Source organism: Dermacentor silvarum, chromosome 4, assembly GCF_013339745.2.
Source record: "Dermacentor silvarum isolate Dsil-2018 chromosome 4, BIME_Dsil_1.4, whole genome shotgun sequence".
NCBI lineage: Eukaryota > Metazoa > Arthropoda > Arachnida > Ixodida > Ixodidae > Dermacentor > Dermacentor silvarum.
The window spans coordinates 229,061,759-229,197,524 of record NC_051157.2 but is presented as its reverse complement, the minus strand read 5'-3'; the positions used below and the strand labels follow the sequence as shown (position 1 = coordinate 229,197,524).

Here is a 135,766-nt window from a genome sequence, read left to right as displayed (position 1 = left end):
CGAAGAAAGGTGTCTGCTTGTTACAGGAGAAGTGTTTAAGGAGAGAGCATCAACGAAAAAAGCTCAATTCGTCTTTTACAATGAAACATGCTGTCAAATGAATACGAAAAGAATTAATGCAGTCGCACGATTCTGTACACATTCGAGTGAATTGAATGATGACGAGGGTTTGTCCTGAAGGTAGTAGTGGCATATTTGAGTTGCGGTCTGACAAATTATTAATTTGACATCTTGTGGAAAATGACAAAGTGACGTTTTGTGAACTGTAAAGTCTTTCTTGCTGATGAAATTATTAGGCTTGTACGAATATTTGATATTTTCGAATCTTCAGTCAAATATATTGCTATTCGATATTCATCTCAGCTCGAATGTCAGTGTTCAATGCTTTCGAAGTATTCAAGAGCATCAAATATATGTTTTTTTCCGTGTACAACCTGCCTCCACATAACTCGCACCCTGAATAACACCACCAAAAAAAAAAAGAGGAACCCATGCATAATATTTGTGGAAATAACTATCCATACACTCAATCTTATTAAAAACAATCTCTATTTCCGGACGCAGAAATCGTCCACGTCGTATCTTCGGGCAGCAGCTCTGTTCCCCACCTCTTTGGCAACACTGACGGTGAACTTTGCCCTAATAGTGGGCTTTGCATCAGCGCAGGCTATGCTGTCGTGAAACCACACCTCGAGTGAAATTTGGAGCGAATTAGACCTAACAGCCAAGGCTGGCACGCCGGTAGACAGCAAACTGTCACAGAAGTAAACCGCTCATTGGCTATTGGGCCCGAGATCACGCGTGGGGTTGAGGCCAAAAAGCAGTAAGCACTTACAGAACCGAACAGGTTAAGCTCATGTGTTGATGAAAAGCATCAAGCTGAAAGTGCACAACACAACATAAACTGTAGTCATCGTGCAGTTAAGGACACACTTCACAGCGTCACGACGACATGCAACAGGTGAACACGAAGTGCTCCCACAGCACAACCATCACGAAATTTTACATAGACTGAACCACAGCAGTGAGCAAGAGCCTGTTAACATGTTTTCTGTGCTGCTGGAGTTGTAAGAAACGTTGATTTTGCATTTTTGCACAAAAAATATCTGAATAACGGCACTTTGGAAATAAACTTGTATTCCAGAGATGAAACTGTTTCCTTCTTTGCAAGTAAAGAAACAACTTTTAGAGTGCAGCTCTCAGGTGCCCATTCCTGCGGCGAGTGCCGGCGTCAGCAACGTAACCAAGCAAACGAGCACAGTGAAAAATGATAGCGAACACGGAGTGCAGCTGGGGATGAAATACGCAAGAAGGAAAGCTGAGAGGAGTGTGCAGCAGAACCATGATCCGGAAAGCGGAGGAGGGTATGGCGAAAGCGTGATAAGTAGGGAGGGTCAATAAATTTTTTTATTCGACTAACGATTTATCATTCATCATTTTAGCCTTTAATCGATTAATTGGAATTTTTGCCAGGCACTTTAGAAAGGCTGAAACACAGTTATCTACTTTTCTAGGCCCTATTTTAATGTTTAGAGGTAGAACCAAGTTAGAAATACAAGTGTATAAGTTTAATCTTTGATTTGATAAGGACTAAATAGAGTTGGCACTAGTGGCCTTTGAAAATATAAACATTATATGTTATAAAATGGCGCTTAGGGCACCATTAAGCAAGATAAATGGCACTAGTGAATCCCTGTACAATACAGTTAAACAAGAAATAAGAAAAATGGCAGAAGTGAAAGGTGAAGTCCAACTAAAATATGCAATGAACTGCAATATGCACAGGGGAAAAGAAGTTGACTGGAGTGAGGCAGAACTCAATACATCTGACGCTGGATAACAGAGGCCAACCAATTCGCCGTGCAACTAGTGTTCGTTTCCTGGGCGTCACAATAGAGAGCAAGGACTGTGGCGACGCGTGGTTGAAAGTGTTGTGGTTGCATTGGTGCAAACAGTCAACGCACTCTTGGCAGGTGTACGTTGGGGAAACAATCCAATGTTCATGCTTACACTGAACGCTGCACTGATAAGCCGCATTTTCTATCAGCTGCCGCTCAAACCACCATCACCGAGTCAATTCGAGTGCTTGGAGGCAGTATATGGAAAGGGGCTTCGCTTGGCGATGGAAGTTCCTCGGGAAACTTCAAACAAGAAGGTTACTAATGAAGCAGTCTCTTCCACTCCGCCTTTTGTTATCTCAGGCCTTGTTCACGCAGCTATTAAGGCTGGGCGAGTGCCCCGCAGGCACAGCGCTTCTTCGGCGGTTAAGAACTCGCTCCCATTTCTATGCAGCACTGAACACCTTCTGATTTTTAGGATTGGAATGGCCTAAACAGAGTAGTCTAGACCCACCATGGTCTTTTTCGGACGTTACTTGCAGCCTCAACATACCCCGGCTACCGGCAAAACGCACCATTCCAACTGCCGAAGCTAAGTTCCTTGTACTGTGCCCTCGAGCACAATGTATCAAAGTCACCTACAAGCATACACAGAGGGGCTGGTGTGTGCACAAACAGATAGCTGCGCAGCGGCATTCTGTATACCCTCCCGTGATTTATCATGGTCTGGCCGCTTGGATCGCGTAGTTTCGTCTACAACAGTACAAAACGCCACAATTACCGCGGCCTTGCGAAAACTAAGGGCCTATTCTGCACGAGATATTGTGGTGCTGACGGACTCAAAGTCAGCATTACAACGATTACATCTTGGCCTACCTCGAGACAAGTTAACAAGACATTCTCTAGCACAGATCAAAGGTCTAATGTGCAAGGAATTTAGCGTAAAATTTCAATGGATCGCATTTCACGTATGAATTGAAGCAAACGAAAAAGCTGACGCTCTTGCACGCCTAGCGCTGACGTGTGTCTCAAAGTGAGAGCGCCAAGCTTTTTTCAGAACTGTAAGGATGCAATGCGTAATCACTTTAGCGCTATCCACAAGACTCCACACCAAGTCTGTGTGATCCATGTACTTACCACAAGGAAGCAACTCTATTGTACCGCATCAGAATCGACACTGCGTACACCCCGGCTTGGTCATTCAAGACTGGACGTTGCGCTTCCCTGCTCTGTGCCTTCTGTGGTGATATAGGCTACATTGAATATTTGATTGGCTATGCCCACAATTTGACACAGAAAGAAACGGGATGGTCAACAGCCTGCAAAAGAGTGGTCTTTCGCACAGGACCTTTGAAGACGTCGTTTTCCCCAGAGGGCAATGGGGAAGACAGTGCAACGAGTGCTGATTGCCTTCCTGTAAGACACGGTGCTCATCGACACCTGGTGACACACCCTCGATCTCAACTCATAGGAGGCTCGGGCGGAACATTTGCCGGCTATGTATGCCAGGCTAACCCAGCCTGCTGCAACACCACCACCCCCAAAACCATGGATTAGGATTTTAAGCCACGTGCTCTTTTCTACAGGGCGAAGGAATGTCAAGTGGCAGGGATGTTCGGTTGAAACCAACACCTTCTTTGAACGGGCACACAACCAGCATGCGAGAATAGACGCTCGGAAGCTACAGATTTGCTGGAATCAACATGAACTTCGTTATGTCAAATGCGTGCTCCCAACCGGCGCACATGCTGTGCCACGTCATTTATGGACCGGGAGTGACATGACGATGAACGACTGGCTTGCTACAGTATGCCTTGAATTGCGAGGGCATTTCGATCCTCGGGCTTCGGGGGGCATGGTGGCGTGTGCAGTGTGGGTGAAGAGAGGGGAAGCATTCGGCTCGGCATCACTTCGGACTCGGAAAAAACAGTCGACAACAGTCGCTCTACATACCACAGCCGCACAGTTACTCATCATGCTCCGCCATTCTAGTATGATTCAAAATTGTCGTGCAACTCCTGTCAAACTCTCGAAAATGATTAATCGAACATGTCCAATCGATTGAGTCGATTAAGTGAAAGGTGGACATCGATGAAGATTCATCATTTTGCGGGACACTTTTAATCGATTAATCAATTAATCGTCCATCAATATTACCAACCCTAGTGAGGAAAAAAAGCGTAGTGTGGCAACAATGGCTACGAGATTTCGCCAGAGTAGCACACATCATCTGTTGGCGGCACCTGCTGTGAATCGCGCCCACACGTCACCTATGCGCTGGCTCTCACGATCTACAGATTAGTGAGGCAGTCGCGTCACACTCTGCTCCGTTTGCGACGTGCCGCAGGAGACAGATTGTCCGTGCCAGCCAATACATCTCGAAATGAAAACACGTATAGAGCTGCGCTCAAATTTCGCATTACAGAGTAACGTAATCGTCTCTGAATTTTTTTTCTTTTTTTAGGTTTGTCAACATCTGGCTCTTAAGTCAAGGTATTATCCAAATCTCACAACTATTTGAACTATTCACTTTGAAATTATTCACCACTAATTATTTATTCGCTTCAACTTCACTTCGATGTCAAAATTTTTATGTTCACACAAGCCTAGAAATTATGCAAGTCGCATGCGTATTCCAGGAAAGGTCATGGACGAGGGTATGTATAAATATATATACATTAAAACAGATTCCACGGGGGGATCTGCGATCGTGTAAGTAGAGAATAGCAGGTTACGATGGCAGGAAAAGTAAGCAAGTTTGCATTTCTTAAGATTCAAGGTCATTTGCCATAGTTTGCACCAGTTTAGAATGTTATAAAGGTCATGCTGGGAGGTTTTGGTCTGAGATGTCAGTCACAGTATGCTAAATCACACAGTTATTAGCAAACATTGAAATAGGACAGGATACATGCAACGGAAGATCGTTAATGTATACAGTCAAACCTCGATATAGCAAAGTTGTAGTTGCAGCAAAAAACTTCGTTAAATCGCAAATTTATTTCATTCGAGGTTTTAATGTTTCAGCAGTAAAAATCATTTCACAAATTCCCAGAGCATTCCTGGTGGATAGTGTCATGTCAGTAATCACTTATAAAGAAATCACAAGAAGGTCGGGCCATAATATTGTGGTTATGAGTGCCAGCGCACGCGGTGCAGATTGCACCAAGATTGCATCAGTGTGGCTCACGGCACCCGAGATTAGCGTTCTGCGTCACGCACCGATGTAAATCTTGGACGCCATAGCTGACCTCACTTAGTACCTGCAGCCGTCATCAGATGGCATCCTCAATTTAAAAACAAACGTGCAAAACGATGCGGATATTCGTCCCGAGAAAAAAAAATGTCGCAGTTTCGCGCCAGATCATTAATGGCAATGGCAAAGAGAACTACACGGAGTAAGGTTAGGAGTTTCATTGGTACCACACGCGCTCGGGCAAAGATCACTCGAGGACCAAGAACACTTGCTGTCACAACGCGAGCAAATGCTTTGCACCATGTCTCTGAAACTGACCGCCAGTAGCCAGACAAGCAGGAACGAAATGGGCATGAAGGCACCAAACATCTCGGCTCAGGCATTTGCACTTGGCGAAGACTACCTCCAAGATGTGGAAAGCCATGTGCAGCTACAGCAAGGGTCGAGGAGAGGCGCTAGGGGGCCCCTGCTTGACCTCAACCCTTCTCCACCCCGCCGAGTCAGCTCTCTGCAAGTGCTCCATACTGCGTCCCGCCGCTCGCTTCGTCGGCCTTTTTGCCTCTTGGAACATTATGCGAAAAGGACACTTGCAATCGAAAGCGTGTCACAAAATTGTTTCGTGAAATCAGGAAAAGAAATACATTGTTTTCAATGGAACTAAGATTAGGAAATAAACATAGTTTGTTACATCGTAAGTTTGGTTAAATCAATGTTCGTTATGTGGAACTTTGACTGTATTAAGAAACGAAGTGGTCCCAAGAGTGAGCCCTGAGAGACATGTGAAGGTGTTAGGAATTATTTTATCCATTTCACAGCGCGAGAGTGTTAAGTTCAATCAAGATAATTTCAGTAGTAAGTGGTGGTGAGATACTGTATCAAAAGCTTTAAAGTACAATAAAACCTCGTTAATTCGGATTTCACAGAACCGAAAAAAAGTGTCTGAATTAACACAATGTCAAATTATCGAGGGTATCAGTTGAACAATAAATAAAAGCTTACTACATCAACACACTTTTATTTACTGAATGAATCAGCAAGTCCTGTTTCTATTTTGCACAAAAGCAGTGCATAAGCTACCATTCTCATTCTCTCCCGACTGATTGGAGTTCATGCAGCGGCAGCGGCCCCTCCACTTCTTCTGCAGTCCAGCCGCTGTGCAAATGCTTTTCACTACCGTGCACACATCCCAATTACTTTTTCGCCAGTGACAGCGACAGATAGTTTGTCCATCGCGATGATGCGAGCGTGTGGGCCACACCAGAGTTCATCCTTGACAGCTGTGTTAGTGACTTTGCATACACAATGCACCAAGTCGATACACAGCCACTGCGAACGAAACCGTAGTCGCTATCAACAGGGTCATGGGTAATGACTACGTCATTCTGAAGAAGGCCAATGTGCGCCTTGTCAGAATGAAACTACTGTTTCCCGCAACTGCTGCAGATGAAACTGTGGTCGTTGTCGACTCAATCATGGATCAACACATTTCCAATGAAAGCACATGGCCAACACGGTGTCATGTTTGGCAGAAAATGCAAGGATAGGAACAAAAAGAGGCCCAAGCATTCTCGCCTTAATTCAGCGTACGGTTTCCATTAGTTACTGTGGTGATGCAAATTCCATCGTGGTGTTCCCCAAGGTGGCATCTTGAGCCCCACACTATTCAACCTTGTTCTTGTCGGTCTCGTGGAACGCATACCAAGTGCTGTCCAGATATTAATGTATGTCGATGACATCTGCGTGTGGACGTCAGATGTAACACGTCCTCAGGTGAGCGCGAGGCTTCAAAAAGCCGCGTCTTCAATATTGGCGGGTCTTAGCGAACAAGGCCTCCAGATTTCACCTGAGAAATGTGTGCTGGTCGCATTTACGCGGAAGCCAATCAAGTTCTACGCCATATCCATCAATGGGCAAAACGTCTGTTATGCCAGGACACATAGATTCTTAGGGGGGATAATTGAGCTGAGACCTCAGCTGGAGTCCTCATGTGGCCTACCTGAAGAAACGCCTAACGGCCATTTCACTCATTTTTTAATTTATAACTCAAAAGGGTTTGGGTGTGAGCTAGTTGGTACTGATCATACATATTTAAAACAGCGCCAAAATCACAAACAAGAGAGAACACAGGACGAGCGCTGACTGCCAACAACACCTTTATTGAAGCCTGCGCAAATATATACAATTCGCAACAAGCAGAAAGAGAACAAAGAAGGTGAAAGGGTAGGCGAGTCATCGTAAGTCAACTCCTGCTGCGCATGCGTCAAAAACACTAAAAAAATACAAATTTAACAATACACATGATGGGCACAGGCCAAAGTGATTAACTCCTGAGGGACTTAAGTTTCTTATCGCAGAGAGCTATAGATGGGGCACTCACACAGGTGGCTCCTAACTGACACACAGAAAAGGCCTCAAAAATTTCCCTGGCCATCTGATTGCTGTGCCTTCTTAGCACACGTGTGTTATCTAGGAGTGGTGAACACCCACACTTTGCACAATGAACAGCAAGATTACTGCCAGTCTTAATCTTGAAGCAGTACGCATGCTCACACAAACTGATCATTAATACAACGTCCCGTTTGCCCTATGTAAGTGCAGCCACAAGAGGCGGGAATTGAATACACTACATTGGTATTGCCTTCTACAGGCTTGGCGACATGTCGCTTATTGCCCAGTACAGGTGTTCTCCGGCTCTCGTTGACTTTTTTGCACAGCCTTCCCAACTTGTTAGGCGCGGTAAACACCACCTTCGCACCAGCCCGGCCTGCGGCTTTCTTGATGCGATGGGACACGCCATGTATGTACAGGATCGCAATAGTCTTGGTTAAATCCTCAACCACTGGGCGCTGTTTCCTGAGGAAACGAACCTCTTGCAATAAAGCTTCCGTCAAAGAAGACAGCAGTTGTGCAGGGTAGCCACTTGCCTTAAGCCGCTGGACTTTATTGGAGAAGCTGTTGGACATCAAGTGAGGGCAAGAGCGAACGACAGCATTTCTAAGGGCCCCTAGGGCGATGGAGCGCTTCACCACTTTTGAATGGTTGGATGTGTAGGGGAGGAGGTGCTTTTTTGAGCGCGGGTCATACATCCAACACCCCTCCTGGAGGTGTAGTGCAAGGAAGCGGATTTTGCCCTTTTCAGGCAATTCCCTTGTGAACGTCAAACCATGATAGATGCTCCTGAATTTTTCAAAAAAAGTTGTCGCAGTTTCACCCGAAAGGCGAAGCATCAATTGCGATAGCAACTTAGTAGAGAGCTATACGGAGTAAGGATAGTAGTTTTATCCGCTGTACAAACTTGAACATGCAGCAGCACCGGCAACACACAGCACTGTTGTCGACGCCGTCGGCGTTTTGCCCGCGTTCGCACAAAATGCGTGCGGCGTTGGTGACTGTTGCCGGAGCCTCTGATATAAATAGGCACTTGGTGCCGCAGCTAAACGTCGCCTCCCTTCCCTGCCCCCCCCCCCCACGGCCTTTCTTGCGTCAGATGAAGGCGCATTTGCTCTACATATATGGTTATTGTAAAGGAGGAAAGAGACGCCTACTTCTGCAGCCCTTAAGGGAGCACGGCACAGAACGCGCGTTTGTTCTCCCCGTGCGTTCACTCCCCGTGAAAGCGCGCGTCCCTTGCGCCCTTTCACTCGCACATACAGCGTTCGGCGGCGCGCGGCGACGATTTCATCTCCATTGACGTCATACGGAACCTCACGGCGACGGCGACGCCGACGGCAGAAATCTGCTTTGGAGTGTCCATATAATTGCTATCGCAATAAAACTTGGTCGAACAGGGCTGTGGCTTCATTAGGGAGGGCAGAGAGGATCACCAGGAAATCATCAACATAACGAAACACTTTCACAGGCCCTCTTGTGCTGAGCTGTTCCTGGAGGAGACTATCATAGTGCGCCAACAATAAATCACTCATTATGGACGCAGTGCGAGAGCCTATGCAAATCCTGTTCTTTTGCACATAGTCATTATCCACTACAACGGTGGATCTTAAGTAAACTTGCACCAATTTCCTGGACCTGCTGCAGGTTTACCTAAGGTTGTAGTGCATAATGACTATGTGCAAAAGAACGGCATTTGCATAGCAGGCAGCCCTGCAGTGTCTGCTATCCGCTCTGCGTCGTGGACCACAAGACCAACTTGTGCTGGAAATAAGGCAGATATTTCACCAACTAGTAGAAAAAGGACATATTACTTTTCAGTGGCTCCCAGGTCACTGCGGCATCATGGGGAACGACCAGGGCAATGAAGTTGCTAGGAGGGCTCACAAAAATGCTGTGAAGGAACCCATCCCACTTTCAAGAACCAATGCAGCAACAAAGCTTCGCATACTCGCGCGTGATGCCACTCGATCCATGTGGAACACGCCAGGTTTCTGGTATACTCGACTGCACCGCTTGGACCCATTCCTCCGACTACATATTCCATTTGGACTTTCCCGAATCGAGACAACTGCTCTCTGGTGACTGTGGCTTGGAGTATCTTTTATGAATGCTTTTGCTTGCCGCATCGGAATGGCTGACAGTGCTGCCTGTGATAGTTGCGACAGCGGGGAAACAATCGAACATATCCTGTGTCATTGTCCCCGCTACAGCTCCCAGAAACAGTCGCTCGTGACAACACTGGCGCACCTCGACGACCGCCCGCTTTCTGAGCAGACGATCTTAGAGTGCCGGCTGACGCGGTCTTCACACCAGAAGGCGATGAGGGCGCTGCTGAGGTTCCTCCTGACAAGCGACCTGCTTAAATGACTGTGACACTCCTGCGTTCCTTTGTGCGTGTGTGTGTTTCTGATCTCCCTCTCTTTCTGTGTGTGGGCATTTTTCTTTATCTTTCTGTCTCCCCTTCCCCAGTGCAGGGTAGCAGACTGGATATCTGCCTTCCGGTTAACCTCCGTGCCTTTCCCATCTCATTTATCTCTCTCTCTCTCTCTCAAATTCTGCCTTCTTGTTTTGGTTGGACGCTAGCGCCACTCTTGCTGTTTTGCGTCACACATTGGCAGCTGTTCCCACTCGCCGGCCTCCGAGGGTTGTCCATTAACCAGTTTGCGGCCAAATACGTGCCAGTTAACGAGAGTCTGATGCCATTTATTAACGCACATGGCCTGCCAGGACCAGAGGACAGGTCCGAAGTATCCAACGTTCTGAATTAACGAGGGTCGAAATAACAAGGTTTAACTGTGTGTAGTCTATAATAAGTGTGATTTGGAATACATTACTCCAGCATTGATGCATATCTTTAATTTAGTTCTTCAGTCTGGGGTTTTTTCAGAGAAAATGAAAAGGACTAGGTTAACTGTACTTTTTAAAGGTGGCGAGAGAAACGATGTGTGAAATTACCAACCCATTTCAATTATTCCGCTGTTTTCCAAAGGTTTAGAAGAGATTATTTTTTCTCGCATGTCAGATTTTTTTTCGACAGAAATAACATAATGAAATAACCGTACAGTGCTGAAGAATGAGGGCAGATGAAAAGAACAGACAGGACAAGCGATAACTTCAAACTGAAATTTATTATGAAACAGCGAAAAAAAACTGTCTTATTAAGCTGGCTCGCTGGCACTAATCGTCAAAAAAAAAATCCTGCGAAAACTAAAGTAATGTTATTTCACGCAAAAGATAAGGCACCTACAAATAGTCATGTTTAGTGTGTGCGGCCAAAAAAATGCAAATTGTAGACGAAAATAAAACTCTAGGCGTTGCCTTCTCTTCTCGCCTTGCTTGAAAAATATCTGTAAAAACTGTCTGCTGTCTTTGGAGTCCTGACTCGATGTCGGCAGCTTCACCACCCAAAGCAAAACTTCGCATCTATTACGCCTTGTTTGCTTCCCATTTAAATTACTGTAGCTACAGATGAGGCAAACATTATAAAAGTCATTTCTGTTTAAAGAAAATTATTTTGTACATCAATAACACCCTTGTTGTCTAGAAACAACGCGGGCAGCTTTTTTTCTTCTTTTTTTAGGCATAAAATCATGACCACACTTCGGAACAGCAAACAAACGCTCGGATGAATAGGTAGTGATGCAGTCACTAGGCGCATCGCAGCCGGCAAAACAGCTCACACGCACTAGACGGCGATAACGAGGCAATAAAACTTGCCACTACTCATCTTATCATCACTTCTGAAACTTTTATGGTACTGGCGTTCACCAATAACACGAACATGTACTTGTTCGTGTTATTAGGCCTCCTAAGGCCTCCTGTGCGGCTCCACACACACACACACACACACACACACACACACACACACACACGCGCGCGCACACACACACACACACACAGCACACGCACGCACGCACACACACACTAGAGACACACGCACGCGCACACACACCACATGCACGCACGCACCCAAACACCCACCCACCCACACACACACACACGCACACACACACACACACACACACGGAGGTCTTCAGCGAGGGGGGAAGATGTAAGGAAGAAGAAGTTCGTCGTGTAGAGCTCCACAGCCGGATCGCCAGCGCTACTGAAGTGGGGCTCGGGCTCGACGCTGTTCCTGGTGTGCCTGGCTAAACCTACGCTGTTGTGTCTTCCTGTCGGCGTCCATCGTGTCGTCCACAGCCGTGTTAGACTTCCTTGTCATAGTACACGTACAACATCGCTGTGGTGAACCGTCATACACAGAACACACAATTCCCATGCGATGACCGGACATTTTTAATTTTGGCATGCATTTATTTATTTTCTAAAGGTGTTTATTGGAAGAGCTCGGAGCAGCGCAACGTCGACGGGCAGGGCAGTTACAGCTTCAAAGCACTAGAGCCGTTGCTGAGCGAGAGCGCTCGACCCACTAGCGTTTAGATCCAGTAGCAATTGTGGGGGTCTTCCCCAACCCGTAGCGCGTGTAATCGCAGCTACGCAGGGTTCGGGCGAATAAGGCAACAAGCGAGTCAACTCAACAACGTTTATTGCTGTCAGCAATAAAACACACTTGCAGAGGGAAGTCCGCTCGGTATAATAAGTAATAAAATAGGCTTGCCTCGTCGCGTGTGGTAGTCACGCGAACGAGGTCACTCACGGGTTTCAGCGGGTAAATCCGTATCGGCAGGTAGGTCAAGCGAGGTCAGAGAGGCCCGGGGGCTCTCGGTCGCGCTCTTTTATATCTTTTTACCTTTCCGCGAGGGGAGTGTCCTCCTCGCCCGCCGGATACTTTCCCTCTTCCCGCGCGGGCGCGCGCGTCGCGAGAGGCGAACGAGAACCGGGAGAGGGCAAAGTGCATTTCTCCCGCGGCGCGCGTTGTGCGCGCACGAGATGTCCGCCTGGCTACGCCGCGTGCGCAAGCGACGGGCGAGCGCCCGCGGGAGAAGGTGGCAGCGTGTGCTCCCCACACACTGAACCCACTAGTGTCTGTCTTCTTCGCTACAATCACCCCCAGGAATGATAAGGGAGCCGCCCGGCGACATCACAGCTCGTCACGATGAGCGGGTCGAAGTAACGCTTTAGACGGTCGACATGGACGATGTTTCGTCCACGGCGGCGCATGTCTGAAGATGGCTCAGCTGGTTCTATAATGTAGTGGACAGGAGATGCGCGTTTGAGAACACGATAAGGGCCTTCATACTTCAGGACCAGTTTTGATGAGAGGCCAGGGGCAGTCAAAGGGACTGAGAGCCATACGAGCGCTCCCGGATCGAAGGTGACCGTGGAAGTGGCGTCACCGCGAGTGCTCCTCTGGCGCTCTTGATCATCAGAAGTAAAGGCCCGTGCTAGGTCGCGGCACTCTTTATGCATGCCTGACTGTGGCAGAAATAGGCACACACTCGGATGCATCCGGCCGGTACGGTAGAATGGTGTCGATGGTGTGTGAAGAGTGTCGATCATACAGTAAGAAATAGGGTGAAAATGCAGTGGTGCTCTGCGTAGCGGTATTATACGCGTAGGTCACGAAGGGCAGAATGGCGTCCCAGTTCGTGTGGTCGGAGGTGACGGACATTGAAAGCATGTCGCCGAATGTACGGTTGAAGCGTTCTGTGAGGCCATTCGTTTGAGGGTGGTACGCCGTAGTCGTACGATGAACAACGTGGCACTCCTTGAGAATCGCTTCAACTACTTCCGACAGAAAGACGCGTCCGCGGTCGCTGAGCAGTTCTTGAGGTGGACCATGCCGCAGGATGAATCGGCGAAGCAGGAATGAGGCAACATCGCCCGCTGTAGCTGCTGGGAGAGCGGCAGTTTCGGCGTATTGCATAAGGTGATCTCCTGCCACAATGGCCCAGCGGTTACCAGCCGACGTCAAGGGAAGTGGCCCATAAAAATCGATGCCAACGCACCCGAACGGCCGGGTAGGGCAGGGCAGAGGCTGCAGACCAGCTGGCAAGAGCTGGGGCGAAGATTTCCGGCGCTGGCAGTCGGGGCATGAGCGAACGAACTTTTGAACGTAGTTGTACATTCCTCGCCAGTAGTAGCGTTGTCGGAGGCGCTGGTAGGTTTTGAAAAGTCCTGAGTGTGCACACTGTGGATCAGAGTGGAATGATGCGCAGATCTCAGAACGGAGGCTTCGAGGTACTACTAATAACCACTGGCGGCCGTCAGAGGTGTAATTGCGTCGGTGAAGCAGGTCGTCGCGAATGGAGAAATGGCGAGCTTGACGGCGCAACGCACGAGTGGTTGGCTGCGATGACGGGTCAGCAAGGAAGTCTATGATGGAGGCAATCCAAGGGGTCCTTGCACTGCTCGGAAGCGATGGTCCCAATGTCGACGGAAGAAACGTCAAGCTGGGATAGTGAGCAGCAGGCATTGTCGTCAGGCAAGAGAGAACGTGAGAGGGCGTCAGCGTCAGCATGCTGACGTCCGTTGCGGTACAGCACGCGGATATCGTAATCCTGTAAGCGAAGCGCCCAGCGGGCGAGACGGCCTGAGGGATCCTTCAATGATGACAGCCAGCATAGTGCATGGTGGTCCGTGACGACATCAAATTGGCGACCATACAAATAGGGCCGGAACTTAGTAAGCGCCCAGATGATTGCCAGACATTCTTTTTCCGTGACGCTGTAATTGGTCTCGGCTTTAGTAAGCGTACGGCTTGCATATGCCACAACATATTCAGGAAACCCTTCTTTGCGCTGCGCTAGGACAGCGCCGAGGCCAACACCGCGGGCATCCGTGTGTACCTCAATAGGTGCCGTTGGGTCGTAGTGGCACAAAATGGGAGGAGACGTCAGTAAACGACGTAGCTTAGTGAACGCCTCGTCGCACTCGGACGACCACGATCGGAGAGGTTCGTTGCTTCCAAGGAGCTTCGTCAGGGGCGATATAACGGCGGGGAAATTGCGAATAAAGCGCCTGAAGTAGGAACACAAGCCTACGAAACTGCGTAGTTCCTTGACGGACGTCGGTTTAGGGAATTCGGTGACGGCACGAAGTTTGGCTGGATCGGGGAGGATTCCATCCTTCGAGACGACGTAACCTAGTACCGTGAGCTGCCGCGCTGCAAATCGGCACTTCTTTAGGCTCAGTTGGAGGCCAGCATTTGCTAAGCACGTCAAAACACGCCGTAGGCGTTGAAGGTGCGTGGTGAAGTCAGAAGCAAAAACAACAACGTCGTCGAGATAACATAAGCACGTGTGCCACTTCAAACCGCGCAGAACTGTGTCCATCATGCGTTCAAAGGTTGCTGGCGCATTACAAAGTCCAAACGGCATGACATGGCATAAGCCGTGGAGTGTGACAAAGGCTGTCCTCGGCCTATCGACGTCAGCCATGGGTACTTGCCAATATCCGGAGCGTAAATCTAGCGATGAAAAGAATTCTGCTCCTTGTAGGCTATCGATAGCGTCATCGATTTGCGGCAGCGGGTATATATCTTTGCGAGTGATCTTGTTCAGGCGCCGATAGTCTACACAGAACCGTACCGAGCCGTCTTTTTTCGTAACAAGGACGGCAGGAGATGCCCATGGACTGTTCGAGGGTCGGATCACTTTGCGGCGAAGCATATCGTCCACTTGCTCATTAATCACATGATGTTCTGTGGCAGAGACGCGATATGGGCGTGGCCGCAATGGCAGTCGGGAGCCGGTGTCAATATGGTGCGTGACAGCAGACGTCCGGCCCAGGGACGGTTGCCGGACATCAAAAGAAGCACGAAATTCTTCTAAGATGCACAGAAGCTGAGAACGCTGAGCTGGGGTGAGACCATCGGCAATTGATGAATCGAACACACCTGTGGGTAAAGGGTCGGACGTAGAGAGAGAACCGAGCGTGTTGTAACTGGCGCAGGACGTGGCTTCGGGAACATTCGTAATTTGTACGTCGTCGATCACCTCCACATGGCCAAGACATTCGCCTTGAAGCAGCATCACGGAGTATGAGAAGGGGTTACAGACGAAAATAGCTGTGGAGCCCTGTTTGACGTTCACAGTCGCAAAAGGTAGCAGCAGACCTTTTCGAGTACAAAAGCGGCCAGACGGAGAAAGTAGTGAGACGGCGTCAGAGAGGCTGCTGCAATGCATTGAGACAATCACTGACGAGTTGGGAGGAACGCTGGTGTCGTGCCTGATGAGAAGTTTGTTCGCAAAAGAAGCATTATCGGCAGGCGTCATATCTGAGATCGGCGACAGTACTAGTTCAGCCCGTGCTCAATGAATAACAGCATTGTGGCGGGCGAGAAAGTCCCACCCCAGGATAACTTCGTGGGAGCACGAAGAAATCACAATAAATTCGATGGCGTATACAACGTCCTCTATGAGAACACGAGCGGTGCACGCCGCTAGCGGATGAATACGCTGTGCACCTGCTATGCAGAGGGAGAATCCGGCAAGGGGCGTAGTGACCTTTCGAAGGAAGCGACAAAGCTTTGCGTCCATAACTGACACAGCGGCTCCGGTATCCACGAGGACATATGTGCGCACACCGTCAACTAACACGTCTATCACATTGGTCGGGCTACGTTGAGGACTTTCGCGTTTCGACGGCGTCGCAGCCCTTGCCTCATGGACTGCGACGATTAGTTTTCCTCATCCCGAGCTACGAGACGAGGCCGCATCAGTGATGGGGAGCGTCGGCGTGGAGAAGGTGAGCAGCGGATGTTGGAAGACCGGCGAAATGGTGGTGACGCAGCCCGAGGTTCGTCGTCTTAATATGGGCGCGGAGAACCCACCATAGCACTTGGCGCATATGGTGTAGCGCTAGGCGACTGCACGCAAAATTCATTTATTTATTTATTTATTTACTATAACTACTTTCAAGGCCCGAAGGCACTAAAGAAAGGAGTGGTATGATTACAAACATATGCAGTGAAATAACAAATAGTGAGTTACAAGGCATTTTCCAAGGCAATTTTGAAACATGTATCGTGCCTAGAAAGCATGTATATGTGACGGACTTCTCCTTTACAATGACCCAAGAAGCATGGCACACGAAGGCACGAAGTCGGTGGCTTGAAATAGTGCTTCCGATGCTCGCGTACACACTTGCTGCACTCCGTCTGTTTCCGTCTGCAATCGAACGCACTATCTCATCCCGATGGAACCATGGAACTACTGTGGAACATGCGCAGCATTATATGCTGCGCACATGAACAACGAACCCAAAGAAGAGTCCGATTAGCTTTGAACTTGACTGGCGTTCACTAGTGTCAGTCCAGTTGTCTGCAGTGACGGCGTCGGGAGATACAAGAAAGTGGCCGGAGCGCCGCAGTGCACAGTTGCTTGGAACCACATGATGGAGATGTTTTGAAAGCAGACGCGCAACTTTGCTACCTTTAGTAGCATATACTCTAGCAGTGCTTATGATGATTTATTGGCGTCTCCTTTGAAATGGGGCAATGACAAATAGTCACCTAGCCTGCTTGAGTTACTCAGGTATGCTTTACATGTTTGTAGCATTTTTGTATACCTCTCTTTATTCTTTTTTCTCCTTCTCAAGACTTCTCTATCTATGCCTATAGCGAATCTGGTTGTATCAATCTCTTCCCTGTTTTTTTTTTTTTTTTTTTCCACCATTACTCTTAATGTTTCTTGCTTATCTTGACTGCTGACCGGTTGATGCTTCCGTCCACTTTTAACCCAAGCGCTTCTGGAAGGGGTACGTTACCTACTGGGTGAATCCCTTCGCATTCCATTAGGATGTGCCGAGTGGTCTCCGGACTTTTGCTGCAGCATATACATGCCTCATCTAGTTCCTAATATTTGCTACGGTATGTGCTTGTCCTTAGGTAACTGGCTCGAGCCTCAAATAGCAAAACACTGCCTTTTGTGTTATCTTGCAGATTTTTCCTTCTAATTTCTTTCCTCTTGTTGTTGTAAATCTCCATGGTCTATTTTGTTTCCATTTTTTGCATCCAATTCACTGTCTCTGTTTCTCTTACTTTCTGATTACTCCTGGTTGTCTATTTACACTTTAAATTACCCTGTACTTGGTTGCCAACTTCCTTGACCTCTTCCTCCATTCTGTGTCCACACTTTTCATGTACAGATAATTATGCACTTTAGCCGCCCATTTATTTTCATCCATGTTCCTGAGCCTTTCTTCAAAACTAATTTTGCTCTGTGCTTCTCTGACTTCAAAAGAGGCCCAACCCATGTCACCCTGCACTGCCACATTTGTGGTTTTGCTGTGGGCTCCCAAAGCCGACCGGCCTGCCGATCTTTGGTTAACTTCCAGCCCCCGACAAGATATCCAAATTTAATTCTTTCCGTACCGTGCCCATTGGGTATCGTTAGCTTGCTGTCGATGGTTTGAAAAGCCGTGCTGCTCACTGACACACCGCGCAATTGGACGTGACGCTTTGACTGTACTATCAGAGTATTGCTTTGAGTAAATTTATTCAGACAGGTTCCCAAAGTAGGCAAAATCAAAGACCATATTTATCTAAAAACAATGTGTTGCCTGTCAGACTCTGCTTTTTCAAGTTTTCTGCGTCTGCAGGTAAATCATCGTAAATGTATCCCACAAAAGGCGTGCACTTCAGGCAAAAGAAAGAATGTGTGCAGTCTGCACCTTATGTCATGTCTGCGGGATGTTTACTAATTTTGACAGGTTGGCAGGTATGCCATTTTCAGCTCATGGTAATAAACAACCAGAAGTAGGGAGGGCACAATGTGGCTTGGCACCAGTACGAGTCGGGCCCTTCTGAGACAGCTCGTCGTTGGGCTGGCCCTCAGATACATGTAGGCACCAGAGTGAAGTGAGGTGTCGATCACGAATGTCCTCGTGATGATGTGGTGCAGCAAGGAAGCCCAGGCGCCAGACTGTCTGCTGTTTCGGCTTCCTCTTGTTGGATTAATGGATTCTCTGCATGCAAGGTTGTGCAGACAGAAGCTTTGCAGTCTTGGCTTTCATGAGGGTTTCTTACTAGAGTTGCAAGCTATTCAGTCAAAAACAGCATCGGGCATTTCTCCCTGTGCTGTAGAGAAGGAATGCCAAAATGTGAAAGAGGGCAATAAAGAAAAAGTGAAATGTGTCAAGTGTTCTTACAAGCTTCCTGCACAAAATTTGCGTGGTTGCCATGGCGGTTGTTTTGATTCAGTGCGAGATATGTCACGAACATTGCAAAAGAAAAGCAGAGGATTAGGGCCACTTTGCGCAAGGAGAGCCAAGCAAGGTTTCATCCGGGATGATGTTGCAAATCACTTCTGTACATCAGTCAGAACACAAGTTCTACTGTGTTTTGCATACTGTTTTAACGAGGATTTGGAAATGTTCTTTCAGCATCCCATTCCCGGACAGCTTGCCTACAGCCGAAGACCAGGCTGCTCCAGTGTACACAGTGGGTGGCAGCGAGTTGCTGCAGCTGTGTGTTCCACCAGGGCCCCTGGGCGTAGTGCCCTGCACCCGCGTGGCGTGGGACGTGGCCAGAAGGCATCAGCACATTGCTCTGGGCCTTGCTGACGGTTGGTCATTGCTACTTTTAGATACATCCTCTGGGTTGGCGCTCACGTTCCATTTCGAGTACCAGCACTCCTGCGCACTGGGACATTCCAGGACTGTTCCTTGGGGAAACCTTGAGCCCAGCAGTATTTCAAGGTGTAACTTGAATCGCGCAAGTGATGAGCAATCTAGCGTCATTTTTATTGCAAAATTACCCCAGTCTAAGGTTCACACCAGTGGCCCTTATTTGTCTGTATTCCCAACGAATTCAGCCAGCATATCCATCAGAAACAAGCAGTCCGCATCATGCCGCCAATTTTACTTGTGGCTAGTGTGTACTTGTAGTCTCTTTACATAAAATAGTTGGCCACACTAGTAACATCTGAAGCATTGGTGCCTCGTTGTTTCAAACACCAATATAGCACAGCCTATTCTTCGCCGTGCATTTCTTTCCTGCCATTTCTGCGGCTAAAGCAATTTTCTCAGCCTGTGTCAAAAATAACTTTGCGAGTAACTGTCAATGCACTACTGATCGAATACGGTAAGCTGGAGACAATTTGATCCTGAAGCATTCGATCAAATGTAGTGGTGAAATTGCCAATGTCCGCAACTTGGTAGGTTGCCACGAGGAAATCCCAGACACCAGGTGAAAAATTTGTATGACTGGTCAAGAAATGTAGTGCTAAACAGGCAACCACTTCTCTGTACAAAAGTTCATGGACAGCGTGCACTGCAGTCTCAACCCGTGTGTTTTTCAACTCTTATCTCGAAAAGTTGTTGCGCCAGACTCCAGACTCGAAATCTAGACTTTGAAAATCCCAAATCCGCAATGCTGTAGCAATGCCTTCCGCTTGATTCTGTGCCACTCTTTATCATCCAACGTTCACAGCTGACTGATCCTGTCTGTAATGCGAGGCGGAGCGTTGCCTCAACCACTGCCAAAGTGTCGAAAGCATGAAAAGGAATAGCACAAAAACAGGCATTGCCACAAATAGAGAAAAGGCAGCAGGGCAGCGTCACTTGCACCCAAGCCAGATGCTGCTGCGCTGAGTCAGCTTATTGATTGCCCTTCTTTCTGCCCACTGCCACTTTGTTGTGTCCTCGCGCAGCAGCATTAAGCCAGTAGTCCACCTTTTGTTTAGGATGCATCAATGTGGTTGCAGCATATTAATTGTGACCTTGAGAAAGACAACGCATTTGAGCAGACAGGATCAGGGACGCTATTCTCAGTTTCACTTTCATGAGACCTGGCCTAATCATTAATGAACTTTCTTGGCACAGACACCCTTTATCCAGATTTCATAATGCCTAATTAGCCAATAATGCACATGGGAACATTGTAGTAAGTGGTTTATTTTACCCATAGAACACACGCAAAAGTTCATGGTGGGGCAGCTGACCCATTGTTACATTCGGGTATTGTTAAATCTCGTAATGCTGTAAGTATGTTCGGCTGTACTTCTTTGTCTAATTAGAGTGTTTGAATGCCTGTCCCCTTTACTTTTTTCGCACAAGCCAGTTATATCAATTATTTAGGAGTGTCAAATATAGAATTTTCGATTTCAAAGCGAATTCGAATATTGAAACCCAAGTGTGAATCAAATCTGATATTGTCACAACGGTGAAAGCTCGAAGGACAAACGAACCGCACTTGTCGGCAGAGGCAGCAACAAGAACGGACGGTTTTAAAATACCGCGCGCTATTCACTGCTTCTTCTTCTTCTTGCTATGTTTTTTCATAACTGCCGATGTGTCTTATGTCGTCGTCATCGCCGCGCTAGACTCGTGGCATTTGCCTCCCTCCCAAGGGAAGCATCGTCTCGATGCGCAACTTGACTGTTTGCATGTACGAGACACTAAAACGCGAGTCACTTGGAAAAATACGGCTTCATGCGCACCACATGCACCACTTCGGGGGGTTGCTGGCGGCGCCGCGAACAAGCTTCACCATCGGGCATGACCTCGTAATTCACGTCGTTCAGTCGTCGGATAACTTTGTATGGGCCAAAATATCACCTTAGTAGTTTTTCAGAAAGACCCCTACGCCGAATGGGTATCCAAACCCACACTCTCTTGCCGGGTGTGTAGGCGACAAATTTGTGCTGACGATTGTACCGCATTGCGTCCTGGTCTTGCTGGTGGTGGATGCGTACACGTGCAAGCTGTCTGGCTTCTTCGGCACGTTGACCAAATTCTTCAGCATTTGCATGGATATCGTCGCACTCATGGGGCAGCATTGCATCCAAAGTGGTCGTGGCTTCGCGACCGTGTACCAAGCTGAATGGTGTCATGCGAGTCGTTTCCTGTTGAGCGGTGTTATATGCGAAGGTTACATAAGGCAAAATCTCGTCCCAGTTCTTATGGTCCACGTCGACATACATGCAAAGCATGTCTGCGAGTGTCTTGTTCAAACGCTCCGTTAGTCCATTCGTCTGGGGATGATAGGCTGTCGTTTTCCGGTGGGCTGTGCCGCTGAGTTTGAGAACTGCTTCTAAAAGTTCGGCCGTGAACGGGGGGGGGGCCTCTGTCAGTAATTACAACCGCTGGGGCACCGTGCCTAAGCACGACGTTTTCGACGAAAAATCGAGCTGCTTCAGCTGCTGTTCCGCGCTGGGTAGCTTTTGTCTCCGCATAACGGGTGAGGTGGTAGTCAGTGGCGACAATAATCCACCTGTTCCCTGTAGTTGAAGTGGGAAATGGTCCAAGAAAATCCATGCCAATTTTGGCAAAGGGCGTTCCCGGTACCTCTACAGGATGTAGGAGACCAGCTGGCTTGTCGGGTGGTGCTTTGCGTCTTTGGCAGTCAGGACAAGTGCGCACATGATGTTTAACATCAGCTGGGAGCTTCGGCCAGTAATACTTCCGCCGCAGTCGGGACAATGTTCGTGTGGAGCCCAGATGACCTGAGGTGGCCTCATCATGACACGCTGTGAGAACTTCATTGCGAAGCGAAGCAGGCACGACCAGTAAGTAGGTGCTGCCCGTCGGAGAAAAGTTCTTCTTATAGAGAACATTGTCCTTCAAACAAAACGACGCCACACTGCGCCCAAACAGGCGAGGCACGTCTTTGCCCCGGCCTTCCAAGAAATCAATAAGCGGAAGCAGTTCTGGGTCGTCGCGCTGCTGCTGGGAAATGGTAAATGTATCGACGACTCCCAAGAACGCACCGTCTGTGTCCGGATCCTCGGTGACGGAAGGCTGTATAGGTGACCGAGAGAGGCAGTCGGTGTCGGTATGCTTTTTCCCCGACCTGTATACGACGGACATGTTGAACTCCTGAAGCCTGAGGCTCCAGCGTGCCAATCGACCGCAGGGGTCTTTTGTCGGCCAACAGAGAGAGTGGTGGTTACTGACGACGGTGAATGAGCGACCGTATAAATAAGGGCGAAATTTAATAACAGCCCACACAACGGCGAGGCATTCTTTCTCTGTAGTTGAATAGTTTTCTTCTGAGCGCGAAAGAGTTCTGCTGGCGTAGGCTATCACTTTCTCGGAGCCGTCTTGCCATTGCACCAGCACGGCACCCAGACCTACATTGCTCGCGTCAGTATGAAGTGCTGTCGGGGCGTCCTGGTCAAAGTGTGCCAGAACTGGGGGCATTTGCAGACGCTGACGTAATTCGTTAAATGCCATTTGCTCGCGTTCGCCCCAAACAAAGGGAACATCTTCTCGTGTTAGTCGCGTCAACGGTAAGGCAATACGTGAAAAGTCCGCAATGAACCGGCGATAAAAGGCGCACAAGTCCAAGAGGCGTCTATTTGTAACATCGTCTATTTTGTCTGGGTCAGGACGGACACCTTCGCTACTGACGACGTGGCCCAGGAATTGGAGTTCGTTAAAGCCAAAATGACATTTTTCAGGCTTTAACGTGAGGCCTGCAGAGCGTACGGCTTGCAGAACAGCCTGTAGCAGGGTTAGATGCTCTTCAAATGTAGCCGAAAAAACGATCACATCGTCGAGGTATACCAAGCACGTTTGCCACTTTAGACCTGAAAGTACGGTGTCCATTAGACGCTGAAAAGTGGCTGGCGCTGTACACAAACCGAAAGGTAGCACCTTAAATTCATAGAGACCGTCGGGCGTCACGAAGGCAGTTTTCTCCCGATCTTGCTCATCGACTTCTATTTGCCAATACCCGCTGCATAGGTCCATGGAGGAAAAATAGCGTGCGTGGCGCAACCTGTCGAGTGAATCGTCGATGCGTGGTAACGGATAGACGTCTTTCTTTGTTACCTGATTTAACTTGCGGTAGTCAATAGAGATACGTAAACTGCCGTCTTTTTTCTTGACCAACACCACGGGGCACGCCCAAGGACTCTTCGAAGGCTGTATCACATCATCCTCGAGCATTTTCTTCACGTGCTTTTGTATTTCTTCGCGTTCCTTCGGGGCCACACGGTAGGGGTTCTGTCGAATCGGTCTAGTGGCATCGTCCATAATTATCCGATGTTTGGTCAGTGGTGTTTGCTTTACCTTGGACGTACACGAAAAGCAATCCTCAAACTGCTGTATTAGTTCCAGTAAGCGCTGCCGCTCAGCGGGCAACAGGGCCGAGCAAACGTCGACGGACAATGTTGTCGGGGCCGGAATGGTCTTGTCACTCGTTCCTTGGTCGTGCACAGCGAAGCAGTCCTTTACTTGTACTATGTCATAACAGAACGCAACTGCAGTGCCTTTCGGAACGTGGCGGCGCTCGTTGCTAAAGTTCGTAAGGAGCACTGCGGCATGCCCACGATTTAAAGCCAGAATGCCCCGTGCAATCGAAACGCCTTGTGTGAGCAATAATACGTCGATTTGTTCCGCTATCACATCACCGTGGTAAGGCCTCTCGGTAGAAACAGACACAAGGCAGCAGGTTCGCGGCGGCATCGTCACGTCCTCCGCTAGTCGCAATTGCCCGTGCTGTCTATTATAGTTGCAGTCTACATCTCGGTTCGCTGAAAATGTGACCAAACGCTCCGGAATGTTTATAATAGCTCCATAATCCCGCAGAAAATCCATCCCCAAGATGAGTTCTTTGCAGCACTCGGGGAGAATAACGAACGCGGCAACAAAGCTGGAATCGCCGATGCGGAGTCTGGCGGTACACTTACCCGTTGGCGTCATTATCTGACCCCCGGCACTTCTTATGTGTGGCCCTGTCCATGGTGTTTTCACCTTTTTAAGGCGGTCAACCAGCTCTTGACGCATAATCGAGAAATCAGCACCGGTGTCCACAAGGGCTGTTACGGGATGTCCGTCAACAAAAAGGCTGAGGTCGGCGCAAACACATTCGTCGGCATTCCTCGTCGTCGGCATGTCGTCTTGTTGCGGCGGTTGGGGGGTCTTTTCGGCGTCTCGACAGTTTGCAACCTTCCCCCCGGAGGTCGCGGCCGTTAGTTTCCCCGGTGAGGACTGGGAGAACGGCCTCTGACGACGTCAGCGAAACTGGGACGGTTGGGGGAAGCGGAACGTTGAGGTGATGGAGACTGCCAGCGACGACGTGGGGAAGCGGCTTGGGTGGTCGGCGAGTAACCCTCGTCCAGGGCACGGCGGTATTCAAAGCGCGGGGAAGCTGAACGTGGAAAGCGTCCAAACGCGACGTCTCGATGAGGGCAGTAACGGGCAATGTGGCCCGATTCTCCACAGTAGAAGCAGAGTGGCCGACGGTCGGCAGTACGCCACAAGTCAGTTCGGCGAGCTGGTGGTCGTCTCCCAGGCTCCCGCTGCCACAATGGAGTGGTAACAGGTCGTGGATGGAACGGCGTGGTCGGCGGTGGAGGGGGAGGAGGACGACGAATGGCATCGGCATAGCTCAACGGGCGTGATTCGGGGCACGGCGCGGGCGATGAAAAGGCTTGCCGCAGCTCCTGGCAGACGACTTCGGCAACAGAAGCAACTGCTGGCTCGGTAGAAGGAGCAGCCAGGGCTTGTAGTTCCTCACGCAGTATGCTGTGAATCAACTCTCGCAGAGAGCTTTCGCTAGTGGTAGCATTCTGAGCGGCGGCGCTCATCGGTGTGGTATTGGACAGGCGGTCAATGTGGCGGCATCGTTGCTGAAGTGCTCGCTCGATTATAGTGGCCTCCTTGATGAATTCGTCTACTGTGATTGGTGGGTTTCGTACCAGGCCTGCAAACAACTGTTCCTTAATTCCGCGCATGAGATGGCGCACTTTCTTAGTCTCGGGCATATCGGGGTGAGCTCGGCGGAATAGACGGGACATATCCTCAGCATACATAGCGACGTTTTCGTTGGGTTTCTGGAAGCGCGCTTCGATTAGCTGTTGCACGTAATCCTGCCGGTCGGAAAAGGAGAACGTATCCAGGAGTTGGCGTCGAAAGTCGTTCCACGTTTGGAAGCACGCTTCCCGGTTCTGGAACCACGTGCGCGTACTGTCTTCTAGTGTGAAATAGGCGCGCCTAAGTTTTTGTTCTGCGCTCCATTCGTTGACTTTGGCAACCCTCTCATACTGATCAAGCCAATCCTCAACGTCTTCAAACGCATCGCCACGAAAGATATCCGGAACGAGAGGATGCTGAAGAGTCACCTGGGAAGGACTTGTCGTCATCTGTGAAGGAGGCAGATTCGCCGATGTAGGAGTGTCCATGCTGGTCGGAGCTGGAACGCTGGTGAATTCTGGACTCAGGCCTAACAGGCGGCAGCTGAATCGGTGCACTGGAGTAATGTCGAGAAGTTGATTCTCGGGAATGCGTGTACGGGTCCGAGCAGGCGTCCCGAGCATCAGGTACCCAGCAACTCCACCAGTGTCACGACGGTGAAAGCTCGAAGGACAAACGAACCGCACTTGTCGGCAGAGGCAGCAACAAGAACGGACGGTTTTAAAATACCGCGCACTAGTCACTGCTTCTTCTTCTTGCTATGTTTTTTCATAACTGCCGATGTGTCTTATGTCATCGTCATTGCCGCGCTAGACACGTGGCAATATTTTTAGAATATTCTTTGTTTATAAATTACTGTATTTTTCGGTCTGTAAGTCGCACCTTTGTATAAGACGCACGTGCCTCAAAACGGCAGTGTTTCCGAAAAAAATTGCATATAAGTCGCACCGGTGTATAAGATGCACCTGCTCGTTTGGTAAGCGAATGAAAAAATTAGTGACGTTTCACTCCGTGAACGCGGGTCACGTGCAAGTGTATGGGTGTCATATATTTCCTATATAATTGTGATAGCAATGATATAGGAAATACGGACAACGGACACTCCAGGTGCATTCCTGCTGTCGTGGTTGCCGTGATGTTCCGTGTAAAGTCCAAGAGCAATAACATTGTCCCCGCGTGTTGTATGCTGTGTGAGCAAGTGAAAGTGTGCGACGGTGATCCGAATCGCGCACAAGGGCAGAAAGCGGGAACGCAGCGCGGGAGGGAGAGGGGGCGGCACAGCATGTACTCGCAACTGCATAGTTTACGCAGCGTCGCACGCCGTATCTTGAAAGTGATCTGCAGATTCGACGAATTCAGGGTCTGTCGACTAGCAGTCGGCCGACCGCCGCTTGCATTGCTGCTCCGTCCTTTTTGCACGGCGCTTGGGAACTCGATCACGAGAAGAACCCAGTACCTAGATAGCACGCACAGAACCCGTGGCAATTAAGTCAACCAGCGCGCTTTGCGTGGCCATAACATCGAATTTGATTTTGATAGCAGTTTTTCCTGGGAAAAAAAAACGTACGTAAGTCGAATTGTTCTATAAGGCGCATCGACGAAAATTTCAGAAAGAATTATACACCGGAAAATACGGAAGGTGTTGCAAAAGTGGAATCTTTTTCACCAGCCAGAGGTATGAAAAGTTTATTGAAGAGCAAATAACGTATGGTGAACTCATATGTACACCACACTTTTGCTTAACGAAGGAAGGAAAGCCTCGTGACATGTTGGAGGAGCAGCGACAGCATTCCTTCAGACATCGAGAACAGCTGCTCACTGGACACACTATTGTCTAGTATCGACAGGTATCTCTTCGCAAGCCTAGCCAACCGTGAGCACCGTGCTTACACCACTGGAATGGATCTTCATTCTGGCCCAAAATTTCATCATGCATATATTTTTCAACCTCTACTTGTGACAGTTGCTGCCACAAGCAAATGAATATTGCTGCTGGTTAATGGGCTTATCAAACAGTGCTGGCGTAGAAGAAGCCTCTTCAGGAGCTTTCATTGTTGACGCCATATCTGGGTTGTGTCTTGCTTCTTCTAAAGCCGGGCTCCAGTTTGCCAGGGAAGCATCCTGGTTATACTCGACTACCTTAGCATGAGAGTGGCTTGTTGGTGCAAGGTTATACTAGGAGAATGAAAATTTAAAAAAAGCGAGAAGCAGACATGGCTGGACTAACAACTGAACTTCATTCATGAAAATGACATCCCCACAAGTCCAGGACTGAACATGCGCGAGGCACAGCATATCAAAAACACGGTCAACACCTTAACTAGAATGGGGGTCTAAAAATATCACCAAGCTTGTTACTTGGTCAAATTTGTAGTTTGGAAACCACATTTTAGGCAATTAGCCAGAGCCAGCAGGGACCCCACGAGAGTTCCCCTTCTTACCTTTCATATGCTTCACCACAATAGATTTTGTAAGCTTTGTCACGTAACATGGCTATACTGCGGCAAAGCTGACTTAAACAACCGACAACAGCAATTTTCTTGAGTTGGAATATCTTGAATAGCAACTCTTTTGAATCGAATACTAGCCGATCCTAATCGTATATTCAAATTTTCGTTTATTCGCACACCACTACAATTACTGGTCGTAACAATGGCATTTAAGTGGTTTCGACTGTAGTGTCACAAATCTAAAGAATACTGAGCCGGGGAAGAAGGTGTCCTCCACCACTGCCTGACATGTTGTTTGCAGATGGTGCTTCGTCCTTTATGCACTTTCATGTCTCTGCAACCCAGGGCGAGTGGCCGTGTTCCGTGTGGTGCCTGCGGCACGGAGCAGGGAGGAGGAGGAGCCCCTGTGGGTGTGGCAGGCCCACCAGGGTGCCATCATGGGCCTGGGCTGGACACCCCAGGGCCATGTCTGCACGGCAGCCATTGACCAGGCAGCCAAGGTGTGGGACCTGCACAGGCCCGGTGAGTTCTGGAGATGTTGTCCGGACATTTTACTAGGCTTGTGGAATTTAGGCCCGTATTCAAGGACACAACTTAAATTGAAGCTCATGCTTGACTTGATTTAAATGACGCCTCTCGTGAACGCGTCGGAGGAAACGCAATGAGCGTCCTGGGCACTTTCAGGCCAGGCTTCACTCAGATAAGTCAAGCATAGGCTTCGACTTAAGTTGCGTTCTTGAGTACGGTGGTTAAACTTCGATATAACCAAGGCACTTTATTTCGTTGTATCAAAAATTTTTTTAATTGCAATAGAACAAATTTTAAACCTTTTATGTGAATAAGTACAGTCGTACAATTTCCAAATTATCAGGCAATTGGAAGAAACAAATTTCAGTGACAAAAATGTCGCAGTTCCACCAAAAAGATAATGCATTAATAGCAGTATCAAAGCACAGTGTATATCTCAGATATATCGATCTCAAAGAGGATCGCGAAATAGTTTGATATTTCGATAATTCAAAATATAAATTGCCCATCTCAAACTTACCTGAGATCTCTGCACGTCTTGGACAGTTTCCAGAGAATGTGAAAAGCAGAACTTGAGTTTGGCCTAGTTGGCGTTTACTGCATGACATTTTTGTCACTGAAATTTGTTTTTTCCGATTGCCTGATAATTAGGAAATTGTACGACTATACTTATTCACATAAAAGGTTTAAAATTTGTTCTATTGCAGGACAGAGACAGAAAAAGAAAAACACAAAACGACGACAGGGGCGGTAACTTGCAACTGATTTATTCACGGAAACATGTAGGCATATATAGACAAATATGACATGCACAGAACGCAGCACCCAGTCCACTCATCAGCCTAGCGGGGCAACCACTTATAAAAAAAAACCTGTCTCTGATTCAAACAGCTTGATGGAGACTAACACAGTCTTGGCCTTTCTTTATTATGTGATATGCCTCCATCAGTTCTCATGCCATCTGTTCCTGGCTTCTCCCCAGAATCTTTATCTCCTTGAAACGTGGTTCACAGGGCCAGTCTTTGCAATGCGCAGGCAAAAGCGCCAATTCGACTGTCTTAAATTTTTGTTTGTGTTCCCTGGCTCAAACATTAAGGCACCGCCCCGTCTGCCCTACTTGCCACACATTAGGGGGATTTCATGCACAACTCCTACAGTGCAGTCCACTTACCGTATTTATTCGAATCTAGGCCGATAGTTTTTTTCAAATAATCACATACGAAACTCTAGGGTCGGCTTAGATTCGAGGATTTTAAAAAACGCGCCAGTTTTTAACTGAAACTGATAAATATGGTGCATAGTTAGCGCCATCTAGAAAAGTCAGTATCGCAGCCGCTACTAGCCGCGCCAGTAGCCAGCTGAAGTACACGAGCGACGTGGCCATTTTGACCTGCGTCGTATCGGTAGTATCGCTATGGTGCAGCATCGGCTCGTGGTGTGGCGTTATCGTAATGACACCAAATGGGCGATGCCACTATAGTGCCGCTTTCTAAACGAATACTGTATTTACTCGAATCTAACGCGCACTTTCAACACGACCCTAAATCTGCGTCGGCATTTCAGAATGGCCGCCTCGCACGCGCGTCGAGCCTAGCTATCGTAGCATGCGGAAGCTTCCTCCGTGTGCTGCAGTACACGTGCTTAGGCAATAGTCTACCGTCTGTCTTCACGTTCTCAGCGTCTGCTCTGTCTATCAGCATGAAGTACCGAGTTCATCATGATGCCGCATTTAAAAGGAAAGTGATCATCTGTGCGGAGACGGACGGAAATCGGGCCGCATCACGGGCGTTCGGAGAATCCGAAACTTGCGAGCGGGACTGGCGCAAACAGAAGGAGAGGATTTTTGCCAGCAAAGCAATGCAGAACGGTTTCAGTGGACCGAAGCAGGACGTAATCTGCGACGATCCACTACGGCGATACGATCGCCTTGGCCCTATCTTGAATGCAATCTGCGACGGGTAAAGTCCGCCGCGCGCCGTGTTTTCGCCGCGTTGAAGCGAGACGCATGCTAGCACGAAGGTGCGCTCCGTCTTTAGCGTTCTGACAGTTCGTTTCCGCGGTCAACGAGCGAGATGTGTTCATGTTTGCTTGTGCGCGCGTGACACCGTGCTTGTTAATAGCGGTCTACTAATTTGCATCGATCTAATTGCATCTAATTTGCATTCGATGCATCGCTTTTCAGGCGAAACTGCGACTTTTTTTATTCATCGCAACTTCAGTGCATCGAGAGGAAATCTATTTTTCCAAATGACAGAAAGTTGTATTTCTGTTTGAAAGCATGAGGTGCGCGGTACTGTAAAGGACATTTTTTTTCCTCACAGAAAACGGGTGCGCGTTACAATCGAGGTAAGCGTGAGAATCGAGTAAATACGGTAGTTGTGCTAGCCGTAGAGGCATCGTCAAACGTTCAAGCCGGGCGGAACTGCGGCATCGGTCTGTCGTTGGAGGGGGCCACGGGAGATGGTTTTTGCGTGCGCCGCAACGTGCGCTCCTTCCAAAAATGCAGCATCTCTAATGCGCTGGATAGTACTGAATATAGCGCGCTGTTTGAAGATGTCAGCAGTAAGGAAGATAGCGACGAGGCTAGCAGCGATGGTGACATAGAATGAGCTCGGCATGTTCAAATTTAATAAATGCTGTTTTATTTTGCAAATGCTGTCCTCGCTTTTTCGTTCGGCCTACATTCGAGGTAAGTTCTTTTTTTTTTTCGGACTTCGAACTTTTGGGGGGTCGGCTTAGAATCGGAGTCGGCCTAGATTCGAGTAAATACGGTATAACGATACCAGATATAACGATATATCACTTATAACGATGAGTCGACTTAAGAGTATCAACTTATGCATTAGGGGCTATGAGAAAAGAAAACATATAACGATATGTTATTCACCGCATATCGGATATCAAGATCGAAACTTTGCTTCTGGGCGGCGTTTTTCATGTAGAATAATCGTGAAATTTGCGTTCCCGAGTTGCCCTTAACCGAGACGGTGCGAAAAGTTTGCCTAGGCGAGTTCGTATCTACCACCATTACCGTGCGTCCCGCCTGAGCGCAAATTACGAAAGCTACGGAGAGCATCACAAGTTGGCGCAGCGTGCACAAGATGGTGCCAGCCTCGTGTCGCCGGTAGGGTGCCTCGATGCCCAGCGCCGCCGTCCAGGGTGGAGACAACCCCGCTGGCGCCGCCATATTGTGTCACATGAGCTGAGACTCAGCTACGCTTGCGTTCATAAAGTGTTACTCGCGGCGCGCTTCCAAGTGCTTTGCCTTGATGAGGATTTTTTTATCGGTGTCCCATCTGCATATCTTTATAACCAATAGCCGTTAACTCGTCGAAGGTCCAAGACGTAAATGTATGGCGCCGGGAACATGCCCCAAGTTGCCTAATTCAATCACATTTAATATGCCGTGTGTATGTTTAAAATACGCACAATTTTTTTTTTTTTTTTCGCGCTTCGATGCTTGGTATATAAGGTTTGCGACCCCCTGTGTGTGGAAGTTTTTCTTTTTCGCTGTTGTATTTTGGTTTACACGTCACGCCTCCTTTACCGTAGCCAGCCACTCGGCCACGGCGGTTAGTTTTTCTTGCGTTGCGCGTGCTCTTCGCGTTCGTTGCAATTATTTGACGATATCTACGCGCAATTTTGCTTTTCTTTTTTGCCCACAAAACTGTGTGCTGACAGGATTAAGCTGGTGTAAAAATAACTGCGATGTGAAAATAAGGTTTAGTTAGTGCTGTAGAGAAAAATGTAACGTAACTTGTCTGTGTCAATCTTGCGTAGTACACACAAGAAATCAAACGATGCACAAAATACATTTACTTATAATGTCTAGTACAATCAATCATGAAAGAGATATGTACATGAAAAACTATATGTAGTGCGCCACGCCTGAAGGTTATGTTTAAAGACGAGATAAAAAAATTAATTCACAAGGTAGGCTCGACACACAATTCGGGATAGAGAGAGTTTTTTTTTTATTTATTCATTACATGGGGGGGGGGTTCAAGTGAGTACATCAACCTTATTACACACAATATAAATCGAAAACAAGAATGCAAACAAGAAAACGCAACCGCGGGTAATATTAATCAAGATATCCAGCCAGATATCCAGCCAGAATACATACATCAGCTACCATCGAATACGTCGCATCAGCCAAACACATCGATGGCGAGTACAGAACATTTCATAAATAACCATTAGAACACTGATAACTACATTGAAAAAATAAACAACACTGCATACATATCACGTACAAAAACCGTAAATGAAACTAAGACAGTCAAATACAGATTAGCAATGTTTTTCACTTCGAAAATATAGTCCATGATGATGTAGGGCTGTTGACTTTAACAGACGGCGCCCATCCTGTCGATTTCCCTCGTACTGGTCCTCTTCAAAGTGTTTCTAAGTACAGGTAAAACAACAAAAGTGATTATCGATATAAAAAGTTGCCTTGTAAATACAGAGAACCCATTACAGTGCTTAAAAATAAATTTTAGCAGAAGCAATGCTGTATTACCTCGCTTCACACGTTTCGAAGAAATGCACAGGCTACAACAGACACCATGCCAGAAAGCGCTGAAACATTTTGGTCCCATGATGCCCCTTAACTCTACTACACCTGGGCATACCGTGCACAGGCATTTAAAGACCGTCACAGTACCCACTACGATCGGGAATGAGCACGAATGACCATCGGCTTACGATCACCACGCTACAAATATGTACAAGTCTAAAAAATCAGCTATGCAACGTAACACCCTGAGGTCCGCAAGATATCTCCTGAGAAATCAGAGAAAATCACAATGTTTCGCTTACCACGTACAAACCAGCCGCTCTCCCCAGACGAAGCACTGCGTTCTTTAGTCCCAAATAACCAGTACCGAAAAAAGAAAAAAAAAAGAAACAAGAGACACACACGATGTGTGCTTCCCGTGAAAAAGGAAAATAGGTGGCTTGCGTGACGATTCGTAGCTAATGTAAGACTATTTCGCGGCTAAGCATCTTCGTCAGGCCTTAAAATAAGGGTACAGACTGCGCCCATCAAAAGGAAAAAAGCCTATGCGACGCGCGCTCGCAAACCATACGCTACTCAGACAGCATCGGTGCAGTGCTTACTTAGTTCGTGAGCGAACGTAGGTACGTGAGCGAGGATCAGAGAATACTTTCTTATTTAAATGAAAAACACGGTGCGGTAGTCTAAACATTCTTGACACTTACCTCGCAAATGCAGGAGTTATCCGTTGCCTTCCAGTGATCGCGCTTTACTTGGGCTTCCCATCTCTTCCGTCGTTCTGGGTCCCGGGGGAAGCGAAAACAACGCAGTCCTTTACGCGTCGATCCGGCGCACTTGGGAACACAACAGCCCGTCATGTCGACACGATGCACTTGATAGCTTGTCAGTCATGCGGCTGAACACTGTCTAGCAAGTAGAAGCGTCCGCGAAGCATCCGCGCGCACTGTGCCTCGAACTCAGCACCGGCACCAAGCAATCGCAACGGCTCGCTGTGACACAATATGGCGTCGCAGCGAGAAAGTGGCGGCGCGGGGGCGGTCAAAGGTTGGCACCACCCTGAACGGCGGCGCTGGCATCGAGGCACCCTAGTCGCCGGCGGTCGTGCGAGCGTCAGAAGAGGAGGGGGAAGGAAAGCGATAAGCGAGCGGCGCCTGTGTTCCCTCTCTCTCTCAGCGAGCACAGAAATGTGCTGCGGAAGAAGCTGTAGGTGCGCCGACAAAGCGCAAGGCACTTGAGATGAAGCAGCAAATGACAAGCTTGTGCAGTCGACAATATCGACGATTATAAAAACTGGGCTCGCCACGAACATGCAAGCTAGAAGCAATGGCCATGCCGATCAATGGAAAAGGCGGGCTTTGTGCGCCATGACGAAACCCCCCATGGGTGAAATCAACACGGTGGAAGCCGCTCACATTAGCGAACTTTGCGAGTACGTCGTTACTGACGATGAAATAGGTGGTGCTTCGATGGAGAAGTTTCTGATTACGGATAGTGCTGCCTCGTTCTGCAAAGAGATCTCCGATACGGCGATCATTGTCGCGACAGACGGCGGCGTTGTGCGACAGAGGCGACCACAGCAGCGGCTGCGACGACGAGATTGACACCAACCCCGATTTTCAACCAAAGTGCAATGTCGTCAATCGAATTGCTCATTGATTTATTTCACGTACGTTAAATTATAGCAGCCAGTGTGCGCAGCAGCTGGATGCGATGCACACCGCGGTTGTGAAAGTGAAACTTTCGCGAAAGCAAGTGCAGATTTCTGACTATTTCGGCACGCCTAACAATTGAAACGCTATTTAGAAGTATAAATAAACATTTTATTTTGGACAATGTCGATTTTTTATCGCAAGTGGTAAATTCGGTTTCGGAACTACAGAGGTATATTCGGCAAGATTTTCATTTTTCGGCAGTCCAGATATAGGGATGATCGGTTATAACGATTGGATTTCTCATTCTTCTTGATATCGTTATAAGTGGACTGCACTGTACATTGCATTTGGCTGTCGCAGGCTGTAGCAAGAATCTTTGCAGTTATTTGCCGTCGTTGATCCTCACTCCTAAGCCTTTCCAGTCTAAGAGCTTGAATACTTCTTCTAAGCATGCAATGAATAGCATTGGAAAAATTGCGTCTCCTTGCCTGACCCATTTCTTGATTGGTAACTTTCTAATTTTCTTGTGGAGAACCAAGGTAGCTGTGGAATCCTTATGGACATTTGCCAAGATATTCACATATGCCTCCTGTACTCCTTGGTTATGCAATGCCTCCATGATTGCTGGTATTTCTACTGCATCAAATGCCTTTTCTTAATCTGTGAAAGCCATATAGAGAGGTTGATTGTACTCCGCATATTTCTCAATTACCTGATTGGCAACATGGACATGATCCATTGTAGAATATCTCTTCCTGAAGCCAAACATGCCTTCCTTGGGCTAGTTTTAGTTAGTACATGCTAAATCGAGCATCAGACAGTACCGATGTGAGGAGGAACAGTGCTTGATCTGTTTCCTTAAGTTTGTGTCACTCTGTTTAGCTACCATGTTGTTAGTGGTCAGGGCTGAAAGTCATCATATATAAATTATTATGATGTTTCTTTGATACTGTGTTGTGATATTGAAATAAACCTCAAGTATTGGGGGAACCGAGGCCCTCATCTTGTCGTTACTAACAGCCGTAGGAAGCCAGCAGACATTGAAGTCGAGAAATGAAGCACACAGGATATTGTGGGGAGCAAGGGCTCGTTGTATGAGGCACGGCTCTATTTGTACAGCGCAACATTCTTTCCTGAAAGGACATGTCCTTTTGATTGTGCAGGCCTGGTGCCAGTGTCAGCCATTGTGAGAGGCCCTGCCCGGCAGATGGCCTTGTCCCCACACTGGAATGGCCTCTTCGTGGTTGGGGAGGAGTCTGCTGTGTAAGTAGTTGTGCTTTCATTGCTCATATGTGTATTGCCTAGTGGCAAGGCACACATGATATGTGTAGGGAATGTTCGCTGGCCAGCTGGGTGTTTTGAGTGTACATAACTGTGCTGATGCTGTCCGATTGGGATGTCACAAAATGGCACGATACCTTGAACAATGAGAGACGTGAATGGTGATATTTCCTGGTGCCTCTGGCCAAGCTCTGTTCGTAGCAACATGCGATCCGAGGCTGCCCAGTCAAGTCAGAACACACGTGTGACTCGGGATGAGGCAAAATCTCCACCTGCTAGGCTGTGTGTTACGACACTGGTGATGGCACACCACCACTTCTTTGACATGTGGGTGCAATGTAGATGGTTGCGTCTTTTTACAAATTTACCAAAATTCACACAACTTCGTAATAGGTTTCAAATGGCCAGCACATGTGGCCATTGCAAAATTGAAGCGCACATGCCCACAAGCAAATTTGGTGCTTGCACCCTTATCGGAAATAGTTAGCAAGTGGGAAACTTCTGGTAGAGTGAAAGCTCGTTAATTTGCATTGCCATTAGCTGAAATTTCTTCGTACTCGGAACTACCCCTTCAAGTTTTGTCTCATCTACATTAAAGTACCTGTGTAAATCATCCTGTTATTTTGCACTCAAATTGGTTGCATTAACTGTATATCGAGCTGCGTGCCATCGTACCCAGCCATTCTGAAGAGCCGCCGTACCGGCCCTGCTTGCATCGGAGCATGTATGGGGCAGCGTCCCTTTGGTTGAAAAAGAGTTCGGACTGCCAATTGTTCTTGAAAACGAAATAAATTGCAAACAATGTGTTTTCCAATTTTGTTTTCATTGAATTTAGCATGTCATTCTGCACCTGGTCTCAACAATCTAGTCCTGAAAAATTGCATGTTTTTGCTAAAAAGTCATGCTTATTGTCACAGACCAAGGTGCCAACCCGACGCAACGCCACCCGGACTTACGAATGTTCCTCGCAGTCGTCGGGTTACGCAACTAGCAGTCAGATTACCTTCGCCTGCTACGCAAATTGTTGCGCGGCTGCGGGCTCGCTGTTCTGTTCTGACTGCTCTCTCTCACCGATCGCGGTTGAGGGAGAGCCTGATCGTCATCCCACTGCTCATTACGGGGCACGTAGCGTTTCAGGTCGCATACGTGTACCGGTCCGCCGATCGGCTTTCCTTTTTTGTTCTCGAGCCGGTAAACAAACGAGGAAACCTTCTCTCTCACTAGATATGGCCCGGTCCACTTCGGCGCCAGCGAGGCAGCAAACTGTTTGGTAGCATCGCTGAGAACGTGCTGGCGTCGAACCACCAGATCGCCCACTTCGTAGTGGACGTTTTGATGCGAGCGGTCGTACTGCGCCTTCTGCTGTGCCCTTGCAGTGCGAAGATTACAGCGTGCTTTATGTAAAGCTTCCGTCATCTTGGCACGTAGATGCGTCACGTATTCAGCTCGTGCTGACGGCGCGACTGGCATTCCGCTGCGATCCGCGAGAACCCTATCCATCGGATTCGGCAGCTCTCTCCCCAGGTTGAGAGAAGAAGGCGCATACCCAGTCGAGCGGTTCACTGTCGATCGCAATGCAAACCCAATCTCTGGAAGGGAGGTATCCCAGTCCTTATGCCTTTCAGAGAACGCGACAAGCATGTGCTTGATGTTGCGATTGACTCGTTCAGTGGGGTTCGACTGAGCATAGTAGGTTGTCGTTTTCTTATGCTTAATGCCCAGTGCGGCGCATGAGTCAACGAACACCTTTGCAGTGAATTAGGACGCATTGTCCGTTATCAACTGCTCCGGAAAACCAAACCTGGTGAAAACCTCCATCAACTTATCCATGATCACCCGTGCCGTCAGTTTTCGTAGGGGGAAAAGTTCTACCCATTTACTGAAGTGATCCATGACCACCAGCAAGAATTTGTTCCTGCTCGGTGTTGTGGGATACGGTCCCATGACCGTCACATGCCGCGATTTGCCAGGGAGTCTGGCTGTCGATAGGCTGCATGAAGCCGGGCGGTCGTCCGCCTCGGGGCTTCACGCTTTGGCACACATGACACGATCGGGCGTAGCGAATCACGTCCCGTTTCATGCCTGGCCAGGTAGCGAAGCGACACAACTTAACGTAAGTCTTGGGGCCGCTCGCGTGCCCAGCGATGCACTAGTCATGAAAGTAGCGTAGCAGTGCTCCTCTCAACGCGCGCGATATCACCACCTTAAACACCTCACTTGTGTCGTTCTCGGTGGGAATATACCTTAGCAGGACGCCGTCGGAATTCAGCAGATAGGAATCCAGCACGCTCACAGCATTACCAGCTGTTCCTAAGCGCTCCGCACCGACAGCAATACCAGCTGCCTCCATGTGCGCGGCGGCCGCGCCGCCCGGCTCCCGGAGCCCGTCGAGCACTTTTCGACAAAACAGATCCTTCTGCTGAGCCTCGAACAGCTCCTTTCTGCTGAAGACAACTCCTGCAGAACCGACAACATCTCTGTGGTTCACGCTCTCGCCCAGGATCGACGGTTGTTCCGCGTCCCTTACTCGGGCTACGGCTAGGGTTTCTTCCTCGCCTCGGACTGGCGCTCGCGAAAGTTCGTCCGCTGCGGCATTGCTTTTTCCTTTGCGGTAGCGCACGGTGAAGTCGTAACGCTGCAGCAGCAGTGCCCAACGCGCCAGGCGGCCACTCGGCACGCTCAAACGCCTCAACCAAGTGAGAGCCATGTGGTCCGTCTCAATCGTGAATGCCACTCCGTCGACATAATAGTTGAACTTTCGCAGAGCGAAAACTATCGCGAGACACTCCTTCTCTGTCACCGAATAGTTCCTTTCCGCCGGCGTCAACGAACGGCTCGCGAACGCAACCGGTCGGAGAATGCCTCCGTGCTCCTGAAGCAAAATTGCACCTAGCCCCAGGTTGCTTGCGTCTGTTTGAATCACAAACTCCCTGTTCAAGTCGGGCAGCTGCAACTCTGCCGTCTCAGCGAGCACCTTTGTGAGGCCGCGCAGTGCCGCCTCCTGCTCTGGACCCTAAGTCCAACGCTCGTCTTTCCTCAAGAGCTTCGTTAAAGGCGCTTGCACTGCCGCGCAGTCTGGAATGAATTGGCGATAAAAGTTCACCAATCCCAGAAAGCGTCTCAGTTTGCCGATAATCTTTCGGCGACGGGTAGCTCAGTATAGCCTCGAGCTTATCCTCACTCGGCAGAATGCGGCCATTGTCCAACGTGAATCCCAACAGCGTTATTCTGTTCGCAGCTATCTGAGCTTTACTCGGGTTCAACGTGATACCCGCGGACTTCAGCCTGTCTAGGACGTCTCTCAAGTGGCGCAAGTGCTCGTCGAATGTTTTCGAATAAACCACTATGTCGTCGAGATATGCGAGAGCATGTTGCCACTTCGCATCTCCTAGAACTCGGTCCATCAACCTCTGATAAGTAGCGGGAGCTCCGACTAAGCCAAAAGACATTCTTTTGAACTGAAAGAACCCGCGGTGACAAGTGAAAGCCGTTTTCTCTTTGTCACGCTCGTCCATTTCGACCTGAAAATATCCACGACTAGCATCGAGCGTCGTAAAGTACTTCGCCCCGCCTAGGTTAGATACTAAAGAGGAAATGGAGGGTAGAGGGTACGCATCCTTCTTCGTAACCTCATTCAGCCTGCGGTAGTCTACACAAAGGCGATAAGTATCGTCCTTCTTCGGGACTAGAACTACCGGGAAGCCCCATGGGCTGTTCGACCTTTCCACAACGCCTGTGTCGATGAGTTCGTCTAAGGCGCTGTCAAGTGCTTTCCGTTTAGTCAAGCTTATCGGCCGAGGATTACATTTCCACGGCGCAGCGTCACCCGTGTCTATCCTGTGCCCGACTAACGTAGTGCGGCCCGGACGGTCCGTGAAAATTGCGTCGTATTCGTACAACAGCGATGACAGTCGTGCCCTTTCTCTCTCCGGCAGGCTGTTGACCTCTGACAAAAGTGGGTGCGCTGCCCCTTGCAACGTCGCGGCACAATGTTGTGCCACCGTCTCTCCGTTGCTTTGATCGTCTTTACCGATTACGGTTTGCTCGCTCGGCTGCGTGTGGCCCGCTCGCGCCGCCCCCGGAGACTGGCTTGTCTCCGCAGGCGCAGGCGCTCTTGCGAAACGCTTCAAAACACCCGTTCCGTTCTCTCGGTAACCTCCGCTGGCGATGTCTATCAAAATACCCGACTTGGCGAGAAAGTCTCGACCTAAAGTAACAGGCACTGACAGACCGGGAAGATGTAAGAGGTGCGAGGCGTTGTCACCTTACGCGTCTCTCCCAACGAATAACTAGTCTAGCTGCACCGCTCGATTGTGCTGTGCCGGAAGCAAGGCGGAAAGTGATGTCACTATCTCTTAAGCGGATATTGTTCTCGTGGAGATGCTGCAACTCTGCGAGCGAGAACCGGGAGAGGGCAAAGTGCATTTCTCCCGTGTCCGCCCGGCTCCTGCGGCGCGCGTTGTGCGCGCACGAGATGTCCGCCCGGCTACCGCCGCGTGCGCTCCGTTCGCAAGCGACGGGCGAGCGCCCGCGAGAGAAGGTGGCAGCGTGTGCTCCCCACAGAGCACAGTGTTGAAGCATGGAAAGCGAACGCTGCTCTAGGCCGGTGCACCGCCTTTGTCGGTCTTCTTGATGCGAGCCTTAAAGTTGCGGAGCCGCAGTGCTGAGAATGTCACGCACTTTCACTCGACCGTGGCTGAAGTCATAGAACTTCGAGTCGTCGGATGTCTCCGGCAGTGGTAGGCTTACCGTTACCGGCACCGTAGCCCTGTTGGTCGATGAAGGTGAGCCTTTTGGTCAATAAAATCGGTGCAATCGCATACGATTGGGTCAGGATTGTGAGGTTGTCGATGGAGTAGTAGCTCCCGCATGGGTCTGTTGTAAAGCGGGTTGGCTGCACGTAGCATTTTTCTACGGTAATGTAGCCATCCATGTGGCGGATGTTGTGGCAGCTGGAGTACCTTTTGTCGTCGAAGAGGAACACTTTAGAAAGCCTCGATGCTGTTCGTAAATTGTACTCGTGGTTGCGGTTCCGAAAGCTGCTTCGCCGGTGATGGTCGGCCTCCATGCTGCGGTGGCGATCGTGAGAGTAGCAAGAGCGATGGGGATTCGGTAGGCTGTTTGCTCGTGGCTGAACAGCTTGCTCATTTCATTTTCGGTTACCTCGAACTTGTCCTCAGTTCTGGTTGTGATCTGCGACCCCGTGTTGACAATCGCCTTGTTCTCGAGGAAGAGTGGACGCTGTACCGTTCCTTCGTACTTGAGTTTCGGTTGTTGTACGTACTGCGTCAATGCGTGGCCTTTGCGCTTACACTCGTTTGATTACCGTGTCGGCTACCTGCGTGTACTGCCTCCCGTCCTTGCAAAGGGCTAGTGACAGTCGGCGCGGGGATTCATGCGGAAACGAACCCGGCCGATGGCGTGGCGGATCATCTCGTGGTATTCGAGGGCCTCGGTGAATTCGGCTTCAAGTTCGTCGTCGTCGATCACAAGCTCTTCGATTTTGGCATTGATTTCAGCGAGGCCACGGACTTTGTCGTCAAGTTCGTTCGGGAGCACTTGCAAGTCGGTATGCGTTGGTTCAGTTTCTTGCAAGACTTCGGTTACGGCAGCGATGACACGTGTAGTGGCGCTTCGAATGATGTCGCGCTGACGGCGTAGTCGGTCCGTAATCGGTTCGGGACGCTAGTCTTCGCCCGGATTTCACGGCACCATAAACTATGTTGGTGACGGAGACTGGCGTCCGTCCTCTGCGGTTTGTTGATCGAACTGCTACGATGGCACTGGCACGAGCCTTCCTCTCCCGCGTTCTCAACCTCTTCTTTCGCGACAGTGTTCAGCAGGCATCAAAGAGGTTCACTGAAGACCATTGATTCATAAAAGTGGAACATACCCAGTGCTCCAAGTCGGTGTCAAAGAGTGTCTTCGCACAGTGCTACCTACCCCGTCCCGCATCTACAGTAATCCATGTCGACATGAACGGTTCGTTGAAGAGTGGCATACCCATGCATTGCCACATTTTCGGCGACCCAAGTTGGTCTGACGGTTGCTTTTGAACCCTGGATCCCTCAGCAATGCAGCCCAATGCATTTTCCCGGGGACTACCCAGTGACCCAGGTAGTCGGGAGAACGGTTACGTAGATACAAACATAGCCCCGGGAAAGTGCATGAAATTCACTAAAAATTCCAACACATTAATTATACTCAAGCATCTAAAACATTTCATAATGCAGCTGAGGCAGAAGATATTGTTTGTCAAAACGGGATCCCTTTGGGAAAATATTGCAGGGAGACAACATGCATATATGGAGCCCACAAAAGTTTATTTCGTTAAGTAACTTGTGCGAGAAATAGCCACCGTTATCTGTACAATCCTAAACAACACGTGGTGCACTCAACCAAGAGTGTCTGGTTAATGTCAAAGGGCATTGCACAATCAGGCCTGCCTATGTGATGTGCGAAAATGAAAGATTTTATGCCCTTGTTTTGCAAAAGCAAACTTCTTAGAGCGCAGCTCTTAGGTGCCCGTTCCTGCGTTGAGCGTCGGCCTCGGTGTAACCAGCAGAACTCGGTGTAGCCTCGGTGTAACCAACAGCCCACCGAAGGATGAAAAAAAGAGAGCGAACGAACGTTCGCTCTCTTTTTTTCATCCTTCGGTGGGCTTGTTTGTTCTGCTGGTTACACCAGCAGAACTGTGATGGCAGACTGTGATGGCAAAGAAAGTGCAAGAAGGAAAGCGGAGGAGGGCACGGCCTTCACCACCGAAAGAGCCAACGCGGAGGATGAAAGGCTGCGCTAGTGAGGAGAAAAGCGAAGGAGGAGCAACTAGGAAAACGGAGTGCCGCACTAGACATGCTCCACGGAGATGGCACCATAGTACCATGCGCCGATGACGTCACTACTAAGGCATGCGGCAAGTGCGTCCACCGATTCCATATATTAATATAAAGTGATGAGGTGGGCTTCGGACCCACTGTGCATGCATTCTTCGCCTGCGCCGTTAGAGAATGCACTCGCCACGCGTTCCTGTGTTCACGCTTTCTTTCTGAACAATGAGCGGCGCCTCTCGTGGAAGGGCTTCGTCTGCCCCTGCTGTTAAATGAGCTGCCCGAGCAGAGGCTCAGCACCGCCGCCGAGAGGACCCTGCCGCTCAGTTTCAAATTTTTTGCCTCAATATATCGCGAATTCAAAGCACCCAAACAGCTGCACTCAAATTTTGCATTAGGGAGTATCGTAATAATCGGTGATCTTTAAAAAAAAAGTTTTACAAGGTATCATTGTATAAAAGGATCAGTGCCTCCATATTAATATTCACAGCAGCATTCAACACAGTTTTGTATGAAATTTTTGAGAATAGTTCTGCCTTTTAAGCAAAAACGATGTTAAAAAAATGTGCAAAGTTGTTTTGGGGATATCTTACTCTAAGGAATGCATATTTTTCTGGGTGTGGTAAAACATTTGGCCTGGAATGACCCGATGCAGCCTCACAGCCATTAGCATACGGCCTCCCAAAATTGATGGTACTTACAGGTGCTTTTCTGGTGCCTCAAAATGCAACGTCTGTTCTGAGCTGAATCATTCCTTGCAGATGTGGACCCGCGCATTCTCTGTTCTTGGAGGGTGGCTACTACGGCTTCACACCCAAGACGCTGGTGTCCCACTATGCCACTGTCTGGGTGAGTCTGTAGTTGTAGATGCCTTTCACAGGCATGGAACTGTGCAATGTGGCAGTGATGCATTCTTAGGAATTTAGACATTTAGACACAAGCTCAACCTCAGTACTGCCCATAGAAAAAAAAAGTGATTTATGTGTTGTACTTGCGCTGTAAGATATATATTCTTAGGTGGGGACACTTTTCGGCTTGCTTGCGAGATGCAATCAACCAGATAAAGTAGCAATGGCGCGCGTCCATCAGCCTGGTGACAGCAGCAGATACCTATCGGTGGGACAACGCAAGTTCAGTTAGAATGTGGACAAGAGCTTGCGTGGACAAGGAACATGCGCATAACCCAAGCAACAGCCTCTGCACGCGGCGTCACGTTGCTGTATCTGCTCCGTTCGTTAAGGCAATGCCCTCTCCCCTACGCTCTCCCCTCACCACGGTGACCTACTTTCACGCATCGCTCACTCGCAAAGCACCGGTTACCATACCAACGGGACATGAAACCAGATACATTGTAGACCGCTTATAACGTAAGTCGCCGGAGTCGCGAATATCCGCACTATAAGCGGTACCGCACTATAACCAAAGCAACAATTTTCAAGGCCCGCACATATGCAAAACATGTGCACCGAGCTGCCACGCGTATGCGACAGTCGAGGAATGCGGCTAGAATGTCTTCATTCAATTTACAGTCGAATCTCGTTAATTCGAACCAAATCACGCGGCGGCCCCTCCGACTGGCATTGCTCTGGCACCGCCATAGAGTAAAAGCTTAGGGGAGACCCTTCAATGTCGCGCGCGGACAAAAAAAAACGCAGCGGAAATTTCACCCTCTCTCAAATGGCAAGGTCGCCGATTCTGCGTTGCGCCGGAACATGCGTGTACGTGCCGACGTCGCAGCCACGCTACCGTAGCCACGCGTAGAAAACAGCAGTGCACCCTTCTTTCTCCTTTATGCTTTCTCTACTTTCTAGTCACGTGTTGACCTTGCACGCTGCGGCTACGGCGCAGAGGGAAGCAGCGGCGCTGTCCCAGGCCGGCCAACGAAACTACCGACGCCGGCAAACGCCCGCTTCCCGATAACGGCAGAAAACGAGACTTTGGGGAGCTGGCGCCGGGCCGGCTATAGCGGCGGCGCCTGCACGGCGGCGGGCGCTGGAGTGGAGATTTTTGTGGAAAGGGGTGAAAAGTTGGGTAAAGTTGCGGGGTCTCACACATGTGCTCTTGGGACAAAGGAACGACAATGCAGTAGTGCAGACAATCAAAAGGGCATTTATTGCACCTTTCATACACTAATACATGCTAGCCGAATTACAACCAATAGAACATTCACACGGGCGCGCGACAAATCAAGGAAGTCCGACTCACTGCGACCCGATAGTGAGCGAATACGTTCGCCCCATGCCATGACACCATCGCCTATTCGTTCACGTGTACAGTCACGTAAACGGTGGTGCGCTCGAACGATCCGTGTTTGTCCATACCGGTGTCCTGCTCTTAGCGGTGTCCTGCTCTTAGCCTCGCGCGACAGTCGCGCAAAGTGGGCCGGCGCACGCGCAAAGCGTTCGTGCGTGTTGGCCGCCGATCCCAAGCCAAAGAGACAGCGCCTTCGACCTTTTTCTCCCAAGTCACCCCGCCGTTCGATGGCGTTAGCATCGCGACACTCGCGCCATCTCTCGCAACGCGCCGCAACCACTACGACCGCCTCCGCCGCGCAGCCGCGCGGTGAATCCGGACCACAGGAGACGCGTGAGAGTCGCGCATCCCCACATCCCCCCAACCTTAAATCACTACACATACTCCGGCGAAACATGTCACAAGGTCTATCAACGCACGCGTCGCGAACACAAGCTAGTACATGCGACAGTGGCGTCGCCGAGGAAATGTCCACACGCTTTCCATAACATGCGAGCCGACATTGTCTCTGGGGTTTACTGCTGGCGTCCGTTGGTCACAGCATCAGCTCTGCAGATTCGATGGCACGACTCCAGCACAGGACTCCGGAAACGGCGATGCAGACGTCGGCGCGAGCGACGCCCTGCTGGCGAGAGCTGCTGTAGCCGTTGGTGACTGCCGGCTCTTTTCCCAGCCGCCGAGGGTAACGAGCCGGACACAGGCGGCCGCCGAAATCGCTGCGCCGAACTGGCCACAGGCATCTGCATCGCCTGGGGTAGCTCGTTCGTAGGCCGGGGCAGCAGCGCAGACGATGTGCAGGTGACAGCAAACTATGGGTGACTCCGCTCACGCTGCGTACACTCAACGCACTCGACAAACCTAAGTAGTGCAAGGGAGAGGAATTCGGCACACGCATCGCCCACGTGGTACGATGTTCAATTCGGCTAGCAAAAATTTCGGGTGGTATTTCAGATGCTAAGTTCACGTGAACAAAGCTTGCTTTGTTGAGTCGAACGAGTAATTTCAATTCGTGCGAGGCGAACTAATGAGGGAAGCAATGTGCGACACCTCAACACCACGGTCGGCCAGGTTGTGTCCCTCAACGTACGACAGGCGGCTTTGTAAAGACTTAGGCCTAATGCGTCGCTACCCTGACAGCAACCGGCATCCAAAAAAAAAAAACATCACCCAAAATGGGCACAACAAGCAGCTGCGAGGAGACGTTAGCTCTGTGAGGTGGTCCTACCACGCTCGGTGCACACAGCATCCGAGTTGACGGCGCCCACCGTCCCAGACGGTGTCGGAGCGCCCGGTGCCAGGCCGCAATACCAGTCAGCCCGTAGCGGCACCCGCAGCGCGCGGCCGCCCGGCTCCCTGAGCCTCGACTTCCGAAGTCAAAGATATAGAAGAAGCTGTTTACATAAGAAATTCGGACCACCCACGAGGCTTCCATACTCACTCGCTTCAGGCTTGCCAATGCTCCGCGGGCGCTAGGCCTCGCTCTCCCAGGATGCAGACCTTGTGACTCTGGTACCGACGAGTGTACTTCAAAACACTCGCGAAAAGGCTTAGCATGTTGAAAAGTTCAAACACGCTACAGCAACCGTCACCTCGCTCAAGAAAGCACACCGCCGACACTAGCGATCAAAATCCACGCTAGGACTACGCTTCGGTTGAAACATCTCGAACCGAGCAAAACTGTTAGAATTATGGTCCGATGCCCCCAAGAGCCCCACATTGGGCAGCCAGATGTGGGGTCTCACATGTGTGCTCTTGGGACAAAGGAACGACAACACAGTTTTGCAACCAATCAAAAGGGCATTTATTATACCTTTTCTACGCTAATACACACTAGCCGAATTACAACCAATAGAACATTCACACGGGCGCGCGACAAATCAAGGAAGTCCGACTCACCGCGACCCGATAGCGAGCGAATATGTTCGCCCCATGCTGTAACACCATCGCCTAGTCATTCACGTGTGCGGTCATGTGAACGGTGGCGCGTTCGAACGATTCGTGTTCGTCCATACCGGTGCCCCGCTCCGAGCCACGCGAGACGTCTCGCGAAGCGTGGATCGGTGCACGCGTGGGACGTCCGCGTCGCTCACCGATCCCAATCCCAAGAGAGAGCTCCTTCGACCTTTTTCTCCCGTCACCCCGCCGTTTGGTGGCGTTAGCATCGCGACACTCGCGCCATCTCACGCAACGTGCCGCAACCACTACGACCGCCTCCGCCGTGCAGCCGCGCAGTGAAGCCGGACCACAAGAGACGCGTCAGAGTCGCGCATCCCCACAAAGTGCAACGCGATAACTGTCTCTCAATAGAGGACACCTCAACCACGTTGCACAGAGGGGAAGTGGGATTGACAGTTAGAGGAGAGAAAGATCGTCGAAGGTGAGGGAGCTACGAAAGAGGGCGACGGGAGCCACTGAAGCGGCGGAGTTGCCGAGGCGAAATCCGCTTCCCTGACGCCCTCCACGGTCTCCGCGTGCGCCCTTTGCCATGCCGTGCCGGCACTGCCCGCTCGCTCGCTGAAGTTTCGTTTACTGCCGTTATCGGGAAGCGAGCGTTGGCCGTTTCGTGGCCCTCGCTCGCTATGCACGCCGTGATATTTCATGACTCGCTCTCAAGATTCTGGTTACAGCCCCACTGGCTGTTCGTTCGCACCACGTGCCCTTCTCCTCCACTTCGTCTCTTTCTCCCTCGAGCACTCCTTGGGGCGCCCGTTTGAGGGGAGCGTTCGCCGTCTCCGCTGACTTCCGTACTCCCAGGCAGCCGCACTGTAACCGGTATTTCGTTTCCCGCAACTGCACTATAAGCGATATGTGTATACATGGAGTGCTATGGGAAATTAACGGGAGTCTGAAAAGACCGCACTATATCTGGTCCTGCACTATAAGTGGTTACGTTATAAGTGGTCTATACTGTATTGTCCCGCTGATAGGCTGCTGTCCCCGGGCCAATGGACGCACGCAGTTTCTACTTTATCGGGTCGATCCCATTTTCAGAATGTCCTCACCAAAAGAGTATTTATCTTACACCATGGTTGCACTTATCATCATAACACTGTACTTTTAAAGAAAAAGACTTGATGATATGCGATGATATGCTCAAAAATTGGCTGAGGTTTTAACTCTTGTAAACCTAGTTGTCATGAGCGAAAGGTCTGTTTGGCTTGGTTTTGCAAAGACTTTGCACACAATGTTTCATTAATGAACGCTTCCGCGCTTGGTAAGCTTCTCTATAACGTGCTAATCTGGCCTCCCTTTGCTCCGGTGTTTCAGCAGCCAACTTTGCCTTTGCTTGAGGTTTCGCAGCCTGCCGTCTAGCTATATCTACTGGATGATTGGATTCAGGCCGTCGCTTGCGCTGAAGAGCACGCACAGCCAGCGTGCTATCCATGGCGAGACTGAGTGACCAAGCACCGTCGCAGCAGCCGTTAGACCCTCGCCTAGTCATGTGGTACCGCAGCACCGAGGCTCCGAGCAGCTGCGATGCCTCTCCGCAGTGGATCACGCTTGCGCTCTGGCTGCTCGCACTCTGGTGGCTCAATGGTGTAGTAGAGCTTTTGCTATAATATGAGTTGTAACACGGTATACCTACCAGCACGGAATTTTTTTTTATTGAACCATTAATTGGATTAAGCGCCCGTGTTGCGACTTATACAGGTAAACATTCCTCTCTTGTGCTCCGGAAGTAAATGGGTCGCCGTCGCTGCTGATTATGCTGCGCAATACGCAATCCTAGAGCCCTCCCGACAAGTTCTGCTGCTGACTTCGCTGACTTTCTTCTCTACGACATAATTTTATTGCACAGTGCTCCACTCCAATTACTCACTGACCGTAGCCATAGTTTTCTCTCAGCAGTCATCGAGCACATCCTCCGCTCCTGCTCGACAAAGCACAAGTTCAGCACATCTTACCACCCACAGACCGACGGCCTTCAACCGGACCATCACCGACATGCTTTTGCCGTACGTTGCGGCCAACCACTACGACTAGGATCTTCATTTACCATATGTGACGTTCGCGTATAATTCATCGCGTCACGACACCGCCGGCAGTTCACCATTCTATCTCCAATACGGCCGAGAAACCACGTTGCCCTTGGACACCTTGCTGCCCTCTCCCGCAAGTTCAGCCACTGAATGCGCCAACGACGCGATCGCACGCGCCGACCATGCACGGCAGCTTGCCTGCATCCGTCCCGAGGCCTCACAGGAGCATCAGAGATGCCTCTATGATTGCCACCATCGCGACGTGCACTTTTCTCTGGTGCTTCTCTGGTCACCCATCCGCCATGTGGGCCTTTCAGAAATGCTGTTGTCGCGTTACACTGGTCCATACCGTGTGGTGCGACAAGTTACTGATGTCACTATGAAATCATCGCCCCTCAGCGTCGTCGTCAGCTGCAAGTGACAGCCTCAAGCCATATCACACACCTTTCACCACGGATGTGTAGCAGGTACTGCGGGGGCTGATGGTACGGAACAGCCGCCACAGTGTGGCTGCACTAAAGAGGCTTGATATAGCGTTGCCATCTTGGCCTCCGTTGGCTTCCGTGTAAAGAAATTGTGAATAGCTTTAGGCATCAGCTACGCGCAACAATATAATATATGCATTGAGCAAACAAGTGGCAAAAAATTAATAATGCAATGGCAAAAGTAAGACACAATGAGATCAATGGTGTGCATCCAGATACTCTACGCCAGGGAATAGTTTAGCTAGTGTGGTGTTTGCCGAAAAAACATTGCAACCATACCCCCACTTTGTTAAGACAATGCAACACGCCATGCAAATAAGGCTAACAACCAGCATATCTTAAAATTTTGTTCAGGCACAAAGCCCCTTGCATCTGCCCTTTGTATGCCATCTGCATGGCATACATGCGGCAAGTGTGACACCCACCAAATTGTAAACTTAAGTGTTAAACAATTCGTCAGAACCCATCTCACGACGACTGTTGGAGGTAATGCGTTGAATAGTAAAACATTGAATCAAGTTGGCAACACAATGTATTGCCACCGTCAAAACGAACGTAAATGCATGGCGTGCGTGCGAATGGTGAGAAATGCATGGTGCGGCAAGAGGGCTCCTCTCTCACGCTTCTTTCTAGACACGCTGCACCGTCTGGTGGCGCTGCCGACAAGTCCACGCGTGAGAGGAGAAGCACCAGTGCTCGAGAATTGTTTCCTCTTTGCCAAGTTGGCGAGAGGTAAGAGTGGCGCATGCCCAGTGCATTTTTTGGCACTGTTCGCTAAAACGTTGCTGTGAGAAACGCTCATTGAAAAGCAGCACATAGCGTTAGGTCTCTATCCTCGAGGAACCCTTGTGACGTAGGTTTGATTCCGCTCGGCATGGTAGAAATTTAATTTATGTTTTTCATCATTGTGGAGCGGCACGTTGCTAGTGCATTCGTGGCTCAGCTCGCTAGAATGTTGGCGGGAAACGTGCTCATTGAAAAGCGGCAGTGTACTTGTGGCACAGCTTGCTACAAAAGCGACAGTGTATTTGTGGCGCAGCATGGGAGAAATTGAAGGGATCTTTTTCATAATTGTAGAGCAGCACATTCCCAGTGACACATACCTAGTTATCCAAGTTGGCATCACACTTACTAGAACATAAACCCAAGTTGGCATCAAAGGGGCTCATTGATGACTGAATGGCACATGCCCAGTGCTTCATTGAACAGCGGTACCTACCCAGTCTACGTGTCGGCATGAAAGAGGATCATTCAAGAGCGGCACATTAACGCACACCGAGGAAGTTGTGCCTCCGCAAGATCCCTGGGCCACACAAGGATAACATCTTGACATGGTTGCCTACATTCGAGCGACAACTCCAATAAAGGATCATCGCACGCCTTCCCAAAGTTGGTTGGTTCCCAGCAGCCCAATGCTTTCGTTTATTAACTACTCCATTGGCGGAACATATTTAGTCAAGTTCCCAAAGAATACATCTTTCATTCAAATGCCCTGTTTTTTCTGGAACATCTTTAGAATGCTTACCAGGGAATCAACACACCTGTGGGTGTCGACTAAGACACTATAGTCACCAACCTACGGGGTCTGCTACAGCCCTGGAGCGTGCCGCTCTTCCTTTGCCGTGAAGTACACTTCACTAAACGCAGGTGACCGTGGCAGCGGTCAGCGGAAAGTGCACTTCGCTAACTGTAACATTTTCCGGCTCGTTTTGTCTACAGCTTGTGAACTACAGCTTGTGTTTTGTCTACAACTTCGCGGAGTGCGTCCACGCTGAGCCGTGTTCACCCCAAGAGTGGATGACCCTGTACCTAAATATCTTGACAGCAATACCATCCAAGGTGATTTCAAGTTCACAGTCCACAGCACTCAAATAAATGTCGCTAAGAATCACTAGAGCCTGACTTTTGTGGGAATCCCACCAACCAATAATTGTGGCGGTGAAATAAGCTTTAGAAAGGCTCCTAATAAAGCACCACACTAGTCCTTAAGGCTCGGCTCGTCCTTGTCAACTTGTACACAGTTCTTGATACTTTATGTCCACGCTCAACCCAGGCAAAGGCCATGATGTCTCGCTTGTCTGGAACTGAACCACTCACAGAGATGACAGATGTCTCTGGAGATAAGTAGACACCTTGGGCTGCCAAGTTCCGAGGTGAAACAGTGCATCAACTTTGTGTGTCTTTACCATAAAAAGAGTGTCAGGCCTTTTCTTTTTTCACCGCAGCGAACAGCTTCTCAAGGTTAAGTTCTTACAAAAAGCTCACGGCCTTTTTCTTCACGTCCACAGGTCTTTCCTATGTCTTCCGAAGGTTCTTCTTGACTGCCTTACAGCCTTCTCTGAAAATAACCCTTCCAGGAGAACAGCAAAGCTTCCCTCTTTAACCGCCGCCAATGGTCTGAATGACTGGTAACGAAGTAGTCAACAAAGCGATGTGCATTCAGATTCATGCCGGGCCTGTCTCTGGAAGTTGTGTAACGACGCCTGCGCATTCCAAGTTGCAGCATGCTGTTTCAACTGCCAGAACCCGGTCAGCAGCAGAATGCACTTACAGCTAGGGATCGACTCAGCAGGCTTCATCTGGAGCTCAAATAAAATTTTGTCCAAGTTCCAGCATCTTCCTTATCTTTTCATTTATGCCAGCATTTCCCAAGATAGCCAAGAGGTGCTTGCGCCCTTTTCTGCGGGAGCGTTGCATGGGCGACATTCCACAGATACACCGTAACATGGAACCTTGTCATGGTCCATTCCTTGTACCGATGGGTCTGTGCCTGAACAAAATGTTAAAAAAAAACATGTTCAAAAGAATAGCTAGTTTTTAGCATTCCGTATTTGCACGGTGTATTGCATCATCGTAAGAATGGGAGGGCGAGGTTAGGTTGCATTTTTTCAGCAAACAACAAGCTGGCAAAGCTATGCATTGCCATCGACAGAAGGGTCAAAGGCGGTGCAAAAAGAGTGCAGTATCGAGCAGCGTGAAAGAATGGTCATGTGTGAGACAAGCGTCATGCTGGAAATTCTGTGTTGGGTGCTGTTTGAATAATTGACTATAATGCATCTCTGAAGGGCAGCCACGTTGTAACCTGCATTGTAAAGAATGTGGCTGCACCCCAGTGTTTTCTAATACCAGAGTGCTTTTTCTAGGTACAATTACAAGGCAAGTGAGATAGAAAAAGCAACTCGGGTGAAATGTGTGCTCCAAGACATTGCACGCCTCAAAGATGGTGTCTTGATGCACACCACTGCTGGGTGTTTACTTTTGCCATTGCTTTGTTCATTTATTGCTACTTGTTTGCTCAGTGCATATATATTTGTGTGATTTCAGTAAAAATCTTAGTTGACAGTCAGACATTTTTCCTTGCCTTTGTAATAAGTCTTCTTTCGCCCAGCAAACCATCCTTCTGGAGTAAACCAAGGACTGTCTGGCTTAGTGATGGCCTGCAACTTGTGTGCCCAGTGCCTGTCACCCATGCACTACAAATATTTGCCTTTGACATGACTGACAAAAATGATTTGCTGTCGAATGTCAAAAGTGCTAGCAGCCATCCTAGGGCGAAAAGCCAAACATTTGAGACTACCGAACTAGACATAGAAGCGCTTGTGCGTTACCTTTGTGTCCGTGTTTCTTGTGTGTGCACTGCAGTTTCATAATATATTTACATAGAAACATGAATTACAACATTGGGCGAACAAGGGAAGCTTCTCCTGAGCCTTGCTGGCCACATTGATCAATAGTTGAGACTTTCGGATGTGTGATTTTTATCTCTGACAACAAATGAGCCAACTGTCTCTCATTTGTAATTAACTGCTTAGCCTTTTATTTTTTCACCTCAAGGCAAGGGGTAAACCTGTATCTTTACAATAACAATATTATTACTGTTTAGCGCACGAAAAGGCACGAGAGAGAGGTACGACGCGGACACAGCGCTAACTTCCAACAATTGTTTTTATTCTACAAAGCGGTACACATATATATATAGGGAACAGACAGCAACGCACGCATGTGCATATGTACTGGTTTTGAACAAATAAGACAGCAACGTGACATGTGTAATGGAAAGTTAAGATGATATCGAAGATTAAAAAGGCAACCATAAATAGCCCAAATAAATTTTTTGTAGCTTCAAGATTAAGATGCCATCTCTATCACGCCACCCTCTGTGCCACATTTAAAAAATCCAATTCTTTTTTTTTTTGAGAGATCAATTGAAGGCGCGCTAACACAAGCATCCCCCAAAGTAGCGATCTTCGCCAGTTCAATAATCTCACGTGTTGTTTGCGTTGGGCGTCTTCCTATCACAGTGCACTGCTTATAAATGGGACTGCACCCATGCTTTCTGCAGTGAAAAACCAGATGGCCCACTCTTCAGTTCGCACATTATTTGCGTGTTCATGCAGCCTATCATTTACGCACCTTCCCGTGTTGGGCTGCTGAGCACGAGGTCGCGGGATCGAATCCCGGCCACGGTGGCCGCATTTCGATGGGGACGAAATGCGAAAACACCCGTGTACTTAGATTTAGGTGCACGTTAAAGAACCCCAGGTGGTCAAAATTTCCGGAGTCCCCCACTACGGCGCGCCTCATAATCAGAACTGGTTTTGGCACGTAAAACCCCATAATATATAGTATACGCACCTTCCCGTTTGGCCGATGTATTTTTTGCCACACGACAAGGGTAGTTCATACACAATATTGTTCTCACACTGAACATGGCTTTCCTTGTGAATTGTCTGGCGACTGGGCTTCTCAGAACCACAGTAGCTGGCCTTGGACAAGTTGGACAGCTTGATTGGCGCTGAAAAGATGACGCTTACATTTGCGTTATTGCCAATCTTCTTCAGCCTGTGTGAGATATCGTGGATGTACGGAATTATTGCGCGTTTCTGCTTCCCTCGCACAATTTCCGGTGAAGCAAACTGCTCATCCTCTCGCCCGCGTTTCACGGTCTTAAGGAGACCTTAAGGAGACCTACACCGCTGTGACCAGTGGCCACAGCTGCGTTGCGGAAAACAGGCCTGTTTCAGGCAATCCTCTTGCGCCAGAAAATTCCTGGCGCATTAAAAAAAATTCCAAACGTATTTAAACATTTAACAAAATGATGCCTGTACAACCAATCATTTTTGAGCAGGAATTGCCTCAAACTACAAGATTTGTAAAGGGAAAAAAAGACCGGGGAATAAATGTTTGAGCAGGAGCAACATTTTTGTCTGGTCGCAGGGAGTGACTGTGTCCCCCTGGAGCAATGTGGTGGCCTCATGTGATGCATCAGGCAAGGTAGCGGCCATCTTGCTGCCATACATGTCTTCAAACCAGGATTTTGTCAAACATCACCCCAAAGTGCGCTTGGTACGTTGGCTTTTATGATTAGTTTCTGCCTGTTACGCAGTTATCAGCAGGGGTTTCTGATATTGTGTGCTTCGAGCTCCTGATAATGTTTTCAAATGGGAAAGGGCCAAATAAGTGCAAGTGTAGCACTGGCCAAATGCTGCCTTCCACTAAAGTTGTAAAATGCAAGAATCTTGTTTCACTGAGTTTCTTCGATTTGTTGTCCTTGACTGTCCAGGACGCTGCATACGCAATGCTCATTGGCTGAAATGACTGCCTCGGGAAGTCTGGGACTGTCAGAGATAGTTAAAGAAGATGCCCACTCACTCACACTAATTGCAGTGAAAACAAGGCAGCCATCAGAGGAGGGAGTGCAAACTAAACATAGACTCTGCAAAATATGCAGCAAGTTTGGATTGGCATTGAACTGCTCTTATTACTCATAGCTACAGTGCGCAGGCATACATTGCGTCATGATGTCACCACATATTATGAGCCTGTCTAAGAAGTTGACTTGTTTGAACGCGCACAGTCTCCGAAAGTGTTCCGCTTTTGCCCTCCAGCAGTGTATTGTACTCTTGCATGCTTTTAAATTACATTCATGAGCATGGGGCATGTTTCTTATGTTTGAACACATCAAGAGCATGTACCCATAGTAGCTGCAAGACAAAATACTTTTCATGAAGATGAACGTAATGTTATGAACAGTAACAACTGAGCTTCACTAAAGATTATTTTCCTGAGTTCATGCTGGCACTTACCAAAGAAAGAATTGTCTTGTAGAAATTCAGTGAAATGCAAGTATATAGTTTAACCCTGTAATAACGAAATCGGTGAAGAAAGCGATCAAGTTCAATTTTGCAAGAATTTTGTGGTTGCGAAATCAGACAGCATAGACAAGGAATGCGCCGAAATGTGAAAAATTACTGTCAAAATTTTGTTAGCATGTTTTGGCAAGTCTTATTCCAGGCTATTCAGAAACGATTTGGCAAAAGAACAAAGCGTGCCTCGATCAGTGATGGCGGCACTGGCACAGAGCAAAGTTCTCGATAACTTTTGCAAGAGTTGGCAACTCAGCATCTACAAGCAACAGCATTCCTGCGCACAGTCTTGGCATGGCACCAGGAATGCTGTGGGCCAGTGTCGTCTGCTTCCATTTCCACTTGCGCCCCTCACTCAAAGTCATGATCTGCTCTTGTTCACCTCCACTCACACTCATGCCTACCAATGTGGCATCCACTTCTGTGTATTTTCCAGGCAATTGTGAAAGTGTATTGTATTTTTTTCCCCTCTTTTTCTTACATCGCTTCTTGAGCATCGAGCCGATGCTATTTACGAGGAAGCGGGGGAAATGCCACCTGCTGTAGTGGGTACAGTGCTAAGAGGCAAGAAGAAAGAAGTGCGTGTGCTACACCGCCCGCTCGATAGCCAGATCCCACAACCGTGTTTTTCAGGAGCCTGCTGCCCTCATTAAACGCCAGTTATCTCTCAGGGCACGTGACCTTGTACTGTGTAAGATTGACTATGTTGTTGGATGGATTTCCACGGATACTGTGTGCCAATATTTCTTTAATGTCACCACAGTCTTCCCGATAGGAGGAATTGGCACTATTGACAGCCTAATTTCAGTGAGCATGGAGAGATACAATGGGAGCCCCCCTTTTGTTGCAGCCACTGTTCCGGGCCCAGTTGGTGCCACAGGTGGGAAACGAGAAGCACAGGGGCTGCCCTACCCAGCATTGTGGCCATGCACTGGCCCAACAGCAGTATGGCATCTCCTTTGAGGACGTACCCCTGGTGAGTAGTACTGTTTTTGCTGTTCTAGATCCATGGTACATGCAATTTACTGTTCCATCGGGCCAAAGTGTGGTGCTGCGTCAGCTACGTGAAATCTCATTTATTCGTACCCATTCCTGATAAGGAAAAATTTGCCCAGAAAAAAGACAATGCACACAGGAAGAGAAGACAGAGGCTAGCGTTACAACTGTTTTATAGTATAACGGCTTCACATATATGTCACCTTGTCACACATCTGCACAATAAAAATATTAACACATTAAAAGAAGAACAAGTGCAAGTCAAATAAAGTTGCGCAAGAAGTGAAACTCAGTTAAGAAATGCCATTGATGGCTCACTTATACAATGATCCATGTTCTTTATAAAAAAAGGCGTCAAATGCAAGCCTAGAAGAATCGGTTGCCACTCCTGCCTAGAACGGTAGTCTCCCAGAAATGAGCCACGCAACCACAAGCAGTAACATTGGCCCTTTTCCTCTTTCTTGCTTAATTTATTGCGCATTCTTCCCTAAGTGGTTGTTTCATGCAACGTTCGGTTTGGCTGATATACACTTTTCTACGTGACATGGGGATGGCGTAAACCACACCTTTGGAGCGCCTAACGAAGCTTAGTACGGCAACGAATTCAAGGGCAATGCTTATAAAGCTTATTGGGGGCAGAAAAATCTCGAGCCACACCATGACATTTAGGGTTGTGTGACACTTTGTGCACTTTAACCTCCAGCCTGTGTTAGGTACTTGACGCACTTTCCGGGGGCTGTTTTCCAATCTACCTGGGTCACTGTGGTCGAATGGTATTGGGCTGCTGTGGGACGGTTCGACACCAACCATTGCACCAACTTGGGTATTGTTCTTCAGTGAACCTCTTTCACGTCCACATGGGTACTGGGTATGTGCAACTTGGGTCACTGGAAATGCTATGCAGTGACAAAAAAAAAGATTCACAAGGGTTCCTCAAGAACAGCAACCCCACGCATTAGCAGGCTGTGCCATAAATGCACTTGTTATGTGCCATTTTTCAATGAATGCGTTTCACGCTGTGGGGAGCACATGCCCGCATCTTCTCCCGCATACGCTCGTCGTCACATGCGCATGTAGCACACGCAGCGGGAGCCGGGCAGACACGAGAGAGAGGCACTTTGCCCTCTCCCGGTTCTCGCTCGCCTCTCTCGATGCGCGTACCTGCGCGGGAAGAGGGAAGGTATCGGACAGGCGAGGAGGACGTTCCCCTCGCGAAAAGGTAAAAAGTTATAAAAGAGCACCACCGGGAGACTGCCTGGTCTCTCTGGCCTCGCTACATCTAACCTGCCGGAACGGATATACCCGCTGCAACCCGTGACTGACCTCGCTTGCGTGACTTCCACACTAGGCAAGCCTATTTATTCCTTATTACAGAGTGAACTTCCCTCTGCAAGTGGGTCTTATTGCCCACAGCAAAAAATGTTGTTGAATTGACTCGCTCGTTGCCTTATTCACCCAAATCCTACGTAGCTGTGATCCCACGCGCTACGGGTTGGGGAGTACGTCAGAACGACTGTTGTGTGGCTAGATCCAGAGCTTGCCTTCAGCCTCACGCAGAGCGGACCCCCACAACGCCAACACTTTGGAGAGCTGGGCCGTAATTACACTGGGGCTGCCGCTCTTCAATGACCTTCTCACCAACTTGGGTCACCGAGTATATCATAGAGTATAACACCTAGAGGGCAATCTATACGTGTTTGCACGTCTCTGCATGTTTCTTAAAGGGCGATGTGCCGTTATTGGAATGACGGGTTATGTGTCTGCGAGGCTTGTATTGGCTGGTGTTGTACGAGGCTTCGTCTAAAATGTGGATATGGCTACACAAATAATGCGTTCTTAAAGTAAAATCTACATAAAAGGCTTTCGTTCACCCATATTACATCTCTCAATAAAGTTTACTCACCTACAATGCAGAATCAAGCGAAGAAAGGCAAGAACAGACGACAAGGTGTTCCAAAGCGAGCGAAAATCTTGTCATCTGCCCTCCAACTTTAGCGGCCAGCTGATAATTTTTACGCTTCATATAATTGTACATCCAATAGTAATTCCTCAAAATTAAAACATGTTTTTGTGTAATAATAAAGCTAAAGCAGCTTTTTACGTGCTGTTTTAGCAGGAAATGAATCGTTGTGACAAACGGAACGGTGCTAGCCAGGCACGTTTTCAAGGCTTTCTGGCTCTCTGAGAACGATGCCAATCCGAAGTCACAGTATACCGGCATTCCCATGGATACCACAGCGCAGCAGCAGCAGTTTTCCCTCTAGGATATAGTGAGAAACTCTATCAAGTATATGCCACTGAGTGCACGGCAAGCGAGGGAACAATTCTCAACATTTACAGGCACCTGCACTTCTCGTCTCGGAGGTAGTGCCACTAGATGGCCAGAAAGAATTGTGGCAGAGGAGTTCACACGCACCATTCATTTCAGAGGACAGGCTTCGCGGTGCTAGATGTTCTTAGAGAAGCCATTCTGTGCTTAAAATCGGATATCTTGTCGGGGTAGGAAGTTAGCCAAAGATTGGTAGGCCGGTTGGCTTTGGGAGCCCACGTCAAAACCAAAAGTGCGGCAGTGCAGGGCAACATTTGTTGGGCCTCTTTTCAAGTCAGAGAAGCATAGAGTAAAATTAGTTTTGAAGAAAGACACGGGAACATGGATCAAAATAAATGGGCGGCTAAACTCTGCAAGTATCTGTACCTGAAAAGCGTGAAATCAGAATGGAGGAAGAGGTCAAGAAAGTTGGCAACCAAGTACAGGGTAACTGAAACTGTAAATAGACAACCAGGAGTCATCAGAAAGAACGTGAGAGAAACAGAGACAGCAAATTGGATGCAAAGAATAGAAACAAAAATAAGCATGGAGATAAACAAGAATGAGAAGAAAGAAAAGAAATTAGAATGGAAAATTTGTACGATAAAACAAAGGGCAGTGCCGTGCTATTTGAGGCTCGCGCCACTTGCCGAAGGACGAAAACATACTGGAACAAATATTCGGAACTAGATGAGGCATGTGTCATCATCATCGTCATCAGATTGTATTTATGTCCACTGCAGGACGAAGGCCTCTCCCTGCAATCTCCAATTACCCCTGTCCTGCGCTAGCTGATTCCAACATGCACCTGCAAAGTTCCTAACTTCATCACCCCACCTAGTTTTCTGCCAGCCTCGACTGCACTTCCCTTCTCTTGGTATTCATTCTGTAATTCTAATAGTCCACCGGTTATCCATCCTTCACATTGCATGGCCTGCCCAGCTCCAGTTTTTCCTCCTAATGTCAACTAGAATATTGGTTATATCTCCGTTTCTTCTCTGATCCACACCGCTCTCTTCCTGTCTCTTAACGTTACTCCTAGGATTTTTCGTTCCATCGCTCTTTGTGCGGTCCTTAACGTGTTCTCGAGCTTCTTTGTTAACCTCCACGTTTCTGCCTCATATGTTAGTACCAGTAGAATGCAAAGATTGTACACTTTTCTTCTCAATGACAGTGGTAAGCCCACAGTCAGGATTTGGCAATGCCTGCCGTATATATGCACTCCAACCCAATTTAATTCTTCTGTAAATTTCTTTCTCGTGGTCAGGGTCCCCTGTGAGTAATTTACCTAGATAAACGTTGTAGTCTCCGGGTTCTCTCAAGCCGCTTTTGTCCTAAGGCTTAGGCTTGACGGCCAACTCCCCTGTGCTTGCCCTGTACTACCGGGGTTCGGCGGTATCAGGACAGGCAGAAACACAACACACGATAGCGTAACAAGTACAAACAGGGTTTATTGCTCCAGGGGTAATTTGCGTGGAAGCAGGCTATAGAATCGACCTCGACGTTTGTTGGGGTTGATAGCGGTCGAACGTGGTAGGGCACGACAAAGGAAGGGAACAAGATGGTTACCTGAGCTCCGTCCTTCATCGCGGCTCACAGTCGTCTCTCTCCCCCGGCGTGCGCCGGTCACGCCGATCGCGACCGCCCCGCCTCGTTCTGGTCTCGATCCAATGGGCGCGGGATTCCGCGGCCACGTGACGGTCTACGTATGTGACCGGTTTGAAGGGAGGGGGTGAGATCGCGCCGCCGGGAAGCCGCCTGGCCTTCCCGAGCGGGAGAACCGTGCAAGGAGCGTCTGCTCTACTCGAGTCTCCTGGCGCACCTCTGGACGTGTGGAATTATCGGTTTCCATAATTCCCACATGCCTCCCCCCTTAATTTATTTATTCATATTACCCCACAGGCTCCAGTGGAGCATTGCGTAGGGGGGGTTACAGAAAAAAAGGCAATAAATAAGGCATAAAAAGAACTACATAGTAGGAAAAAACAAGTAAATTTGTACATTGGAAGGGAAATAGGAACACTGGTAATCATAAAAAAAAGATATATTAATACAGAGTCAAGAGAACATATGAAGTTGCAATTGTTCACGAAATTTGGCAGAATCTTTTATTGAAACAATATCATTTGGAAGGTTATTCCATAGTGCGATGGCGCGTGGCAATGCATAATTATTGAGTGACTGTGTGCGGCCAAAAATACGCCTGAAGCTGAGATGATTATGAAGTCGACTAGATGTGCGAGAAGGAATTTCAAGTGACAAACGGCTGGACCACGAGTTATAGAAGTATTTATGAAAGAGGCATAGAAGGGCAACAGAGCGACGGGAATCCAAGTCAGGAAGGGAAATATCACATTTAATTCGGATAATACTAGATTGACGGCTGTAATTAGAAGTTATAAAGCAGGCAGCACGATTTTGGATGGATTCCAATTTGTCTATTAGGTACTGTTGATGAGGAGACCAGATCGATGAAGCATATTCTAGTTTAGGGCGTACCAATGTTTGGTAGGCCTGTTGTTGAATGGTAGAGGGGGAAAGATGCAGATGACGACGTAAAAACCCTAAAGTTCTGTTAGCTTTAGCGCATATCTTCTCGATGTGAGTACACCAGGAAAGATTAGTACAGAAATGAACACCAAGATATTTGTAAGTAGAGCCACGAGGAACTTCAGCCGAACAGATTTTGTACGGTAACTTAATAGCTGATTGCGCGCGAGTGAAGGAAAGTACGCAGCATTTAGATGTGTTAAGTGACATTTGTCAACGGTCGCACCACTGATTAACTAAGTGAAGGTCATTTTGTAAAGTTAAATGGTCACCATGACAATTAATGGCTCTGTAAATTACGCAGTCATCCGAAAAAAGTCGTATACAAGAAGAAATGTTGCTGGGTAAATCATTAATAAAAGTTAAGAAAAGAAGAGGGCCTAATACACTACCCTGCGGTACACCTGACGTTACTACTGATGTAGAGGAGCTAAAGTTATTAACAGATACGAACTGCCGCCGATTAGATAAGAAATTACGGATCCAGGATAATGTTAATGAATCGATCCTAAGAGCAGTTAATTTAGCTATTAGGCAACAGTGAGCACTCTGTCAAAGGCTTTTGCATAGTCAAGGAAAATGCAGTCAATAAGTTTGCTATTATTCATGCCATTATGTAGATCTGACGTAAATGCCAATAGTTGAGTGTTACAAGACAACGCTTTACGGAAACCATGTTGATTTTGAAAGAAAAAGTTATTAGATTCAAGATGGTTGAAAATATGGGAGTCAATGATGTGCTCGAGAAACTTACAACAAATGCATGTTAGCGAAATGGGGCGGTAGTTACCAGGAGAGTGCCTGTTTCCATCTTTGAAAATCGGAATGACTTTGGCTATCTTCCAGTCAGCAGGAAGAAGACCTGTTGATAAAGACTGCTGAAAAATGTGGTATAAAATCTGACTGGACATAGCTGACGTGTTTTTTAGGATTTTAGAATTAATATTATCAGCACCGCACGATGTAGACACTTTCGAATCGCGTATTAGTTTCGAGATGCCATCAACACTAATACTTATAGGAGACATGAAGCGATAATTAAGGTCGGAGACACAGGGAATGGAGGAGCAGTCTTCATTAGTGAAAACAGAGCAAAAAAAAAACGAATTGAAAGTAGAAGCACACTCAGATGCAGAGACAGGAACATTGTCGGCGTTATGTAATGTAACGGTATTACAGCCACGGTCAGGAGAAACAGCTCGCCAAAACTTTCTAGGGTTAGTGCGTAAAAGTGAGGACAGATCGGTGGGAAAATACTTATTTTTCGCTTCAGATATTGCAAGACAGTAAGTCTTTAAACAATCTTTATATTTAGACCATGATGAAGGACATGATAGCCGTTTAGCAGAAGCGTATAACCTTTTCTTTTTATTTCTGAGTGAACTAAGCGATTTATTAAACCATGGGTTATGTTTGTCATTAGATATTGCGACTAATGGCACGTACTTATCTACTAGAAGTGTCATAATATTTTTAAATAAATTCCAATTTTCTTCAACAGACCTGTTGGTGAATGATGGAAGAAACGTTTTATGAAAAAAAAACCTCAAGTTCAGTGTTCATTTGTTCATAATTTGCCCTGTTATAATCCCTAATAACCTTACGTTCAACACCAGCAAAATTCCGTGGAATATTAATTGAGAATTGCAGTAGGTTATGGTCGCTAAAGTCGTCAAGCTGCACGACAGGGCTAATGCTATGTGGCTCTGTTGTGAGGATAATATCTAATATATTATTACCGCGAGTGGGCTCTGTAACAATCTGGGTAAGATTAAACTCTAAACACAGCTCAATGAAATTACTTGATTCACTGCTCGATGACGACAAGCGAGACCAATTAATATCAGGAAAATTAAAATAACCAAATAGGTAGATTTTGTTAGTGGGAAACTGTTCAAGAGCCCTGGGAATAGTTTTGTGAAGATCAGATACAAACAGGCGGTCAGAGGCAGGTGGGCGGTAACATACACCCATCAATAACTTTCCGAATAACGTAGGACAAGCTACCCAGACTACTTCAAGAGCAGAGTCAGTGTCAACAAGAAAGGAAGGTATAGTTTTATTGATGGCTATCAACACGCCGCCACCTTTTTTATGTGCACGATCATGGCGATAAATGGCATACTGGTTAGACGTATGATATAACTTGGAGTCACATAGATCGGCGTGAAGCCAAGTGTCGGTCAGCAATACAACATCGGGCTTACTATCTTCAAGATATGATTCAAGCAGGACACGTTTTGGCAACACACTGCGGATGTTAGTAAATGATACTGAAAATGAAGGTGCACGTGAAGTTGATGGCCGCTGCACTTTCGCACTGCGCACATCGGCAACTAGTTATCTAGCAGTTACTACAGAGTCAGAAACACTGTCGTAAGTATATGTAATATTATCAATACGAAGTTTGTCGACATTCAATTTATAAGGGCAATTCCGTTCTCTGGCAAATTGAAGCAGTTTCCTGCGTGCCTGCCATGTAGCCAGCGAAAAATCTTCTCTAATAGAGATCCCAGAATTTTTCAGCTTATGTGCACGGGTGAGAATTTCCTGCTCGTCCTTAAAAAACGTAAACTTAGCAATTATTGGCCTACATTTATTTGAAGCAAACTTTCCCAGCCGGTGTACACGTTCAAACTGAGAACTAGTAGTTGTCGTTTCCAACTTATCTGTGCACAGGGCAATAACTTTTCCCTCTGTAGTTGCCCAGCTCTCTTTATCCTCGTCGGGAATTCCAAAGAACAACAGATTACACCGTCGCATTCTGTTCTCAGCTTCATCACACCTTGACACAACTCCCTGAAGTTGATTCGCCAATGAACCAGCAGCATGATCCAAGAAGTTGGATAGTGTAGGGGCATATGAAACAAGCTTTGCTTCCAAAGTGACCACTCTCTCGGTCAAGCCATTAATTTCTTTCTCGGTTGCATCTTGCTTTTCTCTCAGCCACTTAATTTCACCGATTAATGTATTCTGACCCACTTCTAGCCTACGCACAGTTTTAAGGACAAGTTCAAGTGTTTGTTCCACGCTAGGTCCGGGATTTGATTCAATGTCACCCGAAAGCAACAACAACAGACATGCAGATTTCTTGCGCAAGCATGAAAAGAACAGCAATAAACGGCGCATCATATCACGCAAATCGGTCGGGCACGACACCGCTACAAGGCAGTAATGGCTGCTTTTTAGACAGGAAGCATCTTTGAAGTAACCAACCTGGAAATACAGCAGCGGTAAGCGTCCCATTCCTTCAGCGGCGTCGTGCCCAACCGAAGTGGTGCCTGGCTGGTCTATATATCCCGCTTCATATCTTGCGGGGGTGTCAGTGAATGAGCCATGTTGCCAACCGCCAGTAGCCGAAGGAACCAAGCTTGGCCATCCTTGCACTTTTGGAATCAGGAACGGAAATGCTTGACCAGAACTGCCCGGCCGAGGTTCGAGAATCCACGGAGATACGGCACCGAGGAATGCAATCTGGAAATACAGCAGCGGTAAGCGTCCCATCCCTTCGGCGTCGTGCCCAACCGAAGTGGTGCCTGGCTGGTCTATATATCCCGCTTCATATCTTGCGGGGGCGTCAGTGAATGAGCCATGTTGCCAACCGCCAGTAGCCGAAGGAACCAAGCTTGGCCATCCTTGCACTTTTGGAATCAGGAACGGAAATGCTTGACCAGAACTGCACGCTGAAAGACCGATGGTAACTTGGGCTCAAGTTACCTATTGAGCCTGGTGGGCTCACAACTCCAGGAGGTCGACCTCCAAGGCCTCCTCCTGTCCGAGGTCGACAGCCTCCGCGCTAGGTTCCGGCAGCTCCGGCAGCTTCTATCCCAGCACCGGGGCGATAGGGAGCGAGTGCCCCGGGACGCTGGCCGGCCGGAGTACCCAAACCCACGACCAGCACGGGAACCACGTCGTACCATCACCACGTGGACCGGCCAAGTGAGGTGCGCGGGGTTGGGCACTCCTACATTTGTAGGGGGTATGGGAATGCTGTACGTGATTTCACGGCCCACGTTTGTGGGTGATGCGGCCGCTTCAGCAAGGCCTGAGCCCCGGGACGCTGGCTGGCCGGAGTACCCAAACCCACGACCAGCACGGGAACCGCGTCGTACCATCGCCACGTGGACCGGCCTAGTGAGGTGTGCGGGGTTGGGCACTCCTACATTTGTAGGGGGTATGGGAATGTTGTACGTGATTTCACAGCCCACGTTTGTGGGTGACGCGGCCGCTGCAGCACGGCCTGAGTTTTCCTTGGCTTGACTGCAAATATCGGCCAACTCCATGGGATCGTTAAGTTCGTACTGTGGGCTCATCATCGTGTAGTGGGAGCCGGCTGCTCGATTGCGTCTGCAAGCGAGAATTCACGTTGGGCGCCAGTTGTAGTCTCCGGGTTCTCTCAAGCCGCCTTCGTCCTAAGGCTTAGGCTTGACGGCCAACTCCCTTGTGCTTGCCCTGTACTACCGGGGTTCGGCGGTACCAGGACAGGCAGAAACATGACAACACACGATAGTGCAGCAAGTACAAACAGGGTTTATTGCTCCAGGGGGAATTTGCGTGGAAGCAGGCTATAGAGTCGACCTCGACGTTTGTCGGGGTCTATAGCGGTCGAACGAGGTAGGGCACGACAAAGGAGGGGAATGAGATGGTTACCTGAGCTCCGTCCTTCGTCGCGGCTCGCAGTCGTCTCTCTCCCCCGGCGTGCGCCGGTCGCGCCGATAGCGATGGCCCCGCCTCATTTTGGGCTCGGTTCAATGGGCGCAGGACTCCGCGGCCACGTGACGGTCTACGTGTGTGACCGGTTCGAAGGGAGGGGGTGAGATCGCGCCGCCTGGCCTTCCCGAGCGGGAGAACCGTGCAAGGAGCGTCTGCTCTACTCACGTCTCCTGGCGCGCCTCTGAACGTGCTGAATTATCGGTTTCCATAATTCCCACAACGTACTCCTTTACAGACTCTAGAGGATGACTGGCGATCCTGAATTCTTGTTCCCTTGTCAGGCTATTTAACATTATCTTTGTCCTTTGCATGTTAATCTTCAACCCCTCTTACACTTTCTCGGTTAAGATCCTCAATCATTAGCTGTAATTTGTCCCCATTGTTGCTGAATAGGACACTGTCATCTGCAAACCGAAGGTTGTTGAGATATTCGCTGTAGATCCTCACTCCTAAGCCTTTCTAGTCTAAGAGCTTGAATACTTCTTCTAAACATGCAGTGAATAGCATTGGAGAGATTGTGTCTCCTTGCCTGACGCCTTTCTTGATAGATATCTTTCTACTTTTCTTTCGGAGAACCAAGGTTGCTGTGCAATCCTTGTAGATAATTGCCACGTATGCCTCCTGTACTCCTTGATTTTGCAGTTCTTCTATGACTGCTGGTATCTCTACTGATTCAAATGGTTTTTTCATAATCCATGAAAGCCGTATAGAGAGGTTGATTATAATGTGCAGATTTCTCTATTACCTTATTGATGGCATGGATATGATCCATTGTAGAATATCCCTTCATGAAGCCGGCCTGTTCTCTTGGTTGGCTGAAGTCAAGCGTCAATATCTTATGCAATACTGTAAGCAAGCTAATGGGTCTATAATTTTTCAATTCTTTAGCGTCCCCCTTCTTATGGATTAGTATAATGTTGGCATTCTTCCAGCTTTCTGGTACACTTGAAGTCGTGAGGCATTGCGTATAAAGGGCCGCAAGTTTTTCAAGCATGATATCTCCTCCATCTTTGATTAAATCTACTGTTATTCCATCTTCTCCAGGAGCTTTTCCCCTGCGCATATCTTTCAAGGCCCTTCTAACTTCATCGCTAGTTATAGAAGGAGCCTCTGTATCCTTTTTATCACTACTTCGAATGAAAGTAGCTTGGTTGCTCTGGGCACTGTACAGGTCAGTATAGAATTCTTCCGCTGCTTTTACTATGTCATCGAAATTGCTGATGATATTACCCTGTTTATCTTTCAGTGCATACATCTTGCCTTGTCCTATGCCAAGTTTTCTTCTCACTGATTTCATGCTGCGTCCATATTGTACTGCTTCCTCAATGTTTTCCACGTTATAATTTCGAATATCCCTTACTTTCTTCGTGTTGATCAGTTTTGAGAGTTCAGCGAATTTTATCTGATCTGTCGAGGTTTGACACTTTCATGCTTTGTCGTTTCTTTATTAGGTCCTTCGTTACTTGGGAGATCTTACCCACTGGTTGCCTTGGTGCATTACCTCCCACTTCATTTGCTGCTTCTGAGATCAGCCTAGTAAGGTTTCGTTCATTACCTCTATGTTGTCTTCATCTTCCTGTTCTAGAGCTGCGTATTTGTTTGCGAGCACCAGCCTGAATTGGTCTGCTTTTACCCTTACTGCGTCTAGGTTGGCCTGTTTCTTCTTGACTATTTTTATTCTATCTTCAAATTGAGACAGATCCTAGACCTCACTAACCTAAGGTCACTGCACTTTACCCTACTTAACGCCTCTACATCCTGCACTATGCTTGGATCGGCAGAGAGTTCATTATGAAATCTATTTAATTTCTTGTTTCACCATTAGGGCTTTTCCAGGTCCACTTCCTGTTGCTACGCTTCCTGAAGAAGGTATTCATTATTCAGAGCTTATTCCTTTCCGCGAATTCTACCAGCATCTTTCCTCTACCGTTCCTAGAATCGATGCCATAGTTATCAATTGCTTGCTCACGAGCCTGCTTTTTCCCCACTTTTGCGTTGAAGTCGCCCATGACTACAGTATACTGCGTTTGCACCATTCTCATCGCTAGTTCAACATCTTCATAAACTGTTCTATTTCTTCATCATCGTGACTGGAGGTTGGGGCATAGGCTTGTACTACCTTTATTTTATACCTTCTATTCAGCTTTATGATGACGACTGCTACCCTCTCATTAATGCTGTAGAACATGGGTTCTCAAAGTGGGTTCCGCGGAACCTACGGGTTCCGCAGGCCCATGCTCGGGGTTCCGCGAGCCACTGATAAATTTTCCCTGGTCCCGCCCTTGACAAGTGTCTAAAACGGCAAACACGAGGTGCGCTTTATCCAAAGAACCTTCATTACCGATGCCCGAGTGTCCAAAAGCACATCACAGTGCGTAACAGCAACGCGCGAACTGCGCAATAAATACACAAGCAGCTTTTAGCCATCCAACCTCTGAGAATGGGCAGCACGCCTAAGCTTTCGTACTTGAATCTCAGAGGCCGTAGCTTACCACCATGCGCCTTTCTCCTATTTGTAGATAGGGTAGGTGCCGATAACGTGCGCACTGAACTATATGTTGGAGGAATAAAAAAAAAATTCGCGGAGCACCGCAAATGCGCGCCGCAGAAGAGCAAGAACGGCGTAGCGTCCAACCGAATCGCCAGACCGCATCGCCGTGGTCCTCAGCGGCAATCGTACGCGGCACGTGACTGACAGCAACGCCGAAGCGCTTCGTGCCTAATTGAGCCTTTAAAGCCTTTATTCTTGCGTTTATCGCCGCGCGTAACACCGCGTTGGCGGCTAGCCGCGTGCCTCCGTAAGTGCGTAGTCGCTATCTCTGATCGCGTCGATAACCACCGCAGTTTCGTCCGCAGCGGTTGCGCAAATAGTAGTTTCGTTTTCACTCGATGCGCGCGTCGGCTGCGTGCCTTCCCAACTGCTTAGTCGCCTCCCATGGCAGCGTCGATAGCGACCGCAGTTTCGTCCGCACTTCTTGCAGCGAAAGGTAGTTTCGTTTTGACTTGGTGCGTGTGTCGGCCGCCTGCCTTCTGAACCGTAAAGTCGCCGTCCATGATCGCGTCGATAGCGGCCGCGGTTTCGTCCGCACTTCTTGCAGCGAACGGTAGTTTCGTTTTGACTTTGTGCATGCGTCAGCCGCTTGCCTTCTGAACTGCAAGGTCACCGTCCATGATCGCGTCGATAGCGGCCGCGGTTTCGTCCGCAGCGGTTGCGGCAAGCAGTAGTTTCGCTTTGACTCAGTGCAAAGCTGTCAAAGATAAAAATCACCGGCTACATCGCGATGGACGGACAATTTGTTGGCCAGCAGCTGAGTGGCAAAAAAATAATCGGGATGTGCGCCCGTTGGTGGAAAGCGCGTTTCGCCACTGCTAGCGCTAATCAGTCATGAGATGAAGAGAATTTCAGCTTCCGCACTGGGCTTGTGCTAAATAGAAACAAGATTTCACGATTCATTGAGTAAATAAAAGCGTGTTGGCGTAGTGAAGCATTTGTTTATTTTTTTCTTGATACCCTCGATAATTCGACATTCGGTTAATTCGAGGGGGGGGGGGGGTTCCTTGGCACTTTATGGAGCTTAGCAGGGTTCCCTGGGATGAACGTACTTGAGAACCCCTGCTGTAGAATTCATCAATGTTGCCCGCTATGTCCTTATGGATTAGAAATCCTACCTCGTATTCTCTCTGATCTGAAAGACCTGTGTAGCAGAGGATGTGGCCGTTAATCAGCCCTGTATAAGCCTCACCAGTTCTTCTAACCTCACTACGGCCAATAATATCCCAGGCAATACCTGACAATTCCGCAAATAGCCCTGCTAAGCTAGCCTCACTCGAGAGGGTGTGCGTGTTGAACGTTGCCAGGTTTAGTTTCCAGTCGCGGCCGGACCCAGAGATTCTTAGCACCCTAGGGATGACAGTCGAGTGGCAGTGTTTTATCGCCCGCTGCCACCCCGTCCAGGCAGAGAGGCGAGGGAGATGGAGCTCTCTGAAATGCATTGCAACGGGACGGCGTCGTACAACGCCTGCGAGCTCCCAAAACCCCACAATCATCATTCGCGAGAAAGAAGAGTCCCACTGCAGTATACGCCTCATACGTAGCTTGTTTCGATGGTGGCAATACATTGTGTCGCAATATTGGTTCATTGCTAGTTTATTACTATCGACTGTCATTGTCATGTGGGTTCTGCTGCATTTTTTATGAAGAAGAAGAGATTGTTGCATAAGTTTGCCATCACTCGCACTTCTTAAATCGTAGTTTGACTTTTTGCGCAACTGTCCTTGCCTTGCATATGTGTCATTCTTGTGATGTGTCTGTATTTTTATTGTGCACATGCGTGACAAGGTGATATAAATGTGATACCCTCCCGCTCTTAATCAGTTGTCAGGAGCGCTTGTCTTTTTGTTGCGCTAATTTTTCCCCATGAGCAGTGCAAGATTGGCTAGCCCAACAGACCATTATTCTATTCATACCCAGATATGGAGAAGAACTGCACTTTCCCATTACCCACTATTACTCATTATAAAATGAGCAATATTTCTCCTCAAGGAAAAAATGCTGTTCAAGACGTTGTGATAAACAATGGAAGTCAGTATTTCTATCATTTCCATTTTTCTTGCACCCTGTGTCTTGTTCTGTAGTGCCACAAGAAAATGAGTGATAGTATAACTTGTGTACAAGGTCTGCCTGAAATGTTCGTGATTTAAGTTACTGTCCAACAGATAATAGGCAAGTTTTAGAATAGAGTTTTCTACCAAACGTAAGCACATTACGTACGTAAAAAAATAGTGTCGTCCTCACTGCACATGCTCCCAACATTATTGGGTTTCTGTGGTTTACGTGCGCTATGATAACGTACCCTATTTGACGAGTTTAACGTTCGTAATGTTACAGACGCTACAAAATAGCGTTGTTGCACATAGCGGCACCCAGAGCGTAAATTCTTGTTATGGCTACCTCCTAACTATTGAAATGAACTTTCACTTCGTCTAAACTCACCTGAAACGTTAGTTGTGAGCGCATAGTCCCTTTATTTTCTAAGATTGTTCGGAGATTTCGGCGTACGTAGGCCTAATGAAACGTGTCCGCATAGCAACAACAGGTAGATTGCTAATGGATTGTCTTGGACTGGATACATTTGGCATGAGGCACCACACGGAGCTTTGTTTTAGAACGTCTTCCTTATGTTTGCAGTCCTGTATAGTAAACTAACCGATATTCTAGTCGGCATTAAGAGGAAAAAATGGAGCTGGGCAGGCCATGTAGGATGGATAACCGGTGGACCGGTTACCGGACCGGTCACAACGTCCAAGACGAGCACGCTTCCCCTACGCCACGGCGGCTCCACGGTTCTGGTTGACTAAAGGTGTGCCTAGTGCGTGCGTCGTTGGACACGTGAAGGCGCAGCCAATGGGGTGGCAGCACGTTATGAGTGTATAAAAAGAGTATCAAATAAAGAGCATTATTGTGCAATTGTACGCCACTGAGCAGTCCTTTGAGTTATGAAATCCTCACGGTCAGTTGAGCTCATTGAGACTTTTGGCGCATTTTGAATGCCCTTACCGAGGCACACTTGAAACGCAGGCGAGAGCTTGCTCGGACAGAGAATGCCCAGAAAAAAAAAACACATTTCACCAAAGAGACTCTAATGCTTTGTCATTCCCACACGTAAGCAGTCTTAAGTGTCCGTGCCAAATTTTTTCCCTGAATGCTCTTGAAAATTAAGTGGCAGCAATAGCAAGGTTGTGCTTGAACTCCTCGGGTGCAAGCTAACACAGCCTTTAACCCTTAAGTGTTTCGGACGAGCAGAACTCATCCTAGCCAAAGCGTCCCCAAACTGGTTTGGATGAGCAGATCTCGTCCTTCCAGAATAGGTTCTCCTCTTGAGTGTTCGGTACGAGAAGCGCTCGTCTGCTCGTCTACGGCTTAGATCGTGTGTCGCCCACCAGACGGAAGCACTTAGTTGGCGATTTTGGTTTCTCCTGCGTCAGAAACGCAGTTTTTTTTTAAACATGGTGTCCAGTGGCGGTGACACATGCATAGTTGACCCATCAACCCAAAAAATAAGGTTTTCACCTTCGTCATCTTCTTCCAATGAAGGTGATTCGGATACCGATGTTTATTATAGTCCGAAAGTGAAGAAGACGGTAGTGACCCTGAATTGAGTAGTACTTCTGGTGATGATAGCATCTCTGAAGTGAACATGGCGAGTGCTCGTCAGTGGGTGCAACTTGATGTCGACAATCCTGGCACGCAGCCAGGATTGCATTTTTGGCAGTTCCAGGCAAGACTTTCAATGTGATAATGCCAGATGACCGTCTGGAGTAGATACAGCAGTTTCTCTACAATGAACTGATTACACTAGTGGTCGATGAAACCAATCGCAACGCGGCTGAAAAGCTAAAATGCTCTCGTCCCAGTGAAGACTACCACCTCAAAAAATGGGTAGATTCATTAGGTTGATAGCCTACACAAGTGAAGATTGATGAGGCGTTTGTAACGGTTTTCTTTATGTGGTTTCTATTTTTTATTAGCAGCAGGCAGCTCGTTTCCTATGTAATTTTCAGAAATTAACTGTATTGTGTTGATTGAACCTAATATGTGTTGCAATTATTTTTTCAAAATCGAGTAGATGCTTTTTAAAAAAGTACAGTATGATTCGAAATCAGCAATAAAAGAAATAGGCACTTTTTATCTAGGAAGTTTAAAAAAAATAAAACACTTAGGGGGATAAAAGGCCCATCGCCAAGTCCGGCTATTTTGAGCTCATATGCGCAGCGCATACAATGCACGCCAACGATCTTGTCTGCAAAGAATTACACCATTACATGCCATGAGAACAGCTGAAATTTCAACCCAAACACCGTGCACCCTTCTCCTCGCAGGAGCCACGCTCCCAGCCGAAGAGTCGCCGTCATTCGCACTATTGTGCCTACGTAATTAACAGTGCTGTGATGTCATTCACAGTGACACGTGGCTATGAGAATTATTGTAGGCAACAGCAGTTACTTGTTTGATCTGTTACTTCAGTAGACGAATTAATAAAACCTACAAACAGAATGTTAGCGTGCCCTTGCTTACTTTGTACCGTAGCAAGAGACGTACGTCCGTTCCGTCTACTTGTTCCCACGTCGTGCAGTTGTGCGTACTGAGAACGTCATTTTATACCATGTTCCAGTACGGGATCATGTTCTCACCACCACCCTAACGTCCAGTAGTCTCGGAAAGGGGGCCAGAATGTAATAAATGTTCCTCTCTCCCTCCCTTTGATCCGTTTTTTATTTATTTATTTATTTATTTATTTATTTATTTATTTATTTATTTATTACAAATACCTACAGCGCCCGAGTTGGGCATTATCGTAGGGGGGTTGATTACAAACATAAAGGTCATATATTAAACTTCAAGAAAAACAGCATCATATCATTTATAGTATTACAAATACAATAATCGTAATTACAGAGAAAGACAACACATCGAAAAAAAAAAAACATTCGATTATAAAATTTGCTACACAATGCATGAAACGGTACACTAGAAAATATTGTCTACAACAGATTCATGTAAAGTTCTCTATGGCAGATGAAAAATTGGGTGCAGACACTATCTCATCCGGGAGCAAATTCCATTCCGCAATTGTTCGCGGAAAGAATGAAAATTTAAATACATTAATACGACTTTGGTAGGCCGTTATTTTCTTGGAATTGTCGCGTCTCTTAGACTGATATTGAGGTGGTTTTAAATATATGTTCTTATCGATTCCTGTGTTACTGCTGTTAATGTTGTGTAAAAGCTTTAACCTGATTATTTTTCTGCGTGTGGACAGCAACTTCCACCCCAGATTTTTCCTGATTTGCGAACCTCTAATTTTGTAGTCGTAGATACCCGTGACGAATCTTGCAGCCCTTTTCTGAACACGCTCTAACTTATCTTCGAGAGCTTTTGTGAAGGGGTCCCATGCTGCGTATTCCAACATCGGCCTAATATTTGTAAGATATAAAGTTTCCTTCAAAGGTTTGGGCGCATACTTCAAGTTCCTCTGGAAAAGGTGCAAAAGTTTGCCTCAGTGTTCGTGTGGCACTGACTTATCGTACTGCTAGTCTAGTGCCAGTGGTACGACGTCGTGGTATATTGCAGTAAGGATCCATGAGCCGGGCCAGCCTCTGCAAATGTACGCGCACTGAAGGATCCATTTCACAGAAGCAGCCAAACAATAATGCAGGTGTTCTCATTCACAGCTCGCAAGATCACGCACAGAGTGAAGCAAACGCAATAGCTTGGGGGCTCGCACGTGAGACCGGAAGTGCAGCAAAAACGCAAGCAAAAGAAAAGAAAGAAAGAAAAAAGTCCGTGACGTGTACGCATAGAGTTTCATACAATAATTACTGGAGGGAACTCTGGCACTACGATTGTTCAGCCACCCTGGGAATGATGGTCTGGTCTTCTTCCTTGTGGATTCAGACGCTCCTGTGGCTTTGCTTATTATACGCTCTATCTGCCTTCTATATCCTTAATTTCAGAGTAATGTGTAATTTTCTAAGTGCCGAATACTCTGCGAACACAATTGTAAAATCCCAATTGGAGTGGTCTGATGCAACGTACATTGACAGCATGTCACGAAGAGTTCTGTTGAATCGTTCTGTTAAGCCAATGGTCTGTGGATGATAAGTGGTGGTGGTACGGTAAATAATTTGACATTCAGATAGGAGTTACTTCAGCATGTCTGAGAGGAACATGTGACCTTTATCGCTCAGCCGTTCATAAGGTGCGCCATGGCAGAGAACAAAGTTGTTGAGAATGAACGAGGCGACATCTTCGGCTCGTGTGGAAGGTAAGGCGGGGGTTTCAGCATATCGTGACAAGTGATCTATGGCGACGACGATCCATTGGTTGCCAGCGCCAGTAGATGGAAGAGGCCCATATAAATTGTGGGGTCTCACTTGGGCTCTTGGGACAAAGGAACGACAACACAGTAGTGCAAACAATCACAAGGGCATTTATTGCGCCTTTCATACACCAATGCACACTAGCCGAATTACAACCAATTGAACATTCACATGGGCGCGCGACAAATCAAGGAAGTCCAACTCACCGCGACCCGACAGCGAGCGAATATGTTCGCCCCATGCTGTGACACCATCGCCTAGTCGTTCAGGTGTACGGTCACGCGAACTGTAGCGCGTTCGAATGATCCGTGTTCGTCCATACCGGTGCCACGCTCCGAGCCACGCGAGACGTCTCGCGAAGCGTGGATTGGTGCACGCGCGGGACGTCCGCGTCGCCCACCGATCCCAACCCAAAGAGAGAGCGCCCTCGACCTTTCTCTCCCAAGTCACCCCGCCGTTCGGCGGCATTAGCATCGCGACACTCGCGCCATCTCCCGCAATGCGCCGCAACCACCACGACCGCCGCCGGGCTTAGCCACGCGGAGAAGCCGGATATGACGGATTTCAGTGGACTAAAGACGGACAGGGACAAGTCGAACGTTTAAAACAAACATTTATAATTGAAAAAACAAGCGTCAAAGAAAACAGCACGAAACAAATAATTTACAGCACGAGTTAATTCTATAAATTCCCCAAAGTCCTCAGCTACCTTGATTTGATGAGTCCAAAATATTTACATTGCGTACGTCCCTCGACATGGCCACGTCACCTCGTCGTCGCGGCTTCCGACGACACGTCGTTGGGCCCGTCGTTGCGTCGTAGACTCGAAGTCGCTGTGTCCAATGTTCGGTCCACTGTTGGCCTGGTTCGGGGGTCAGGACGGTGGGGTGACCGAGGCGCCTGGATCGCCCGGTCAACTCCGCTAGCCTGCGGATCGTAGCCACAAGGAATCCGGGAAGCGGCGCTGCCAGCCTGTAGCTGTAGTTTCCGATGGGACATCCACTCAGCTTGCGGGTCGTGGCCATGGCAGCTGAAGAACAGCTTCCACTGGGTTGCTGCCGTCTCCGCGATCCACCCTTCCTGTTCGACCTCCAGCTCCTTCTGCCCCTTGTCGTCCCAGAGCGTAGCTGGGCTGCTGTCTTCGGCTACGTGTCTCTTCTCCCGTTGGCCACGTAGCTGCGCGTGCACTTTTGCGCTGCTTCTTCTGCTTTCATGTTGTATTCCTTTTATTCAGACGCTCTTATTGTCTAACTTCTTCTTTCTTTATTTCTGCCACCCACTCCACGTGTCTTCTTGTTCTCTTCTTATCTTCTGCGTTTTCTTCTTCTTCTCTCTTTCTTCCTTTATTGGCTCATGACACCGGACTACAGGAGACATGCGGGGAAAACAACATCAGGGGACGCGTGAGAGTCGCGCATCCCCACAAAATCAATGCCGACACGGTAATATGGGTGAGCTGGGCAGGGAAGTGGCTGGAGAGGTGCAGTGGAAAGATGCGAGACACATTTGCGTCATTGGCAGCCAATGCAGGAGCGTACATATTTGCAAATGAAGTTATACATCCCGCGCTGATAGTATCGTAAGCGAAGGTGTGTGTAGGTCTTCGACACTCTGCCGTGACCACACTGGGGGTCAGAGTGAAAAACAAACTGTAGGAAGAACGTGACGGCGGCGAACGAGCCGTGCCGTCGTTCCTACTAAGAAGGCGGCCAGTCGAGCGGAGGCCGCGACGACCAGCGTCTCAAGCTCCTGGAACAACACTGCGCGTGCCGAGCTTGCGCTTCGAGCACGCGCTGCATTTCTTTTTATTGTTTACTTCCTTGACAGTCGGCGCGAAGGCACCGGTTGGGAGCGCCGATCAAAGCGCCCCGCGTTGCAGCGTCGGTGGGCGCTACAGGGCTCCCCGCCCAGACGGAACGTCGATGAAGGAAGTGAGAGAAGCCAAGTTGGATCTTTGTACTCCAGCCTGCATCTTAGGTGCACCTCTGGCTGGCGCACGCACAGACGTCCTTGAGACAAGCGGCTCCGGGTGTGTGGCATTCACTGTTGGCCTTGCGGGGCTGTCCAATACGTTTCCATCGGTGGTCTGTAGCTTGTCGCAGGTCTTGCCGTCCAGCGAGCGGACAAACTCGAGAGCACGGTCGCAGAGCTAGCCGAGGCCGGCGGCGGTGCGGCAGGTCAGGTGCTTGGACTTGAGGCTCGCGCGCTCGGATGGTATGAAGAGGTAGCGGCCCTGGCTGCACGAGGCCCCGCGAGGCTCGCGCTGGGCGTTGCTCGTGCACGTGTCCTCGAAGATGGAACCAAGCGCGATGGTTGCCTTGGTGACCTGCGCGTCGATAGGGCCGTGCATTCAAAGACAAACTTGCCGTTGTCGGAGCGAAGCCTCTCCCGTTGGTTGATGGCGATCTTGGAGATCTTAACGGGGACGTCGTTCTTCACGGTGTTCAGGGTAGGGCAGTTGATGAAGTTCTCCAGGAGACGGTCGTGTACGGTCCAGGTGATTGTGGCGTAGTACTTGTACAGGCGCGAGAGCTGTGGGCCCCTGGGAGGAGGTTACCAGTGTGCGGGATTGCGCGCGCAGTGGGCTGTGCATCGATGCATCACTCGAGGTGCATGGAGCCGCGCAGGCCGGGTTGTAACCACCTTTGCAGGCTGCAGGGTTGTTCGAAAGTAATCCCCCGACGGGGACGGCGGGTTAAGTGGAGCTTCTCCCAAGCGAGCACCCCTGAAGAAAGCCGGGCGTCTGGCCGGGGGTCGCTTGTGCTCGATTTTTATTCCGGTGGGTAACCGGCGGCCGCCTGGCTTCGAACCCGCGATATCCCGCAGCCCAGCCGAGGCAGACACTCGAGGACGAGGCCACGGCTGTGGTGACTTACGGCACTGCAGCTTGCCAATATCGAACACGGCGTCGGATCGTTGGTATAGGGCTAGTGAGGCTTAGCTGCTGCACGGGCGCCCGATGGAACGGTCCCTCGAGCAGAGCCCGCTGACGGTCCGCATCGTAAGGGTCCGCGGGCCGTAGGCTGTTGGCGTTCCCGAGCCGAAACTGGTCCTCGTAAAAGTCGCTTGAACCATCAGGGCCAGGGTCAAGCCAGTCAGCACTAGGCGCAGGGCCATGATCCGAGGAGTGAGAGTAGCTGACGTGTCACCGCTCCGCATGGCCGGCGTGTTCGTACCGTGACCGCGCGCTCGCACCGTGGCCGGCGTGCTCGTACCGTAGCCGGCGTTCTCGTACCGTGGCCGGCGTTGGTGAGCGCCGTGGCTTGGTGAGCGCTGTGGCCGGTGCGCGTCCTGGCCGATCACGTCCGGGTCACCATTGTAGGAAGAACGTGACGGCGGCGAACGAGCCGTGCCGTCGTTCCTACTAAGAAGGCGACCAGTCGAGCGGAGGCCGCGACGACCAGCGTCTCAAGCTCCTGGAACAACACTGCGCGTGCCGAGCTTGCGCTTCGAGCACGCGCTGCATTTCTTTTTATTGTTTACTTCCTTGACAGTCGGCGCGAAGGCACCGGTTGGGAGCGCCGATCAAAGCGCCCCGCGTTGCAGCGTCGGTGGGCGCTACAAAACCACAAATCTTTTTGAAGGTGACGGAGCACGACTAAACCATGTGCGGCGGTATAAAATTGTGGTAGTTGCGGTGGTATAAAAGTCCATCGCGGATGGTGAAATGCTGCACCTGGCGGCGTAACGCTTGAGGTGCCGAAGCTGCCAGAGGGTCAAAACATCGAATATCGTGACAATCCATGCGTCTTTTCATTGCTCCGAGGCCACGTCCAGGATGTCAAGTGGTAAGATATTGCTACACACGTGTTGTATGAGAAGGTTCAAGCATGAACGGATTTTCCTATACCTCTGTCTGTCAAGGAGTCTTGTGGGGCTCTGTTCTTATTTCAGACAGTTCGTGATAGATTTCGCAGCAATCGCTCAACCGCTGTGATATTTTTTGTTGTCACCGATCTCGGAGGCGTGCGGGTGTTAGACGAGATGGAGAAGGAAGACGGATGGCGACACAGCAAACAGATTTTTTAATAACACGCACACTCAAAACCAAAACTAAAAATCAAGCACACTACGGGAAGAAATACTAATAAAAATACAAACTAAAGTACAAAGCCTAATGTACAAAACATTCTACTTGGCGTCTATGCGCGTCCGTGGCGGCTAACTCTTCAAAGTCAGGCAACCCTGTCTTATCTCTGAGACGCCACAAACAAAGAGTCACCTTGCTGCGTTCGTCGTTGCACGTTTGTCCGAGTCCGAGGCTCGTCGGTCCCTTTTCTCTAGCAGTAGGTGTACTCGTTGATGCTATAGTCGCTTTTGTCTTGTTGTCGGCGCGTCGTCTCTTTACCAGTAGGGAGCTCGCCGGTACTTGGTCGGTGATGAGCTCGTCGGCTCGTCCGCAACGGCGGTCGCCGTAGCTTAGGCCTACCTGCCTAGGCCTAGCGTCGGGACGCGTTCCAACTCCTTCAAGAGTGCTGACGTGGCGTCTCGAGGAGGATCAATCGTGCCGGTCTGCCGCAGAAGGGGGAGCCTCTCTGGGGTGCCTGGTCCTGCCGTGAGAAGCTGCAGCTCGTCCAGGAGCCTCGCCCGAACTTGCCGAGGTCGACGGCCACGCCTTGGACGGCCAACGTCACGGACTCGGCCAGACCCCCAAGTCTCCCGTCGCCAGTGCGGTGCTGGCGATGCGACCTTCCTGGCCCGGAACCACGTCGATAATCCCCAGACAGCGCCGTTCATCCCTCGATTACGGCTCGGCTCACGCGCCTCGCGCGCTCGCGCCGTTCAGAACGCTCCGCTCACATCGTCTTTGTCTTTTATGGCGCCGCCGGCGTCTTACTCATGACAAACGCTCAGTGAACTTCTGAAGAAAGATGTGCCTTTTACGTGGGGTTCCCCTCAGGCTGCTACGTTTTCACGCCTTATCACGATTCTCACCAATCCACCTGTCTTGGCCCACTTTGACCCGTCCGCACCTAGAGGTCCAAACCAATGCCAGTGGTTATGGGATCAGAGCCGTCTTAGCACAACGCCAACACGGACTCGACAGTGTTATAGCCTACGCTGGCCAGCTCCTGACAACTGCAGCGCGCAACTATTCGATTACCGAGCGCGAATGTCTTGCTCTCGTCTGGGCTGTTTCGAAGTTCCGCCCATATTTATATGGCCTGCCCTAATTCTCAGCAATCACAGACCATCAGGCGCTCAAGGATCCTACTGGCCGGCTCGGTCGTTGGGCTCTCTGGCTACAAGAATATACCTACACAGTGACTGTCGCGTGTCACCGATCTCGGGAGTGTGCGGGTGTCATAAGAGATGGAGATGGAAGACGCATGTCGACACAGCAAACAGATATTTTAATCACAACCAAACCCCAAAACTTAACAGGAAAACTCACTCAACCTAATACGTGACACTAACACTAATACAACCTACTTAGTAAACACTAAACATGTTCTTATTTCGCCTACGTTAAGTTCTTAGCATTTACTACATGAAAGTCAGGCAACCCCGGCCTACGTCTGGAATGCTACAAAAGAGAGTCATCTTACTGCGTTCATCGTCGCACATATTTTTCCAGTCCGAAGTTCGTCAGATCTTCCTCCAAGAAGTCAGTACCCTTGTTGATTCCGTAATCTCAGCTGTGTTGCTGTCGGCCCGTCAACTAGCTTGTCTTAAATGCCGGTGTCTCGCACTTCGTCGGTGACGTGGCACGGCATTGCCTAGGCCCACCTGGATAGGCTAGCATCTGGATGCGTCGCAATTTCTTTCAAGTGCCGACGTGGCGTCCCGAGGTCTGCCGCAGAAGAGGGATCCTCTCTGGGGTGCCCGGTCACGCCGTGAGAGGCTGCAGCCTGTCCAGGTAGCCTCTCTCGAACTTCACGAGGTTGACGGCCACACCTTGGACTCAGCCATCATGGACTTTGACATCACGGACTCGGCCGGACCCCCAAGTCTCCCGTCGCCAGAGCGTAGCTGACGATGCGACCTTCCTGGCCTGGAGCCACGTCGATAATCCACGGACAGCGCCGTTCTTCCCTCGATTACGGCTCGGGTCACGCGCCTCGAGGGCTCGTGCCATTCGGACTGCTACGTGCTTCTTGTGCTCTTACTTTTCGCGCCGCAGGTGGCTTCTTGCATATGACGGTGACTTACCAAGTCGGGACACCAACACCAGGATGCAGACTCTTTTTCTCGCTACCCAGTCAAAGGCCCAACCGCTACGTCTAATACTGATACCGACACCTGCGTTCTCTCTGTTTTCCCACGGCTCCACGTCGCTGACGAGCAGCGCCTTGACCCATCCTTGCATATCGTCATTCGTCACTTGCCGACAGTTCCCTTCGCTTATTCACACTTCAAGATGGCATACTCTACCGCCACAACGTTCATCCCGATGACCCACCATTACTCCTGGTGATCCTTAAACACCTTCGCTCGGCTGTTCTCCACGAACTTCACAACCTCCCCATTGTTGGCCACCTCGGTGTATAACTGCGAGTCGGCTAGTTGGAACAGATTCATTTTAAAACTTTTTGTGCGCAAACAAACAGGAACAAAGAAAAGGAGTAACACAAGGACAAGCACTTTCTAGCAACTGGTTTTATTTTCGAAGAACCACCTGCTTAAATACCCACAGATCTGCACGATCCAGTCAATAGAACACATCAATAGCGCATATAACAACACTTTTGATAAAATGCCGCGTATCAGTGCTACTCGCTCAGCATAAAAACAGCAATGCGCATAAAACAAGCACATAAGACGAAAATGCGTTAAAGATAAGATAACAGGAGTGAATTCTCTTTATCTAACAATGAAACAGAAGGATGACTGATAAATTTTTCGTTTAGTTTTGCAATCCAGTGAGCTTCGACAATTTCTCTCGCGGTTTGATTTCTATGCCTAAACAAAATGTCGGTGCTTCCAAGACAAGGACAAGGCGCATGTCTTCACAATGCATTGCCCAATGCATACTAGGGCGGCCTTTCAGACTAGATAAATGTTCTCTTAGTCTCGTGGTAATGCATCTCGCAGTCTGCCCTACGTACACATGACCACACGTCATAGGAATCTGATACACAATGTTCACGCAATCGACAAATTGGCTCTTACGCGGGTGTTTAATACTACATCCTTTCTTAGCATCATCCTTGCTTTCGAACTTACTTTTGACCTTAGAACACACACTACCTATTTTGTTTTTTGGCGAATACACCACTTTTACTTCGTAACTCCCAGCCACCATTTTAAGTCTGTGTGAAAGGCCATGCACATAAGGAATTACTGAAACCTTGGAAGCTAATTCTTTCTGCCTTTGATTTTTTGTGCATAGTTGTTTATCCTGTTTAAGTTTTTTCATTAGCCTAGCGCATGACGCCAGCATCACAGCAATCAGGTACCTGGCCTCTCTCAACTGATCAACTTGCTCAAGAAAAGCGATGTTTGCAGTGCGGTAACATGACTTCAACAATGCTGACCGGCAACATGAAATGACTGTGCCATTCTTCCCAAGCCTGGAATAGGCATAGCTCATGTAGCTTTTTAACAAGAAAATGTAGCGTCTTCTCTACCAGTACTTGCAAAGTAAAATTTAAGCCCTTGCCTTTTTTTTTTTACTACTATTTTGTTTTTTGCCGAAAACACCCCTTTTACTTCGTAACTCCCAGCCACCTTCTTAAGTCTGTGTGAAAGGCTGTACATATATGGAATCACTGAAAGCTTAGAAGCTAAATCTTTCTGCCTTTGATTTCTTGTGCATAATTCTTTATCCTGTTTAAGTTTTTCCATTTGGTAGCGCCAAATGTGGGGGTCTTCCCCAACCCGTAGTGCGTATAATCGCAGCTACGTGGGGTTCGGGCGAATAGGGCAACAAGCGAGCCAACTCAACAACGTTTATTGCTGTGGGCAATAAAACACACTTGCAGAGGGAAGTCTGCTCTGTATAATAACTAATAAAATAGGCTTGCCTCGTCGCGTGTGGTAGTCACGCAAATGAGGTCACTGACGGCTTTCAGCAGGTATATCCGTCCGGGCAGGTAGGTCAAGCGAGGTCAGAGAGACCGGGGGTCTCTCGGTCGCGCTCTTTTATGCCTTTTTACCTTTCCGCGAGGGGGGCGTCCTCCTCGCCCGCCGAATACTTTCCCTCTTCCCGCGCGGCACGCGCGTCGCGAGAGGCGAGCGAGAACCGGGAGAGGGCAAAGTGCATTTCTCCCGTGTCCGCCCAGCTCCCGCAGCGCACGCTGTGCGCGCACGAGATGTCCACCCGGCTGCCGCCGCGGGCGCTTCGTGCGCCAGCGCCCACGGGAGAAGGTGGCAGCGTGTGCTCCCCACAGTCTAGCGCATGATGCCAGCATCACAGCGAGCGGGTGCCCAGCCTTTCCCAACCGATCAACTTGTTCAAGAAACGCCATGTTTACATTGTGGTAATATAATTTCAACAACGCTGACTGGAAACATGAAATGACTATACCATTCTTCACAAGCTTGGAATGGTTTGAGCATAGTTCATTACCGGTTTTCCAGCTCGGGGCGAGCATGAGCAACACACATGTTCCGGTAGAAATTCTAACTTGACATAAATGAACTGTAGCTTGTTATCTGCCGGTACTTCCGAAGTAAAAGTCAAGCCTTCAATAGTAGTAGAAGCATTTAACTCTCTAGGCAAGGGCTTAAATTTTACTTTGCAAGAACTGGTAGATAAGACGCTACATTTTCTTGTTAAAAAGCTACATGAGCTATGCCTATTCCAGGCTTGGGAAGAATGGCACAGTCATTTCATGTTGCCGGTCAGCATTGTTGAAGTCATGTTACCGCACTGTAAACATCGCTTTTCTTGAGCAAGTTGATCAGTTGAGAGAGGCCAGGTACCTGATTGCTGTGATGCTGGCGTCATGCGCTAGGCTAATGAAAAAACTTAAACAGGATAAACAACTATGCACAAAAAATCAAAGGCAGAAAGAATTAGCTTCCAAGGTTTCAGTAATTCCTTATGTGCATGGCCTTTCACACAGACTTAAAATGGTGGCTGGGAGTTACGAAGTAAAAGTGGTGTATTCGCCAAAAAACAAAATAGGTAGTGTGTGTTCTAAGGTCAAAAGTAAGTTCGAAAGCAAGGATGATGCTAAGAAAGGATGTAGTATTAAACACCCGCGTAAGAGCCAATTTGTCGATTGCGTGAAGAACGTTGTCTATCAGATTCCTATGATGTGTGGTCATGTGTACGTAGGGCAGACTGCGAGATGCATTACCACGAGACTAAGAGAACATTTATCTAGTCTGAAAGGCCGCCCTAGTACGCATTGGGCAATGCATTGTGAAGAACATGCATGCTCACCTTGTCTTGAAAACACCGACATTTTGTTTAGGCATAGAAATCAAAGCGCGAGAGAAATTGTCTAAGCTCACTGGATTGCAAAACTAAACGAAAAATGCATCAGTCATCCTTATGTTTCATTGTTAGATAAAGATAATTCACTCCTGTCATCATATCTTTAACGCATTTTCGTCTTATGTGCTTGTTTTATGCGCATTGCTGTTTTTATGCTGAGCGGGTAGCACTGACACGCGGCATTTTATCAAAAGTGTTGTTATATGCGCTATTGATGTGTTCTATTGACTGGATCGTGCAGATCTGTGGGTATTTAAGCAGGTGGTTCTTTGAAAATAAAACCAGTTGCTAGAAAGTGCTTGTCCTTGTGTTACTCCTTTTCTTCGTTCCTGTTTGTTTGCGCACAAAAAGTTTGAAAAATGCACCTCGGTGTGTCAGGTACCTACGACCGGATCCACTGATGCATCTTTTAGCCAGGGCTTGCTCGTTCCATTCTAAAATGCGTAGCAGCGTGTGAGAAATGCCAGCAACGCAAGACACCATCGACGCTCCCTGCCGGGCACCTTCAACCACTCGAAATTCCCGCGGAGCCATTCTTTCGGGTTGGTTTGGACTTATTTGGCCCTTTTCCTCTATCTACCTCTGGGAACAAGTGGATCGCTGTGGCCAAGGATTACGCCACGCGCTACGCCATCACCCGAGCGCTTCCTACAAGCTGTGCCACAGATGTTGCCGATTTTCTTCGACGCGACGTGATTTTATTACGTGGAGCTCAATGACAACTTTTCACAGACCATGGCCGGACATTTCTATCAAAAGTTATCGCGGACATCCTGCAGTCATGTGCCACGAGGCACAAGCTATCCATATCATACCATCCGCAAACAAATGGCTTCACGGAGCATCTGAATCGCACTCTCACAGACATGCTCGCGAAGTATGTCTCTTCAGACCACACTGACTGGGACCTCGCTCTACCGTTTGTCACGTTTGCGTATAATTCTTCACGCCACGACACAGCCGGTTATTCCCCATTTTTCCTTCTGTTCGGCCAAGAATCAGCACTGCCCCTCGGCACAACCCTCCCTCCCTGCTCACGCGGCACCGACCAGTGAATATGCACTTGACGCCATTGCCCGCGCTGCCCACACAAGGGAAATTACCCGTGACCGCCTTCTCAACTCCCAAGAGAGTCAAAGGCGTTTGTACGACCGGCGACACCGAGACGTGCACTTCCCGCCTGGTTCTTTGGTGCTTCTGTGGTCTGTCACATCAGGTTGGCCTGCCAGAAAAACTGCTGTCTCGCTGCACAGGAGCATACCGAGTGCTTCGTGCTGCAGCTCCTGTCACCTAAGAAATCGCCCCTGACTCCCCATCTGCTTCTGAGTCCTGTGATATCGTGCACATTACACAACTGAAGAAGTATCGCCCTCCCAGTGATGACATTTAGACGCTCCGAGATGTCGCTTCTGCCGCCCGGAGATTATGCTACACTCGTGTTGTATTTAGTCGTTTGAACGAGGTGCGCGGGTGCCATCACTCAAGCAAAGAGGAGGAAGAATGAATTGGGCTCGCGCTGTGAATCCAACCGGTCAGCGCTACAACCACTACTGTAAATATAATCTGTAAATAGTTTCTTGTTTAATACCCGCCGTGGTTGCTCATTGGCTATGGTGTTGGGCTGCTGAGCACGAGGTCGCGGGATCGAATAGTGGCCACGGTGGCCGCATTGCGATGGGGCTGAAATGCAACAACACCCGTGTGCTTAAATTTAGGTGCACATTAAAGAACCCCAGGTGGTTCAAATTTGTGGAGTCCCCTACTACGATGTGCCTCATAATCAGATCGTGGTTTGGCACGTAAAACCCCATAATTAAAATTTTTTTTTAGTTTCTTGTTTAATTGACTTGTCCTTCACGTAACAATATCATGACTGTAGGTCAAAGTACTGGCATCTGAAGTAACTGGGAAGTGCAGGAGGGCATTGGGCGTCAGAGTGTCTGCGTCCAGAGCGAGTGACAACAAGGATATCATATTGCCACCTATAGGTAGTGGGTCGAGGGCAAGAATGGGTCGAGCCCAAGAGAACGAAGAAGACCGCGTGCCCCTTCCCTGCTCGAGCCAGCCCCGACGGTCGCGTCTTCCAAGAGCCAGCTGCTCTATGGTTATTAAGACGTTTCATGGCAGTGTTCGAAGACGTCGAAAACTGGATGGTCGACTTTGAGCGCGTGGCCTCCGTGAACGAATGGAACGACACGGAAAAACTCAGACACGTCTACTTCTACCTGGAGGATGGCGCGCGTACGTGGTTTCAGAACCGCGAGGAGCAACTGACTGACGTCGTGGCGCGAGTTTTGTCGTCAGCTCTTGGAGACCTACGCCAGTGCTGATTGCCACGAATGAGTGGAGCGAGCAATTCAGGCCCGCGTCCAGTTGCCAAACGAAACTGTGACCACGTACGTCGAAGACATGGCGCGCCTCTTCCGACGAGCCTCTTCCGACGAGCAGATCCAAGAATGATGGAGGAGAAGAAGTTACGTCATCTGATGCGCGGGGTCAAGGCGCAACTCTTCGCTGGCCTCGTACCGAGCCCTCCGAAGACGGTCGCGGAGTTCTTGTCCGAGGCCGTGACCATGGAAAAGATGCTTCTGCATCGCTCGAACTTGTATGAGCGGCAAGCGAACAGCATGTCTGCTGCTGACATTTTCATGGCCATAGGAAGCAACGGTGACTCTCTGCGAGAACTTATCCGCTCTGTAGTGCGTGAAGAGTTGCAAAAGGCTGCCGTAACACCGCAACCTACGGTAAGCTCCATAGCAAGCCTTATCAAGGACGAACTGCACCAGGCGCTCTGTGACACCTTGCCTCCTGCTAACGCTGTGGCAATACCTCCTGAATAACCCCGTGCGACCTACACTGAAGCCCTGAAGCGCCCTGCTTCCTCTCCGCCACTATTCGTTCGAGCTTCTGCTACGGTGTCAGTTCAATCGGCGCAGCCGATACCGTACTACGACGCTGGGTACACGCCGCCGCCCGTTGTTCATGCCGCTCCATTTGCCCATCGTTCGGAGCAAGCAGTTCACTACGTCGACGACAGGCGCCCGCCCCCTCGGAAGTCGGATGTTTGGCGCACACCCGATCATCGGCCTCTGTGCTTCCACTGCGGTGAAGCTTACCACTTGTACCGCCAGTGCCCATACCGGCGCCTTGGGATTCACGGCTTTTCCGCATACTCGCCGCCGCCCCGATACGGCCAGCGACCCCGGGACATTCAGGAATACCTCTCCCAGCAGCGCTTGCCACCACCTGCGAGGCGGCAATCGCGTTCGCCATCTCCGAGATGATTTTCACCTCCGCCCCAGCGGTATTCTCCCGAGCGGTCGACCAGTCCCCGCCGGGAAAACTAACTGAGGCGATCTTTGGGGGCGAGGTCGCTGACGGTCGAAGCGCTGAAGACCTCTGACGGACGCAGTTACGGAAAGATAACGATCCGACATCACCTGCAGCTGAACGGGACGACCGACTTTCGCTCGATATACCAGTTACTGTTAACGGTTATGCCGTTAGTGCTTTAGTGGACACCGGCGCAGAGTACATGATACTCAGTGGGAAAATAGCAACGCAGCTGAAGAAAGTGATCACGCCCTGGAATAACTCGCAGATTCGGACAGCTGGCGGCCACGTCGTTACTCCACTGGGCGCCTGCACGGCAAGAGTTGAGATTCAAGGATCTACATTCGTAGCGAGCTGCCTTGTCTTACGCGAATGCTCCCGCGACGTTATGCTTGGGGTTGATTTCCTGCAGGAGTACGGCGCGATTATCGATCTGCAAGAGCATCGTATCACTTTCTCTGCCGAACGAGCAATCGACGTGCAAGACTGCCAATGGCGCGATGACGTACTTCGTGTTTCTGCATACAGTGTAATGCTTCCTCGACAAGCCAATGTCCTCGTCGACATCACATGCTGTGGCTTACGCGATGGCGAAGCGGTGGCCGAAAGTAACTTGGAACACCTACTGAAGCAAGGTGTTTGTGTGGCTCGAAGTGTTATACAGATTTGTGCTGGTCATTCGCAATTGCTTGTTACCAACTTTAGCTACGAGCACCGACACCTGTTCGGCGGCACTTCGTTAGCGTTTGCAGACGCAGTAGCAAACGTTAACAACTGTTTCACGTCAGAAGTAGTGGAGACAGCAGACACGTCTCTGGGCCATCTCGACATCAATTCTGAACTGTCCACCGATAGCCAGACAGAACTGCGCAAGCTCTTGCTTGAATTCAAGACCTGCTTCGCACATTCTTCCAAGGTACGCCAGACTTCCATTACTAAACACAGGATCATCACGTACGAAGACGCACGCCCGATACACCAGCAGCCTTACCGCGTGTCGGCAAAAGAATGCGAAGCCATACGTACGCAAGTCCGGGAGATGCTTGACGACGACGTCATCGAACCTTCCAACAGCCCGTGGTCGTCTCCGGTCGTTCTCGTCAAAAAGAAAGACAGAATGCTACGCTTCCGTGCCGACTACCGCAAGCTCAACAACGTCACTAAAAAGGACGCGTACCCGCTGCCGCGTATCGACGACTCGTTAGAGTACGGTGTGCCCACTACTTTTCTTCTCTTGATTTAAAAAGCGGGTACTGGCAAATCGAGGTAGACGAACGCGACCACGAGAAAACAGCCTTTGTGACTCCAGATGGGCTCTATGAATTTCAAGTGCTTCCTTTTGGCTTGTGTTCAGCCCCGGCTACTTTCCAGCGAATTATGGACACTGTCCTTACTGGACTGAAGTGGCAGGCCTGTCTTGTGTACTTGGATGATGTGGTCAACTTCTCTGAAACCTTCGAGCAGCATCTTCACCGCCTACGGAGTGTGCTAGAAGCCATCCGATTGGCAGACGTCACACTTAAGCCCGAAAAGTGCCACTTTGGTTATGAAGAGCTTAAGTTCCTCGGGCATGTAGTAAGCGCCAAAGGGGTCCGACCCTATCCAGACAAGCTTGCCGCTGTGGCCACGTTTCCTGCTCCTGCCGATAAGAAGGCCGTCCGGCGATTCCTAGGTTTGTGCGCCTACTATCGCCGGTTTATTAAAGGCTTCTCGAAGACAGCGGAACCCCTGACTCGCCTTACAAGGGACGATACGCCATTTGTGTGGCATAATGAGCGACAGGCGGCTTTTGCTGAATTACGACAGCGCCTGCAGTCAGCACCCGTTCTTGCACATTTTGACGATGACGCTGATACTGAGGTGCATACCGACGCCAGTAGCATTGGCCTTAGCGCAGTGCTCGTCCAGCTCCAAGATGGAGTGGAAAGAGTTATAGCGTATGCCAGCCGCTCCCTGTCCCGTGCCGAGGCGAATTATTCAACTACAGAGAAAGAGTGCCTCGCGGTCGTGTGGGCGATCAAGTTTGCCCTTCAGGACGACTGGCACGGTGGAGCTTGCGGCTACAGGAATTTGACATCACCATCGTTTATAAGTCTGGCCATAAGCATGAAGACGCTGACACGCTGTCCCGCGCATCCATTGATCCTGCCAGTCAGGAAACAGAGGATGATGACCGCTTCCTGGGCACCATTAGTTTGTCGGACTTGAGCAGACGGCAGCCTGACGACACTGAGATTCGACCGATCATCGATCATTTAGAGGGCCGCGACACAACCATACCACGCCATCTCTCCCGCTCGCTGACGTCCTTCTGTCTGCGAGACAACGTGCTGTATAAGAAGAACGCTCGTTCGACCAGCCGTGCTTACCTCCTGGTGGTTCCAAGGAACATGCGCAACGACGTTCTCTTCACTTGCCATGACGAACCGACATCTGGTCATTTAGGCTTTTCACGAACACTCGCTAGAGTAAGCGAAATGTACTATTGGCCCGGGCTTTCGGCAAGCGTCAAACAGTATGTTAAAGGCTGTCGTGAATGCCAGCGCCGCAAGACACCATCCGTTAAACCAGCTGGCTTACTCCAGCCAATTGAAGCACCTCACACGCCTTTCGACCAAGTCGGCATGGACATTCTTGGACTGCTTCCTCTGTCTGCCGACAGCAACAAATGGGTGATCGTCGCGACTGATTATTTAACACGCTATGCTGAAACGCAGGCGATCCCACGAGCGACGGCCTCAGAGGTAGTGCAATTCTTCATGCGCCACATCGTCTTGCGTCACGGTGCTCCCTCCACTGTAATAACAGACAGAGGGACAGCATTCACAGCGCAGCTTATGGACGAAGTTTTTGAATTAAGCAACACCAGGCATCGCAAGACGACCGCGTACCATCCGCAGGCCAACTGACTTACCGAGCAACTGAATAAGACGGTCACAGACAAGCTCGCAATGTACATCGACGTCCAACACAAAACATGGGATCGGATCTTGCCTTACGTGACCTTCGCGTATAACACCGCCGTTCAAGAGACGACGCACTTCACGCCCTTTCGCCTTCTGTACGGTCGCGAAGTCCAGACGATGCTGGACGCTATGCTGCCGTGTCAAGACGCTGACCTAATGACAACTGACGCCGAGGAATTCGCAGAGCATGCTGAGGAAGCTCGGCAGCTCGCGCGGCTGCATATCGGCCAGCAGCAGCAGGCAGACGCACGATGCTACAACATCCGCCACAGGGACGTGTCCTACAACCCCGGGGAACAAGTTGGGGTGCGGACCCCCGTTCGCCGTTGTGGCCTCTGTGAAAAGCTGCTGAGCCGGTATTTCGCTCCGTATAATGTGCTCAGCCGCGTCAGTGACGTAAACTACGAAGTTGTTCCGGACACAACATCGCAGACACGGAGTAAGACAACCGAGCTCAGACATAGTTCATGTTGTGCGCATGAAGCCGTACATTGCGCGTCTGTAACTTTTTTTGTTGTTTTCGCTTTTTCTCTCATTCCCTTCTTTGTTTCTACTTTTCCTTTGTCTTCGGGAGCTTGTTTCTTCGTTCATTGACTGTGTCGGCGTGACGTTTTCTTTTTTTTGTGTACTTTCACTTTGCCTGCCTTCTTCTTTATCTCTATGCATATTTTTTGTTTTTTTAGCATCGAGGCGATGCTTTTGTTCGGAAGGGGGGATATTGCCACCTGTAGGTAGTGGGTCGAGGGCAAGAATGGGTTGAGCCCTAGAGAACGAAGAAGACCGCGCGCCCCTTCCCTGCTCGAGCCAGCCCTGACGGTCGCGTCTTCCAAGAGCCAGCTGCTCTACGGTTATTAAACCTTCAGGACTACTTCTTGAGGCTCGTGACAATATTCCTGGATTCGGAGGGCCCACAGAGCAAGGCGGCCCGACGGGTGTTTGAAGTTAGGCAACCAGCAAAGAGCGTGATGATTCGTCACCACATCAAAGGGTCGACCGTAGAGATATGGGCGAAATTTTTGAAGAGTCCATACGATGACCAGGCACTCTTTTTCTGTTACTGAGTGATTGGCCTCGGGTTTTGTGAGGGCACGACTAGCACAAGCGATCACGCATTCGGCATTAGTTTTCTTACGTTGTGTGAGCACGGCACCAAGACCGACACCACTGGCGTCAGTGTGTAGTTCTGTAGGTGTGCTTGGATTAAAATGGCGCAGGATTGCCGGAGATGTAAGTAGGCGGAAAAGAGTCTTAAACGCACCATCGGAGGCTTCCGCCCAAGTAGAAAGTTCATTGTCACCTTGGAGAAGTTGGTTTAGGGGTGCGATCACAGTAGCCAAATTGCGAACAAACCGTCGAAAGCTGTGTAGTGCTTTCAAGTTAGTGGGCTTCGAGGATTGGGATACGGCGCCTAGTTTAGCAGGATCAGGAATAATGCCTTCTTTGGAGACAACGTGGCCTAGTATAGTCAATTTTGAGCTGCAAATAGGCACTTTTTTAAGTTAAGCTGGAGATTAGCATTCCGAAGACTGGTCAAAATTTAATATAAACGGCGAAAATGGGTTGGAAAGTCCGGGGAAAAGATGACAACATTATTGAGGTAACGGAGACAAGTATGCCACTTGAGGCTGGACAGCTTTCCGTCCATCATGCGTTCAAAGGTGGCGGGCGTGTTGCAGAGACTACACGGCTGCAGACCTGTAGCCCAACGGCCACGAAGTGGGACCGTAGGTCTCCAGTACACGCCTCGTAGCGACTTCAGCGTATGTCAGGGGAGCGGCAGTCAGAGTCTGGTGGAGTGAAGGCAGAACGAGCTTAGCGCTCCTTGATGACATATTGGACAACTCGACTGGCCGTGTGTAAGCGACACCAGCTGACTTAGCAACTTCTTCACGGAGAAGTCCTTGATCGGTAGCAGCAGTGAAGTGTGGCAGCAGCCAAGCTCGACAGTGAAGTGGCCTGTGCAGGAGATTGGCAGGTGGTCATGCGTTGTTTGCATACTTCATCGAAGGTTTGACAAAGACTGATGAGTTCAGACATTGTTGCGGATTTTTTGCCAACAGCGTCCGGAAGTCGTCGTCTTCAATGCCTTTTAAGATATGCCTAATCTTCTCGGCATCAGCCATTGTGATTTCAATGCGGTTACTTAAGTCGACAACATTTTCTGTATAACTTGCAAATGCCTCCCTGCTCTGTTGCACACGACTACGCAAATGTTGCTCGGCACGAAACGTGCGAATGGCGGAGCGCCCGAATACTCCTGTTACGTTAGTTTTGAAGGCTGCCCACATCGTGAGATTACATTCGTGGTTTCTTAGCCACACGCTGGCGACACCACTCAAATAAAATGACACATAAATAAGTTTTTTTGTGTCATCGCAGTGGTTGTGGATGCTCACCCGGTTGTGGTCAATGAGCTGGCTACGTCATGGTCTTCTGTACAGCTGCAGATGGGTGGGTCTTGTTGACGCAGTGAGCCAGGGCAGACCACGGTAGGCAGCGGTTGAGGTTGCGGTGGTCCTTGTTCTGGCATAATGAAGACGGGCTGTAGTGTCTGGTTGTGAAGTTCCAGATTTCCTGTTGTACCCCACAGCTCCACCAATTGTAAAGGGGGTTTATTTGGGTCGTAGGGCAGTAGCGACAAATGCAGCACCAGCAAGTAGGGCGTAGCCAGAGAGTGAACTGGGTACGAGCCACACGATGGCAACGGGGCTTTTCAGCATGCCGACCTTCTTCCTCACAGGTGGGTCACTTGTCATATACCCATTATTTGTTGTGCCCCACCGGTAAGTTACTAAGGAGTTGTTCTCCTTTGAAATGTCTTCAATGTGACGAGAGATTGCACCATACTGCGTTAGATTAAAAACAACAATAATTTTTTCTGTCAGTTAAGTTCTAGGAAATATTCCACTTGCGCACTGCAAGAAAGCCCTGCTGCACAGGGGGAATAGGTGCTGTGGCCCACTGGTAACCAACGCCACAGTTTAACGTGTTAATTAAATATTTGTGTGTGTGTGTGTGTGTGTGTGTGTGTGTACATATATAAAATATTTATCTGGAACATGACAGCGACATCGATGGTGAAACTTTGTCTGGAGTGTCTGCATAATTGCTATCACAATAATAAACCCGTCATCATCCACAGGTTCTATGAAGATTCTTGTTTCTGAGCATGTCCTTGTTGCATTGTGCGTGTGATTTATTTTTGGGTGCCTACCTGTCAGAACAGCTTACCGAGGGTACTACTACTACAAGGATGCAGATTATCAAATGAAATGCACAACATTGGCTTCAGTGGCTTTCCTTCTTTTTGGGGTTTGCTAATGATTGCCCCATTCTGCAGGACCGAGAAAGCTCGTTTCTTCAGCAGGAGCGCGTGGAGAAGAAGGATTCTTCCGGCCAGTACCAACTCAACTCCTTCACCACGGTTAGTGCGCACTGTTTAGTTCCTTTAGAATGGGCTTTGTTAAGCTAAATTATCACAAAAATGCAGTGCACCTGTTAATTAGATGGAGCTCGGGCATAAGATCACACCCTCGAACTTAACCATGGGCAGTGCGCTTGTAAATGTAACTCTGAATGCGTGCGCATTGGCTCTTCAGTTTGTGTTTTTTACAGCTACAGCAACTACAAGCAGAGTTTGGGTTCACGAGCAATCAGCCCCAGCAACTATTGCGAATGCCTACCAAGTTTGTGCGCATACTGGTAGGAACGGCAAAACCCGCCTGTGGACATAAAGTCTAAAGGCTCTGACTAAATTCGCAGAACATAGCTTAAAGTGACAGCAGAGTCAAGGTCGCACGCGCAATATCTGCACATCATGATGACTTGTATCAGGACGGGCAAACGCAAAGTGCACCCACAGCCTTGATTGTTGCGAAATTCTGAATAGGTATAATTTCATGAAAGCACAGCATAGAGCGATATTCCGAAAATGATTTTTTGGCGATGTTGTGGTTGTAAGAAACTCTACTTACTTGCCACACACAAACTGAAGAGCCAATGCGCGTGCATTTAGAGTTGCCAGGGAGGAAGGAAAAGTTAGGAAAGAGGAGATATGTGACTCTGTTGAAGCCAGAACATATTGGACCAACATGTGATCGTCATGTCAGAGCAGCACAAGTCCACATTGATTAAAAACTGCCGGGAACCAAATGTTCTCTGCCAATACACTGTGTCTCGGAGGTTACTTATTGGACTGGTACAGCTAGGGAATAAGCGAGGAGAATGGTTTCATGAAAAGTTCACTTGCATTGGCTGCATATCATAATGCTCTCTAGCTCCTAGTTTACTTCGTCCTCCATGAGAGGTACTGCACATAGAGAGTTGCACATAGATTAATACACTGCCAAACACATATCTCGCGTCACTTCTCCCCTCTCAAAAGCGACCGTCCCGTTCGGCTGGTTACAATAAAGTGCATTAATTGGTAGGACACCTCTAATGGCAAATGTGGTCACAGAAAGCAAAGAATAACCACAACACTGTGCAGGATGGCGAAGGGTTTCAATGGTGCACTTCACTCACCGGCGTAGTACGGCTTTATCCATACTACATGCACAACTTCGGGGCGGGAACGTCGTCGGCGAGGATCAACACTTTGGGGCACAACCTCGTAATTCACGTTGCTAAGGCGGCGCACAACCTCGTATGGGCCGAAGTATCGTCGCAATAATTTCTCCGAAAGTCCACGGTGGTGTCCACACGTATTCGCCGGGGTTGTACTCAACATTCCATCGGCTCTGATTGTAATGGCGAACTTCGGCACTCTGCTGGTTGCGGATGCGGTTCTGAGCAAACTGGTGAGCTTCCTCGGCTTTCTGGATGAAGTCATCAGGACTCTCGATTGTCGTGGTGCTGTTGTCTATGGGAGCATGGCGTTTACTAAAGGTGTCGTGATGCAACGTCCATAGACAAGTTCAAATGGGGTGAACTGGGTGGTCTCCTGCACAGCTGTATTATAGGCAAATGTCACTTATGGCAAAATTTCATCCCATGTCTTGTACTCTACATCGACATACAGTTTAACCTGCTTCTAACGAACCTCCATATTGTCACATAGTAGTGACGCTGAAAAAACAGTCGTAAAACTGTGTATGACGAAACTGATTTTTTATTGAGTGAACCTGTGCCCACAAAAGCAAGCTATACTCAAAGCACAATGATAGCGGCGAACACAGTCGGCGATCTTCGAAAATCCGATCTTCGGTGAAACGCGCCGGCTTTTATGCATGAGTCATCGAATGTTCCAGATTAATCCCTGGTACCCGCAGTGTCTTCCAGAAAGTTCTAGACAATTCGCGTCGGTCATACAATCGGATAACATAAGCGTCAGTGAAAACAGGCAATGGAAAGAAGCATCGATAACGTTCTAGAAACTTCCGATACAGGCGCATCCTGCACTGAGCGATAACGTTTAACATTTGTTAGCCGGTGGAAAGCGGCCACCGGTGAAAGATAAACATGTATACGTGTCAATAGTCACCCCTTAAAAAGCATCGTCCCGATGCTACAAACAAATGTGAAAGAGAAAACAAAACCACGCGTCATAAAGAAAAAAATAACAAAGTAACAGAGTACCTAAGTTTGTCAGCGGGCGTAGAAAGGCTTAAGACGCACCACGTGGATGACTTCAGGTCGTGCGCGGCGCCGCTGTGATTGCGAAATGCCGTCTGGCACGCCCTCATAGTCCAGTGTGCCAATACGTCGGATGATCTTATATGGTCCGAAATATCGACGTAACAGTTTCTCGCTAAGTCCTTGTCGGCGTATCGGAGTCCAGACCCAAACACGGTCGCCGGGCTGCTATTCGACGTAGCGGCGTCGAAGATTGTAGTGTCGGCTGTCGGTCCTCTGCTGGTTCTTGATGCGCAGGCGGGCGAGCTGTCGACCTTCTTCGACATGCTGCAAATAGGTGGCAACGTCGAGATTTTCTTCGTCGGTGACATCCGGTAGCATGGCGTCAAGCGTCGTTGCCGGGTTCCTACCGTAGGTAGACTAGGTGGAACGGCGCCATGTGCGTCGTTTCTTGCACGGCCGTGTTGTATGCGAAGGTCACGTACTGAAGGATGGCATCCCACGTCTTGTGTTCTACGTCAACGTACATTGCCAGCATGTCAGCGATGGTCTCATTTAGGCACTCGGTGAGGCCATTCGTCTGCAGGTGGTAGGCGGTGGTTCGGCGATGGCTTGTCTGGCTGTAGCGCAGGATGGCTTGAGTTGGTTCTGCCGTAAAGGCTGTACCTCTGTCGGTGATGAGGACTTCTGGGGCACCGTGACGCAGGAGGATGTTCTCAACGAAGAATCGGGCTACCTCGGCAGCACTGCCTTTGGGCAAGGCTTTTGTTTCGGCGTAGCGGGTGAGGTAGTCCGTAGCTACGACGATCCATTTATTCCCGGACGTCGACGTCGGAAAAGGCCCCAGTAAGTCCATCCCGATCTGCTGGAACGGTCGGTGAGGTGCTTCGATCGGCTGTAGAAGTCTGGCTGGCCTTGTCGGCGGTGTTTTCCGTCGCTGCCAGTCTCGGCATGTCCTTACGTAATGGGCAACGTCGGCAGAGAGGCGAGGCCAGTAGTATTTTTCTTGTATCCTCGCGAGCGTGCAGGAAAAACCGAGGTGTTCAGCCGTTGGGTCGTCATGGAGAGCGTGCAGAACCTCTGGACGCAATGCTGAGGGTACCACGAGGAGGTAGTTGGCTCGAAGAGGCGAGAAGTTCGTCTTTAAAAGAATGTCGTATTGCAAGAAAAACGATGGCAATCCTCGCCTGAACACCTTGGGCACAATGACAGTCTTGCCTTCCAGGTAGTCTACAAGGCTTCTTAGTTCCGGGTCGGCTCGCTGTTTTTCGGCGAATTCGTCGGCACTGATGGGTCCCAAGAAAGTATTGTCATCCTGGTCGTCCTGTGGCGGCGGTTCGACGGGGGCGCGAGACAAGCAGTGCTTTCGTGCTTTCAAGCAATGCTCTGAGTGCTTTCGCCCAGACTTGTAAACGACGGTGATATCGAATGCTTGAAGTCTCAGACTCCATCGTGCAAGACGACCTGAAGGATCCTTCAAGTTAGCTAGCCAACACCAGGCGTGGTGGTCGCTCACAACTTTGAAGGGCCTGCCAAGAGGTAGGGGCGAAACTTTGAGTTAGCCCAGATGATGGCAAGGCACTCCTTTTCTGTTGTGGAATAATTTGCTTCCGCCTTCGATAGTGACCGGCTAGCGTAACTTACAACCCTTTCTAGTCCGTCAGTCCTCTGCACAAGCACGGCACCGAGTCCTACGCTGCTTGCGTCGGTGTGGACTTCGGTATCGGGGTTTTCGTCGAAATGCGCAAGTATTGGCGGTGATTGCAGGCGTCGCTTCAGTTCTTCAAATGCTTCGACTTGCGGCGTCTCCCACTTGAACTCGACATCGGCCTTCGGGAGGTACGTCAGCGGCTCGGCGATCCGTTAAATGTCTTTGACGAAGCGCCTGTAATAGGCGCACAGTCCAAGAAATCTACGCACTGCCTTCTTGTCGGCGGGCGGAGGAAAGTCACTGATGGCCGCCGTTTTCTGTGGGTCAGGGCACACTCCAGACTTGTTTATGACGTGGCCCAAGTACAAGAGCTCCTCGTATGCAAAGGGGCACTTTTCTGGCTTCAACGTGAGTTCGGAGGTCTTGATTGCTTGAAGAACTGTTTCAAGCCGCCGGAGGTGTTCCTCGAAGCTTGAGGCAAACACAACGACGTCGTCCAAATAGACGAGACAAGTCTGCCACTTCAAGCCTGCCAGTACTGTATCCATGACGCGTAGGAAAGTGGCAGACGCTGAGCAAAGACCAAACGGCATGACCTTGAACTCGAACAGTCCGTCTGGTGTTATAAAGGCAGTCTTCTCCCGGTCCCTCTCGTCGACTTCGATTTGCCAGTAGCCGGTTTTGAGGTCCATCGACGAAAAATACTTTGCGTTGCAGAGTCGATCCAAGGCGTCGTCAATCTATGGGAGAGGGTATACATCCTTCTTCGTGATTTTGTTGAGGTGACGCCTGGTAATCAACGCAGAAACGTAGGGTACCATCCTTCTTCTTCACTAACACCACGGGGAACGCCCACGGACTCTTGGACGGCTGGATGATGTCGTCGCGTAGCATTTTGTCGACTTGTTCCCTTATGGCCTCGCGTTCACGCGCTGAGACGCGGTACGGGCTCTGACGGAGTGGGCGGGCATATTCGTCGGTTATGATGCGGTGCTTCTCGACAGGGGTTTGTCGAATTTTTGATGACGACGAGAAGCAGTCCTTGTATCGCAGGAGCAGGGCTTTTAGCTGTTCTTTCTTATGCATGGGAAGGTTCTGATTGACGTCAAAAGCTGGTTCAGGTACTACAGTCGTCGTTGCAGGTGCGCTGGAATCCGTGAAGGCGAAAGCACTGCTGTCTTGTACTATTTCGTCGATGTAGGCGACCGTGGTGCCTTTGTTAATGTGCTTGTATTCGAGGCTGAAGTTCGTGAGCATCACTCTTGCTTTCCCTTCTCGTAGCTGAGCTATGCCTCTAGCGACGCAAGTTTCACGGTCGAGCAGTAAGTGATGATTGCCCTCGACGATGCCCTCCATGTCTGCAGGCACTTCGGTACCGACAGAAATCATTACGCTGGAGCGAGGCGGAATGGTGACTTGTTCTTCAAGCACATTTAAGGCATGGTAACTGATGTTTGTATCCGGTGGTATCGCTTTGTGCGTTGAAAGCGTTATCAACTTGGACCTTAAGTCGATGACGGCACCGTGTCAGTTTAGAAAGTCCATGCCTAGGATGACATCCCTGGAGCATTGCTGCAGTATTACGAAGCTCGCGGGGTAAGTGCGGTTGTTAACCGTGACTCGTGCTGTGCAGATTCCAGCCGGCATTATTAGGTGGCCTCCCGCTGTCCGGATATCGGGTCCTTGCCAGGCCATTTTCACCTTCTTCAACTTGGCGGCGAACGGGCCACTGAAGACGGAATAGTCGGCTCCAGTGTTGACGAGAGCGGTGACGTTGTGACCATCGATTAGCACATCTAGGTCGTTAGACCGTCGTCTGGCGTTGCGGTTAAGTCGTGGCGTCGGATCACGGCTGCGTCGGCTTGCTCCGCTGCTGCTACGTCGCGTCGGCAGGTCTTCTTTCGGCGGCAAAGTGTTGTCGTGAAGGCTCTTTCCAGGCGGCGTGCTGATATCTCGTCGTGATGATTCGCGAATATTCTTCGATGGCGGCGGAGGATCTTCGGCATTGCGTCGTATGGCAACCGCACCTCCATCGGTTGCTGCTTTTAGTTTCCCGGATAGGGGCTCACGGACCGGCCCCTGGCTGGGCCAGTGTATGGTCGGCGCTGCGGTGACAGGTAGCGTCCTGGTGATGGCGAGCGTGAGGGTCGTCGTGGTTGCCACTGGGCTCCAGCGAGGTGGTCGGCGATGTCACGTGGCCGCTTGCCAAGCTGTGGACGTGGCGCATTGACGACGAACCCTCGTAGGCCCATCTCGCGGTATGGGCATCGGCGGTAGACATGACCAGCTTCCCCGCAGTGATAGCAGAGCAGGCGGTGATCGGGGGCGCGCCAAATATCCGTCTTTCTCTGCTAGCTGCGCTGGACCATGGACGGGCGTGCTGGCGTCGGCGGTGGTGGACGTCGGAACTGCGGCGTTACGGGGCCCGGGTGCGAGCGCGGAGGGGGGCCTTGACGACGGCGGCGTAGGTCAGCGCTTCCGGCTGGGGTTGCAGCGATTGCGGCCGCACATCGGGAACTCCAAATGAGCGCTGAACTTCTTCTTTGACGATGTCGGCGATAGATGCCACTTGAGGCTGCGACTTGGGGAAGAACTTCTGCAGTTCCTCGCGAACGACCGCTCTGATGGTCTCGCGCTGGTCGTCGCTGCCAAGTGCTTGACCGTCGATGTTGTTGGTGGCCAGAGTTCGGCGGTTATATTGCCTTCTCCGCATGTCGAGCGTCTTCTCAATGGTTGTGGCTTCGGAAATAAATTCAGCAACAGTCTTGGCCGGGTTGCGTATCAATCACGCGAAGAGCTCTTGCTTGACACCCCTCATCAAGGAGCGAACTTTTTTCTCTTCTGGCATGTCAGGGTCGGCGTGCTTGAACAGGCGAGTCATCTCCGTCAAAATCGTGATGTTCTCGTTGGGCAGCTGTACCCTGGCTTCTAGGAGAACTTCGGCCCTTGCGCACGCTTGTAAAGGTCTGCAGGAAGCCGTGGCGGAACAGGTCCCATGTTGTCAAGGTCGACTCCCGATTCTCGAACCACGTCCTGGCAGCATCTTCCAATGAGAAAAAGACATGGCGCAGCTTGTCGTCGCTGTTCCAGTTGTTAAATACAGCGACCCTTTCATACGTCTCCAGCCAGCTTTCCGGATCCTCAAATGTTGATCCGCGCAACGTCGGTGGCTCCCGGGGGTTCTGTAACACGATAGGTGTAGGTGGCACTGAGGCTGTCATGGTTGATGCGGTCGTCGTGGCCGTGCACTTCCTGGTCTTCTCAGGAAGAAGTCCGTACTCCGGGGGTTGGTTTTGTAGCCTGAGGCTAGCTCGATGCTCCGGAACAACGTTGGTACTCTCTTCGGAGTTCGGGCTTGGATCACGGCTTTTCGGGGGCGTCGGCTGCATGGACACAAAAGTACCTCCACCAGATGTCGCATAGTTGAGACACTGAAGAAAACAGTCGTAAAACTGTGTATGACGAAACTGATTCTTTATTGGGTGAACCTATGCCAACAAAAGCAAGCTACACTCAAAGCACGATAGCGGCGAACACAGTCGGCGATCGTCGAAAATCTGATCTGCGGTGAAACGCGCTGGCTTTTATAGATGAGTCATCGAATGTTCCAGATTAATCCCTGGTACACGCAGTGTATTCTAGAAAGTTGTAGACAATTCGCGTCGGTCATACAATGAGCGACGGACACACGCTGTCAAACGCTGGTGGCGTGTGGAAGCGCTGCTGTAAAAAAAAAAAAAATTGTGGGGTTTTATGTGCCAACTGCACGATCTGATTATGAGGCACGCCGTAGTGGGGGGCTCTGGAAATTTGGACCACCTGGGGTTCTTTAAATAACGTTCACTTAAATCTAAGTACACGAGTGTTTTCGCATTTCGCCCCCATCGAAATGCGGCCGCCAGCGCCGCTGTAGAAGCGAGCAAAGTGACCTTCGTGCTGTTGTCTATCGCTTCAATGCAAACTGAACACTGAGAACACACAGCACGCACAAAGCTACGAGCCGCCGACGCGCCTACACTGCCTAGACTGTGCCCCAACGCAGATCGCTTTCAAGATACGGCCCGCCGTGCAGTACGCAGTTGATGCCAGAGTACAGTACAACGCCGCCCACTATCCTTCCCCCCTCGCTCCCTCGCTGGTGCCTCGAGCACAATGGAAGAAGGCGCGCTTCCTCCCTGCTTTTCTTTCTTGCGCGCACGAGATTTAGACGCCGTCATCGGCACCCCTCACACGTTTTCACTCGCACATACAGCATACGGCGCGCGGCAACTGCGTTATCGCCCTTGGACTTTATACGGAACATCTATGAGCCAAAACCAATTTTAGGGCCACAACGCGTCATAGACACCAACCATCTTTACATAGCAAATACGGATCTCAAGGGCCATACTTTTGCTAGCGGTAACCCAAAATATGTCATAGTTGTCGCCCCCGGCACTTTGGGCGGCCAATGCCATCGTGAAGCCACCAAGCCGAGCGACGTGAAAAGTCAAAATGGCCGCTCGGGTCGGCGCGGGGTGGCAGTTCGCAACGTATGATGCGGGAACAGTCCCACAGTTCCGACGAAGAGCGAGCGTCACGATGGCGTCGTAGCGTCGTATAGTGTTAAAGTAGAACCCTCTGTTACGTTCCCGGGTGCTGTGTTCGGGCGGTCCCGGCAGCAGTGAAATTTTGTTACATTGAATTGTGTATAAACACACTTGGTTATATTGGGTAACTTCATATTGAGGATCTATCTAAATATACATGGTGTTCTATGGATGCAAGATGAAGTACTGCAAAATGAAGCACTGGTGTATGCTGAAGAAAAAAAAATTATGAAACAGGTATTTTAAAGGTTCACAGAAAGCCAGAACAAACAAACATTTTGTGAAACATGTGAAAAAAGAAAACTTGAGCAAGGTGGAAAGCTGGGCTAGTTGGTATGGTTCCATTGGTATATGACAGCCTAACAAATGAAACACAGAGAAAAGAGAGACGAGTGCGGTTTTCTTTTCCGTGTTTCGTCTGTCGCACTGTCAATAGCAAAAGAAAAGATACCTTCAATTTGTTTGTTTATGAATCGTTTAGAGTGCTTGGTAATGTATGTTTGAGCATTTCTAAGCTATAGTTTGCCCGTTCTATCGGTCATAATTTCGAATGCTGGCATATATAACCCAGTTGTGCCATTGATACAGATATTTTGCATGCAGGTGTGCTGGAGCCCCAACCGTAGCAGTGCCAACTGGCTGTTTTCAGCAGGGCAGGCGGGCGTGGCTCGACTCACATGGCTTGGTCTCTATGCTAAGCGCTTGAAGGATGCCTCCTCGTGACGACGGTTTCTTCAAGAGCCTTCATTGTGTATGCAATACAGTGCAAGAAATGACTTCAGCAGAGCACCTCATCATAACCAATTCCTTTAGCCAAACTCAATGTAAAGTTCAGGAAATTGTGCACATCAAGCCATGACTGTCTTCTTGATAGGTGACTCAGATGAGGAGTGTCTCGGATAAAATAATCTCAACAGATTAGTAGGCTGCACATATTTGCCGCATACTGTAGGCATGGGCTGTACACCTGTTTGTCATTTCTTTCATATCGAGAACAAAGTTGCTTGGCCATCTTGTAATTATTTGAGTTGGGTCATTTTTGTGTGGCACATATGGGAATGCATATCTGTCAAAGCTAAATGGGGATTCAACCTCACATTGGTGTGAGCTTTACATGGCATGAGAAACTAACCAGTGGCAAGTGTTGCAAAATCTCCAGTTTATGAAAATTTTTTGGCTGCATAACAGTGTGAGATAAGCGAGGAAAAAAGGTGAGACACATGAGGCCAACTTTTGTTTTATTTATGTGAAATTAGGGTTGCCAGTGCATGCTCAGTGTATTCATATCATGCTCTCAGAAATCTTCCTTCCTTCCCTGACACACATGCGCGTCATTTCCACTTCACCAATGAGGCACCATTTGTGCCAGCTTGCTCCAAAATGACATTTTAGCAGAGAACTCCACAAAGCCTACGCCAAAGAACAAGAACCTTCTTCTATTCTCGGAAGACGATGGAGTGGCTATAATAGCCACGAATATAGCCGATGACATCTGTCCGTCATTTACTGTATTTAAGTGCATGAGCATTTCTATGCCTACCCAATAAGAAACACTGTCCGTCCTGTAAGACGATTGCTTTCAAGATACAGCTCGCAGCAGCGAGCGACATCGATTTTGTGCTGCCTCTCGCTTTCATGCTAACGAAGTGGCGAGAACACAGCACTCATGAAGCTCTTGGCACACGCCACACCCTGCCCATTTTGCACATCGCTTTCAAGATATGGGCCCACCAGTCCCTCTTTAATGCGGCTATCGGCAGTCGGCGCACTCTGTCCGCATCGCAGATCACTCTCAAGATATGGTCCGTGCGGCCGTGCCATACGCAGCTGCCGCCTAAGCACGGTTCAACATGGATGGATAAGGCATTAAAGAGCGATACCGGCTTATAACAATCGAGACGTCATCAATTCACCTTGCCGCCGTCTGCAGCAGTTCATGTCGCCACAGTGCTGTCGTTTATACTGGTCGGATGAAATTTCATAACACTGATAATGACACCGGGCTGCGGGGAGAGATGAGCAAGTGGCACAATGCTTACGCATACATAGACAACTCCCAGCGGAGTTTCTCCATGAATTTCTTGCACTTTTGTTTCTCTCAAGTTGGTGTTCGTATGTACTGCTGCTATGCAGTTTCGTTGTTTGTGTCGTTGGTGCTGCAGTGCTGCAGTTTGGTATTCTTCAAACTAGCATGGCATGGAGCTACCTCAAAAATCATATGTCGGATCAGAAAGAAGCCTTCGATTAGGTCCAGTTGGACATTATCTTTAGCATAGTTATTGACTGTGCCACTTGAAACATATTTAGTGACACAAATACTCAACCACTGGTACATAATTTGCTGATTGGAAGTGACCCTCCTGGCACAGTCAAAGAATAGATATCAAGGTTGTAATTTAAAGAAGTTTTATACGTTGTGGGGATTGAGGAATGCACCCGGGCCATTGCGCGGGCTCCACCTGTTCTGCCATCCCCCCCTATCTCCGCCCGCTCCCAACCGGTTTCAGCGGTGGCGCTCCACTTGCGGTGGTTTGTGACGGGGTGGGGCGCTGACGTCATGATGCGGCCACAGCATGTTCCATAGCACAGTTATGTTTGTAGGGGTTGTGCACATTAGAAGTAAAGAAACCTGTAAACATCTTTATTGTAGCTGCAGTTTAGTCGTGCCTGTGTGGCACCGCTACTCGGGAGCAGAAGGGTTGCACGCAGGTGTTATGCACGATGGAGAAGAGATATGACTGGCAGCACGGCAAACAAGGATTTAATATGAACAAACGCGGGAAAAGCGTAAGGCACACAAAACTAAAGACATAGCTCAACAAAATTGCTCACTCAACAACTAAACTATGACTCAGACTAAATACACAACTCAACTAAAATATTCACTTAACCATTAACCTCCAATCGTATACAAAACTACCAAAAAATGATTATGTAAACAAGGAACAGCTATACACTCTATCTCGTAACAGTGGACTGTCTCGGAGCCTAGCTCCGTCTTAAAGTCTCTAAGTCAGTCTTAGCCCCGACTCATATCAAAGTCTGGCCACCCTAGACTCGGCTTAACTGCGCTGCAATGCAGAAATGCTGGTTCTTACAGACCGTCGGATTGAAGCTCTTCTCGTCGAGTCCACGTCATATTTGTTCGAAGTGTCACTAATGCCGTAAGTGCCGACGACTCGCGGTTCCGACGACCTGACCGAGTACGTGGCTGGTGCCCCGGTAGCCGCCGCTGATGTGTCAACTCCCCGGTTAGGCTTAACGAAGCGTTCTTCGCCTTCCGTCTATCTGCATGGCGACCCGGTGTCCCGGCGATTATCGGTTGATCTGGCTTGGCCGAGGAGGTGAGATTCTTACGAAGAAGGCCGGAACCACCGTGAGCATCAGCAGCCGGTCCCAGTAGCCTCGCCCGAATGTCTCCGAGGTCTACAGCCACGCCTGGGCCTTGCCAGCGTGACGAACTTCGTGGCCGGGCTCCCCACACTCCCATCGTCAGAGCGTAGCCGACGAAGTGACCTTCCAGTCCGAGAGCCACGTCGATAATGCCGCTTCGTTGCTTCTGCCTCGCGGATTACACGTCGATTCGCGTGCCTCGTGCGCTTGTGTGGTTTCGAACGCTACGCGATCTTCTTCTACTTGGTTCTTGTGTGCCGCGGGCATCCGAGTCGTGACACTGTGTGGGGTCTCGTTGATGTGCCCTCGTTCCGCAATCTATTGTTTTTTTTCTTGCTTACCTGAAGCGACCAAGTGCACAATGCGTCTTGCAGGTTGGAAGGCTAGAAGCAGCTTTATACAATAACATACACACAGTAAGAGTCATTGTATAAGAAGGGACATCGCCCACGATAGTGCACTTTTGAGCCACTGGCTCAATTTTATATATTCACGATGTCAGGCACCATCTTTCAACAAAGCACCCTCTTGTCCAAGGCACGGCAAAACGAAACTGCTTGCTCAACAGCATAGCTGCTGCTGCTTTCACCCTTGTTCTGGGGTGCACTCCCACTGCTATATGCAAAACAAGGGGCAACACCTTTAATGCGATTAGCATTCTTCGGATACTTGACACACTTTCCGGGATGTTTGTCTCTAGCCAACTTTGGTTGCTGGGTAGAGCATCGGGCTGCTGTGCTGAGGATACCAACCCAGTATGTGATTTAGTAGCTAAGCTTAGTTGGTGTTAAAGGGTGGTGAAGCGGTTCGGATAAATTTTGTAGACGCATAGGGGACAGCTACAGTAAAACATTTGCATCACAATTTAAGTTAAGTGTCTCATATTAAGGGAACTGCTGACGATTACAAGTTACCCTCCTCCCTAGCCATGCATTTCCTCCTCAACTCGTTCGCCGAGTGATCGGGGATAAGCTCCGCCTTCGCTGGCTCTACGTCATGTTGTGACATGTTGTCGTCTACTTCCGGTTGTTTTGGAGCCAGCGCGCGAAGGCTCTCCAACCTCTCCGCTAGCTGCCCGGCCACCGGTCGGCGATCCCCAGCGAGAGCGATCGAGCAGCGTGCGTTGCGAGCGTTCTGTCGCAGCGCCGAGCGTGTCTGGTATTCCGGTAACCACAGGCGAGCTGGGTGTTTTGACGGATAGGCAGAGGCGTAAACTAAAGCCCCTCCGTACCGCTGTGATGAAGGAGCTACGTAGACGTACGTGAGCGGCCTGATCGGCACGCACGGTATAGCCATCTGGTGGAGCAGAGCTAAACCAGCCAAATACAGAGCTAATATTCCTGTAACCAAGTGTCATCATCATCAGCCTATATATTATGTCCACTGCAGGACGAAGGCCTCTCCCTGCGATCTTCAATTACCCCTGTCTTGGGCTAGCATATTCCAACTTGCGCCTGCAAATTTCCATAACCAAGTGTAAAACATCTTAAACATATAAAAAGACAATGTGTTCAAGATTACGCTCCTGCCGAAAATTTGAGCCAGCAGCAAAGTAGAAAAAACTTGGTTACTGCTGTGTGTTTGGTTGAGCTTTGTGCTGCCAGGTGGCTGCACCGTGCAAGCAGTTCACGTTTGCGCCTCCGTTCATCACGTAAAACATGGTAAAACGGCCAGTACACTTGCGCTTGTGTTTGCCTGAGTACCAGACACACTAAATTCTATTGTGGCAATCCTTCGACGGGAAGTGACGGCCGCAAACGCGTAAATGCTGGCGCTGTTTGGATACCGACAGTCCGATGCGTGCAGCCACTCCGCTCGTCTGCTGTCTTGCAGTGGGGCACGATGTCGCAGCTTGACATGTCGCCAATCGCTACGTTTTTAGCCCACAACACAACAAGGGCGAACCATGGTGCTCGTGAAAACAACAAGACCAACACTGACCGCGCTACCCTCGTCAACACGGAAGACGTAACACAAGCAGACGACACTTGCTGTGGGCCGGAAGTGCTTTTAGTGTAGTGATACGTGTCCTTGTGCATTCTCTTTCTCTTACTTTCTTTTTATAGAAACAAATTAACTAACATCTAAACTATTACTATTACGATTATGGTGAACATTTGTTCCCCATAATGTTGGAAAAATTATCGATGACGCGCCCTGGGCCGCCAATCGGATAGCTCGCCCTACTGACGTGATATGGTCAAATCACGTCACTTAGTCACAAAACTCAGCCGGTTGGCGTGCTGCGATCGATAACGATGTACCTTTTTAAAACCTTATAATAAATTACATGCTTTACGTGGACCGCTTAGATGCGTCAATTAATGATCAGAAGGACCTACTCTAACGACTCGGTACGTTTGTACAAGATCATCAAGATCATTTCAGGGACCCTTTAAAACATCTTGTGATAAAGCACAAGCGTTTAACAGTGAGGCTTAGTATGTGCCAAGGTGTGTGTGCGGCAAAAGAAATGCTTTAAATTTATTACGGAGCTGGGCCGGATTGACCCCGCCCCATGTATATAATGAGACAAGCTTGTCTGATTTAAGACGCAAGTTGACTTCGTGGAAGCACTGCTAGGTGGTCCAGGGAGCAAAGCCCGGCTGCACACATGCCTCATACATTATGCGTTCACGGCATGGGCAATATCGCTACCTTGCTTCAATAGCATCGACAATATTTGGATACAGGTTCTGCTGGAAGTCTGTTTTCTGCAACAGGCATTCTAAATTGGCGAATAAAATAAATTCCGCATGCTTATGTTAGGCAATTTGTGGTTGCAATATATTTGCATGCAAATATGGTAGCCTGACATAGATCCGAAACCAAGGAAGCATTATTCAATTTTTGCCCTGATAAGTGATTTATTTAGTAGTAGTCTTACGGGCACAGGTGACCTGGAAAAGTTACACCGAATGTATCCTAGCATGCAGTTAGCTGCTGAGTAGTCCAAAATAGGTTAGATGTTATGAGAACACAGTGTCTAAAGGAGCATTATTTAAGCTGTAGACGGTAACAGGAACATACATTTGATAAAAATCTCGCACAAATTTGCATTTTTGTAAGTTTAATTTCATTTTCCAAACTGCAAGAAGAAACAGTGTTAACTTCTGACTGACAAGTGTTAATATCATTGTGACATGTTATTTTTCTAAGGTAGTGCTATCATCTGCTCGGGGCTGAGCCCTGTGATATACAGTGTAGACCGCTTATAACGTAAGTCGCCGGAGTCGCGAATATCTGCACTATAAGCGGTACTGCACTATAACCAAAACAACGATTTTCAAGCACTGCACGTATGCAAAACATGTAGACCAAGCATGTAGACACGCTTTGTACTATTGCGCGCACATCGCAATTACGTTTTCGCCAGTGAGCTGGCGAAAACATAATCGCGATGTAGCTGGGGCTCTTCAAGCTCGACAGCTTTGCACTGAGTCAAAACGAAACAACTGTTTGCCGCAACCGCTGCGGAAAAAACCGTGACCGCTATGAATGGCGACTTTGCGGTGCTGAAGGCACCCGCCCGACGCATGCACCGAGTCTGAACGAATTAACTACCATTCGCGGCAACAACTGCAGTCGAACCACGGTCGTTATCATGCGATCATCGATGGGGACTATGCAGTTTTCTAGGCACGCGGCTGACGCGCGTACCGAGTAAAAACAAAACTACTGTTCGCCGCAACCGCTGCGGAAAAAACTGTGGCCGCTATCGACGCGATCGTGGGTGACGACTACGCAGTTACAAAAGCCCGCGGCCGAAAGTTTGCGGTGGTAAACGCAATAATTCAGGCTTTAAAGACACAAATAGGCTCGAAGCATTCAGGCGTTGCTGTCATTTTCACGTACGATTTCAACTGATGGCTGTGGCGATGCGGACTCTGCCGCTTCATTTTGGATGGACGCTAGCGCCGTTCTTGCTCTTTTTCGATGCACATTTGCGGCGCTCCTTGCTCACCGAGCTCCAAAAGTAGTCCGGATTAACCGATGTGCGGCAAAATAAGTCCGAATTAACGAGAGTTTGATTGCATTGCATAATGCATACGCCGGCCAGCAGCAGGCATCTTGTTGAGAAGGGTGCTCGCTGCCGCCGTTTTCGGCGATATTTTCCCGCGGAAGCCACATTATAACCGGTATTTCGTCTCGCGCGGCTGCACTGTAAGCGGTATGCATATAAATGGAGTGCTATGGAAAAATTAACGGGAGTCTGAAAAGACCGTACTATATCCGGTCCCGCACTATAAGCGGTTACGTTATAAGTGGTCTATACTGTACCAGAGGGCCCAGCAAAGTAGTCAAAATTAGTGTTGTTAGCAGACGCAAACTGGGAGCGATCAATAAGCACTCAATGTGAGAGGTTTTGAGATTATGTTGAGCAGACTAAGTTTTACAGCACAAGTTTGTGGCACACCTTGTTCATGAACATTGCATTTTAGTCATACTGGGGAAAAGGAAAAAGTGCTTTCACCCGTTGCGTAAGTGCACAGATTGAGCATTAATAATACCATTTATTCACTCAAATGTGTAGACAGCTCAGCAAAGTCCATCAAAGCACTTTTTGCCATACGAGCGAAAAAAAATGTAAGAGCGGATATGACATCTGTGCACATCGCTCTACACATCTTTACAGTAATTCACCGATGGCATACAGGCAGACATAGCCCGGACACTCTAACCTCAAGCTGTCACTGCTTCATCACGCAGCATGCTGTTTAATCACATGTGCATCGGTTTTTCATACTTCCATTTGGCATTTAGTTAGCATCATTTCTGGCTCTGGTATTGAGACACTGCACTAATGGTGCACCTAATTGCTCATTTGAATGGTTGACCCGGCTATCCAGCAGGAAGAACTCCCGATGCAGCTTTCTGGTGCTGATACAGAAAAGTGTTTTTACGAGTGTGAACGAGTGCACGCAAAATTGCTACGAGACTGGCTGCTCGAGGCACTTTGCGTGTATTTGCGGGCTTCTTTCACACTCAGAAAAACACCTCTATGTAGCACATATTGAGCAACAGAAAGCTGTATCGGGAGTTTTTCATGTTGCTTTACAATTTTCAAATTGACGCTTTTAATCTTCTTATAATAGTTGAGAAATTGATTATATTAATTACTTAAAACTAATTATGTAATTAGGCAGAATCGAAGAAATAATCTGAGTATCTCCAAGCAATGGCAAATAACATTAACTAACGTCCGGCTACGTGACATTTGCATACCTTTAAATCTTGGTCCATGATAGCTTGGACACCCTGTACATTAATTGTTTAGCTGTTCAAAAGCCACTGTGTGCCAACTATATTTAGTCTTTAAAAGTTGAAGATTATACTTTGTCAAACGTTTATACACTTGTGTTTCAAACTTGGTTCCACCTCTCAAACATTAAAATAGGGTCCTAAAAAAGTCGATAACTGTGTTTCAACTTTTTTAAGGTCCCCGGCAAAATTTTCGATTAATCAGTGAAACGATGAAAAACCCTGCAGCGAAAGCGATTAATTGATTAAAGCTAAAATGATGAATGATTAATCCTTATTCGAATAAAAAAATTAATCAACCATCCCTATTACGTGTTATACGACTCGGTGATCATCACTTTGTGGCTATTCAGGACTCTAAAATGAAACAGTCGCCTTCAGCATCCAGCAATTAATGAACTTCACTGTGCCCCCCCCCCCCTCCTCCCCTCTTTGAATCAACAAAGCTATGCACACCCACTGGTTACTGCACCCCCCTCGGATTTAAGTCTAGGTGGAATTCTAAGTGGTATACTGCTTTGAAACCAAAACCTTCACGGAGCCTCCCTTTATGCCGACGTGCACTTCAAACCTGATCTAAGTACCCTGAACAATTGCTCATAGGTATCTTAAACAAGCTCTCAAATTTTCGACTGAAGAGTGATAAAGCCGGAGCTTCTGTAAACAACCAAGTCCTCAGCTTGCGAATGACTGAAACACAAAAGCAGTGCCAGAATTAGGTAGTGCATGGAATTGCGACAGAGAGAACACACACAACGCCGTATCGCATAAAAACTTGTTGCTTGCCATGGAAAACAGCAGAAAACAGCACCCTGAACAAGAGAATTCTTGACCCTCGACTTGCCAATCACATTTGTCTTCCATTTTCGTGGGACATGCAACCTGACTCGCACAATTTCAATTCAAATGCTCGAAGTGAGAATCCAACACAAACTGATCAAACGCAGTGCTCATTAGTTGCATGCATGAAGCTTTGTCAGCTTCGACGAACCATTGTACCAAAGCTTTGATTTTTCACAGGAGACACATTTTCTGGCAGATGCAATGAATCTAGGAAATTGTAAGCGCAATCTAAGGTTGCTTTAGAGGCTTTTTTTTCTTTACTGTTCTACTATGTTGATGCATACTGATGTCAATCCCACCCTGCCACAGCCCCTACCTGGGGCTAGCGGTATATTGTACATAAATAATAAAAAAAAGGTTGGTTTCTATGTTTGACAAGCTGAATGCAGTCGCAGGGAAAGCGCTAGCTCTTACCACACTTCGACACGAGGCAAGTATGAGCAGCATTTCACACTGACAGCAGAGACACTAGGCAATGTAGCCATGGCAAGAGTTGCCAGTGCAGTGTGCACGAGATAGAAACATTACATTTTATATCGCCTGTGCTGCCAGTTCAAGGCACTTTATTATTGTCTCCCTCACAGTCAATTGAGAATACGCAATAATTTGCGTATCCATGCACGGCATCCCTGAAGCTCTGCTATGAGCGACTGACCATGCTTCTTGCATGGCTGAGTGTGAGCATCGCACAATTGGAGCAGTTCAAGCACCCACACATTGCGTGAGAGAAAGAAAGAAGCATGGACGCGTAGGTGTGTAGCCGTACATGCTATAGCATGCTTTCTATTTTCGCGGTCATGGGTACTGAGTACCCATGACAAAAAAAAGGCAACTTGTTTCATCAATCAACGGCAAAATATCCACTAATATAAGCGGACTTATTGGAAATGTAATTCCTGCGTTTACAGGGTGCCCCAGCTAACGTTAGCCCAGCTCTTAAAAATAAAATATAGGATATACGAGGAAATTTAGTTGCAGGGCACACCATCGTTAAAAGATATTTATATCCCGACTTCGTCACTGGCAAGGGCCCCACAATGTCAACTACGACTCGACGAAACGGCTCAGTAATAATAGGAACTGCAGTCATAGGGGCCTTGTGTTTCTCGTGTGGTCTCCCAATTCGCTGACAAACGTCACAACTACGAACAAACTCCTCCACATCTTTAAAACAGCCTGGCCAGTAATACTCGCTTAGCAGCCTCGCTTTTGTCTTGGTAATTCCGAGATGACCAGACCAGCCTGCCCGATGTGAAAGTTCCAGTATGTTCTCGCGGTACTTTAGAGGGACCACGATTTGGTCAGCGCTTGCGCCTTTCTTGCCCCGAAACTCGCGGTACATAACGCCATTTCTTTCATGGAACGAACCACTGCCTGCACCTTGCTTTGCGACGCTTTGACGGCATTTTGTCAAGGTTAAATCTGTTTTCTGTTCTTCGATCAACGTGGCTTTGTCGACGGAAGATAACGCCTGAAAATCGCAACTCGTGGGTGGAATGAAACGCGGTGCCTGTTCGCTTTCCTCGTGGGCGGATTCATGCGTGTCTGAGCTTGCCTCATCGCCATTATCTGATTGACCCCGTTTTTGATCCTCGGCACTGACAACGCATGACGACGGCTCTTGGTGAGCGGCAGTTTCGTTCGCCATCGACCTCGTGACAACCATTACAGCTAGGGTTCATATCAAGTGTGACGCCTGCATTCAGCAATTCTTTTGCCGTTCTGTTTGATAGCAAATATGGACACTGAGGCATTACGCTATCCGAGACAGCTGCTTCGGTCTTAATTTCACCGAACGCCCCTTTCAATGTTACGTTTGCTACTGGTAAGCTCAGGGTGCCTTCTTCCAAGGCTTGCCTTAAGCACACGTAATCGCCTGTGAAATCACCAGAATTTACTAGGGAAGAGTGCACCACGTCATACGTTGCACCTGTGTTGCGCAAGACCTTACATTCTCGGCCGTTAACTTCCATGTCATGTAGGTAAGGTTGCAGCAAATCTTCGCCCTGCCCCATAACGAACTGTATCGGCGATACCTTTGGAACGTGACACCCCGCAGCTACGTGTCCTGGTTTCTGGCATTTGAAGCACACGATAGGCTTCCGCGCCTCAAAAGATTGGTTTAACTGTGAATGCAAAGATTCCTGCTTTGTGGTATTGTTATCTTTCTTCTCAGATTTTCTAAATTCCTTCTGCTCTGCTGTAGAGCCTCGTGCACCTCGCGTGTTTCTTTCTGCGTCAAAAGAACGGTGTTTTGCGCAGTAGTCAATTTGCATACTCTGCTGCCTTGCGGGCCGTCCTCACATCTGGCTTATCGAGAATCCATTCCCTCAGTTTTTCAGGAAGCGTCGAGCAAAATTGCTCTAGGCAGATTTCCTCAAACATTTTTGCCTTGTCCTCGAATGCGTCAGCACCTTTTAGCCAATTTTCTTGGAAGTTTGCTAGCCTGTACGCGAACTCTGAGTAGCTTTCGTTCGGCTTCTTAACCGATTTCCTAAACTTAAGCTGGAAAGCTTCAGGCGACAACTTGTACTTTGCTAACAAGGCCCTTTTTACGTCCTGGTAACATTCCACTTCTTCGGCATTTAACCTAGCTAGAATTTCTGCGGCTTCCGCCGGCAACAAACTCAGAAGTCTTTGAGGCCAGGACGTCAGCTGAAAGCCCATTCTTGTGCAAGTGCGCTCAAAGTTTGTCAAAAAGAGCCCCAATTCACTACCAATACCAAAAGGCTGAAGAAAACCTCTCATGTCATAATTGACGGTTCTCGGCTCTGCCTCAGTGGTCAGAGGCCGCTTTAGCTGCTCCAATTGGCATTGTTTTAGTTCCTCCTCTCTTTCTCTCACTTTGCGTTTCCTCGCACTTCATCAACTGCTTCAGCAATTTCGTCGGCACTCGCCCCACAGGCTGAAATTTTGCCCACAATTTCGAGTTTCCGAATAGCTTTGCTAAGCTCTAAGCCGAGCTCGTCTGCAACGGCCAACAAATCTACCTTTAGCAAGCTATTCAAATCCATGTTCACTACCGTAACTGTGACAAAAGTCCTCTAAGCCGCCTTTCCTATTTCCCTGACTGGAAATTATAACACTCGGCGTACCAGAGTACAAAGCCAAAGCCTCACCGACTGCTGCCGCAGCGCTCCCGGGGGTCCGCCATTTCACCGCTGCCACCAGCTGTTACATTTGGCCGAGTTGGGTTCCAAGCCGGGAGAAGAAGACGCCGGGCGAAGGAAGAACGTACTTTTAATGCGGCATGCTTGCCAAAAGTAGGTGTACAAAAAGAAGCCACCAACGGCGTGATCCGCAGTCCTTTATAAAGGAACGCCGTGATCAAAGGGCGAGGGAAAACATATCAGCGCACATGCGCGAAACAGATTATCATCCGGAACAGATGAGCCAGACTTGGGCGCCGGCTGATAAGCGGTGCGCAAACGCAACAATAGAGAAATCAATGAGGACGTTCGTATTCTTTGCAATATTGAAAAAAGGTTGGCTTTACCGACAGTACCAATCCCTATGGCCCATTTCTTACAACCCACCATAGCAACACTGAAATATTGGCAAAGCCACAAACGTGATAAACACGTGTCAAAGCCACGTAGGCTTAACATAAAGCAAGATTGTTCACACAAATGAAGTGCTAAAGTGGTCAAAGGTTTCAAAGAATTTAATAAATCAGTAACATGCCACTACATAAGCAAAATATTTCTAATGCACCTCCTAGAGTTTTGCATTGTGGCTGTCATAACAAATTGGTCACTTCACAATTCAGGGTACTGGCTTAGACATTTCCACAGGCTGATGATGCACCTGCAGAAAATTCAGCGTGTTCTAATGTTGCTTGACCTCAGATTTTGCACCTGCAATTAGAAGGTAACACAAAAGATTAACAAATATGTTACAGTGAAACTGTAACATATTTGAAACAGGATATAACAAATTACTGTATACAACAAAATGACGTTCACGCTGAAATCACCGAAGATATCAATGTTTTTATAACCTCGTTTCAACTAAGTAAAATTATCCTGCCAATAGATACACCAAACTTTAGTTTTCTCTGAAAAAAAGAAATGCCCGACCCTTGCAGGCTCGCTTCTGCTTTCCGCAGGGTAGAGCACACATTCGTTGCCGATGTTTAGAACGTTTACGTATTTGCGTTGAATCCACCGTTGAACACTGGTCCTTGTCACCACTACGTGTAGTTGCGCATAAGAAGACTCTAGATCGCCATCGCAATTCCTCTCACTGCGGCACCACGCAGGCCAGTTAGTGCAGCTATAGGCATGGCCTCGGAGATTGTGCCGGTGCAATTTCGGAAGTCACGCCTCCCTGTGTGTACCACGTGCTGCTCGCGCACGACGAGCATTGTTGGTGTCGCAGCCTATTCAACCGTGTCGCCGTTTCGCCGTTTTCACGATGCTAGAGACGACCCACCTAAAAGAAAAGTAACGAAAGTAAAGGTAACGAAACATCATCACATTGAAACAGAAGGCAGCTATCGTAAAGGCAATCGTGTCAGATGCTAAGAAGTGGTGTGTTAAGGACGCCGAAGTTTATTTTGCTGTTTTATTAGACGTTCAGCGAGCACGTGGCCATGTAGTGGTTATGCTGGCCAAAAAGCCGTCTTCTTCTATGCAAGTTCAAATTTGTGCGCGACATTGCACATATATTGCAGTGAATGGTAGTAATGAATATAATGACGTAATTTTGGCTCCCCCTTCAACTTGGCTATAAAAGGATTTTATTGCATATAACTGATAAGAGTTCCCACTCATTTATACCGCAGCCTTGTTTCTAAACAGTAACTCTTACAAATCCGACCTAGGCATGTTCATTATGCAGATGCAATAATGCCATCGCTGCGATTCGGCCTTATCTGTAGCCTCGGTAGCAAGCCCCTGAGATACTACCGTGAAATCCGGATTCTTGGCGATAACGACAGCCTTGTCCAAGAAGGCCAGTGCCATGGTTGGAGGCTGCCACGTCCTCCGCAACTACGTCGCAAGCGCCATTTTTCGTTTTCAAATCATACACATGCTGCAAGCCCTTTTTCGAAATTGCATCTTCTGTTGATTTAAACGTAGTAGCAGTTTGCGCTGAAAGACAATTCTACACCGTGTCTTTCACATGTACCAGTTCATGATGCAACGTTCACGCAGGAACATATATGCGCCGCGCGTCATAGGTTTTCAGAACACGTGGCAAGGCCTCCTTTTGGAGACATGTTGAATGGCAGCGTCGACTCAAAGACGCGCGGCCAAGTCAGGTCACTGGCCAACCTGAACGATGTTCTACGCAACGAATGAAACACTTCCGGGGTAACCGCACTCAAAATGTTCGCGACCTAATTTGAGCCAGGCGCGTAGCCTGGATATTTTTTTCAGGGGTGGGGGTGGGGGAGCTAAAGCACCGCGATCGTCCTGACTATGGAGCTTCGTTCTTTTAAGCTCCCAGGCGTCGAAGAAGCGTTGAGACGCGAATGCCCATAATAGCCACACGTTCGAAAGATACGCGCCTTTGTTAATAGGCGATGTGCCAGGCACAAAAGGGAGCAGGTCGCCAGCCGTAAAAAAAAAAGAAAAAAGAAAAAAAAAGACAAAATTTGGAGAGGGGGGGGGGGGAAGCCCGGTCACACACCCCCACCTGATACACCACTGCCCTGAGTGTCCTGATTTAGAGCAAATTTGCCGGGATCGCTGTAAAATTTTTGCTTCAATCCTGGCGACCAGATTTCTGACGACTTGCACAGATTACGTCCGAGTGAGCATAACCGGAAATGTTCATTTCTTCCATGAAATATCGTTGAGGCCTGCCCCATTGCCGGCCACGCGTGCCCTCGAGCTCGCACGACCCTCGCGTATGTCCCTTGAGTGAGCAAGGCCATCGCAATTGTTCTGAAACCCTATGAAGTCAATGTGCCATGTTTAGGTCCACTATAGTTGCAGCATGAACAGGCAGATGTGAAGATTCAGAAGATATGTTCCAAGCATTGTATACAGAACAGCCTGCGCAAATCGCGACTATCTTTACATCAGGGAAAGCAGTATCTCTGTAAGCGCTTGAAGCAAGAAATCTATGTCAAAGAGGTGAATTAGAAATGAATCAGAAGGGAAGAAACAATGTCGTTTCCATTGCAGTTGCGGAGCACGTGGCAGGCTGAATATGCCACCGACGAGACAAGGCTTCTATCATTGCTAAGGAAACTGGATTTGAAGGGAGTTTCTTGAATCCCTTGCTATCCAGACTACAGAAAACTACAGAAAAAAAAAAAACGCTGTATCGCAACGATGGCAATCGACGGCAAACGACGGCATCCTGCATACGCAGAATGCCGTCGTTTCGAGCAGTTCGTGTTGTGAACAAGGCTTCCGTACGTCCAATTCTTATTAGCACTTTTTGATCGGTGTTCTTTGTTTTTTCTTCTTGTAACATGAACTCCAGAACCAAAAGAAAACATAAGCCAGATGCGGCATTGAATTTGAATTTATTATCCTAGCTGTTGCAAAGTATGGAAGTCAATGTGAGCAAAATTCTACGTATTAATCATTCTTGTGGTTTAAATTAGGACAGATACATTTGTCAAGAACCAAGTGAAGCAGCATTAAAAAAATTCGGTCCAAACTAGCAGTTAATGAGGACACAAAGATACATACGCCGCACATACAGGCCACACTTAGAATTTATTTATTTAAAGGCGCAAACGATAGGACATAACATCCGTGTGTTATTCTGAAGGCCAACATCTTGTTCTGTCATTACTGAGGCCGCAATGACGTATTCACCTTCTTCTGTCATCCTCGCCTCAGTGCTAAGCTCAACCTAGTCAGCGGTTGGTTCAGCTTACCGGTAACAGCATACTCAATTAAAATGACAATTACATGACAAGCGCCATGGGCTAGTCATATCACTAGTACTTCAAACCATTGCGTTATTAAGTACCTGGAATAGCATGTCAGGCAAATAGCCAGGCTAACATCTCCAGCATCTCTTTAAAGAATGTTTCTCTCTCTCTCTCTCTCTCTCTCTCTCTCTCTCTCTCTCTCTCGGTGACACAGAAAGCAGCTTAATAACGTAATGGTGTGAAGCATGTGATATGACTGGGCCATTTGCGCTTGCCCAAGTGCTATCTGCCACATGCAATGTTTTTTTTTTTTAATTTGGTTAAGTTTAAAAAAATAAAACCTTGTAGAATGAGAACATATGGTATGTTCTCATTCTACATGGTCCTTTTTATTTTAGCTCAAATAAATTTTAAGCACATGTGGCACACAGCACAATTGTGCTGTCCAAATTGTTCTAAATTACTCGATAAGGTGGCCTATTACTACTACGAAAAATCAAAACTTTTAATTGAACAATTGACAGTTACATTAATTAAATTTTTATTAATTACCTCACTGCACATATTTTAATTGTAGCTAGTGATTATGCCAGGCACATCGACTTGGAACAAATTCTGAGGACGGCAACGGTTTCGAGATATGCGGTATCAAATTTGCAGTAAAAATGCACAGTTTTTTAACTTAATTTTTAAGAAAAGGCTGTTTCATACATTAAAGCACACACATGTATAATTTTGAATGTGTCCACCGAAATGCATTGGTGTTCCAGATATAACTGCAGTTATAACTGGAACACCAATGCATTTCGGTGGACACATTCAAAATTATTATATCGAAATTAGCGTAGTTCTCAAATCTCGTTATAAGTCGATATGCATTTCATACCCACTAGCTTACAATTCGTAGATTAAAATATGTGCTGCAAAGTAGTTAGTGTTTATTAGCGCAATTAAGTAAATTATTCGAAAAACATATTGGTTTCTTGTAACGTAATGGCCGTCTTATCTAGTATTTTTGATCAAGGTTTATAATTGTGCTATCTGCCACAGGTAATTTTTTTTTAAATTGTTGCCGCTAAAAAAGGACACCATGTATATGGACACATAATCCGCTCTGAAAGATGTGGGGATTGAGGGTTGCGCCGGCAATCGGGCTTCACTGCTCTGCCATCCCTCGCCATCGTTCCCCGCTGGCCTCCTTCTCCGCCCGCGCCGCCTAACCGGTTCCCGCGGTGGCGCTGCGCACGCAGCGGTTGGCGGTGAGGGCGGAGCGCTGACGTCACGACGCGGCCGGTGGTCGGCTGCTAGCGGGGAAGCGTGGACTTCTCTCCGGGACCAGCGCACGGTACGTTCATGCTTTCCTCTCGTCCGCCGACACCTTTGTGACTAGGACTGGAGCTCGCGCACGGTGCCTTTGCCCGTGCGGGGAGCGCGTACTTTGTGCTGATCCTTTCCCGACGCTAAGCCGACGAGCGGTGCCATTAGTGCTCGCGCGAGGTCGTACCTCGCCGAGCCGCACTTGCCGAAAGCCTAAGCCGAAGGATATTGCCCGTGCTCTCGCGAGTTGACCCATTGGTTATCGCCAGAGCAAGTAGCATAGCCGCCGGGACTTTTCCTAGCGGCGTGTCCCAGATTGAGCCTGTGCTCTCGCCGCGACGTGCTGTTATTGTATTTTCGCCCTGGTGCGGGACCCCTTTGGCTCCCCTCCGTGCGGGCGTTTGTGCAGTGCTGGTGCCGACGGTTTCAGTAAACGGTTTCCGTCAACTCGGGGCTTTACTGTGTTTTTCCGTGCGTCGCTCGGTAGCCCCTTGCGGCCTCTGAGCTCGCACGCGAGCGGTGCTGGAGGCGACGGCTGACGCGGCCCTGTGGCTCGCTAAGCTCGAACCCGCGGTGGTTGGTCTCCTGTGAGACACCAAGAACCCACAAAGAATAATGCGGCCTGACTTGTAAACTATATTTCCGCATGTCTATGGAACAAGAGGAATAAGAAATGACATTTTCAGCGTTGCAAATAATTAGTCTTGCGATAACAAAGGCCCATCGTTATGCGCATCACAGGAAACCACTCTCTCATGCATCGTTCTGTTTACCAGTGCTTCGGGTTGCTGATAGAATGCTGCAAGTGTCTAATTTTGCTCAACGCGCTTAACGCTACGCGCGAGTATGTACACATACCTCAATTTATTTAATTAACCAGGTACCTCACGGGTTCCCACTGGAACATTAAATGAACAAGCATTTACCATATTCCGCTATACTATTGCCGCTACCGTATCCACCAGCTACCGGTTGGTTTGCTTGCATTGCCTAAAGCACGCCACACGTACAACTGGCGCAGCTTAGCGAGCATGCACCAACCATGCAGACTTGTGCCTGAGGCCGTCGCGGCAACGGTATAAAGCGATGTATAGCGCTATGCTAAACGTTCGTAACAACCCTAAAATTTCAATTTACCTTCCCTTCCAGAGAAGTGTGTTGGAGGAGATCGCTACCAGCGATCCCATAAAGCTCTGATAAAATAACGGGTAAACAAGAAACAAAGCAACAATTCACAACAGCGTGACCCGCCGCGGTGGCTCAGTTGGCTAAGGCGTTGCGCTGCCGAGCGAGCACGAGATCACTTCGATGGAGGCGAGATGCAAAAACGACAGTGTGCTTGCGTTGTATTGCACGTTAAAGAACCCCAGGTGGTCAAAATTAATCCGGAGCCCTCCACTACGACGTGCCTCATAATCAGAAGTGGTTTTAGCTCGTAAAATCCCTGAAAGAAGAACGCAACAGCGTGGAAACGCGTAGATGACCTGGCGATATTTCTTTAACCAGAGAAAAACAAGGAAACAAGATATGGGGCGTGCTGTAGGTGCGTAAATCCCGTCTGCGGCGGCCGCATTAGAATGGGGGCGAAATGCAAAAATGCCCGTGTGCAGTGCACAATTGGTGCACGCTAGAGAGCCACAGGTGGTGAAAACTAATCCGAAGTCCCCTACTAAGGCGTACTTCATAATCATATCGCGCTTCCGGCACGTAAAGCCCCAGATTTTCATTCATTTTAATTACGAGTTCACCTAAAGTTTCGTTTTCAGCCCGCGAGATTTAGCATATTCAGATTATGACTTGCGGTACGAACGCCGATGCGAATTAATTTAAGCCGTGCACAATATTTATAGCGCCAGTTTCAGCTATAGCTTTTGAGCGTATATAGGTATTTAATTTCAAAGAGCGATGAAATGAACGATTCAATCTCACGACTTCGGAGTACACGACGGTGAAAAGCGTTATAAGAAATTGATGAAGTTGCGATACTACAGTTTTTTTTACTACTTGATTGAAGAGCTGACAGCGGAATTGTAATGCAGCTCAATGTGCAGATTTCGGTAGGAGCGAAAAACTGTCATATAACGCGCTGGTGTAGAGGTGGAACTAGCATCGTGCGAAAAACGCCGATTGTGACAGCCTGCAGAAAACCGCACAGGCAAAAACCCGATCGATCTTCTGGGACAAAAATATATCATCGGACTCACCTATTTATCTATCTGAAACTAACGCTCACACTAAATTTGCGCAGCTGCTCAGCGTAGGCACGCGTTTTTCTGTTACCCGCCGCGGTAGCTAAGTGGCTATAGCATCGCGCTGCTCAGCTCGAGATCGCGGGTACGATAGGATCGAAACGCAACAACGATCGTGTACTTAGATTGATGTGTATCTTAAAGATCCTAGGTGGTCAGAATTAATCCGGAGTCTCCACCTACGGTCTGCTTCATAGTTTAGGCACGTACAACCCTTGGATTTATTTTTCACTTTTTGTGTTTACTCAATTAACGTGGTTAAAGGCCTTAGGTCTTGCATATATGCTGCCTTCAATCTAGCGCATTCTTTAACGTTTGCTTCATGTTTTTTTCTTCGTGAAATACGTATAGACGCTACGACCGGACGTACAGCGCAGCCAATGGAAATGCACACCTTACAGGATGGTAAAATGACAGACCAAAGGAAAGGCAGTGCATGTACATGTTTTTAAGCGCAGACTGTGTGGCCAGTATGGGTGCTAGGTATCTAACAACCCTGTAAAGCAACGGAAAGAACTGAAATGCATATTTTATGCAAAACAGAGACTTCTTAATGTATCTGGATAAGGATCCGCACAGATATCTTCGAGACGTTTTTACAAAACGTTTTCTAGCCGTCTTAGCAAGATGATAGCTTAAAACAGCTTAACAAGACGCCTTCAGGACGTACATATAAAGACGTCTTGTAGCTGTCTTGTATAGTTGTAGATGTTCTAGTTCATTTTGGCTGGTCCAAGATGGCTACAAAACGTCTTGTGTGCAGTGTGTACCATGCTAAGGCTCTAACACGATATTATAGACAAACGAAAGACCAAAGATGCGAGAGCATTATTGGGCATAGACTTAACCAAAGCGTTTGATAATGTCAGCCACTCTGCCATCCTCGACGACCTGTCAGATGTTAACGTAGGGAAGAGGACCTTCGACTACGTGAAATCTTTTCTCAAAGACAGAACAGCAACCCTGCACATGCAGAGCCTCAGCTCAGAAGAGATTAAATTAGGAAACAGGGGCACCTCGCAAGGAGCCATCCTATCCCCCTTCCTATTTAATTTAGCTATGAAAGACCTCCCGCGAAAGTTAGGAAAGATCGAAGGACTAAAGACGAGCGTCTACGCAGACGACGTCAACGTTTGGCTCAGTGAGGGCAGCGATGCGTCTATCGAAGAAAGGCTTCAGTGGGCAGCCGACATGATAGACTTCCATGCCAAAAGTAAAGGACTGAGCTGCTCCCCGACGAAGTCAGAACTACTACTAATCAGGCCCAGGACGAGGACAGACAATGCATCTCCTCCCAGAATCTCGATAGACTTAGACGGGAAAGAAATGCCGCAAGTAGATGAGATCCGAATTCTGGGCATGCTCATAAGCAAAACAGGAAACAACCACACGACTATAGCTAAACTAGACGCGCACGCAAACCAAGTGTTAAGCATCGATCGTTAGAAGAATCTCGGCGGAGAGAGAGAGAATAAACATCTTTAATGTGTAAATGCAGCTTTGGAGAGGCGTCCTCATTCCAGAATGCCTTGAGCTCGGGCCGCGTCCTGGGCCCTCGCAAACAGCCGTTGCTGATCTTCGAGGGCGGAGCTGGCCAAGGCTCTCTCCCAAAGCTCGTTGGTGTGGTAAGGGTTCGGAGGATCGAGTGGTGCCTCTCTGCAGCCCCCTACTATGTGCCTGAGGGACCCGGGCTCTGCGCAGAAGCGGCATTGCGGAGAGAATTGTGTAGGGGCTATGAGGTTGTTTCTGGTAGGGTGAGGGAATGTGTTAACCTGTAGAGCTCGGAGGAATCGCTCCTGCTCTCTAGTTAGTGACTTGTGTGGGGGTGCATATGTTCTGCGGGTTAGCTTGTAGTGTTGTGTGATGTCTTGGTATGAGACTAGAGGGTGCATGCGCTCGGGTTCAGATTCCTCGGCGTCGGCTCAGTGGGTCAAATCTCGAGCCACGTGCATGGTTGGCGACCTCGTTGCCAGGAATGCCGTGATGAGCTGGCGCCCAGATGATTATGACTGATCTGGTTGGCGGCTTTTGATTTATTATCTTGAGCGTAGTGGCATGAATTCTGCCGCTAGCGAAGTTGCGGCACGCCTGTTGGGAGTCGGTAACTATGACTTCAACCTGTGTTTGGGAGAGCGCGAGGGCTATGGCCGCTTCCTCGGCTTGGAGGGGATTGTATCGGGTGAGCGAAATGCTGCTCCGATGTTCTTTGTTGACGCTTACGGTGGCTGTTGTGGCTGCGCGTCTGGGGTAAGACCCCGCATCCGTGTAGGCTGTAGAGGGTAAAGTCCCGTATCGCTTGTGTATGGCCCGAGCCCGGGCCTCCCTTCGATCGCTGTGCGTGGTGCACTGGGTGCATGTTGCGAGGTAGAGGAAGTACGGTGATGTTGCTCCGGATGGCATGGGGTAAGCTAACGGTCTGAGGCGGCGGATGGCTGAGAGGAGCAGATAGCCCCAGGCGTAAGATGGATCTCCCCGCTTCCGTAACCGCCAACCTCGTTCTCTGGCGGGATAAATGTGTCTCGATCAGCTCCTCGGCCGTGTTGTGCACGCCTAGGCGTTCTGTGGACGTACTGATCGGCAGGCCCATCGCCTGCTTATATGCCTTTCTGATCATTGTGTTGATTTTTGTGAATTCCGTTGCGTTCAGTAGTGCGTATGGAATAGCGTAAGTTATTCGAGACACGAAGAAGGCTTGGACAAGCCGAAGCGTGTCCGCCTCTCCCATGCCTCTTGTCTTGGTTGTTATTCGCCGGATCATGTGGGTAACTTGGGCTGTTGTATTCTTAAGCTTGTTAATTAATATTGTGCTGGTGCGATCCGACTGGAAAACCATTCCCAATATCTTTGCACTCTGAGACGGAACGATGGTGTGTCCCTCCAGTTGTATGTTGATAGTGGGCGAGTCGGATGCATGCTTCTTTCGCGGTGAGACCTGACTTTTGGGGGGCGCAGCTGAGGCCGCAAGACTTAGCATAGTCGCTCACCACGTCTGCCGCTTCCTGCAAGCGGCTCTCCATTGCCCCGATGGACCGCGTGGACGACCAGATGGTAATGTCGTCGGCATATAGGCCATGCCGGATCACCGGGATGTTATCGAGGAGCGGCGGGAGGCCTATTAGGGCGATATTGAAAAGTAGAGGGGATAATACTGCGCCCTGTGGTGTGCCGCGCCCGCCCAGTAGAAAGGGGTCTGTGGCTTGGTCCCCGACCTTTAGGATGGCTTTTCTATCTGAGAGGAAATCTCTGATATAGGAATACGTCCTGGCCCCACAGCCCAGCGTGTTTAGCCTCTGTAAGATTGCTGTATGCTTGACGTTATCGAATGCCCCTTTAAGATCTAAGGCGAGAATAGCCGTGGGGGAGTTGCGTGTCGCTGGTACAATCACCTCTTTCAGCTGAAGTAGGATGTCTTGAGTTGAGAGGTGTGGACGGAATCCTATCATCGTTGTTGGAAGTTTCCCCGAATGGTTCTAGCCGGTTGAGAACGATGTGCTCTAGGAGCTTTCCTACACACGAAGTGAGGGAGATCGGTCGTAGGTTCTCAATGGCTGGTGGCTTGCCTGGCTTCGGTATCAGACGAACCTCGGCCATTTTCCAGTCCTCGGGAAGGTTTCCTTCCCTCCATACTTCGTTAAGGTGAGCGGTAAGCTCTAGTAGCAAGGGGTTGTCAAGATTGACAAGTGCCTTATTGGTGATTTGGTCCATTCCCGGGGCTGTGTGGCGTCTCAAGCCCATTATCGCCGCTGTTACTTCATGTAGATGAATGTCCTCATCTAGGAGCTCATTTGGGGTGCCGGTGTAGGGTGGCAGAGGCTCCGATGGCTGTGTGGAGAAATACTGGGCTTTGAGAGTCAAAAGGAGGTCCGCCTCGTTTCCTGGAAATTGGTGGATTACTCGGGCCATATTGTGGTGGGATTCTGTTTTGCTGCTGGCCGGGTTGATTAAATACCTCAATAACTTCCACGTCTTGGAAGTACTCAGTCTTCCTCTCAAGCTGTCACAGAGGGATAGCCATTTTTCGCGGACGAGTGTGTTAGCGTATTCCTCAGCCTCTTGTGTGAGTATTGCGATTCGCCTCTTGAGCTTGCGATTTAATCTTCGCCTTTTCCAACGCTTCAGCAGGCTACGCCGCGCTTCCCACATGTGGAGCAAGCGAGCGTCGATGCTTGGAGTGGTGGTGGACGTTTCAAGTATTTTAGTATGCGCCTTCACATCCTGGTGGAGCTGAGTGATGCAGTCCTTAATTGACTGAGGCTGTAGGCTTTGTTCGTTTGTAGCTCTTTCTTCTCTTATCTCCCTCAGCTTGGTCCAATCCGTGAGGCGAGCAGTGCCTATTCTGGCTTTGTATTCGAGGCCATGGAGAGTGGTGGCTATCAGTGCGTGGTCGCTGCCTAGGTACTCCGCCATATTGGTCCAGCAAGCTTGGGGGATATTTCTGGTGAGCGTTAAGGTTAAGTTTCAGCAGAGGCAGAGGGCTAAAGGAGAAAAACAAGTCAAGGCTGGTCCAGGCCTTCATCTTGAGTTGGATCTGCTACTCAACCCTATTTCTTAACATCAAAAAAGCAGAAAGAAACAAGTTAGACATAATAATAAGGAAATGCACGAAACTTGCACTGGGACTACCAATCTCGACCTCAACTGAGGTACTAGAGGGAATGGGGGTGCATAACACATGGCAGGAGTTAGCGGAAGCGACGAGAACGGCACAACTCGAACGCCTGAGTCTAAGCGAGACAGGACAGCAGATACTAAACTGGGTAGGACTACAAGCGAACAGAGGAACTAAATACCAGACGTTCCACATTGAGTCCAAAATTGGGAAAGCTCTCACGGTCGCACCGATACCTAAGAACATGCACCCACAACACGATCAGGAAAGACGCCAGCACAGAGCCAAACACTTGACAACAAAACTAAGCAGAATGCCACCGTCGCCGCCCTTGGCGGAGAAGGAAGCTCCGTCTCAGTGGTAGTCGACGGGTCCGGAGTAGAACAGGGCGCGATATATACAAGCGGAGTAGACGCCACGGCAGCGGAGGAAGCAGCGACAGTTAATTGGCAGTAAGAAATTTCTGCAGAGGCAAAATATCAGACTACGCGTACAGCATAATATCGAAAGGTAACATAGACAGAGGGATCACCATAACCTGGGCCCCCGCTCACTGCAACATAACAGGAAACGAAGCCGCCAACGCCCTCGCCCGAGCGCTCATTATCCAGGGGGGATGGCGGCCTCAACCTAACTTTAAGGTCGAGACGCTCGTGACCTACCACGAGATCACAGAGCACTACAGATTAGGACGCCGGAAATATCCACTCCCGGATAAGTCCCTCACGTCCGCAGAGGCGGTCACCTGGCGCCGCCTGCAAGCCAAGAACCACATGTCTCCCACATGGAGATACCTCACGCAAACGGGAAATCCGGAGGACCAATTCTGCAGATTCTGCGATAAGATAGGAACTTTAAGGCATATCCTATGGGACTGCAGCTACTCCCCGGGATATAATTTATTCACGGACGAACAAGCATGGGAGACGACCCGCGAAGACCCGGCGGCACAGGCCAACATTGTCCGTCTGGCAGCTGAAGCGGCAAGTCGCAATTCGTCTACTAACCCCTGCCCCTTGGGGTGACATCGGGCTCCCTGGATGCCTACGAGTGGTACCGGAGCTCCGGTGTCACCCCTTACGAACAATAAAAGTTTACTCACTCACTCACTCACTCACTCACTCACTCACTCACTCACTCACTCACTCACTCACTCACTATCGGTTCACCTTGCTTTCAGAAAAATGGAGGCGCGTTGTGTGTGCAAGCTCACTCTCGGCGATGACTTATTGCGCTCACTCACATACGGTACAACTGCAATTTGAACATTTGCAAATTTTGAACTATTCGTCTGGCCATTCAAAAATTGTAAAAGATGGCACTGCTAGCTCTGTTCTTCGGTCAGCTATCAATAAGACGTGCCTTCATAGAATAAAGGAGAGTGTGTCAAGACAGGTGGGTAGGTTAAAAAAATGTCACAGTTTCGCCCTAAGGGCGAAGCAATGAATGCGATAGCAACACAGCAATGTCATACGAAGTAAGGTGAGCGGCTGTGGTAGCAATATGAATTGTAGTAAACATGAGCTGATTAAGTAAGCAGGTGTGCTGCGGCGTAAGTAGACCGACATGAAGAGAGACTCGATGACCACGAGAAGGCGCGTGTGAAACGGTGGTGTTGATGAGAAGCGCTTCCCGTGGGCAGCGCGTGCGAAGGGACACACCTGTAGCGCTGCACTGCCGACCCGAGCAGCATTGCATGTGTAGCGTGCGTTGGAAAATGTGGCCCGACTATTACTAACTGTGGTGTGAGCGCGCACAAACAAACATGAATAGATCACACTGAATGACTGCAGACAACGACTGTCAAAACGCTGGCAGTAAGCGCATATACGTCGCAGCGGGCGAAGGTACGTGTGGTCTATCGCTTCAACGGAAACTGAGCGGCGAATGCACGGCGCAGAAAGGTCAGAGCCGTGTGGAGAAAAGAGACGGTGCGAGCGAGCGATGAGCGCGGTTGTTGGCAGAGTAGAAATGCGCCCCCTCCCCCCCCGCTCCCTCCGGCGCTCGCTTCCCGCTTCCTTGCTTGCGCGTGGAAGATTGAGTGCGTTCGCTCTCCGTGACAGCGTGCGTCCCCGCACGCTTCCGCTCGGGCATACGGCGCGCGGCGAAGATTTTATCTATACGGAACCTCACGGCGACGGCGACGCCGACGGCAGAAATCCGGTGAAAGTCCATATAATTGCTATCGCAATAAAAGTGCAGGGTTCCCGGATCACGTCTTGACACGAACTTGTAAGAAGTTGATTCAAGCAGTAAAACATGGTCAGGGCAGCGACACAAAAAAAGAACTAATCAAAAAGAAAAAGAGGAAACGCGTTGCAGCTGGTTGTACCGTATGTTCATGCCTTGTCCCACGGCTTGAAAAACGTCGCAGGTAGGTATGGGGTAGAAGTGGTTTTTTCTGTACCAAACAAATAAGGGGATATTTGCGAACGTGTAGGGAGACAGGCAGAGGCCAAAAAAGAAAAGAAAGAAGGTTGTGGTGTCAAGCACAAGAATCCGGCAATCAGTTGTGCCACGAATGTGGTTTACAGTCTGCCGTTGTCTTGCGGCTCTGCTTATATAGGCCAGACGGGCCGATGTGTTAACGTGCGATTAAGGGAACATGCGGCCAATCTACGTTGTGATGGTTTTTCGCACATTTCTCAGCACTGTCAGAAGTGCGGCTGCGCGCCTCAGTTTAACCTCACAAGCATTATTTCAAGGCATCATGATAAGACGACTCGGGAAGTAATCGAAGCATGGAACATTCAAAATAAAAAAACTGTCTTGTATCAGCTGTCCCTCTATTGTGCTACAGTATAAAGAAATCCTGTATCTGAATGGTTAACGTGTTCTGGTTTTTTGGTTCTTTTTGCGTTGTGTGTGGCCACGTGTGTGTATAAATCTGCTCTGTGATGTGGAATAAACCTTAGTTGTGAGTCGGCACTTGTGTTCGTGTGTTCTTTCGTCTTTTTGTCTTCTTTGTTGCGCCGTTCTGAAGCCATATGCATAGAAACGGAATCCTCGTCACAGGAGTGGACCTTGCGCACGTTCTCCCACCTACTCGCCCGGAGGACGGAATGTGAGTGGCAAGCTCAACTGAGACAGCCGTCTACCCAAAAAAGGACCTTTACATCACAACCCTGTGCACACGACGGAACAGGTGAATCTTCCAGGCAACATCCATTACGCTCTGGCATTAGGGCCCAAGTTTGCCGTGGAAACGAAGAGAAGACCGGAGGAACTACTGACTTTAGTGAGGCAGGTGTCCAAGTTCGCACCGGAAGAAGCCGTTCCACGCATTGTGTCAGAGGGTGTTGACGTAGTAGCCCGCTCTAAGGGAGTGCGGCCCAAGATCTCGGTCAAACGCGTTGCTGAGTACTTGAGTACTAACTCTCTTTGTGTTGTGCCAGCTGATAAGGAAGGCGGGTTCTGAGTGCTTTCAAGTGGTGTGTTTTGTGCCAAAACCAGTGAGGCAGTTGCCTCAGTTTTCAAGCGCCACGACGAAGTGTCACTAAGCAAGGTAAAAACGTCAGCTATAAAGCTTTGCAAGAAGTTCAATCTCGATAAGCTAAGAAAAAACATAGTGAACGGTAAGAGGGAACACCTGTTGGTCCTCTTCAGTGCGAAAATACATAAGATTAACGTACCCTTAAGGGTGATCGTTTCAGAAACTGACTCTTGGCAGAAGCCACTTGCTCTGTTTTTACAAGCCAAACTGAGGTGCTTGCCGGTTAAGGACCCATTCCTAATAAGGAATTCGGAAGAAGTAATCAAATTCTTGAAAACTAACCCCCCCAAAGGTCACCAAGCATTTTCCATAGGCATAAAAGATCTCTATTATTCCATTCCGCATAAAGACCTTCTACTAGCTGTGGAACAGTCTATTGACGAATATGGTACCATACGGTTCCAAAACGATGTATTGATGTCCAGTGGCCATTTTTGAGAGCTTTTAAGCTTTTACCTCGTATCAACTTTCATCAGGTGGGACGATGCTATTTACCTACAGAAAAAGGGAATATGCATAGGTTCCTGCATTGCTCCCATACTCAGCGATTTGTTTTTATCAAGACTAGGCGCTAATCTCTCAGAGAAGCTTATGCAGACCAAGGTGTTGAAAGCCTTCCGCTATGTTGATGATTTTTTGTTTCTTATCGAAATCTCATCAGATGAAGTGGAAGATCAGGTCGCCTTAATTCTGCCTACAATTAGGCAATGTCTGGCTCCCCTAGTAATCACTTATGAAATTCCACAAGAAGGTACCATCCGGTTTCTAGACCTTCGTCTGTCTTGCTCAGTAGAGCATACTTGCTGGAGTTATGAACCGCGGTCCAGTAAACCTCTCCTACCATACAATTCAGCGCATTCCAAACTGATAAAAAGAGGAATAGCCAAACTTTGTTTTAACAATGCCCTGAAAAAATCGTGCCACCACGCTGTGTTCGCTAGTTTTGAAGGGCAAATCAAGCGTTTGTCAAATCCAGGCTACCCGATGCCAGTACAAGTGTCCGTGGCAGAATGCTTGCTCAGAGATTCTCGGAAGCGCATACGACAGGAGAACTTTGCAGTGACCGCTGGTTGCAAAACAAGTGTGTTGCCATACATTCACAATGTTTCTCACAATTTAAAAAAGGTTCCACAAAGAGCTAACATCCGAGTTTTCTTTGGCTTTGCAAACTTACTAACCCTAAGAAAGACGCGCTACCAGTGTGTGGAAAAAGACATCTTAGCAAGTATCTTGATTGCACTCGCGCAGTAGTGTATAAGTTTCCCTTGTCGTGTAACAGTGTCTACATTGGGCAGACCGGTAGGTGTATTAACTATCGCTTGCGCGAGCATAATTACAATGCTAACAACAAAATTTCATCAAGCGGGTTCCTTGCCATACATTGCAAATCTTGCGGCTGCAAACCACTACTTGACAGATGCATCATCATAGGACGTAGCCACAATCAAGTGACGCGTGAGATTATTGAGGCTGATGCCATTTTGAAATGTGAAAAGCTGTGCGTAAGCACACCCTCTTTAGCTTTATCAAGCAAGGAACGTGAATTTCTTAGATTATCAACACAGGTTCAATGAACTGCAATCGCATGCTTTTTTTTATTTTTATTTTTTATTTTTGTGTGCTATGTCACGTGTGCTTTGAGCGGGCTATATAATGTGCAATAGGGTCATGAAATAAAATCAGTTGGAAGTTAGCGCTCACCCTGTCACCTGTCCCTTTTCCCCTTCATACTCAAACTGAGCTGCGCTAAAGGAAGTCACGAATACGATGCACCAACTTGCCCAATCTGCAGTACTGCGTTGAAACACGTTCAGTCGCTGCCGCGGGGCTCGGATCGGCCGTCTCAGTGTTTCACATTCCTACCACCATTGGTGCTGCACGGCGTTCTGCCGTGCAGAACGCCGATCTCCACTCAACTCCTTGAGTAATCTCAACTCAACTCCTTGAACGATCTCAACTCCTTGAGTAATAAGACTAGCCTAGAGCAGAGGTTTATAGTTACAGCTCAAGGTGTTCGACTAGAGGGAGATGAGGCAATGGAACATATAAGAACAATGATGACAGAAAAATTTATAAAGAACGAAACATAGCATGTGCTCAATCAGGTGAGGATGGACTAGTCAGTGCAGTGGCTCCACTGGCACAAAGCGAGTGGGAAAGGGCAGAGAAGAGGGTTCCGAGTAGCACGTCGACAGGTCCTCATGGCATCCCAATTATGTTGATAAAGACATTGGGCCCAAAATCTAAGAAAGCATTAAGAGAGGCAGTGAGCAAAATGATAATGGACGGTAAAGCCCCTGACGGGTGGAGACTGAGCAGGATGAGCATGATATATAAGGGAAAGGGGGACAAAGCCGACATAAACAACTACCGTCCCATAACAGTGACGTCAGTGGTTTACAGGGTGGTGATGCAGATTATAAAGGACAGACTGCAGGCATGGGTGGAGAGCAAGGAGGTGCTGGGGGAACTACAAAATGGGTTCCGAAAACAAAGAAGGTTAGAAGATAATCTGTTCTCATTGACACAGTGTATTGAAATAGCAGAAAAGGAACACAGGCCCCTATGGCTTGCTTTTCTGGATATCAAGGGAGCCTATGACTGTGTAATCCAAAAGGATTTGTGGGACATACTGGGCGCTCTAGAGGTGGAAGATGGAGTAAGAAATCTTTTAAAAGATATCTATAAAAGTAACAAGGTGCTTATAAAATGGGAAAACAAGGTATCTGGGCCTATAGAGATACAGCAGGGGCTTAGGCAGGGGTGCCCTCTGTCACCTCTGTTGTTCATGCTGTATTTACAAGGATTAGAGAAAAAATTAGAGAGGAGCGGACTTGGCTTCAACCTTTCCTATTTCAAGCAAGGAGAATGGATTAAACAGTCATTACCAGGACTGATGTATGCGTATGACATTGTACTTATGGCTGACAGCAAGGAAGACTTGCAGAGATTAATGGACATCTGTGGTAAAGAGGGAGATAGCTTAGGTTTGAAGTTTAGTAAAGAAAAATCGGCAGTCATGACTTTTAATGATAATCAGGGCAGCGAGCATAGGATACAGGAGGTTACGCTGGAGGTGGTGGATAAGTACAAATATCTTGGAGTATGGATAAACAATGGGGCTGAGTACCTAACGGAACATGAAAAATATGTGACGGCTAAAGGTAGCAGAAATGCAGCTGTGATGAAAAATAGGGCACTGTGGAATTACAATAGGTACGAAGTGGTGAGAGGGATTTGGAAAGGGGCGATGGTCCCTAGTTTGACTTTCGGCAATGCGGTCCTGTGCATGAGATCAGATGTTCGAGCAAGGTTGGAAGTTAAGCAGCGAGGGGTAGGTAGACTGGCTCTGGGAGCACACGGAAATACACCAAATCAGGGGGTACAGGGTGACATGGGATGGACGTCATTCGAGGGCAGGGAAGCCAGCAGCAAGATAGAATTTGAGGAGCGACTGAGAGAAATGGCAGAAAAGCGGTGTGCAAGGAAAGTTTTCAGTTATTTGTACATGAGGAATGTTGATACAAAATGGAGGAAGCTGACCAGAAAACTGTCAATCAAATATTTGGACTGCAGGAGGGGGGCAAACCAGGAAACAGCAGTTAAGAAAAAGGTTAAGGAAACAGAGAGGGGTCTGTGGAAAACAGGGATGCAGACGAAATCAGCACTGGGAACATACCGAACTTTCAAGCAAGAAATTGCCAAAGAAAATATCTACGATAATTCTAGGGGAAGTTCTTTGTTGTTTGACGCCAGGACGGGAGTATTGCGGACTAAGATGTACCGAGTCAAGTACCAAGGTATAGACACGTTGTGCTGTGCGTGTGGAGAAGAAGAGGAAACGGCTGAACACCTCATACTTTTCTGTAAGGGGCTTAACCCTACAGTGCAAGGCAACGGGGCTGATTTTTTCAAAGCATTGGGGTTTAGGGACAGTGAAGGCAAAATAGACTTTAAGCGGGTAGAAATAACCAAGCAGAGGTTATCTGATTGGTGGATAAAAATAAGGCAGGGGTGAAATTTCACCCACCACAAAGTACAAATTATGTTAATAGTCATGGCTAGGTGGCGTATGCCACCGCCCGATTTAAAGGGTTCAGCCTCATCCATCCATCCATCCGGTGCTACATTAACATGCAGGGCACGTGATGCAGGGTCACGGTGGCTAGATGGGTAGGTGTGCCGACCGGCGCGACTGGAGCGTAGTTCACCGCTTTTCCGCATCATGACGCAAAATTGGCGCTGCGGTCAGTAGAACGGTTCCGCAGCGCGCGTCGTCTGCTACAAGGGGCTGGGGGCGAGCAAAAAATAAAAATAAAGCCCGTATTGTGTATGTCGTCTGTTCGTGTCAGTTTCAAAGGTGAAGAGCTCCGGGTCTCTCGTACTGTTCACAAGTTCCTAAGCGATGTGCAATGTTCCAGGTCGGAAAAATGACCGGCGAGATAATTAAGCGGCGGCATTGCTCCACCAAAGAAGACCACCAAGGAGACTTACTGCTTCGCTCTGAACTGCAAGTCGGGCTCTAAATTTGTAAGAAAGACAGCGGAAATGTTCGCCCCGGGCTGCTTATAGTAGCTTGCTCAGTAACGGCGACGTTAATGAGCAAGCGGTACACCGAAAAGCGTACGTCGATGAGCTCCTCGATCGACATTGGAAATTTGCAAGCCGCACACGAGGTGCTCAGCGCCTGCGTCATCGAGCACCATTGCGCTGCTACAGGGAAAAGAAAAGTGGCTCTAGGCTGATATTATATTGACACGTATACATGTTTATCTTTCGCCGATGGCCGCTTTCCACCGGCTAACAAATGTTAAACGTTATATCGCTCGGCGCAGGACGCGCCTGCAGTGTATCGGAAGTTTCTAGAACGTTATCGATGCTTCTTTCCGTTGCCTGTTTTCACCGACGCTTATGTTATCTGATTGTATGAGCGACGCGAATTGTCTAGAAATTTCTGGAAGACACGCGCGTACCAGGGATTATTCTGGAACCTTCGATCGATGACTCGGGTATAAAAGCCGACGCGTTTTGCCGCTGATCAGATTTTCGCCGACCGCCGTCTGTGTTCGCCGCTTTCGTTGTGCTTTGAGTGTAGCTTGCTTTTGTGGGCACAGGTTCGCCCAATAAAGAATCAGTTTCGTCATACACAGTTTTGCGACTGTTTTATTTACCGTCACTACTACGTGAGATCTGGTGGAGGTGCTTTTGTGTCCATGCAGCGGACGCCCCCGCAAAGCCGCGACCCAAGCCCGAAACCGGAGGACGAGACCAACGTCGCCAAGGACCAGCGAGCTAGCCGTAGGCAGCAAGGACTTCTTCCCGAGAAGACCACAGCGATCAAGGCCAAGTCAACGACCCCAATGCCAGCCCCAGCGTCCCCCATCCTGCTGCAGCAACCCCGCGAGCCACCGACTTTTCGTGGATCATCGGCTGAAGACCCTGAAACCTGGCTGGAGACTAGTACACTGTACTGGAGACATACGAGAGGACCGCGACGTTCAACAAATGGAGCGACGACGACAAGCTGCGCCATGTTTATTAGGGGCGAAGCTCCTTATAGCGGCACCCGTTCCGTCCCCGTCGTAGTAGTAGTAGTAGTGTGTAACCAGTCTGAGAAAAATGAGAAAAAAATTCCGAAGTTGTGTCCGTAGCGCAGAATCGAACCAGGGACCCCTCGCTTCCGAGCGCGCAGCGTTAGCCCACTACGCCACGAAGCGGACATGG

The 135,766-nt window shown here is 48.8% G+C and overlaps 1 protein-coding gene across 1 annotated transcript; it reads left to right on the top strand.

Annotated features, from left to right (window-relative positions):
* Nucleotides 1–18,598: 18,598 nt before the first annotated feature.
* On the top strand, nt 18,599–103,054 carry LOC125945164 (general transcription factor 3C polypeptide 2-like). The gene is made up of 8 exons (XM_049666774.1): nt 18,599–18,890; nt 27,762–27,938; nt 35,279–35,378; nt 42,985–43,072; nt 54,159–54,287; nt 55,938–56,063; nt 93,562–93,645; nt 102,639–103,054. The coding sequence occupies exons 1-8, from the start codon at nt 18,614–18,616 to the stop codon at nt 102,756–102,758; spliced, it is 1,101 nt and encodes a 366-aa protein (XP_049522731.1). The 5' UTR covers nt 18,599–18,613; the 3' UTR covers nt 102,759–103,054.
* The last annotated feature ends 32,712 nt before the right edge of the window (nt 103,055–135,766 follow it).

Bases quoted from the DNA above. Each gene is read 5' to 3' on its own strand.
- LOC125945164 (XM_049666774.1), top strand. From the start codon at position 18,614: ATGATGTTGCAAATCACTTCTGTACATCAGTCAGAACACAAGTTCTAC. The intron at 27,939-35,278 runs GTGAGTTCTGGA...TTGATTGTGCAG, and splicing joins GTGGGACCTGCACAGGCCCG to GCCTGGTGCCAGTGTCAGCC. The intron at 54,288-55,937 runs GTACGTTGGCTT...CTTTTGTTGCAG, and splicing joins ATCACCCCAAAGTGCGCTTG to CCACTGTTCCGGGCCCAGTT.